Source organism: Astyanax mexicanus, chromosome 18 (genome assembly GCF_023375975.1).
Source record: "Astyanax mexicanus isolate ESR-SI-001 chromosome 18, AstMex3_surface, whole genome shotgun sequence".
In the NCBI taxonomy this organism is placed as follows: domain Eukaryota; kingdom Metazoa; phylum Chordata; class Actinopteri; order Characiformes; family Acestrorhamphidae; genus Astyanax; species Astyanax mexicanus.
The window spans coordinates 11,882,279-12,002,500 of NC_064425.1; the positions used below are offsets into that span (position 1 = coordinate 11,882,279).

The 120,222-nt window shown below is 39.1% G+C and overlaps 8 protein-coding genes across 14 annotated transcripts in view; 5 read left to right on the top strand and 3 right to left on the bottom strand.

Annotated features, from left to right (window-relative positions):
• Positions 1-238: 238 nt before the first annotated feature.
• Positions 239-1,501, bottom strand: LOC103023595 (complement C1q-like protein 2). Its single transcript, XM_007247633.4, has 3 exons — positions 1,115-1,501; positions 786-917; positions 239-670 (listed from the first exon to the last, which is right to left on the bottom strand). Exons 1-3 carry the CDS (start codon positions 1,452-1,454, stop codon positions 393-395), a joined length of 750 nt encoding a protein of 249 aa, XP_007247695.2. The 5' UTR covers positions 1,455-1,501; the 3' UTR covers positions 239-392.
• An 8,518-nt stretch (positions 1,502-10,019) lies between these two features.
• LOC103023913 (sarcolipin) lies at positions 10,020-13,316 on the top strand. The gene is made up of 2 exons (XM_007247634.4): positions 10,020-10,181; positions 12,714-13,316. Exon 2 carries the CDS (start codon positions 12,805-12,807, stop codon positions 12,898-12,900), a length of 96 nt encoding a protein of 31 aa, XP_007247696.1. The 5' UTR covers positions 10,020-10,181; positions 12,714-12,804; the 3' UTR covers positions 12,901-13,316.
• Positions 13,317-16,031: 2,715 nt separating this feature from the next.
• Positions 16,032-22,320, bottom strand: kbtbd3 (kelch repeat and BTB (POZ) domain containing 3). The gene is made up of 4 exons (XM_007247636.3): positions 22,103-22,320; positions 20,460-20,680; positions 19,431-19,596; positions 16,032-18,763 (listed from the first exon to the last, which is right to left on the bottom strand). The coding sequence occupies exons 2-4, from the start codon at positions 20,666-20,668 to the stop codon at positions 17,309-17,311; spliced, it is 1,830 nt and encodes a 609-aa protein (XP_007247698.3). The 5' UTR covers positions 20,669-20,680; positions 22,103-22,320; the 3' UTR covers positions 16,032-17,308.
• A 3,582-nt stretch (positions 22,321-25,902) lies between these two features.
• On the top strand, positions 25,903-36,012 carry LOC103025167 (NACHT, LRR and PYD domains-containing protein 12). Its single transcript, XM_049466957.1, has 9 exons — positions 25,903-27,735; positions 28,098-28,419; positions 29,247-31,145; positions 32,058-32,231; positions 32,419-32,592; positions 32,791-32,964; positions 33,752-33,925; positions 34,339-34,385; positions 35,133-36,012. The coding sequence occupies exons 1-9, from the start codon at positions 27,453-27,455 to the stop codon at positions 35,675-35,677; spliced, it is 3,792 nt and encodes a 1,263-aa protein (XP_049322914.1). The 5' UTR covers positions 25,903-27,452; the 3' UTR covers positions 35,678-36,012.
• Positions 35,028-45,532, bottom strand: LOC103025472 (presenilins-associated rhomboid-like protein, mitochondrial). 3 transcript variants are annotated; one of them, XM_007247640.4, is made up of 10 exons: positions 42,850-43,103; positions 42,125-42,314; positions 41,301-41,441; positions 40,997-41,141; positions 40,246-40,395; positions 39,175-39,245; positions 37,764-37,865; positions 37,551-37,648; positions 36,816-36,966; positions 35,028-35,352 (listed from the first exon to the last, which is right to left on the bottom strand). In XM_007247640.4, the coding sequence occupies exons 1-9, from the start codon at positions 43,020-43,022 to the stop codon at positions 36,852-36,854; spliced, it is 1,185 nt and encodes a 394-aa protein (XP_007247702.3). In that variant the 5' UTR covers positions 43,023-43,103; the 3' UTR covers positions 35,028-35,352; positions 36,816-36,851. The 3 variants fall into 3 exon arrangements, with proteins under 3 accessions (XP_007247702.3, XP_022525421.2, XP_007247701.3); XM_022669700.2 differs by lacking the exon at positions 35,028-35,352 and adding an exon at positions 45,442-45,532 and having other exon boundaries at positions 36,402-36,966; positions 42,850-42,965; XM_007247639.4 differs by lacking the exon at positions 35,028-35,352 and having other exon boundaries at positions 36,402-36,966; positions 42,850-43,101.
• On the top strand, positions 43,267-50,784 carry LOC103025996 (nucleotidyltransferase MB21D2). 2 transcript variants are annotated; one of them, XM_015605424.3, is made up of 3 exons: positions 43,267-43,573; positions 47,914-48,167; positions 48,289-50,784. In XM_015605424.3, exons 1-3 carry the CDS (start codon positions 43,357-43,359, stop codon positions 49,318-49,320), a joined length of 1,503 nt encoding a protein of 500 aa, XP_015460910.1. In that variant the 5' UTR covers positions 43,267-43,356; the 3' UTR covers positions 49,321-50,784. The 2 variants fall into 2 exon arrangements, with proteins under 2 accessions (XP_015460910.1, XP_007247703.2); XM_007247641.4 differs by having other exon boundaries at positions 43,268-43,573; positions 48,319-50,784.
• A 5,519-nt stretch (positions 50,785-56,303) lies between these two features.
• On the top strand, positions 56,304-107,099 carry fgf12b (fibroblast growth factor 12b). 3 transcript variants are annotated; one of them, XM_007247632.4, is made up of 5 exons: positions 56,304-56,717; positions 89,621-89,731; positions 95,117-95,220; positions 98,240-98,438; positions 99,390-107,099. In XM_007247632.4, exons 1-5 carry the CDS (start codon positions 56,693-56,695, stop codon positions 99,518-99,520), a joined length of 570 nt encoding a protein of 189 aa, XP_007247694.1. In that variant the 5' UTR covers positions 56,304-56,692; the 3' UTR covers positions 99,521-107,099. The 3 variants fall into 3 exon arrangements, with proteins under 3 accessions (XP_007247694.1, XP_007247693.1, XP_007247692.1); XM_007247631.3 differs by lacking the exon at positions 56,304-56,717 and adding an exon at positions 70,751-71,046; XM_007247630.4 differs by lacking the exon at positions 56,304-56,717 and adding an exon at positions 82,571-82,897.
• Positions 107,100-111,590: 4,491 nt separating this feature from the next.
• LOC103022553 (interleukin-1 receptor accessory protein) overlaps positions 111,591-120,222 on the top strand; it is a 35,051-nt gene continuing 26,419 nt past the window's right edge. For both annotated transcript variants that reach the window (XM_049466954.1, XM_049466955.1), the window contains exon 1: positions 111,591-111,642. In XM_049466954.1, the coding sequence (XP_049322911.1) occupies positions 111,614-111,642 (29 nt within the window). In that variant the 5' untranslated portion in view covers positions 111,591-111,613. The remainder of the gene's footprint in view (positions 111,643-120,222) is intronic.

Sequence of the window (120,222 nt, forward strand, 5' to 3'; positions counted from 1 at the left end):
TTTTATGGTTTTAGGTGTTAATTAGGTATTGTCTGCAGGGTGATGTTCACACTCTCTGTTTTGACCAAACATTCAACAGTTGCACCCAGAGGGAGTCAACCAACAAGAATGAAACCTGATGGGTGGTTATGCCAGAATTTTATGGACTGACCTTCACGGACAGTCATCTTTAGTCATTTAAGTATAATACAATTTTACAATTATTTTACAATAATACAATTTTCACTGTCACAGTTCATAGATTTTTCCTTTTTTTATTGAAGTCAGTTTATAGTTTAGATACAGGTCAATAACTCATTCTTTGGTTATGTTCTGAACATGAGTACAAGCATGTTCATAAATACATTTACTAATAAAACACTGCACTGACAAAAACAGCAAAACATATAAACTTAAACATAAAACAGCATTTGGCCACTAAAGGTGCTGTGGTGTAATCCACTATCATACAACCACTTTCCAGCTGGTAGTTTAATATAGACATCATCTCCTACTTCCAGTAACAGTGAGACTCCTTTAGAGGAACTCACACTGCCCTTGTCTTGAATAGTATGTGTTCCAGCAACAAATTGCCCTTTCTTATATAAGTTCACTCCTACTGTTCTTCCAGCTCCTCCATGGATGTCGAATCTGAATGCATACACTCCTCTAGAAGGTGCAGTGAAAATACCTGTATTGGTAGAGAAGTATACACAACTGTAAACATATACACATAAATCATCCATACATGTTTTCTTGTGTTTAATTTTTTTTTTTCTATACATTTTTGTAAATGAATAGCTTACCCGTATTTGGGTTGTAAGCATTGCCTATGTTGGTGAAGATGTGTTTGTAGACCAGAGTGATGTCAGTGCTGTAAGGTCCAGTATTACCACTTCCACTTGCTAACAGTGCAGCTGAAAATGCCACTTTTTTCCCTATAATAACATAATAGTTCACACTGTTGTTAAAATCAAGTAATTAATGAGATGTGTTGCAGACTTTGCATTAAATGGTTAATAGATGAGTTAACAAACATTTTTTACAGTAAATGTGAATAGAATGAGAATTGAAACATTCCTTTCATCCATGATTTACACACACACACACACACAAAGCATGTTCTATGAATCACCTTGATTGATGTGACTCTCCTCCTCTACCTTCTTCTTCAGCTCCTCCACTTTACTCTCACTTGCTCTCAGTCTGCTCTCCAAGTTGTTCACCGCAATCATTGTGTGTCTCTGATCAAATTTCAGCTCTGCCAGCACAGCGCTCATTTCTCTCAAAACAGCGTGGATGTCTGACAGGTAGATTTGTTGGGTGGAGGTTGTTGTTGTAGCTTGAGTTGTGGGATGCTCAGCCTGAATCTCGTTTTCTCTGTCATCATTATGACTGATGCCATTCACCCTGACCGACTGTCCCTCCAACAAACTGCAGCCCAACACCAACACCAACAGGTAAACTGGACTCATCTTTAAACAGTCCTGTCACCTAGTGTCTTAGTGATCGTGATGTGGTAGACACAGTGCTACTATGTAGAGTACACTGGTTAATCATTTACTGTATTATCAGAATTTCTGATCTGTAATTTGTACATGAGCATGTAAATTTTTAACAGCTGATAGGTAAAATAAGACAATAACATACAGTGGGAAAAAAAGTATTTAGTCAGCCACTGATTGTGCAAGTTCTGCTACTTAGAAAGATAAGAGAGATCTGTCGTATTCATCATAGCTACACTTCAACTATGAGGAAAAAATGAGAAATAAATACAGGAATTCACACTGTAGGACTTTTAAAGAGTTTATTTGTAAAAAATAGTGGAAAATAAAGATTTTGGTCACCTACAAGATTCTACAAGCAAGATTTCTTTATTTAAGAGGCTCTTCTGTCCTCCACTCGTTACCTGTATAAAAGACACCAGTCAGGCTCCAAACTCAACCTCGTCCAAGATAAAAGAGCTGTGGAAGGACACCAGGAAGAAAACTGTAGATCTGTACCAGGTTGGGAAGTGTGAATCTACAACAGGGAAGCAGGTTGGTGTGAATAATTCAACTGTGGGATCAATAGTGGGAAAATGGAAGAAATACAAGGCCACTGATGATCTCCCTCGATCTGGAGCCCGATGCAAGATCTCAGCCTGTGGGCTAACATCCCAGAACTACACAGAGGGATCTGATGAACGACCTGCAAAGAGCCGGGACCAACGTTACAAAGGCTGTCATCAGTAACCCACTACACCAAGAGAGACTCAAATCCTGCAGTGTCAGACATGTCCTCCTGCTTAAGCCAGTACCTGAAGTTTCCCAGAGGTCATATGGATGATCCAGAAGGGGATTGGGAGAATATCATATGGTCAGATTAAACCAAAATAGAACTTCAACCTCAACCCCATAAAAAATTGTGGAGGGAGTTGAAAGTCTGTGTTGTCCAGCGAAACCCCCAAAACATCACTGCTCTAGCGAAGATCTGTATGGAGGAATGGGCCAAAATACCAGCTACAGTGTGTGCGAATCTGGTGACCCACAGGAAACATTTGACCTCTTTCATTGCCAACAAAGAACTTTTGTTATTGAACAAATTTACAAACAAATTCTTTAAAAATCCTACAATGTGATTTCCTGGATATTTTTTAAATTTTGTCCCTTATAGTACCTAGGATAAAACTACAGACCTCTCTCCTCTTTCTAAGTGGGGGAACTTGCATACTCAGAGGCTGACTAAATACTTTTTGCTCCACTGTATATAGTTTATTGTGGCTTTGTGGTGTCATCAGAAAAAAAAAAACATGTAAATGTCGATTAGCGTCACCTCAAAAGTTTTATGAAAACTTTTTGTTCGCATTTTTAGGATTTGTAATTGCTACAATTGAGACTGAGAAAATTTATTCTGCAAAATTTCATTTACAATCTCAGTGTGTCTGGGTTTGTTTGGTGCTCAGAAACTCTAAAACTCTGATCCTAGAATCAACCCCTGCTGTATATTATGAACACGTAATCTAGCAATGTAATGTTTTAATATATTAATCACCCTCTTTTACTTTTAGCTCAATCTCAACATTGGATTTGAACCCTCACACATGTATATGCAGAAACTGCAGAGTATGGTCTGGTCACTTGATCCACAAACAAAGGTGATACAACACATTTAACACAAGTGTGCATTGAATGGGCTTTCCGTATATATGGATATATTTAGGCTGTGTGGTTTGGTAGATCATAATACATTGGTAGCAGCAGATGAGAGCTTGTTTACTATAAAATGGGAGTTGTGCACCTATATTTCATAACTAAGACTTAACGTTAACTCCAAAGCAATGGAGTCTGTAGGATGATGTGCTGAATAAATGTTTAACTAATACTAATATACTAATGATAACTCAGTATCAGGGTCCAGAAAAACATGCTATAAATAAAATCAAAAATACTGTTGTAAAACACTCATATAAATTTAATGACTGTAGATGTAGTTGTTTACTGGCAGAATTCAAGATGACCCAGATTTGAGCATGTGATCATCTGAAAGTGGAACATCTCAACAAAAACTGATGTGTGAGTAATGATTAATGAAACATACCAGTCGTGCTTATTTTTTTTATAAATGTTCCATAAACTTAAAAAACACTTTTATTGTGGTCATTTCTGCCTCTGCAGTGCCCAGGCCCCCAGCTTTCCCCTTCCAAAACGTGCCACCGGAAGTGTTTGGCAGTTGTAACATCTGGTATTTCTTCTTTTGCATTGTTTACCACACCAAACTGACCATTACTCTCCTATTAACATCCTCTAGTTACGAATGAATGAATTAATGAATGAAGTTAGACTTATTATAGCGCTTTTTTACATACCCAAGGATGGTTTAGAGTCATGATTTACACACAACCATTTATACCCATCCACACACACACTGTTATGAAGCAGCAGCCAATCATGCACAACTTACTCCCAAATGGAAAAAACCTTAAACCTGGAGGACTGCATCCAGCACTGAGATTTTAGAATATGCAATTAACCTGATCTCCATGTTTTTAGACTTTAGAGCGTGACAGAGGAAATCCACTCACATACAAGAACATGGAAACTCCACCCAGATAGGAACTTGAACCCAAGATCCCAGTACTGGGAAGCAGATGTGCTAACAACTAACCACTGTGCCGCCAAGTTATCACTTTTTCCAGAAATTGCAATCCCATATATGCAATCCCTATATAACCCTATATAAGGTCCTGTGAGCAATGGACAGCAGGCTAAGGTGAGGATTTTATCATTTGCCATAAGAAAAGACTGCAGCAATTCACACTCTTCCAAAGAGCTCTGATGGTGTTAAGAGGAGCAAATTTCTAACTGACCCTAAGAAGCAGGCATGTGAAAATTTACCAGCTATGCAAAAGGTTACATTGCTCTGCAAAAGAATCTCCCGGCACACGAGCAAGCTCTTCCCTGCTTGCGCCATCCCTCACATTTATCTGACCCCTGATGACCCCTGCTGTCAGCTTATCAATCACATTCCTCTTTTCAATGTTTCTGGCTGAAAGAAAGCCGATCAGGCCGCACTAAAGACTGTTCAGCTGTCATCCAGGGTCAAATACTGACAGCCAACAGAAGCCTCCTCTGCTTTATAGATATAGGGCCTGGCGCCATGACAGTGCTGCAGGCTTATGAAAATCCTCAGCTGCTGTCTTACAGCATAATCGTTCCAACCGTCCATAGCACAAACCCCAAAAACTGAAGAATCTCATGCATTGCTGATGATGTTAGATATACAGGAGATTCTTTTCCAAAGAATTTTTTAATTCCATCAACTTTTATCAGCAATTATTCAAATGATCAATAAACACAAGTGACCCAGTTACACTGGCATCCACATACTGTATGTTATGCCCATGCCATAACCCTCCACCATGTTTGACAGACCATTAAGTGCTTTTGAGATCGTCAGGGTCTTTCCCAAGAAATATCTACGTATTTAAAGTAATTTAAAGATTTTTTCTTCTCATACTATTATTTTATCTTAATATTATTTTAAGATGAACTTCTTTATTATATTAAAATTAATTACAATATTTGTAACCACAACACCTGTTATTAGCCTCCAGCTTTTACTAATTGTAGATACTGTAACACTAGCCTATATAACAGTTCCAAAATGAGACAGTGTACAACATAAGCAGGGCAATAATGCAGAGAATTTAATTAATCTTATAATATTCCTATAATTATCTAATGATGATGAGTTTTTCACATAGACCGGGGCAATATATCTTGACTAGGGCTGCAAATAATGACTATTTTAGTAGTCGACTTATCTGATTATTTGTTTGAGTTGTCGATTATTTTTTGTCATGCCCTCCATTTTATCTCCTATTGGTAAGGACAGCTAAACATTTAGGCCCCAAGAACAATTTTGCAGTACATTTTGATAGATTTACTTGCTTATATTTAATATGAAAAAAAAAAATTAAAGCATAGATGGGATTTGGACAGAGACACAAAAATTACATCTCTGAAGAATTATCTTAATAATAAGAATTATAATTATCTTAATAATTATATTTCATTATAAAGTTTATAGTAGAGAGTGTCTTTTATAATTATTTTTTAACTAAATACCTTACTTTTGCAATTAGGTCAATTAGGTCAAACAAGACACTATGCTTAATAATAAAATGTATTGTAAAGTTATTTTGTGAGCACATTTATACATGTAATTTCCTGTGGACAGTAATGGCACTCATTCAGTGGAATGGCCCATAAACTGTATATTATGTCTTTAAATGTCATGATATATTATATTTTACCATTTTGCCAAACAGTGCATAATTATGTACACAACAGGTGGTGCCTTTAATACTGTTCATATTAATATCAGAATTATATTGTGTTTTTACCAAAATGACGAAATATCGTAAATCATAATATGAAATTAGGGCAAGATGATGTGGCCAAAAATCTAAAAATATGGCCAAAAATAAATCCAAGGCAAAGGGTAATAGTAGGATAGAGGAGGAAAAGAGGGGGGAGCAGGAAATGAGGATAGAAGTAGTTAGTTTGTTAGAGGTGTTAGGAGAGTAAGTGCTCTTTGAAGAGCTCTGTCTTCAGGAGTTTAAAGATTGTTGCCACTGGAGGAGCGCAGCGGCTGGGACATAGACAGTGAGTGCAGGTAGGAGGGAGCTGCTCTGTGATCACCTTGTAGAAAATCGTAAGGGCTTTGAATTTAATGTGAGCTGCAACTGGTAACCAATGGAGCTCAGTGAGCAGTGGGGAGATATGTGCCCATTGGCTTTGGTTGGTGAGCTGCTGCCTTCTGGACTATCTGAAGTGTTTTTTTTACACAGGCCGGAAGGCCCATTTGCACTGCATTGCAGTAGTTGAGGTGTGAGATGGCTTGTATCAAGAGTTGGGTGGCCTGTTGTCAAATTTGTCTCATTTTGTTTAGCGCAAAGTTGCAAGACCGAAGAAACTGAGGAAACATGATGTGTAAAGGAGTGATGATCATCGACCATAACACCCAGGTTCCTATAGCAACCTTTTTTTGGGGAGAGTGAGAGTAAGTCAATGGTTGGTGATAATAGGAAGTATTGTTGAATGGATTGTTTAGCTGGAAGAACCAGTAGTACAGTCTTGGATAGGTTTAGTTGAAAATGGTGTTTAAATTTACCTATTCAATGTATGTAGGTAACAGGTCAAGGTTATCGGAACCTGAAGATGTTTTGCCACTTTTCTCAAGGGGCTTAATCAGGATTATACCAGATTTTTTAAAGTCCAAAACCACCTTCACAGACACCCAGCACTGGTCACATCTCTGATACAAACTGATACACCACTTTTCAGTTGTGGACTAATGTTACAGAAAGCATCTGCCAGATGCCCGTGCCAGCCTAGCCTGCTGATGTGAGATTAATGTGAGGTAAGAGGATCGCTGTTGTTGCCAGGGCACATCGGTATGTGTTGTGCATGTTAATTACCAAACACTAAGAGGGATGCTAAAGCTAAAATCTTTAAATACTCTGTGAGTGTATATTACATATAATGTGTGTTTATACATAAAAGTACATAAAGGCATTTCGTTTTTTATTGCATCTAAACAAGAGTTAACCTTGTGTTAGTGTTATCTCGAGTTGGTTCACTGGTGCAGACCCTTATTCATCCTCTGCACCAACACCAGGAGGATGAACAATGCTTTCAGTGGAAGCGCCACAACGAAATTCCACTTATTTAAACAAAACCCTCCCAACCAAACAACATAAAACTCTCCAAATAAAACAAAAAAAAAATGTAGAGCAATTCCAAGAATTCAAAACACTATTTGAGATGGTTTTAAATGCATATCTCGTGTTAGGAAAAATGAAATATGAGTGTGGGGTGTTGTCTTTGGCTGTTGAATGTAACTAATAAAGTAACTAAGTTACTTTTTAAAGAAGTAATCAGAAATCAGATAAGTATTTCAAGATAACTTTGCAATCACTGATCGATAATGTATCAATATTTTGTGCAACCCGTTATCAGAAACAGTTTCTTTTTTAGTTACACATTATCCTACAAAACACCTCCCATTTCTGAAATCAAAACTGCACACACACACAACCACAACATTCTCTTTTAGAATTGGAGGTAAGACAAGTTATCCAGTTCTTTCATGGACAGATTTGGACATATATCTTCTATCCCCTTAAAAGGCCAACAATACTAACACCAGTCCCTATACACATTCTTTCAATAAAACCCTGAAATTCTGCACCTTTTCTGTGTTTTTTCTTCTTTATAAACATGTACTTCATCCTGTTGATCCTCCAGCAATCAGCGATTGGAGCTGTGAAGTCTATTTCCATTGCTTATCTGGGTTAATAATGTTAACAGCTGTTCGGGACACAGCAGAAATTCTAGTGGGGCTGATAGACCTTCTGGATCATTCCACAGCCTACACATCACCAGCACCGTCGCTCCAGAGACACAGTTACACTCCTCCACAGCTCACGAGGGGCTATGGGAGGGGTTTTACTCCTCTGGTTCATGTCTGGTATTAGATATGTTGCCAGTAGTTTCATGTTTATCTGCTCCAGTTTTATTCTATTGGCAAAACTTCTGTAGAGGGACTAGACAAGCTGTATGTGTACAAGCTGTATTGCACATCTGTGTCATCAATAGGTACAAATTAAGGCAGTAAATGACATGTCTCTCCAAACCATCACTGATTGTGGAAACTTCACACTAGACCTCAAGCAGTTTGGACTGTGTGTCTCTCCACTCTTCCTCCAGACTCTGATCCCTTGATTTCCAATCGAAATGCAAAATTGACTGATGATCAGTGATGGTTTGGAGAGACATGTCTGTCATCTGCTGGTGTTGGTGCACTGTGTTATATAAAGTCTAAAGTCAGTGCAGTGTTTTCCCAGCAAATCTTACAGAACTTCATGCTTTCCTCTGCTGACAACTTTTATGGAGGTGCAGATTTCATTTTCCAGCAGGACTTGACACACTGCCCACACTGCCAAAAGTACCAAATGGATTCATTTTTTCCACCCAGGAATAGTACTGCATTCAACTTCTGTTTTAAAGTACAATAAAGTTCATCTAAGTCCATCCTACTGCAAGTCACATGGAAGAAGCGTGCAAAATGCCAGAACTGAATAACATGCGTCTCATATATGAGACTGGGGATCCCCAGTCTAATCCAGAAACAATGGAGGTCTCCGGTTCCACAGGGAACATTCCAGAAAGCAGCCTACAGTAAATCGTCAGTCGAAATCCTTTTATGATCCCAAAAATCCAGAAAATCACCAAAAACAGCTGAGTCAACATGTGCTTTAGGTATAGATATACTTGCATTTATGCTCTTGTGAAGACCTCACACTGAAATCTGAGGATTTCCTGCAGTCTCCTCTGGAGATCCTCTCAAGCTGTCAGTGTGGATGGGGACCACAGAAAAGGTTTTTCTTTTTGCTTTAGTCTGTTTTTAATGTGTTTTGGCCATTTTGGATGGTATTGACACACGGATTCTTCTTTACACGATCCAGCTTTAACCTGCAATTTGTGGTTTACAGAAAGGTGTGAACTGTGTTCACAGACAGTGGATGATTTCTGGAAGTGTTTCTGAGCCCATGCAGTGATTTCCAGTACAGAATCAGTACAGTCTGTATTTAATGAAGTGCCATCTGAGTGCCTGAAGATCACCAGCATCCAGTACTGACTGACCATCAGCCTTGGCTTTCATTTAGTCTGTGTTTATGGTAGTAGGTATTTTTTTTTAGAATATCATGTTCTCTTCTCACTCAAAGATACTGCTACTGCTGCTTTACAGCATAGATTTTGATATTATACAGCTCAGTTATTATACTTCAGATTCTGAATCATAACGGCCAACATTAACAATAAAAATATTGTCATTTAGAACATTTATTTGCAGAAAATGAGAAATGGCTGAAATAGCAAAAAAATGCAGAGCTTTCAGACCTCAAATAATGCAATGAAAACAAGTTCATATTCATTAAGTTTCAAGAGTTCATAAATCAATATTAGGTAAAATAAACCAAGTTTTTAATCACATTTTTCCTGCATCTTGGCATGTTCTCCTCCACCAGTCTTATACACACTGCTTTTGGATAACTTTATGGTGCAAAAATTCAAGCAGTTCAGTTTGGTTTGATGGCTTGTGATCTTCCATCTTCCTCTTGATTATACTCCAGAGGTATTCAATTTGGCAAAAGTAAATAAACTCACCATTCTTGAGTGGTCTCTTATTTCCAGAGCTGTAAATTTATCTCAACTGTAGCAACAAAAGCATACTTTAGACTTTTTTTTTTACTTAAAATATAATGTGTTGCATGTATTAAGGTAAAACTGATTTTTTTTCACAAATCAACGCAAGATGTTTCCACCTTTCCTGAGCACATGAGGTCCTCACAATGTGGCAAATACATGCCAATACACACACACACACACACACACACACAGTTTTATTCCCCTGGACAGTGGTCTTAGATAACTGCCCTGCCCTGGCCGGTGACATCACAGCAGGGCTGTATAAAGGCCTTGTTTGGGAGGTGCACCTTTGCAGGGTCACTTCAGGCAAAGAAAAATTTGAGGGGGGCCTGAAAAATCCATTGAGAGAGACAGAGAGGGAGAAAGAGAGAGAAGAGGCAAAGAACGAGAGTGAACGAGGGGGAGATACTGTCTGCGGCTGGGGAAGTTCCTGCAGGTGTGCAGGTAAGAAGGAAATAAATAAAGAGATTATTAGGTATAATTGCATACTATCATGTAAACTGTAAATGTATAGAAACCAGACCACATTGCTGGTAACTCTGATGATCTTATTCTGTATAACAAAGGGAACTCTTGCTCTTCCTTTCCTGGGGCAGTCCTGATGAGAGCTTTATAAAGTATTTTTTTTTACTTAGTTGAGTAGGTCTTGCCATAATATGTATTAGAACATTACTCAAATAGAGCTATTCACTGTACACCAACTCTACCTCTTCACAACTTTAAAACTGATGCTCTCAAACCATGCTCTCAAAGAGTCAAGAAATTCAAGTAATTAACTAAGAGCACAGCTGTTAACTGAAAGCCTGAAATTCCAGGTGACTCTACCTCATAAAGCTGACTGAGAAAATCCAGCCAAGATGTGCAAAACTGTCATCTAAGCAAGAGGAGCTACCTCTAAAATATAAAACATATTAACATCCTTTTTTGTTGTTTACTAAATAATTGAATATGCTTTTATTTATAGTTTGCATAAGTTTGGTATTAATCCAAAATGCAGGACATTTTAAAATAATGATGAAAAAAAAAACTGAATTTAAAGTGTGTGCAAACGTTTGACTGGTACTGTATAATTCAGATAAATTATTTGAAATAGATTAAAAACAGGATAAAAGCTTAAGTGAGCAGAATGGAATTAATATAATTGCACTCTAAAGAAACAGATAAACATCTAATAATAAGTAGCCAAATAAATAAACTTATAATATTTGTAAAATGTAAAATATATATATAAATAAATAAAATAAAAACATGACAGTAAAATAAAACAAATATTGTACTGAGAACTGCATTTAAACAGTAAATATCTTATGGCTGTATATGATGCACTGTGCTTTATAAGTGACGTGCATTGTATCTGCAGTGTCGTAGTTACAATAACAACCAAATTCTCACTCCTGCCAATCGAAAAAACATAAGAAAGGGTGTTGTGGCACGTTAGGAACCGGAGTCAATCTTTGCTCAAGAGTGACTCAGCAGGATGTATCACTATTTAAAGAAACATCTCAGTAATGACCTAAATAGCTGCCTCGTGTGGGCCATCCCAAAAGCAACTGCAGACGTTTTAGTCTAGGAATAAACAATGATGACTATGTCTAACATTTACAACAAGTTTCAGAGTTCCAGCTGTTTAAATCACTTGTTTTTACTGATTGTCTAAATTATTTAGGCTCATTATATCTAGAAATGAAGTACTAATGAAGTAAAACAATGGTTTACTTGTTTCTGTTTACCTCATCCCTTATCAACAGCAGAGAGGTTCTGGGTGGTGTTCAGCAGTGTTTATGTAAGGGTGGGCTGTAGCCAGAGAGCTGTCAGTATGGGGGGATTGTAGCCGCAGTTGAGCAGATGAAAGATGAGAATTTGAAACTCAGAGACAACAGGTGGGTTTAAACCTGGACGTGACTTTCAGAGCGCTTATTAATCCAGCGTGTGTGTGTGTGTGTGTCTAACTGTGGAAACATTTTAAACCCCGCGGAATGTAAACACGGAGAAAAAATAATAATTTATTGAGTAAATTACATTAAATAATGTTGATAAATGTTTTTTTTTGGTGGACACCTGGAATTGAAATGTGGAAAACAACAAAAAAAAGTTCATCAAACAAGCCTGATTTTGACCCAAATACTCTGAACACTGGTCAGTGTCCTGCATGTTCCAACACCCTGATTGCCGAGTATAATATGTCAGTCAGCCTGAGCAAAATGTGTCAACACCCCGGTTGCAAAGTATAGTATTGAAATTGCCCTGGACTTTTGCAAACACACAGGTTGCTAAGGTCAGAGTTCTCAAGTCTCACGCTTTGAGTGTGTGACACACGCACCTCAGCGAGTTCACACGCTCACATGCCACACATGGTATTTCTCACGCTTGCCAATCCATCGGCTGTATATTATAATGTACTCTCGCTGAGCCAATCAGAATATAGATTGCTCTGTTGTTAGGCAGACCTAGTCAAAGAGGGTGGAGTTTCAGCCAGAGTGTCAGGTGTGAAGAACTGTCCGATTCGAAAGTTCTGAAACACACGTCGGTGAACAACCGAAAGAGAACGTCGGCAACGTTTTTTATTGTTTGCACATTGTAAATGAACATATGTATTTTTTAGTTATTATTTTTGTTAGTGAACCTTTCTGAAGTTTAGTGATTACCTGTTCAGGAGAAAACTAGCCAGCTGGCCTGTATCCATGGCTGCAGCACACTGATTGCGTGCTGTTGTGTTCTTTACCTGCCAACCCGGGTTGTGAAAATTGGACTTCGGAAATGGCGGTGGGCAGATTTGGAGCCTCAAGCTACAGAAATTACCATGACATACTAGCATACTCAAAATGTTTCCTTAAAATCTGTTGAGAAGTCCTGATCATTTTATGAGCTTCTACCGAAAATATAATGTTTATTTGGTCCTTTAAATTGACACTTACTTTATATTTCTTTCTTTCTTTCTTTCTTTTTCTTTCTTTCTTTCTTTCTTTCTCGTTATAGTGGACTGCACAACAAATCCCTTTCTTCTAATCTCCCATCAACATCCCTCACAGATTTCTCTTAATCAGTACCTCTGTCCTGACTGCGAGAGATGGACCGGTCTGTACAGGAGCTTTTTCTGAACTTTATGATCGTCCTGATCACAGTGATGCTCATGTGGCTGCTGGTCAGATCCTACCAGGAGTAAAGGAAATGAGCGAGCGATGGGCTCTAGCTGCTTAGCACTGCTCTTGCGATGTATGTCTGGGAGGAAAGCATGCGGCACTGCCACCCCCACCCGATCAACAGATGGCGATACTTGGTTTGGAAGCGAGAGAGAGAGAAAAGACCTTTGGCTGACTGCTCAACAACACAAGACATCGGCTTCAGAATGTAGTGGTTAAAAATATAAAGAGAAGAATGATGATATGGATCTTAACTTTTTGTTTTGGCTGCTTTGGTGTACTTGTTTTTGGCTTTGGTTTATCACAGCACTGAGCACATGTTAACTGCAGTCACTGCCAGATTGCTTTAACATTGCAGTTTAGGTAATGTTTAGGTATCTGGACATTTGGACGTGCTCAGACAAAAATGAAATAAAGAAATAAACAGTATTGTCTGTGACTCAAAGAGTCTTGACTATTTTTTTTTACATAGATAAAGCTGTAAACCTTTGCACAAGACTAATAAATAAACACAAGACTCAAACTACAGTCAAGGCCAAAGGATCAGACTTTTGGACCAATTACCAACGGTGTCCAAAGTATTCCCATTCACTCCTCTGGTAAACGCATTGATACAAGAGTTTAAAACACGTCTGTAGAAGTTGAAGCATCAAATCAAGCTTTTTACTCCTAATATAAAAGTGTTAAAGTACTGGTTGCAAAACTAAACTTAACTTAAAAGTATAAAAGTAATGCAAGTAATAGTAATACAAATTCCATTAAGGACATAATCTTAGGCAGTGCCACAGAGTCCTATAGTGCACTACCCGCCCTCCCCAAAACACATTTCTCTAAAAGCCATAATATTGACTATAATGTTATATTAAAATGTCAAAGTTGATAAATTTGGGATGCACTAGGCTCCCTGTTTTAGCTGCATAAATGTCCAATGTCCACAAAAATGAATGTATTTTAGTAAAGTAAATATATTAAACAAGCTTAGTTAGACGTTTGGCTCGAGTCTCTACACGGATCATCTTCATACTAGACTACATACATCTGCTATGTTCTTGCTGGAGTGTGGGTGTGACGTGTGCAGGCGTGATGGATCACAGTATAAATCAATAGGGTGTTGTAATGGTACATTTTTATACTTCTCTACATCCAACCACAATCAGATTCACTCCATCTGGGTGGACAACAAATAACAAGGCTATTTTTAAAAAGTAAGTAGGAGAAAGTTCTCTTTTTTTGTTGTTGTTGTGCTGCTATATGTAGTGCTTGTACACTTTTAAAATTATACAAGTTGAAGCACCTTAAGCTTCCTTGGAAATTCCTCAAATCACCTTAATTCTATTTCTCAAACTTTAAACGAAATTGTATCACCAATGATCAAACAAAAACGTTTAAGTAGCACCTACTGGGGCTTCTGTGCGGGCCTTACCTAATTTACAATCTGCAAAATCTGCAGTATGCCTACTGAGACAGAGGGAAATAACAGGAGTGTGGGGGAATAGGGAGTAGTGGACTACAGAGTCTACATGGCACCCCTTTAAACCTTAGCTTAATTATTTTGCTATTATTACTAATACAGACACTATGGTGAATCCTGGAGTTCCACAGGATACAACTGTAGGGACTCTTACACTGTAAATAACTGAAGTGTAAGTTTATATACAGTATCTACCAGAGTGAACACTGAACACAAAGAAAAGTAAACAATTAAAGGAAAAAAACTGATTTCAATCTGAGGCCATCTGGTGTACCACCCTAAAATGCAGTGGTTCTCCAAAATACCACAGTTGGAGAAGCACTCCCTGAAGGGATTCCTCCAATGTATCAAAACTGAAGTAACCCTAAAAGTCCAGATGACTTACTCCTAAAGCTTTGCTTGCCATTGTTGCCACAGTGCTTAATCAAAAGAGGCTTATACTATCAATTTAGTTAGCCTACCAGTTTAGTTACTTAGCTAGTTAATCAAACAGGCCTGAATATATATCAGCTACCGTGTATTTAACTACCCTAAATGCTTGGTAGGCCCAACATTACTCTGGATAAGATGTTGTTTTCACAAGGTGTCAAGAGACAAAACACATGTATTACAGGGCCAAAGATATGTGGAGACCTACTCACCCCAGCGTTCCTTCCGAAATCAAGCCCTGGATCACAACACATCCAACTGGATGGAGCTCCCTCATTCCAGAGATTGCAGTTCTACTGCCCCACAGTGGAAGCTCTGGGGCTTCAACCTCTACAGCCGAGGGTTATTGTTGGGAATAATAATGGTGGAGCTCTACCAAAGCATCCAGTTTTATAGACATAGTCTTTACTATATTAATGGTGGATGCACCTTAAGTTATTTAATAATAAGAAGCTTTTCCAACAAATGTTTGGACATACAGTGCACAACATGAACAGCAACACAAACAGCAGCTCTGTATGGTATTTTATTTCAGTGAGAAATAAAAAAGTTTAACAACAGCAGTTTTCGGTTTATTCATTTTTATTATGCATGGATGCAGGTGCAGATTTACACTCACTGTCTAAAAAAAGGGAACATTTAATGCCCCTAAAAGCTCTCTTACAGATTTTATTGCCACTAAAATGGTCAGAAATGAACTGCCTCATATCTATGGCAGAGTTCTTCAGTCCTGGTCATGGAGCCCACCATCCTAAAACATTTTAGTGGTTTCCCTGCTTTAACACATTCACCACAATTCAAAAAGGGCTTTATATGAAATGATTGGCTCAATCAAGTGTGTTTGGAGAAGCGAAAGCAACACATTTGAAGGATAAGGTGGCTCCAGGCCCAGAACTGTGTTTGGAATTGCTCTACTTATTTTATCTTATTTACTATATAGCCATTGCTATATATAGTCATTATATATATATATATATATATATATATATATATATATATATATATATATATATATATGTGTGTGTGTGTGTGTGTGTGTGTGTGTGTATTATTAGTTATACAGTGATATTGTGCACACCCCAATGTAGGGTTTAATTAACCAACCTAGAGGATTGTAGGTCAGTATGCTACCAATGAACCAATAGATCTAAGTGCAGCTGTGTGAGTGAGTGCAAGGTGCAAGGTGGGAAATAAAGGAGAAACTTCACAAAAGAAATGCCACATGGCATGTTCAAACAAAGAAGAACATGGATCTAAAGACCAGGATGTTTAATTTAACATAAAAAACAGCTTTTTTTGTTTGTCTTTGGTAGACTCTGTGTTCTCTTTTTGTTCTCAATGTCTTGTCTTGTCTTGTCTTGTCTTGGCTTGTCAGCGCTGATTGCTGCTGAGGATTCTGGGGTTTGGAGTATTTTGCCCCATACCCACCAGTTCTACCACTCTGCTGCTTACTTGCTTGCCCTCTGCTGGTGACTGGTGGTATAGGCTGCCTTCTTAAGTTGTAGTCTTATATGCAATGGTATCCACACCCAACTTTTGTACTTATGGCTATGTAGCATATAAATTACATTTTACTCAAGTTACATTAAAGACATTAAAGTGCTTTACATAAAGTGCTTTTTCATTACAGCTTCATACCTATTATTTAATAGCTGTGAAGGTGCACAAACTTGCCTTAGTTGCCTTATTTTTTAAATATAGTTTTTTTTATTTAAGTAATTTAATTAACGTGTACATGTGGACTTGGGTAATCATAAACTGGTTCCTTTCATGAATCAGGAAATAATCAGATTTTTGCTTTGCAACAAGCCATTGAACCCACAGAATAAGACCTTAAAACTTAATGCTGCAGCTCTTTTCTTACACAATGGGCTACAATAAGATCTTACATCAGCTAAATTGGTTTTAGCATTGCTCTCAAAGTAATTTGTCCTAATCCTTTGGGTGCTATATTAAACAATGATCCTTTATTTCTGCTACCAGGGTCTATTTTCACTCATGCACAGACTGAGAAATCACAGAATACTCTGGTTAAGGTTTACATGCACTGTGATACCTGATTACTGAGCTAAAATCCAATTCATTTAATCAGATTTTTAAAATCTAGTTTATAGATATTTCAATCTAAGAAATCTGACTATGTGGTTTATATGACCACTGCAGAAAATCTATTATAAAGTGCATGTATAAGCATTCATTGATTTCATTGATGGTTTAGCCACTCAGGAACCCAAACTATTCTAAGTACTGTGTGTGTGTATATATCTATATTTATGCTGTTTTTGGTTTGTATTCCAAAAACATTACACATCTGGCCTCCCCGATCTTTTACAAAGCCTTTTCTTAGCAAGGGAGGTTAGTGTTTTCATTTGAATAAAAAACATATTGTTGTCATGACCTAGAATTTATGTTATGTAGGCTACGTGTTTAAGTATGTGTGTGCAAAACATGCATGCTTTTCCTGTTATTAGGATTGTAGTGCTTGATCGATTGTAGTCTTCTATGCGACCAGATAATATTCCTGACTTTGTTCACAGTGTTTCAGTTGGCTCTGACCTCCAGGGGTCTCTATAGCGGTTGAAGCTGAGTGCCTGGCAGTGGAACTCAGTGAGAGCCCTGGGCATGGATGCCACCTCCTCCCACTCGGAGCGTCCACTGTGATATACCTGCACCTCGTCTGTGACCTCGTCTGGAGAGTAGTCGCTACCCAGGATGTAGATCCTGTCCCGCACACCTATGGCCCCGGCATTAAAGCCAGCACACTCGAACGAGCCCTCCCCCTTCCACACGCAAGTTTCGGGGCAGAAGCTGTACACTTTGTAGGTGGACAGGTCACACAGGTACAGGGTTTTGTTAATGGCCACGGCCTTGACGAGAGTGGCATGGAAGAACTGTCCAAATTCAGCCACTAGCTGGCACCACTGGTCAGCGATTGCATCGTAGCGAAAGAAGCAGTCCAGTGATGGGTTGAAGGCTTCGGACATCTCCAGCTCTGAGCCAAGAGCGTAGACTATGCTTCCACATGCAGCTACCTCTGGAAAGTAGATCCGTCGTGGTAGAGGACTGACTGACTTCCAGGAACGCAGCAGTGGGTCGTAGTACTCTACATCTGGAAGGCTTTGGACATTGTGAGAGGGTCCACAAGTTTTTCCACCGATCACGTAGAGACGCCTCAATGTACAGACCGAAGCATGCATCGTACGGTCTTTTCTCATGGCTGGGGCTTGGACTAAGCTACCCGTGACAGGACAGTAGCACCAGACCTCGTTCGTAGCTTCATGATGAGGTTCTGCAATATGCAGTCGCACAGTCCGGCAACAGTTTCCCCGACAGCCTCCGGTCACAAACAGCTTCTCTGCAAAGCCAGCCAGAGATGAGCCTGGCAAGTCAGCAAGTCTTGCAGCATCCTGGGGCAGCTCGCGCCAACGGTCAGCTTCCACATCGTAGCAGAAAGCATGGCGGGTCAAGCCATCTTCTTCTGTCTTGTGCACATAGATGTAGCTGGAAGTAGTGGACGGACGAGCATCTGGAAAGAGGCCACTAAACTTCTTTGCCTGTTCAAATGCTTCCTTTATCTTTTGGGAACACTGTTGGTCATTTAAAAGCAGATGCTCGGACCGGCTCACCTCCTCCAGGAGAGCAGGAGGAAGCTGGTGGAGTCTAACATGGGTGAGAAACTCTGGAAGCATTTGGCTTCGTTTTAGCGGGTCATGTTTTATCCACCGAAGCAGGGAACGCAGCGCACTCTCCTCATCCGGGATGCTGAGGGAATCAGCAGACAGGCAGCGCTCCAGTACCTGAGCCGGCATCTCCAGAAAGTCTGAGCTGCAGGAGAGCATGTAGAAATGAGCCATGACAAACTCAGTGGAGCGACGCAGGAGGTGAGGTGATCCATAGCCTTCAGCAATGGCCAGGAGGTGAAGGCAATTAGAAAGATGCAGGGTTTGGATCAAGAAGTCGCTGCAAGCACGAGAGAGTGTGCCCACCTGTAAACATATGTTAGATACCAGAGGTGTCATGTTACAAAGTATAAATACTTTATTACTTAAATAGAAATGTTGGTTATCTAAACTTTCCACTCCTTACATTTTAAAAATAGTCTTTTTAGTTCTATTCCATTTCATCCTTCAAAAAACCCTATACAGATAAATCTCTCCATCCAGATAGAGTGAATCTGATTGTGGCTGGATGAGAAGTATAAACATATACTATTCCTTCACCCTATTGGTTTATACTACTTCCCCACTCCAGCAAGAACATAGCAGACGTATGTAGTCTAGTACGAAGATAATCTGTGCAGAGACTCAAGAGAACTCCAGACAAATGTCTAACTCAGCTTCTTCTTTAATATATTTACATTCTACTAAAATACTTTCATTTTCAATGGGCATAAATGCAGCTGAAACAGGGAGCCTAGTGCATCCCAAATTTATCAACATTACCATTTTAAAATAACATTATAGTCATTATGAGTTTTAGAAAATATTTCTTTATTGTGTTTCAGTTTTACAGTTTCAACAACACCTAATTTGACATATTATGACAAAATGATGAAATTGTGTTCAATTTTGAACTTAGTATCAGTATTTAAAAGTTGATCTGGGCTCTTGTGGGCTAAATCCTGAGATAATCAGCTCTCAGCTCTTTTCTCACCTGCAGAAAGGAAGCGAGCTGGAAGAGCATGTCCACATTCTCCTCCACAATCTCAATCTCACCAGAGTACGCAAAGTCCAGGAAGGTGCGCACAGCTGGAGCGGACAGATTGCTTAGTGTAACTGTGCCATCATCACGTTCACGCATGTTCACTTCAAACATGGCCCTGTGACAGAAAACATCATATCAGCTTACATTTGACAAAACACTGAAGGATTCATTTACTGATTTATTTACAGTATAAGTCAAATTCAAACACCTTCTCATTCAGTGTTTTTCTTCATTTAATTTTAGTATTCATTTTCTACATCATAGATTAATATTAAAGACATGAAAACAATTAAGTAACACATATGAAAATTACATAGTAAACAGTAAAAAAGTGTTTGTCCTCCACAATCCCCTGATCTAAACCTGATGAACTGAGATGGTGATTTGAGGTGATTTGTTTGGGATGAGCTGGAGCTTCACAGCATGAAGGAAAAGCAGCAACTATTGTTCAGCACCTCCAGAAACTACTTAAAGATGCTGAGAAAACTATTCCAGGTGACTTCATAAAGACACTGTGATTAAAATACCAAGAGTGTTCAGATCTGTCCATAGATAAATGTGTTACCTAGAATATAAAGTTAAAAATATGCAGATATATAACAATATAACAATATAACAGATGCTATGAATTCATTTTGGTGTATTGTTGGCCACACCCCCACTACTTCACCGGCACTCAGGACAGTATGGTTTAAACAGATTGCGTAAATAGTTCTTAATTTGTACTGTGAGTATCAGTCTGAGGGTGTTTTTCACACTTTTTTCAGCATTTTTTCCAGACCCAGGTGCACTTGCTCCGCAGGTCCAGTACATTTGTTTAAGTGTGAAAGCTGTTTTGAGACCTCTGAGTTGAGTCAATACAATATTAGGCAGTTAGTTTTGATGTTAAGGTGAATTGGTGTATATACACACGTGGTCTGTAATTGAGGATATGAAAGTGATGATTGGCCCTGTCTATGTACAAGAACAATCTCTGACCTGAAGAAGTCGCTGCAGGCGGCGAGGACGCAGCGATGGCACGGCAGTGTCTCATTTTGAACACGAATGCTGAAGTCAAACAGCACGCCTCTGGAGCGGAACCCACGGAGCACGCTCAGTATCTGCTGCCCATGAGCTTCCGATACCAGGACCACGGAGCGCCGCTCTGGAACACCGTTACACACATTCCCTTTCCTCTGTCCATCCATCACCACTGATACCTACAGCAGAGACATATGAATGTGTTTACATGTGTATCTGTCTGTCTGTCTATATATATAAAACTACATATGTTTATATGTATGTATGCTGCAGATATTAATGAGTCATCCTAATGTCACAATAATTTTGCTTATGACAAAAAATAGACAAAATAAATGAATGAATGAGTGTGTGTGTGTGTGTGTGTAAGAGAGAGACTGGGTGAGAGAACACAGGAGAGAAATATATTAAATCCCGTAATGAAAGAGTGCCAGACTGAGATTGATTGGTTCCAGCACTGCAGCTTCATCCCTATGCAGAGTCACAGTCTGTCAGTCTGTCCTCAGGGATCAGTCCACCTTTACAGCTTTATCAGTCACTTTGGTGCATTTTTCAGATCAAAACTGATATTCTCAAAACTAACTGTCCAAACTCACCACATTATCTAGTCATTTGTGCACATAATAGAAGACATTATATCAATCATTTTGTTGCCTCTGATGAATTTTTCTATCACCAAATCATCTAGGCATGAGATCACTATGTAACTCACTACATTCAAAAGTGCTGAACCAGATGTCAGCAGATTCTATACATGTCTATTATCATTAGCTTTCTGATAAATCTCTTTAGTTCAAATTCAATTTTCACTGATGAACAAAGATAAACAAATAATCAACCAATTCTCCAAAATAGTTTTGATGCATTTCATCAAGAGAGACAGACACATAGACACATATAGACAGAGCAAAAAAGCGTTTAGCTCAGAGACAATTTAAAAAATATTTAGTAAAATTAATATTATTAATTAGTGTGTTAAGTAATTAGTAAAGTAATTAATGAAGGTGATGTCAATGATGTCAATAATTACTTACTTAAAAGGGTGGAGTTATCCCAAGATGCACATTTTAAAAGCTTGATATTTTTTATGATAATATCAATGAAATAAACTCTTTAAAATTAAGAAAAATATCACCTACTAAAAGATTCATTCTGCATTTATTCAGCAAAACAAATTCAGAGTTCATTTTTAAAAGATGTGGTTTGTTTGTCTCTCATGTGTTTCAGATAATCAAACTAATTTAAATATTAGTCAAAGACAGTTTTTAAATGAAGCCTACGTGGCCCTGAGTGAAAAATTATTTTCCCCCAATTAAAACATAACTCAATAGTGGTTTATCACACCTGAGTTTAATTTCTGTAGCCACACCCAGGTCTGCGTGTGTATCTGCCTGTGTATATGTGTGTGTGACTGTCTGTGACTGTGTGTATGACTTTGTCTGTGTTTATGTGTGTCTGTGTGTGTCTGTGTGTGTAAGAGAGAGAGAGTGAGAGAAAGAGAGAGAGAGAGAGAGAGAGAGAGAGAGAGAGAGAGAGAGACAGAGAAGGTGAGGCTGCAGCATTGCTGATGAGAAAGAAGATCAGAAAGATGATGATGATACCTGAGGTTATTCAGAGCTGCTCCAGGGCCCAGTTTCAGCTCACTACTGTTTACCACCTCCCCTGCGTTACTGCCATCCGGGTACTGCAGGATCCGCGCCATGTGTGAGCAGACCCTGATAACACACTGAGCAGATCCCCCTCTGCAGGATGAGCTGAGAGTGAGGATGACAGTCTGGGGGTCTTCAGCACCGCGGACAGCGCACTACAGGACCTGCGGTGGGCGGGGCCAGGCGACAGAAAAAGGAAGTGACGCATGATTTCAATAACCCACGTGCACATCTGACGTCGTCATTTCTCATTAATAAGAAAATCTACAATAATAACAATAACAATAATAATAATAATAATAATAATAATAATAATAATAACAATAATAATAATAATAATAATAATAATAATAATGTGAGTTTATATTAATAATAAAAATACAAAAATAGTACTAGTACTGAAGTACTAAACAAATGTATATATGAAATAATATTATTATATTATTTTATAGAATAAAACAAAAATCAATGTTATACTAAAATACAGTTACAGTTGCTGTGTGTCATAAATGTACATGTAAAGAAATGTTTGTAAAAATAAAGTGTTATTATTATTATTATTATTATTATTATTATTATTATTATTAGTAGTAGTAGTAGTAGTAGTAGTAGTGGTAGTAGTAGTAGTAGTAGTAGTAGTATACTTCCTGTAACTTGAATAACATTTTTGTCATACAGGTACATTTATACAAATAAACAATATAATAATAATAATAATAATAATAATAATAATAACAATAATAATAATAATAATAATAATAATAATAATAATAATAATTATTATTATTATTATTATTATTATTATTATTATTATTATATTATTAATAATTTATTTATTTATTTTTCAATTATGTTAATTTTTTTCTGTTAAATGTCAGTTGCTGCGGATGTGTGTCAAAGTGCATTTTTATTAATTTGTTAGTACAATACAAAAATGTCAAATTACTTAAGAGTAATAATGGTAAACTGTGCAGTATCTCTGTATCATCTCTGTGGTGATATAAAGGAGAAGGGGAGCTTATAAAAAAGGCAGTGGGTGGAATTACAGTGTAAGGGCTTTTACTGTAACAAAGTTGAGGTTGTGAGCTGGGGCCTGGGCCTGGTTCCTGAAATTCTTTGGATATTTGGATAAGTGATTTTTTGATTGAGAACAGATGTGGCAGTAATCAGGACTGGGTGTGGTTAGAGAAATTAAACTCAGCTGTAATAAACCACAGTTAAGTTATGTTTTAACTATTTTCTCCTGTAATAATTTTAAAACTTATGTGTTTACTTTTGTTGTATTAGAATAATACATAAATTAGTTTGATGAACTGAAACATTTAAGAGTGACAAACGTGCAAAAAAATAAGAATCATGAAGGGAAAAAAACACTTTTCACACCAATGTATGTCAGTTAGTGACATTTTGATGTAGCCTGTCTCACACACTTTCTATCCCACCAGATCATTTGAGCTGAATAAAGTTTAGTTGCAATGTTCATAACATTTCAAAGACTAGCCTCTTAGAACAGGTCCTCTCCAGTTGCAGTGTTGGTTTAACAGTATAGGAGCGGCTCTTCAGTCATCAGCGACTTCTGCTGAGCAGGTATGGTGATGATTTCAAGGAAACTATGTCACCTAGTGACATTTTAATGTACACTCACTCTTTGTCCCATTAGATCTTTTAAGTTTAACAAGTTAAAGTTCAGTTGGAACATTTAGAACATTCCAAAGATGACCCCCTTTAGACCCTGTTAGAGAACCAGTCTGACACGCTTTTGTAGAGATTTGTATGCAGATTGTGCTTTTTAAAACACCTCACCCAGAGCAGACACAAGTTTCATTTTCATTGAAGGTGAAGAAGACGGACTTACTTACTGATGATCTTCTAGAACAGCCTCAGAAAAGGTATCAGTAATCTCAGTTTATCATACATGAGATTTGAGGGTACAGTTTCCTCTTTTAAGGATCGTAACAATTGACTATCATGCAGATTTTTAATTAATTACAATGATATTTCTTATCTGATCAGAAGGTGTGTGCGTGTGTATGAAGGTGGTATGAAGGTGGATCAGTTAGATATGAAATGTTAACACAGACCAGGGGCTAAATCAAATCAGATCTGACTCAACACTGCCAAATATACAGTATTTATTCAGTATTACACCCAAAAAGCATAGAAATGTGTTGAAATCAATATTTTACATATTCTGAAATTCAAATAACAAATTTAGGTATGTAGGAGTTGTGAAACACTAGTAAACACACATATGACTAAATGTTTTTTGATGCATTTTTTTGTGATACACTGTTTCTCTGTGTGTTTGCCTAAATAATGGCCCAAACCCCAGCACCTCAGGTTTGCCCCAGGCTCTGACTGCTGACTGGCTTAATAAAAACTGAAAGACAAAAAAAGTTATTGTGTGATTGGCTTCAGTCACAAATAATTGACATGTCCTCCACCCTTTGCTTCTGTCCACTTGTTCTCCTACACTAGTGGGATCCTGACATCTGGTGTTCAATCAATGCGACTGCATAAGATTTCAAATGAACAGAATGTAAATTTGGGTATTACCACACTGTAGAGGTTTGCACAGGGCTGCTTTTTTAAACCCGCTCCTGCCCGCTCCCGCTTGTTTTAGTGCCGTTACCTCCCAATCCTGACAAAAATCACTTGTTTTAATCCCACACCCACCCTCCACATACACATTTCTGCCACTCCCACCCGCAGTCCTAATATCAATTAAATGAATTTAATTTAGTGCTTGAAATTTACTTATTTATTAATTAAAACAGCTGTCCCATTTCTTACCACAGTCCAAACACATGCCATCAGGTTAATTGGAGATGCTAAAATTGTCCTATCAGTGTGTGTGTGTGTGTGTGTGTGTGTGCGCGTGTGTGTCTGTTGGTCCATACTTCACTTTGATATTTATCAGTAATATCTTGAGGATTTTTTTGGTTGCTTGCATTGGCTATTTGCAGCTTTCCTTGAGTACCAGTCGTGTGTCTGTTATACTCATGAAGTTTGTTTTAAAATACATTTATTGTTATTATCATTACTGAATGCATTGATCAAGATTTAAGCATTGATTGCAGCCAGATCAGGAATCTTGCTTTAGAGTTGGATTTAGGCCTTGTAACGCGGGACCAGATGGGAGGCGGACGTAAAAGCGGGTAAGACAGACTTTAATGAATAATAGGTAAATAAACAAACAAACAAACAAGGAAATAACGAATATAAATAAGTACATAAACAAACCGTGAAAACCAACAAAGAGCTAAGCTAAACAGATAACAAACAAAACAAAGCTAGGGATATATACAAGGGAATAATACATAAATAAACAAGGAACTAGAACAAACAAGAGAATAAACAGGGAATATAAACTTAACACAGAACTAAGAAATGTGGAACTAAACTGGCAAAACCGTAGCAAGACAAACGAGGAAGGTGCAAAGACCGACAGCAAACGTAGACTAAAAGGTACTATTTATACTAAACATGAAACAATGAACACCTGGGGAGACAGGCAGGGGCGCAGATGGAAATTTTGAACTGGGGGGGACCAAGCTGTAAAATCATATATATATATATATATATATATATATATATATATATATATATATATATATATATATATATATATATGATTTTACAGCTTGGTATATATATATATATATATATACATATATATATATATATATATATATATATATATATATATATATATATATATATATATGCTGCAATAAACTTTAGAATATTGTTATTGTTTTTTGTTTCTTCATTGCTACAGCCTAGGCAAGACCAGGAAGACAATGTTAACATTTTACATCTTATAATTTCAGTTAACAGCGACTGCTTACTAAAATAACATCATAATAACGTCATACATAAAATCAATGGAGAGAGCTGCTGCATGCCTCGGTGCATGCCGGGTTGCGTTGCGTTTAACGCAGCTCCGCCCTCCGGCTCAACTTTATTCAAATAAATCCGGCCGCCGCACTGTGTCCAGTCCAGCCAATCAGGGAAAAGCAGGCTGCGTCCAGCCAATGAGGGAAGAGCAGGCTGCGTCTTCACACACACACAAGCCTCTTACACACACACACACACACACACAGAACAGGCGCCTTTCAACCACAGAAGAGAAGCTGAAAGCGGCAGAATATGGATTTATAGAGCTATAGGTTACAGTGAGGTTGGTAAAAAAATACAAATATTAAACTTATGACTGTCTACTTCTGTTGCTTCATTTTAATTCAAAAACGAGCAAGGAGATCCAGCGCAGCGGCTTGCGTTGAAAAAAAGTGCCAGTGGACACGTACCGTAAGGAGCTGGTAACTGCCTGTGTCTGTAGTATACAGGCAGTTACCAGCTCCTTAGAACCCCGGACTTGAGAAGGTGCGTTAAATTTACATTGGAACTGGAACACGGAGCTCCGAACAATGTAACCTCTGAACTGAACGCTTTAGTTTAAAAACGAGGGCATTGTGGAACACAGAATTCCACAAACGTACAGTTAATTAAATTAAAACCCCAACGTTTATGCTTGTAGATGCTAGATTTCGGATGAGGTCACTATAAATCTGGGGGGGACATGTCCCCCCCGTCCCCAGTGCCATCTGCGCCCATGGAGACAGGTAACGAGGGGCGGAGCTACAAACTAGACACACATGACGGAAAATTACAGGAGAAACACAGGGGAACAGAGCGAGACCGTGACAGAAGCCCCTCCCTAAACGCGCAGCTCCTGAGGCGCGTTAAAAACGAACACCGGGGGCCGGCGGCGGGGAGAGGCCGGGAAACACAAGAGACGAGACCGGGGACTTAACATGGGGCAGAACAGGAGACTGAACTGAAGACCGGACAAGAGACTGGACAAAGAAAGGAGACTGGACCTTGGACATGAACGGCGAACCAGACACAGGAACCAGAACAGGGAACGACAGGGGTGACAGACAGCAAACGTAGACTAACAGGTACTATTTATACTAAACATGAAACAATGAACACCTGGGGAGACAGGTAACGAGGGGCGGAGCTACAAACTAGACACACATGACGGAAAATTACAGGAGAAACACAGGGGAACAGAGCGAGACCGTGACAGGCCTGTACACTGGATGTAGGGATTGATTCAGAAATAAAAAATATATCAAATTTAATTAAATTAAATGAATGAATATATGCGTTATTATTATTATTATTAGTAGTAGTAGTAGTAGTAGTAGTAGTAGTAGTAATCTTACAGATTGATTTGTTGTTTTCCTTCTGTTCGTTATGCATGGAAATCATTGCGTGATTATTATAATTTTCTATGCTATTTATTAATTTGCAGTTTTTTTCTACATGTATCTGTGGTCCTGCTCACACATTGCCAGGATTGATTGAACTCCCACTTCCGCCAATAACAATTAAATTCCACAATGCACATCATAACATTTTTCCATCACAATGCATAATTAAACCCTGTTTGCTTCAAAATTATTTGTGTGTGTGTGTGTGTGTGTGTGTGTGTGTGTGTGTGTGTGTGTGGAGGGTAAACAGTCAACAATGGGGCTTTTTTACTCTACCAATGGAGATGGAACCTCTGACCCAGGGTAAGTAAATTTTTATGGTAACCCTTTACAATAAGGGTTGCAAATAACTAACAATACTTACAACAGTAACAAACACTGTTCAGTGTTAAGTAATGTCTCAAGTAATTATTAATTGACCTTAGTTAGTGCATTTTTAATGCTTAGGAATGTTGTAAATGATAATGAATTGAGGCATTAGCTAACTTTTCAATGATTAATAATGTATAAACTAATGCCAATTAACAGTTGGGACTTTCTGCTGTTAAGTACTGTTAGTTAATGTACCCTTATTGTAAAGTGTTTCCCTTTCATTAGCAATTAAAAAAGTAAATATTGTCCATTATATTTAGACTAAAGAAATTCTTTCCTGATCAATTTAAGAGTAAACCATGCAGAACCTCCAGAACCCAGCAGTGTGTCTATGAAGAGTGACCAGTCTATGCAGAACCCTCCTAATGTCAGCATGGAAGAAAGAGAACCCAGCTGTGTGTCTATGAAGAGTGACCGGTCTATGGGGAACCCTCCTAATTTCAGCATGGAAGAAAGAGAACCCAGCTGTGTGTCTATGAAGAGTGACCGGTCTTTGAATAACCCTCCTAATTTCAGCAGTGGAGGAGAAGGAGCCAGCTGTGTGTCTATGAAGAGTTACCGGTCTATGGGGAACCCTCCTAATTTCAGCAGTGAAGCTGCAGCATCAGACCAAGAGTGAGTAATTTTATTTCAGTGTCCAAAAATATTGTGGAAGTGTTATTAAGTTTCACACAGCCTAAAGGTAAAATGTTAGTAGTCTTGGTCATGTATATGAATTGGAATTTTGTCTATTCTTGGCTTTATTAAAACAGGTATGCAATAAATAAAACACTTTATATGGAAAAAATCCAATTCATCTACATTACACTAGACCAATTCATTGTCAGACATTTGTGCAGTGGGCCCTGGGGTCCTCCTGGTGCAGAACACTGCACGGCCACATGGGTCCAGAGAGTGTAAGCAGTTCCTGGACAGTGAAGGCATTGATGTCATTGGCCCTCACAATCCCAAAACCTGAATCTAATTGAGAACCTTTGTTTGGTGGATTGTTTAACACTGAGGATTGTTAGAAAATTCAGAGGGAGTCACTGTAATTTTAATACTATGGATTTTAATTTATTTAGTGTATCTCAGTAATGATCAGTTGATCAGTGCAAGATGTTTTTGGTCTTATCTGACATTCACATTAATTTAGAGTTATATTATTATTTCTTATTAAGTATTCTACTGCAGTAACATCTACAGTAGTTGTACTGTACTTGAATCCTACAGGAGTGGATTTGTAGTTTGCAGATGTAAATTTTAAGATCATTTTTTCAGTACTGTAATGTTAGCAATTTACAGTAATTAATTGTGCAAGTACATCACTGTTGATTTTACATACAGTTTACAGTGGACAAAATGCCTGTGATAAAACATTCAGTACTGTCTGATGCGGTAAAATGCTCAGTAGTTTATATTGTGTTTCCATTTTTTATTTTCCTGTGTTTGACTCCTATCAGGCAGAGATCCACAGAAGCAGTCCCATACACTGGACCGCTGCAGCAGGACTCTTACCAACCAGTGGATAGTATTCTGCACAGAGTCATAAAAAGACACAAATTCAGCATGAAGAACAAGTACGAGAGCTTATTTGAGGGAATCAAAACGGAAGAGAATAAAACTCTCCTGAAGAGGATTTACACACAGCTCTACATCATAGAGGGAGAAAGTGAAGGAGTGAATGAAGAACATGAAGTTATACAGATGGAGAGAACAATCAGGAAACATGTGGAGGATATTCCAATCAACTGTTCAAACATCTTTAAACCTCTACAAGGTCAAAAAGATTTCCCACACAGAGAAAGAAAAAAGAAAAAAGGACAAAAGGTAGAAGATCTCAGAGTTGTGTTGACTAAAGGCATTGCTGGAATTGGAAAAACTGTCTCTGTGCAAAAGTTCATTCTAGACTGGGCAGAGGATGAAGCAAATCGGGACATAGAGTTGATGTTTGTTCTTCCATTCCGGGAGCTAAACTTGATTAAAGATTATCAGTACAGTCTTCATGGACTTTTGTGTGCCTTTTATCCTGATCTTAAAGACCTGGATTCAAAGACATATGATAAGCTCAAAGCTGTGTTCATATTCGATGGTCTGGATGAAAGCAGAATTCCACTGAACTTTAAGGAGTGTGAGAAAGTTTATGACATCACCATGACATCATCAGTAGATGTGTTGATGACAAACCTTATCAAAGGAGAGCTGCTTCCTTCGGCTATGATCTGGATAACCTGCCGACCAGCAGCAGCCAATCAGATCCCTCAAAAACACATCAACCGTGTGACAGAAATCCAGGGATTCAATGACCCTCAGAAGGAGGAATACTTCAGGAAGAGAATAAGTGACCAAGACCAAGCACAGAAAATCATCTCCCACATTAAGACAGCGAGAAGCCTCCACATCATGTGCCACATTCCCGTCTTCTGCTGGATCTCAGCTACTGTTCTTCAGAGGATCATCAAACATCACACAGAAATCCCTAAAACTCTGACTGAAATGTACTCCCACTTCCTGCTCACTCAGACCAACATGAAGAACGAGAAGTATGAGGAGGAAGATGAGAGAGATCCAAAGAAACTGCTGGAATCCAACAGAACCAAACTCCTGAAACTGGCTGATCTGGCTTTCAAACAGTTGATGAAGGGCAATGTGATGTTCTATGAAGAAGACCTGAAAGAGAGTGGAATTGACATTACAGAGGCCTCAACCTTTTCTGGAGTTTTCACTGAGATCTTTAAGGAGGAGTGTGGGCTTTATCAGAAGAAGGTCTACTGCTTTGTTCATCTGAGCTTTCAGGAGTTCCTGGCTGCTGTTTATGTGTTTCACTGCTATGAGAGTGAGGATCTGGATGAATTGTTAAGTTTAATTCCACATTACTCTCACAATACATCTGATTTTGTTCCACTGGATTATGTGCTAATGAAAGCTGTGGATAAAGCTGTAGATAGTCTACATGGACACTTGGACCTTTTTCTCCGTTTCCTGCTCGGTATCTCACTCGAGTCCAATCAGAGACTCTTGAAGGGTTTACTGACACAAACACACACTCACTCAGAGAAAACAACAGAGCACATCAAGAGCTCAATCACGAGAGAATTTATGTTTCTTTCTACTGATAGATCCATCAATCTGTTCCTCTGTCTTTCTGAAATGAAGGACCAGTCTCTCTCCGAAGAGATTCAGAAATATCTAAAATCAGAGAAACACCCAGAGAAGATTTTACCTGGACAGTGTACAGCACTAGCCTGCATGCTTCTGACCTCAGACAAGGTACTGGATGAACTCAACATGAAAAACTACAACACTTCAGAGAAGGGTTACAGAAGACTGATCCCAGCTGTGATTGTCTGCAGAAGAGCAGTGTGAGTGTTATATGCACATTAACACAACATTTACATTTTTATAATATTCATATTAATATAACATCAATGCTTGAAAATTAATGGCTGGGGCACTGAGTGGTCCAGCGCTCTAAAGCACTGCCACTACAGCTTGCCATCAGCTGTTGATGCCCCAAGAGAGCACAATTGGCTTTGCACTCTCTGGGTGGGTCGATGGTGCTCTTTCCTCTCATCACTCCTAGGGTGATGTTGATCAGCACATGGGGTCTGTGAGCTGATGTATCGAAACCGAGTCACTGCACTTGAGCTTTGAACGCACTGTGATGCTACTCGGCAATGCTACTTCAGTAGCTGTTGATGTAATTTGGAGTATAAAGCAGTAAATCAAAAATGTGAAAAAAGTTTTTTTCTGTTTTTTGTTTTCACAAGTTTTATCTGTCAAAAACCAAATAAGTCCCAGTAGATTAAATATGAACAGAATTTTTATACTTAATTGCCTGTTAAAATAATAAAAATACTTCTTTGTCTATAATATCATAATATATATAGTATATAAAAATAACAAAAAACAATGCTTAAGAACTATTAATAAATGTCAAAACACTCAAACAATCCTCAAAGCATCATGGAAACACTCCATTGTGACAAAAATTACAAAACAAAATTAGGCTGTTTTGTGAGAGATAACTGTAATAACTCAACAACAGTAGTTTTTTAGCAGAGAACAACAGTAATTCTCTTAGCAGAGAACCTTTATTATTTAAAAAAACAAAAAACAGAAAATACACCAGAATTGTTTTGTGAAATTACATTAAACTTTCCAATAAAGAGTATATGATTGTCATTTCAAGGCTATTTTCTGATATTTTTACAAGGAAAATACTTTAAAAAAAATTACTGGTAAAAACAGAATATCTTCTTTTATTTCTACAGACTTGCCGGGTGTTTTCTCACCAGTGAGGCCTGTGTAGCCATCTGCTCTGCTCTACAATCAGTGAACTCCTCCCTGAAGGAGCTGGACCTCAGTAGCAATGACCTGCAGGATTCAGGAGTGGAGCTAATCTCTGCTGGACTGAAGAGTTCACAATGTAAACTGCAGAAACTCAGGTGAATTTTCGGAGAATTGACTAAAACATTGTGAAAAAGACACATTATTTATTTTTTAACATGTACTAACGTGACAGACATGGGGTCCCCAAGGATCCACTCATTAAGCATATAATGTACATTGTATCTTTTAATATTTAGAGGTTCTTCAGTATTTTAGATCTGTTACATTTTCTCTAATTTTCAGGCTAACTGTGTGTAAACTTGAGAAACAATCTTGTGAAAATCTGAGGTCAGTTTTGAAAACAGTAAACTCCTCCCTGAAAGAGCTGGACCTCAGCTACAATGACCTGCAGGATTCAGGAGTGGAGCTACTCTCTGCTGGACTGAAGAGTTCACACTGTAAACTGGAGTCACTCAGGTGGGATTTCTATGAACTGGCTGGGGAAAAAAAAAACTTCTAAATTCTAAGCATTGTTTTTTGGGATTTGAGATTTGTATTGTGTATCAATAAATTCATACTAAACATACACTAATAAAATAATATAACTACACATTCTTATTATTTATCTTCATTTGAGTGTATTTAAGATTATTTTTATTTTCTCCCCTTGTGCAGACTAGTTATGTGTAATCTCGGTGAAAAATCTTGTGAATATCTGAGTTCAGTTCTACAATCAGTAAACTCCTCTCTGAAAGAGCTGGACCTCAGTAACAATGATCTGCAGGATTTAGGAGTAGAGCTGCTGTCTGCTGGACTAAAGAGTTCACACTGTAAACTGGAGATACTCAGGTAAGCTTAAGGCAAATTACAGTATATGGGAAAATAAAGTGATAAAAAAAATCATTATTTTAGCTTTCTCAGGACATGCAAAAATATTAATCTTTTCATTAATTTGCTTTTTTTATTTACCAGTTTTAGTAATTTATTAATTGTTGTGAATATTTCAATAATATTTAGAGGAGCAGTATAGGGTTTTTTTAGTATGACCTACTTCATTAATCAAACAAACCTTAAATTGATTTAAACAACAACTAAAATGGTTATTGATGTTTTTAGTAGCAGGTCACTATGGGTCAGAATGGGGTCATTGTCACGTTTTTTTGTTTAAATTTGTTTAAAGGAATTTTAATGTGTAAAGCTCAAGTGCACAAGTCTAAGTTAAAGAGTTAAATTTACAAATTGCCCTTAAAACGTCTATACTCTGCACAACTGAAGATTCATGTTAAGAGAATGTATGATTAATGTTGGTGTCTGTCCTTAGATTTGGAACAAAAATGTATGCTAAAATGATTAGTGTTATGTAAAAAGAATGAATTTCTCTGAATTGCAGTGAATTCGGTTCCACTTCTCGTAATTTAAATTAAATTGAACATTCTGTAAAACAGATTTTATTCCAAATCATTGTTTTTATTTAATTAATTTTGGAATGGAAACATTATTTTAGCATTCAGCCACACTCATGTCAGTGTTTGGGTGTTGATGTTTATTTCTCAGAATTTGGAGTTTGTTGTTCTTCTACAGCCAGTTTAGGCTCTCTGTAACCTTCATCTGTCCCCTCTATTTATTTTTTCTGCAGATTGTCTGGGTGTATGATTACAGAAGAAGGCTGTTCTTCTCTGGCTTCAGCTCTGAAATCAGAAATATCCTTTGTGAAAGAACTGGATCTAACGTATAATTACCCTGGAGACTCTGGATTTAAGCTGTTGTCTGGTCTATTGGAAGATCCACACTGTAAACTGGAAAAACTGCTGTGAGTTGAGGTCTTACTGCCAATCTTTGAGGTTTTACAAAGTCTCAAGTGTAATGGTCATTAATGTGGTGAAATTGGGCTTCAGGAATGGGAATACATCTAAATAACAAACTTACACAAACATGAGTGTAGTATGCTGTGGTGGTGTAAGGGCTGGCACCAAAACAAGGCCTGGCTGTCCTGGTATTGGAAATCATATACTTTCAGTGGTACTGGTACCAAATTTCTGGTGTTGTGACATTCCTAATCCTAAAGTAATTATTCACCAGCGTTATGCTCTAGGATTTCTTGGGGGTACACATTGTTACACATTATTGCAACTATTCATTAATTATAAATATATTTAGACATGCAGACATGTTACTATGACCTACAGTATTTTTACGCATCTTAATCAAATTTGTGTTTTTCAGTGTGGAACATGGAGGACAGAACAGGATAAAACCAGGAGTAAAAAAATGTAAGACACACTCTGTTACACACATACACATGCACGCACACTTTGGCTTATGAAATAACTACATTTTGGAAGGAGAAACATGCCTGAAGCATCAATTTCTCCTATCAATTTTTGGCTCCTGGGTGCAGAGACTGGACTGCACCAAGGCTTCCGACCAGGCTGTGAGCCCTCTAAAGTTCTCCTCTTTTCTGTCCTTCCCTATGATTTTTCTATCCTCTCCCATCTGTCTCTCTTCTCACTCTGCCCTTTCTTTCCTTTTTCATTCTTTTTGTTTCGACTTTACCCACTGATTCAGTTGTTTAACTGTTCTAACTTAAATTATTTGATTCTATTGAAACAAATCTTCAACTGCTTTGAATCTGCAACTAAATTGACTCTTCAGCTTTTTAAACTCTTTAACTGAATTTGATCTCTAACCAATCTGCTCTGTCATTCTTTTGCTGCATTGCCTCACTGCTGCACTTGGGAGCTGCTTACAGCATTCTTGCCCTCTGGGGGCTCCTAATTAAACAATTTCTCTAATCTGAATGAACAACACAGATTTAGATCCAATTGTGGACAAAATTAGAGAGAAACAGGCCTTTTGCGTACATAGGAATAAACTTTTGAGTTCAACTAATAAAAAAATGAGTGCAAAACAAAAAGTGTTTCGTATATATATTTGTTCAGTGTAGAAAATATACTCTTGGCATTAACAATTTTAATCAGTGATTGTTTGTTCTGTGTGTGTGTGTGTGTGTGTACAAGATGCCTGTGAGTTCAATCTGGACCCAAATACGGTACACACACTCCTTTCTCTGTGTGACGGGAACAGAAAGGTGAAGTGGGAGGAAGAACATCAGCCATATCCGGATCATCCAGACAGATTTAATCGTTTGCAGCAGGTTCTGAGTGTGGAAAGTCTGACTGGACGCTGTTACTGGGTGACTGAATGGAGAAGAGGAAGGGGAGCTGATGTAGCCGTGTCCTACAGAGGGATCAAGAGGAAAGGAGGCAATAAGGATGGTCGGTTTGGATCCACTGATCAGTCCTGGATTCTGAAATACTCAGAAAACAGTTACACTGTCATTCACAATAAAGAAAATCTCTGTGAATTTCCCCTCCCACGTCGCTCTAACAAAGTAGGAGTGTATCTGGACTGGCCAGCTGGCATTCTGTCCTTCTACAGCATCTCATCTTTCACAAACACACTGACCCACATACACACACTCCAAACCACATTCACTGAGCCACTCTATGCAGGGTTTGGGGTTCGTTATGGCTCCTCTGCACGTGTCTGTGAGGTAGAATAGCCCCTGGGGTTAAATTTAGACATATTAAAATGGATTTAGTTTGTTTCGAAGAGATGAGGAGTGTGTGGAAGTTAGCTAATAGTAGTTCAAGTTGTTTGTGGGGATTGGATTAGATCTGCAGTAACTGCAGATGAAAATTAGGTAACATGAGGTAAAGGGACTTTAAAGACAGTGTGTCATTGTGCATTTTAACTGTTTAGTTTTAAGCTACTATACGTTTTTTCATTTTGGTGATGTTATGTTCAATAAAGGATTTACTGTACCTTGAAAAGTATTCATATTCGCTTGAAGTTTCTCACAATTTCCCACAAAAAAATTAATGATTTTTATAAAAATCTGAAGGACGTGGCGTGAATTTGTGTTCAATCTCCCTGACTCAATACTTTGTAGGAGCACCTTTTTGTACATGTAAAGGCTGAATTGTTTTGCCAATTCCTCCTTATAAAACAGCTCAAGCTCAGTCAGGTTGGAAGGAGAGCATCTGTGAAGCGCAATTTTCATGTCTTGCCAAAGAAGCTAAATGTGATTTAGGTCAGGACTTTCACTGGGCCATTCTAGCACATGAATATTCTTTATTTATTGCCTGCTCATCCTCTCTTTTCCTTCTCTATCCCACCATATCTATTTGTATAATAACATATATACAAAAGTGTGTCTCGTAATTACACTTGATCAAACTTTAACTGTGTTAATATGAGGCACAGTTACAACAGACCAGGCTTCATTTTCTGACCTTAAATAAACATTTTATTCATTGTCCAACAAAAAAACAAATAGTACAGAAAATGACAGGTTCTGAGTGTTGCGGCCTGCACATCTGGAGCCAGATCACCCTGCTGGACCTCATGCCGCTCATTTAGAGGTTTGTTTTGAGATCTAAAAATGACCCCGGGTTCACTGCTCTGAGTGGATGAACTATCCAAACTCCTTCCACTAACATGTTTTTAGGAACTGTTGGAGAAGCTTTAATAAAACTGTTGTAAAGCTCCTCTAACCATGCAACAGCAGCTACAGAAAAAGATTCAGTTGGGCGTTAATTAAAAGTTAACCTGAGTGGGTTTTTTTCTGTGTGTATGTGTGTGTGTGTGTAAGAGAGAGACATAAAGAATGATGGTGGTCTAACTGTCTGCTCTCTTACTGCTGTCTGTCTGTCCTGTTGTTCTCTCCTGATCCTCTAGAGTGAGCCGTTTCCTCCAGAGCCGGGGCCTCGGGTCCTGAGGTTATGCCACATCTTCACTAGTGGCTCTCTGTTCTTCCAGATCAGCTCATGACCGTACAGGACATACCATCTATACACACACAGACACACACACATACACACACACACACAGTACATATGTAAACATGTTATGTATAACATAACACATTAATAAGAGAAACACTTTATGGTAACAATAAATAACAAATACCAGCAAATCCAACATATTATTGACTGTTAATTGCAATCAATGTCAGTGTGCCTTTGCTATTGTAACAACAGGAAAAGTATACCTTGCGTGGAAAAGGCATGTACTAATTCTCTTATTTATTCATGGCCATGTTTAAGGCATAACATGCCATAAACCAATCATCACATCACTTGCCTTTTCCTTTAAGATCCAGGTGCGTTATGACTTTGGCACATTGCTAGTATAACGGTGCAGCATTTCTGCGCTTTTCTTAGCAAAGGAACTTGACCTGCGTGTTCACTCTAAAGAGGCATGAGCAGGTGATTTATGAGAACAGCAATGTTATTTTATTTACTATTCTGTTTAATGTCTAATGCTTCACTCCTGTCTTTGAGTGACAATGTTTACATGCAATATTTTTCTTTAAAAATAAAATATACAGCCAAATTCTAGAATGTATAATGTGTGTGTGTGCCGTCACTCACATGCCAAACAGAGCTCCTCCTAAATGTGCAGCATGGTCAAAAAAACGCCATCCCATAATTAGGCCAGCCGTATCCATGGCAATGATGACTTTCAGTGCCTGTGACATCACAGCCGGAAGAAGGTTAATATAGGAAGTTAATGACAAATGCACATACTACAGTAATCCCACACATACTTGTAGCACAATATCTTGGTCTGTGTGTGTGTCTTACATTCCCAGCAGTGAAGGTGTACATGGGGAGGAAGATGATTGCAAGTTTCGCTTCGGGCATCTTCGTGCACACGGCCGCCAGGACGGTCATTATAGCCCCAGACTGAAACACAATAATAAATATAAGCAATATGTTATAACAAACAAAACTGGGCTAGTTGTATATACAGTGAAGGAAGTAATCATTTGATCCTGATTTTATAAGTTTGCCCACTGAGACATACAATTAACCTCCCCTTAAAATTATATAGTTTAACAGTGAGAGATAGAATATTGAAAATAAAATGCAGAAAACTACATTGTATAATTTATATAATTGTTTTTGCAGTTTTGCAGAGAGAAATACGTATTTGGTTATATTTGGTAGCATTTGGTAAGTAATGGTTGATCCCCTACAAACCATTAAGAGTTCTGGCTCCTACAGACTAATTAGGTGCTCTTAATCAACTCATACCTGCATTAAAGACACCAGTCTTTAATTGTCACCTGTATAAAGTACTCTTTTCCATAGACTCAATTAACCAGTCAGGCTCTAACCCCTATAACATGGACAAGACAAAAAAGCTTTCTTAAGGGTGTCAGGGACAAGATCGTAGACCTGCAGAAGGCTGAAATTGGCTACAAAACCATGAGTAAGATGCTGGGTTAGAAGGAGACAGCCGTTGGTGTAATAGCACGAAAACAGAAAGAAATACAAAATGACTGTTAATCAAATCGATCTGGGGCTCCCTGCAAAATCTCACCTTGTGGGGTATCCTTGATCATGAGGTGATAGATCAGCCTAAAACTACACTGGGGGAACGTCTTAATGATCTCAAGGCAGCTGGGACCAAAGTCACCAAGAAAACCATTGGTTACACATTACGCCGTAATGGATTAAACTCCTGCAGTGCCCACAAGGTCCCCCTGCTTAAGAAGCAAAAGTGCAGGCCCAAAAGAACACCGTCTCCACTATCAAGCATGAAGGTTTTATGTTTTGGGGTGTTTCTCCGCTAAGGGCACAGGACTACTTTACCACATCAGTGGGAGAATAGATGAAGTGACAAATTCTTCCCTCTGCCTGGACATTAAAAAAGGGTTGTGGCTGGGTATTCCAGCACTACAATGACCCCAAACATACAGCCAAGGCAACAAAGGAGTGCCTCAAAAAGAAGCACATTAAAGTCATAAAGTGGCCCAGCCTGTCTCCAGACCATAATCCCATAGAAATCTTATGGAAGGAGCTAAAGCTCTGAGTTGCCATGTGACAGCTTAAAAATCCTAATGATTTAGAGATGATCTGCAAAGAGGAGTGGTCCAAAATTCCTTCTGACATGTGCGCAAACATCATTATCAACTACAAAAAGGTCTAACTGCTGTGCTTCTAACGTTCTTTCTTCCTTTTATATCATAGTGGTGATTTATTTACTTACTGCGCCCAGTGATGGTCCCAGCCGGCCTGTGGCTGTTTTACACACATAACTGACAAACGAGGAGATAACCCCTGAAGAAAAAAACACACACACACACACACACACACACACACACACACAAAACTGAGTCAAACGTTTAACGACCGGTACAAGCATTGTACCGTATTTTTTGGACTATAAAGTGCATCCAAAATTTTCCCCAAAATTGTCAGTGTGCCTTATAATCCGGTGCGATTTATGTAAGAATTTAACCAGTCCGGTTATAAGGAGCAGTGAAGCCACTCCACTAAAGTGCAGCATTATACAGGAATTTCATTTTCTCCAGAACAGAGACTGGAGCAGTTTTAGAATTAGCCGGTAACCGTGCTAAGCGCAAGCTTTTTCCCCCATTCAGAGTTGAGTAATATTGGCCAGTAGATTGCAGTTAACCCCGACTAGCACTGCTGGAGCAGCATTAGCTGCTAACTGTGCTAAGTGCTAGCTCTTCTGCCATTCAAAGGTGATTATTATCGGCCTATAGCCTGCTGCTAACCCCGTTCAATCATGTGACCGGAAATCAGGACCGATCACATATTTTTAAAGGATGGGAACATGTGGAAAAGATTCGGATCACTGATTTATTAAAATGTAACATTACGTTGTTACTCCACAAGTTCACTACACACTTTGCTGCACTCGCACAAAGAGAACGCTAGTACTGAACAATTTCTCTTTCCAGACAAAAACTGTGATAAATGCAGCTACACTAGTGTTTCTGTCCTGCATTAAAGCACTTATTTAAACTCAATAACTCAGCAACTGAGTAACTCGTTAAAATATTCTACTTATAAAAGCTTCAAAATTACCCTATTATAATATAGTACAGTAAAAAAAGTCTAGTCTAAATCTAGTCAACCAGACTTATCAAACCACACTGTTCTCACTGTATCACTGGGTGGTTCAATCTCATGGAGGTTCATGTGATTATATTGCAGCTACTGAGCATCCTGTTGCTGTATTCTCCAATCCCTCTCTCTCTCTCTCTCACACACACACACACACACACACACACAAATACACACACACACACACCTGCTGACAGGTACATAGCGAGGAACTGCTCTTTGCCCATAATGTTGACGATACTGGACGAGAAGCTCCACAGGACGTACATGTTGGCGGCCATGTGGAACAGAGAGTAATGACTGAAGGTAGACAGCAGCATTGGCCAGCACAGAGTTTCTGCAACACACACACATACATAAAAAAACTGTCAAAAATGGGACACACCTTAAAATTCAGTGTTTTTTTCCATTATTTTAAAACCTTCTTCATTGTAGATTAATACTAAAGTCATCCAAACTATGAAGAAACACATATGAAATCTTGTCAGCTTTATGAGGTACAGTAACCTGAAATGTTTTCAGTTAACAGCTGTGCTGAACTGGTCAAGAGTTAATTACTTTTTTGCTTCTCTTAATGTGTTTGAGAGCATCAGTTTTAAAGTTGTGAAGAGGTAGAGTTGGTATACAGTGAATAGCTCTATTTGAGTAATGTTCTAATACATCAAGTAAAGACAAAAATAACTTGGAAAGTGTAGTTGCAAAGACCATCAAAAACTGACAAAAAGGTAGAGCAAGAGTTACCTCTGTTGCACCGAATAGGTTAAGACTCTACTTTGTTTTGTTTTTTTTTACACAAGAGGTATGAGTCTGTTATATGAGCTATAAATTATACCATATATGTCACTAATTAGGTCTGGAGTTACAAGGCCTACACAGCTAAGAAGTACTGCAAATTTGTAATCCTGCAAACAACACTTGACATATTTGCGTTTACTCACTGGAGGCGGGGTTAGAAGTGAAGTATTTTAACATGGAACGCTGAAGAGACGGGACTCGCCAACAACAAAACACTAGAACATTGGTCGCTATGATCCCCGTAACGTATTTCTGGCCTTCACTCAGACTGTTCCACCACTGATTAATCTGGAATAAAACAAACATGAAGATAATTACTTAAATTTAGAGGTATAACTGTAATGTAAGTGTAAAGATATCTATACATTTATATGGCACACTTGAATACGTATATACTGTAAATCAACACTCCACTCCACTCCACTCCACGCACAAAGACACACACACCTCTTTGCGGAAATCTCCGTGTTTCTGTGGCCGCAGCTTATCCAGCCAGTCAGTTCGCACCTCGTCAAAATAGCTCTGAACACGAGACTTCAGACTTTCGTACTGCCAGATTGCTGCCCCTCCAAACGAACAACCTGTAAACTGACCTGGAGTTAGTATCTCACACGCGCACGCACACACACACGCGCACGCACACACACACTATTCACAGCTCCAACTTTATCACAGACACTTAGCTTCTGTCAATTTCCTAACTGGCAATTTTATCATGTCAACATTTGCCATATCCTTTTCAATTCAGACCATAAATCCTTTAAAAAAAGGAGTTTATTGAAATGTAAATGTACTGTAAAGTATATTCCTTGCAGCTTTTAAATTGCATTGAAATGAGCATGCAGAATACTAGACATTTGGAATTAGTGTGTAAAATATGCAAAATTCTGAAAATGAACATTATCTCTGTATTTACTGCATATGTAAAGACTGACTCAGCTTCCTGTAGTTTGTCTGAATGAAGTCTGAACCATCTAGAAAAGTGTTTTGCACTGCAGAAAAACTGGATCGTGGTTCAGTAGATCCAAACCGAGAACATCTTTTTTGGTCAGACCAAACTCTGGTATTTTGATCTGGACCGTGGTTTACGCCCCCTTTCACACCTGATACTTTGGTTCGAACCCAAACTGAAAAGTCTAAAAGTCTGGTCCAATGATAAAGGGAGCAGAGGGGAGCACCCGGCAGAGTCGGTCATTGTACATGAACGTGTTTCTGATAAAGTGGCCAGTCAGTCAGTGAGTGTGTGATCATAGAGTGAGTGCAGGGCATACCCCCACTGTGAACACCAGCGGCTTCACCAGTCGGCCGAATGACCTGTCGGGCTGGTGCGGGGTGGGAGGTTCAACCTGTGGAGCCATGTCTTTCTTTTGCACCAGTTCAGCCTGCTCCGCCTCCTTCTTTGGCTCCACCTTTTTCAAAGCCTTTCGGAAGCCACATCTCTGCTGATGGGGAAGGAGAAATCTACACGGACACCCACGCGCATAATCACACAAACACACACAATTAACAACATATAATACTACTTCTACAACTAAATAAATGTTATTACTATAACTATGAACACTACAACGAATACCACTATTACTAGTACTACTACTTTTAATACAATTACCACTAGTTACTACTAGTTACTACAATTAATACTACAACTAATACCACTATTACTACTACTACTGTTATTAACACTACACCTAACACTAGTAAGTATTATTTCAACTAGCTACTAATTTTCCAACCACTAATACTAATTCACTTCCTAGATATAGGATAACTAAATAACTATGATAAAATCACAGCAGACAATGACACTGATACTGTAAGTTACTGACTACTAATTCTAATTAATCCTTATAAAACGGCAAAAAATTATAGCAAATAATAGTAATAGTAATAGCCCTGTGTTATTGGGGTGTCAGTCAGTGTCACAGTGTGTTTACCCTGCAGTGTGGTGGAGGTTGTGTGTAATACCCCTGTGTGTGTGTGTGTGTGTATTTACCCTCTGTGTGCTCCGGGTTGATGGAGAACTGCCCCTGTTGCCCCGCTCCACACTGCCCAACTGCCCGCTCTGCTCATCCACGCCATAATCTGCCCCTTCACACTGCCAATTTCACACTGCAAGGAGATAACTTTCATAATAAAAGTCTGTGAACTAATGGGGATAACCTTCATAATAAAAGTATGCACACTGCAGGCGAATCACTTGCATAATAAAACTGAGACTCTTATTATGAAGTGGGTTTGAGACTCTTATTGTTTCTGGGTTTATATTTTATATAATATATTTGTATTACAGTGGGTTTATCATTTGAAGAGTGGTTGAGGCTCTTATTCTTTCTGTGTTTATATTATATTTTATTATATTTTTATTATAGTGGTGTTGTATTGTAAAGTGTTTTAAGACTCTTATTATGAGGTATATTTGAGACGCTTATTGGACCACCGTTTGCTGCTTCACTGTGTTTTTACTTTGGCCGCACCCCTCCCTGAGCCTGCATTCCGGCGCATGCGCCGTGCGGCTTCTCGTGTGATGGCTGCGCGCGCGCTCTCCCCGCGGCCCGGTTCGGCTCCCGGTCCCGGTCTGCTGGACTTTAGGTCGGGCGCGCGCCTGCGGGATCTGCAGCGGCTCATAACGGAGCTAAGCGCGCATGAGCAGCGCGAGCATGACGACCAGCGCGCGCTGGAGCTTCACACAGCCAAGGACTTCATCTTCTCTGTGCTGGGTGAGAGAGAGAGAGAGAGAGAGAGAGAGAGAGAGAGAGAGAGAGAGAGAGAGAGAGAGAGAGAGAGAGAGAGAGAGAGAGAGAGAAAGAGACTGAGAGACTGAGAGAGACAGACAAAGAGAGATACAGGCACAAAGAGTGAGAGACAGACAAAGAGAGACAGACAGATGCTGAGAGACAGATAGAGAGAATGAGACTGACAGGGAGAGAGACAGACTGATGCTGAGAGACAGATAGAGAGAATGAGACTGACAGGGAGAGAGACAGACTGAGAGACAGAGACAGATGGAGAAAGTGCGACTGACAAGGAGAGAGAGTGAGACCAAGAGCAATAGAGACAGACAGAGAAACAGGGTGAATAGATGGATCTAAACTACATTAGTATCAATGGGTGGAACTAAACAAATATAGAATAAATGGGTGGGGCTAAACGGCTGTAGGCTGAATGGATGGGGCTAAACTGCGGTAGGTTGAATGGGTGGGGACTAAGACAATGGGAGACAGGAACCAAACAAAACTTGAGGAAAACCAGCAGACGGATTAGTTTGACAGGTTTTGTTTATTTTTGTTTTTTCGTTTTTTCAAGCCGAATATGAAAAAAAGATCACAGGCCTTATAGATGCAGTTTTACAGCACGACAGAGCTCTAAAAGTTTATGTGGCCCTGAAATATTTTACTACAGGCTCATTCCAAACCCTGTGCGTGACTGTATTCAACTGTGTGCAGTTGTTCCTCTGAATAGTTACTCTGTCATTATCTACGCAAATAAACATATGTTTGTTCATACTGCCAGCTTTAGTTCCCTGAAATACACAGTCTGTAACACTGCTATGAATTGAGAGGGACAAACTAGGATGCACCCATGCTAACAGAAATATTATAATAGAAAGTTATCCTGTAATATTACATGAATAATGTTCCAGGAATTCTCTGACTTATTTTGCATTACAATGTTTCTTTCATAACGTTTCCAGCTAGTTGAAAGTTTGTTAAAGATTGTTAAAACATTTACCAAAACATTAAAATTGTTAAATAAAAAGATTCTAAGAACATACAGAAAACCTGACAGATTGAACATTCTAAGAACTTTAACTGTAACATTCAGAAAATGTTCTAATAACTAGAAATTGTTAGCTGGGTAGATGGAGATTTTTAACATAAACATAACTAAAATAGTTAAAATACTAATAACACAATGTTACTTTTCCATCATACAGGAAATTACAACTATTTTAATGCATTTTATTAAAAACAGTAAAACAAACTCACCCACAAAATAAAAATCATCCAAACATAAAGGAGAAAACAGAAGAGAATAAAGAATATTGAGTATAATACTTCCTAGTTAGGATGTAACTTAAATGCATTTGGTGCAACTGAATTTTCACATTACCATGTTTGACATATGGTTTATGCTAAAGCTGCTTAATATTGAAAAAATAATACATTGTGATATTTAGTTGTTCTGAGAAATATATTGTGATATTAAAAAATATGGGAATAATTACCAAAGAATCCAACATGTAATTAATCAGGCAATAATGTTGTGTAAAATCTAAAACAAATATAAAACAGTGTGAATTTCTCTTTGTATCAAGGAACGAAAAAGTAATTTGACATTGCCCAACAACATTGCACGCCCTGCGATGTGACTACTTAATGTACATATGTGTGCATTGCAATGTATAAAATGTAATATTTAACAGGTAGGCACTCTTACTTAACACTGGCTTTATGTTTATTTGGGTTTGGTATTCTAATGTTATATAGAGTTAATTACAGATAGACACTCTCACTGATTGCTGACTTTATGTTTGTTTGTATTATTCTAATGTAATATAGAGTTAATTACAGGTAAACGCACTCACTTTCCATTTATTCTGATGTTGGGCTGCCGTTGTTGACCCTTTTGCAAGTGTAGTTTTGAGCTTGACCCACAGGCCTGAACATCCGCACCTGCAGATACAACACACACACACACACACACACACACAACTGAGTTTAGAGTGCAAAGTGGGACGAGGCTGAGTGGAGTATAAGTCCACACTGCCAGTCAGATACACTGCTGCTGGTTGTGTGTGTGTGTGTGTGGTTGCCTCTGGCCATAAATAGCTTGAGTCGTGTGTGTGTATGTGTGTGTGTGTGTGTGTGTGTGTGTGTGTGTATGCTGGCCTATATAATCACGAGGATTGGAGAGTTGAGGTCCAGAGTCCAGTACTTTTATTCCCAACACACCACCTGGTGTGTTTAATCACACCAACGACACTCTGCTACTCAGATTAAAGAGCCTATATACTACAGTTTCAGGTGTTTTGCTGGATAGTGCAAAACTACAGTTCGTTAAAAGAGTGTAGCTAAACTGCTGTAGGCTGAATGGGCGGGGCTAAACTGCTGAAGGCTGAATGGGTGGAGCTAAACTGCTGTAGACTGAATGGGTGGAGCTAAACTGCTGCAGGCTAAAGGGGTGGGGCTAAACTAATTTAGCCTGAATGAGTGGGGCTAAACTGCTGTAGACTGAATGGGCGGGTCTAAACTACTCTACAGGTGCTGGTCAACGAATTAGAATAATTTGAAATAGTGCAATCATGAAATTCTTTGAATGCATTTTTTGTGCAGAAAGCAAATCAGGTGTTCACCGCACCTGTCCTACTCGTTAGACTAATCACAGAACTCGTTACCTGGAAAAAAATTTGCTCAGCTGAGCTTTCCAAAAGGCCCATTTAGGCCATTTAACTGTGACACTGTTGTTTTATTGAATTAGAATAATGGAGAAACCGTTTCATTGAATTAGAATAATTTTTATTATAATTACAATCATCACTTTCTCAGTATTTTGTGGCTGCCCCCTTGGCTTGTATGACTGCCTGAAGTCTCCGCGGCATCGATTTGACCAGCTTGTCGCAAGTTTCCGCACTCACAGCTTCCCAGGCAGTGGCGATGTTCTGCTTCAGTTGGTCCAGCGTAGTAGGCTTTCTGTCGCGAATTTTCCGCTTGACAATGGCCCAAAGGTTTTCAATGACATTGAGGTCAGGCGAGTTGGCCGGCCATGCCAAAACTTCAAGCTGTTTTTTAGTGAACCAATCTTTGGTCGACTTTGCCGCATGAGCCGGTGCAAGATCCTGTTGAAATATGAAGTCTTCTTCGCCGAACTGTTCCTCAACAGTCGGAATCAGGAACGTTTCCAGAACATCTTGATATACGGCAGCATTGACAGTCTTCTTGAGGAAGCAGAGTTTCCCTACACCTCGAGCGGACATGCATCCCCAGACCATAACGCTCTGGAGAAACTTGACGGATCTTTTCACGCACTCGTGGTTGTAGGTTTCGCCACCACAACGCCAGACACGAGGACCTTGGTCACCGAAGGAGATGCAGAAGCGTGATTCGTCACTGAAGACCACTTTCTGCCAGGCTTCAGCAGTCCACTCGCCGTGTTCTTTGGCCCACTTCAGCCGTTTCTCCATTTGTTTCTTGTTCAGCATCGGTTTTACTGCTGGAACGCGAGATTTGAAGCCGAGTTCGCGCAGACGACGGTAAGTGGTTGATCTGGAGACGTCAGCGCCGGTCTGCTTGTTCCACAAGTCGGTGAGCTCGGAAGTGGACTTGAACCGGTTGCTGACTGCGATCTTTCTCAGCTGCTTGTTGTCGCGAGCAGAAGTTTTTCGGACGCCGGAACAGTTGGTGCGCTTGCTGCAGTTTTTCTTGAGAGCTTTGCAGACGGAAGACTGGCTGATGCCGAGCTGCTCAGCAATTTTAGTTTGGGTCAAGCCTTGTTGGCAAAGGGCTTGAATTTGAGCCACTATTCCGGTTGAGAGGTTGCGCTGCTTACCCATGATTTATTTTACAACTTAGAAATTCTACTCAACCCTGACTTTATACTGCACAGTGAACACTCTTCACAGAAAACAAAAATTCGAGCTTTTATTCTAATTCAATGAAACGGTTTCTCCATTATTCTAATTCAATAAAACAACAGTGTCACAGTTAAATGGCCTAAATGGGCCTTTTGGAAAGCTCAGCTGAGCAAATTTTTTTCCAGGTAACGAGTTCTGTGATTAGTCTAACGAGTAGGACAGGTGCGGTGAACACCTGATTTGCTTTCTGCACAAAAAATGCATTCAAAGAATTTCATGATTGCACTATTTCAAATTATTCTAATTCGTTGACCAGCACCTGTAGACTGAATGAGTGGGGATAAACTGCTGTATAATGAATGGGCGGAGCTGAACTTTCAAAGCCAGAATGGGTGAAGATAAAAAGCTATAGGTTTAGGGGTTAAACATCTGAATGTTTGATGGATGATTATAAACATGAATTCTGTTTTGTTCTTTTGTAAACAGGCATGGTGCAGAAGCTGGACCAGAAGCTTCCAGTCGCTAATGAGTACCTGCTGCTGTCGGGTGGCGTGCGGGAGGGCGTGGTGGACATGGAACTGGATGAGATGAGCGTGTACGCCCGCGGGACTGACTATGATGTGGACTACACTCTGCTGGTCCCTGCCCTAAAGTTGCACGACCGCAACCAGCCAGTCACCCTGGACATGCGGCACTCGGCACCAGGCCACTCATGGCTTAGTCTGCGGCTCTTTGACGAGGTAAGCCTGAGTTTTGCAATGGTCACCTAATGTTAGAGTTAGCTTACCAAACCTTGACCATGGCCTTTTTACCTAACAAGCATGTATTTTAGCTCTCTGCTAACATGTTGAAACGTTGCAGTTGCAAGCTAACATCTCCCTCTTCCACGAGGGAACCGTGGGCAGGTGGAAGGACTGCTGCACGGAGGCTGACCACGATGTCAGCGAGGTCAACAACTACTTCTTCTCTCCTACTCTGGTTTCTGACTGGTTCCACGAGGCTCTGGGCTCTGTCCTGAGGGAGCTGGGTCGTAAGCCCCAGAGGGGGACACCTCGGGTAGAGAAGCTGGAGCACTGTGGGACGGTCATCTCCATCATCCTGGCCGCGGGTGGGAGTCGGGTCTTGTACGACGTCGTGCCCGTCGTTTCCTTTAAGGGTTGGCCAGCTGTAGCTCAGGGATGGCTGATGGAGAATCACTTCTGGGATGGCAAGATCACAGAGGAGGAGGTGATCAGTGGCTTCTACCTGCTGCCGACCTGCTCACCCACAGGCCGCAAGGAAAACGAGTGGCGACTGTCATTCGCACGCAGCGAGGTCCAGCTGAAAAAGTGCATCTCCACTGGCCTGATGCAGGCGTTCCAGGCCTGCAAGGTCCTGATCAGCAAGCTGCTGCTGTCACGAACCAAAGCGGTCAGTCCGTACCACCTGCGCTCGCTAATGCTGTGGGCCTGCGATCGACTGCCCCATGCCTACCTGGCTCAGGAGGACCACTCTGCCCACTTCCTGCTGGGTCTGCTGGATGACCTGCAGCACTGTTTGGTCAATAAGGCGTGTCCCAACTACTTTATTCCACAGTGCAACATGTTGGAGCACCTGAGTGAATCTGCAGCCATCCTGCACGCCCGCCGCCTCTCCTCTGTGCGCTCGGACCCGGCGGAGCACCTGCGCAGCGCCATCCAGCATGCCGGTGTCTCTGCCAATTTGCCTCCAGCCACGCCCACTACACCACCTGATCCCTCTTCTGACCCTGCTTCTGATGCCACCCATGACCACAGCCTTGCACAGAAGCTTCAGCAGCTGGTGACGGAGAATCCCGGGAAATCCATCTCTGTCTTCATTAACCCTGACGACGTCACACGGCCACACTTCCGCATTGACGACAAGTTCTTCTGAGGCCATGCCCACACTGTAATAACTGTGTCACTCATTGTGTTGTTTGTTATGCCACACAGAGTCACTGCCTTGCCGGCTGGCTTCACAATGGTGAAAGTGTTTTCAACCAGCTACAGATAGTCGGTTTATTGACTAACAAACCAAAACAGACTGTTTAGAGAATTCGGGAGCCGAAGTGTGAGAAGTAACTGTGTAATTTCGAGCTTAAGCAACAACTCAACTAATGCTGAGCAGACTGTGGAGGAAAGAATGTACAATAAAGAATGTGCTGAAGGAGAACAGAGAGAAAGGAAAAGACAGAGAGAGAGAGAGAGAGAGAATTGGGCCCAATCCCATTTCACCCCTTGGCCCTACCCCTTAGCACTATCCCTCTACCCTTATGCATGTCTAGATGTAGAGCATCCTGATTCTTGTTGGGCTGGAGGGGTAGGTTAGGGGAAGTGTTAAGGCTATATGGCTTTTTAGATGGATATTTGATGCAAGTTGGTGGCACAAGTGACCAAAGAAACTATAATAAAGCAATTTCCTTATACCCACTATATAACTACTATATTACTATAGTTTAAGATGTAGTTTCAATGTTTTATGGTCAAGTCCTTCATAACAAGCATGAAACAATCAATAGTAGTTTTAGTAGTAGTAATAGCAGTCACCTCCATAGCTAGCTAGCAAACTTTCCTGGTTTATCTTAAATGGTGCAACAGACGGAAGATGAAAGCTAATAAAAGCTACCCTCTTAGGTGGGATACACAAGAGAAATGGGATTGGGCCCTCACTTGCACTCAAGCGCAAGTACTGCTGTAGGTGGTTAGGCTGTCTGTGTGTGTAAGAATGAAAGATGAAAGTATGTTATTACATTAGCTGCATTGCACACAGATATTAGAATGTATTCATTATATATTATTGCTGTGAGACCAAAACATCGTAACTTCTTTGTAACATTTCTGTTCATTAATGTCCATCTGTTTCTCTAGCCACATATACAAATCATACAAACCATTTCACCTGTGTTAGAATTCACATCCTAATTCACTGGGCTTTAATTAATGTAGTTTCTGAGTAAGTGTGTCGAGTTCACCTCTGTGTAAATACCTCTGTGCATAAAAGGCCCCGCCCACTTCACTTAAGCGGACCAATCAGCTGCCTGCTGAAAGATGACTGTCAGCCATCAATCACAGCGCTCTAATTCTGGCACTTCTGACACTCCCAGATGAGCCCTCAGCACCTACAGGGACCAATCACACTGCCTTATTGCCCATGCCAGCCAATCAGAGTGGGGCTTGTTTATATCTGAGTGTGTGTGTGTGTATATGTGTATATGTTTGTGTGTGTGTGTGTGTGTGTGTTAGAAGAACACTACAGTTTGTGTGTGTATATATATATATATATCACTGTTATGATGCTGCACCGTGTGTTTCACTGCTTTGTTTGATTAATAAATTTGTACTGCAAGACAACAATTCATTTTCTGGTTCACTGGTCTTTTTCTCGAGCTACAACAGCCAATCAGCAGTGTGCTTCCAGTCATATTCAATATCACCAAGTATTCACACAATCAGAGTCAATGACATTTTATTTTTGTCACATCTACAGTGAGTTTCTGACCTACTTGTGTAGGTCAGCGTGCCTCTGATAGTGGTGAGACTCAGATGGTTGGACATCAGCAAGAGGGGCGGTATTATTGATCAAGTGATTTGCATAATTTGGTACACAGACACATCATCTACACTTATATTACAGTTGAACCTGAGAGGGCACAGCAGATGCGAAAAAATGACCACAATAAAAGTGTTCTTTTATTGTAATAAAACCATAAATATTCCTCCTCTTGTACTGGCCAGAAAGGGGGAGCTGGAGTGAAGAACCTACGGTGGCCGAGAAAGCCCAACGCAGTGCAAATTGAAAAGCGCTGCAAAAGCACAAAACACATCCATCAAAATTACAACACAGGCGCAGCAAATAGACTAACGCGCTGCAAATAGAAAAACGTGCTGCAAATAGAAAAACGCGCTGCAAATAGAACCACAACACAACGGAAGTGAGTCACAACACAATGGAATTTTCCCGGGGGACCTTAAAAGATACTGTACCAGCTAAGCTGCGTCTTCAGTAACGTCTCGGACTTCACTATGTGTACAAAGGACAATAAGTGGCAAACAAGGCGTTTTGTGAAGCAGAACTTTTAATAATATGCACACAACCGTGGTAATCACAGGTAATAAACATAACTTACTTTTCAGAAGCTTGTTTGCCACTTATTGTCCTTTGTATACAGCTGGTAAAGCATCTTTTAAGGTCCCCCGGGAAAATTCCGTTGTGTTGTGACTCACTTCCGTTGTGTTGTGGTTCTATTTGCAGCGCGTTTTTCTTTTTGCAGCGCGTTTTTCTATTTGCTGCACCTGTGTTGTAATTTTGATGGATGTGTTTTGTGCTTTTGCAGCGCTTTTCAATTTGCACTGCGCTGGGCTTTCTCGGCCACCGTAAGAACCTGTATAGAAAAAGACTTAAGTTAGATAGCACTTTTGTTTAAAGGTCGTTTTATTTTCACGATTGTGGAAATGTTAACACTTGAACTTATTTATTTAGGACATTGTAACTCACCTGATCTGGGATGTGGTTTAGGCTGGGACAGGACTTCCTGTATTTAAAGGGTCAGTAAGGTAGAATTGGGGCATTTTCCTTATTGGGTGAGTGGCTGCTGGGGAGTCAGTTCTAAGCTTTGTGTTGTACTGGCCTGTCAACTGATGCAGTACTTATATATGGGACTGCAGTTTGGGAAAAAGTTGCATTCGAGTCCTTTAAGTATTACTGTGTTTTTAAAATCTTTTATTTTCTTTCTTTTTTTTAGCAATTTGAGGTTACCTTGATCCTGGTGTGGTTTAATGATCCATGACCAAGAAGACAGAGTTTGCAGTTCTGATATCTTCATGTCTGCAGTAGCTCTTGTATCAGCAGAATTAGCAGCAGCATAATTGCTTAGGTAACCAGCAAAAGCTGTTCGCAAAATAGCCAGAATTAGGTTCCATCTTTTATAAAAGTTTGTTCCTTCACACTCAAGTAATACTCACACTCTCACACTAATAATAAACTTAAGGACTGCTGCTTTAATTATGGGAGATATACACAATAAATCAGTTCATTAAAATAGGTCAGATAGTTTAATGTTGGAACAGACTGTTACTTTATTCTATACTGCAGTAACACTGTTTGTTCAGTCTAGAGAAACTGAAGAGTTTGGTACAGAAACCATCTTCCTTAATAAACTTGACTCAAATATGCTAAACTTTTATAGGCTACAGTGTACTTATAGCCACACTAATGATCAATGTACTTAAAAGTGTGCTGAAATGGAACAGCTATTTTTGTACATATTATACATTCATTGACAAAAATAACACACCCATATAGAAGAGGGAAGCAGGAGGGTCGTTTTGACGAATTGCTCACCATCTAGGCCATTCTACCCAAGCTGTTAGGAGTTGTTGGGAGCCGTGGTTAGGTGAGGGAATGCACACGTGATGAACAGGCTCCGGATGGCCCAGAAAGACCACCAGTAGAGAAGATCGTTTGATTCGCCAACAAGTATGGGCAACTCCCACAGTTTCCCTGTACACCATCCAGACACAGGTGTTATCTTTATAACATGTCCTTGTCTCTGCCTGGATCTTTTCCAGACTATATTATACCAGATTATAAGGCACACTATCATTGAACGTCTATTTTCTGGTCTATTTTTATGCATATGGCACACTGGATTATAATGTGCATTAAGTGACACTAGTAAGGATGCATACATCAAAGTGAGCAAGGATGTTACCATGTTTCCCTTCTAATGGGAGAGCTGGGAGAAGCACCTAAGTAAACAAAACTGTAATTAAAAAAAAAAAACAAGTGAGAGAGATTTCTCTCTAGAAAGCTGATTTTTTGGGTTAGTAAAGCACTTCTGTTTATGTAGCATAAGCTTAGATTTCCAATATATTGTCTAAGGGTGAGTTTTTTGACTGACAAACTCCTTAATACCTGACTGGTAGGATTCATACATAACCAATTATAAGCCAGATTATAAGGTGCACTGTTGATTTTTTGGAAAGTTAAAAGATTTTAAGTGCACCTTATAGTGCAAGAAATACGGAAATATGCCATTGACATCCAGTCACTATAATGTATGTAGTGGTGACTTGAAAAAAAAAACCTGGACTGCTAGAGACTGCAACCATATAGTCTTTAGCGACGAGTCCAGATTCTGTTTAGCATCTAACAACTGTTGGGTTTGAGTATTGAAGCTGGTATTTAGTTTGTCAACCCTGCAAAATTGTGATAGGGATACCACTGGTGGTACTTGAAGCATTTTAGGGTGGATCACTAACAAGATGAGCTCATAATTGTTTTTTAACTTGCATTAAAATATAAAAAACTGAAATCTATGAACTGTCCTGTACCTGTAATTTTCCTAATATTACATTAATGTTTTACCCATGCTTTACCTTTAGTGCTTTACCCGTTAGAACCTGTTTGTAAGATACACTCTCAGAACTACAGTTTTATAATTATTAACATCAGTTTCATTGGTCCTAAAGTAAAACTCTGTGGAATGATCTGTTAGCTTCCACTTCACTGGAAAAAAACGACCGCTCAGGCATTAGTGGCAGCACTCTAAAGCCAATGAGGCAAAGTTATAAGTGCTAATTTTTGCCATTTTTATGTGATTTAGACACTTTAAGCATATTTATTTTACTGTGTAGGAATGGTTTGAGACATAAAAAGTAAAATAAAATAACAAATATAAAATAAAAACATTAAACACAGGCTTCCAATACAATGGACAAAAACAATTTAATATTTTAGTTAATTTGATTTAACTGGATTTTATGTTAGAGTATTAGATTCTTATTTTATGTGCCTTACAGGCAGAAAACAGCATTTTTATATTTTTCCATCACTGGAATATAACTCAGGTCTAAAAATTAAAATGGGGTTGTTGTAACTTTAGACAGGTAGTGTGTATTTTAACAGTTTTAAACTTTATTAGTCATGATTCTCCACTGGAGAAAATCCTTACCACAGTAACACACACTGAGCTCCAGCCCACCACCACTGTAGCTGTAATTAAACACTCCTTGACCGCGGTTCACCTGAGTGGACAGGTCTATTGTGGTAAACTCAGCTAAAGGCCAGAAACAGCACATTCAACGATTTAACATTAGCACCTCAGCGAATTAGCGCTGGACGTTCTGCCTATGTAACTCTACCTGACTGGTGTGTTTTTAAACTAAAGAAGTGCTGAGAACCAGAAGGGATTGTGTGTGTGTGTGTGTGTGTGTGTGTGTGTGTGCGTTTTATTATGGTATCTTGCTGACTGATTATAAACTGCAGGTATTTCTGTTTCTTACTGCTGAGCTTTCTTAGCTTAATCAGCTAAATGTAGACATAATACAGAACTGTCCTCTGTGTGTGTGTGTGTGTGTGTGTGTGTTCCCACCTCGAGTTATTTTTGTGTCTTGCTGTCTCAGCATCAAGCCACACACCTGCGACCCCCAAACTCTTATACACACACACACACAGCTTCCTCATATCTGCTCTACAGTAACTGGAAGTAGTTCTGTTACAGTGGTTTCCTGACAGATTTGGTCACACTTGGTTAATTAATGTTACCGTTACTACTATATAAATATAGATAGATGTTGCTGATAATTAGTTTTGCTTTCAATTTAAATTAAATTTAAATTTTCTCACAACTAAAAAATTCCACAGCCAACTGTCAGTGTAAAATAACAGAGCGGGGTCAGCGGATGCTGAGGAGCATAGTGCACAGAGGAACCAACTTTATACAGAGACCATCACTACAGACCTCCAAGCTTCATGTAGATTCAGATTAGATCAACAACAGTTGAGTGTAGAGAACTTCATGGAATGGAGTTTCCATGGCAGAGAAGATCCATACAAGCTTTACCGCAAAAAGGACAATGCAAAACGTTGGATGTAGTGGTGTAAAGCAGAAGCGTGCCCTGGACCGCTTGGGCACAGTACACATGCACTGTGAGCGCAAACCAGATGTTAGCGATGCAACATTCCTGAAAACAAACATGGCGTTGTTGTGCCAAATTTGCTATGTCGCTATGTATGTAACTGAGACCTTTGGCATATATTTAAATACGTTAAAGTGGATTATCTCCTCTTTTATCAAGTAAGACGTTCTCCCAAGAGATGGTGCTTTTAATGGCGGGGGGGTTTAATTCAGAATAACATTGGAAAGCCCGTTGAGCAGTCAGTAATGATTAAAGCATGCTTGGATTGTTTAAACGCAGTGCAATGCAGCTCCAGCACGATTCAACCGAACTGTCCATAATTTGTGGGAAAAGTTTGGGGAAGGTTCCTTCCTGTTCCAACATAAGTGCAGATAAAGCAAGGTCATTAAAGACATGGATGAGCGAGTTTGGTGTGGAACAACTTGACTGGCCTACACCTCAACCTGATAGAACATCTTTTGGGATCAGCATTAGCATTATTGTCTGACCTGATAAATTAGATTCTGGAAGAATGATGGTCAAAGATTCCCATAAACACACTCCTAAACCTTGTGGAAAACCTCCTGAGAAGAGATGAATGTGCTATAGCTGAGGAGGGTGGGCCGACCTCATATTAAACCCTTTTAAAGAATTAGGAATGGAATGCCACTTGATATGCATGCGAAGGCAGGAGATTGAATACTTTTTGTCAAAATAGTGTATGCCCAGCGTACTCCAGCATATCAGGTAAACACACATTTTAATAACAAGAGAGAGAGAGAGAGAGAAACAGAGAGAGAGAGAGAGAGAGAGAGAGAGAGAGAGAGAGAGAGAGAGAGAGAGAGTGATGGATCTGCAGGTTCATGCTCAGCATCCCCACCCCTCCCCTCCTCACCACTTTTATTCCGTGGCACCTTGCATCCCCCTGACGTCACGGGGCGCTGCCGTGTAAGTGACAGCAGCAGCGCCAGAAGCTCCGCCCCCGGCGCGCGGACAGCAGCAGCAGCAGCAGGTAAACGGCGCGCGAGCCTCCATCAGCCCGGGATAAAAGGCTCCGCGCCCTCACAGACAGATATACACACACATACACACACACACTTACACACACACACTTATACTCACACACTCTTACCAACACACACAGATAGATCGATAATAGTTATTTATACAGACACACACACTCATATAAACACACACTCTTATATACACACATACACACACAAGTGCGCGCAGTTAGCCTTTCAGACAGGCGCGAGAGCCGCGCCCGCCCGAGGAACAACGAAGCGACTTCTCCATCACCTTCACCTTCTTCACCACCTTCACCACCACCATCATCATCATCACTCTACTGCAGGACCAGCGGGGAGATGGAAACCAAGGACAAAGGAGCTGGTGAGTGATGCTGTGTGTGGTGATGGGGATGATGATGGGGATATATGTGTGTGTGTATGTGTGTGTGTGCGTGTGTGTGTTAGACTGCGGTACTCCGTCGTTTTGGGCATTCTCTGATGCAAGAAAAACACACAATAACAACAACATAAAGCAACACAGACAGACAGACACATGTTAATCACAACATACAAGCAAGCATGTGGCCTGCGCGCGCCCTTGCGCGAGCACACACACACGTATTGGCTCGCACACACACGCTCACTGCAGATGTGCGACGGGAGCTGAAGTTGCTCTTGTGGTCCTCCTGTTCCTGTGCATATTGTTGGAATTTTCCGTTCCACCTTAAGTGTTGCAGGCGCTTGAATGCAAGTGCTGCACCGTTTAAGGTGGAACTGATCATTCCAGCTGGAGCTAGGAGACGCACAGATAGAGAGATAGAGATGTTTAAGGTGCTGGGAAAGGAAACAGACGTGTGTTCCCAGTGTCATCAGATAGATGGATAAGTGCGTTGATCTGGTGTATGTGTGTGTGTGTGTGTTATGTGCCTTAATGGCGTGGTCGGTGATGATCAGCATGCAGGACATGTACTCTCCCTGACTTTACTGCACCCAAGTGTTCACTGAGTCCTTGATATGTGTGTGTGTGTGTGTGTGTGCGCGCGCGCGTATGTGTATATGTTGGGTGGGGTTGTGTGTGTGTGTTTGTTCCCAGATGTGTGTATCATATTAGGCCTCGCTTGACTCCCATTCACACACACACACACAACCACACACACCTGACATGCCTATATATTTGTGCAGGTGAGGGGTCAGTTAAACCTCAGTTACTCAGTTAAACCTACCTCTCACACACAAACACACACATGCACTCACACACACATGCACTCACACACACATGCACTAACACACACTGCAGCAGACATGTGATCATATAGCATAATAAACATGTTTAAAAGCACAAAAGAATGTAAATGGTAATGTAAATGGAAGTGAATTAGAATTGTTTTTGTTCAGACTGACCAGAACAAATTGGATTTAGATTTGGTTTGTAGTTACGCCAAAGTGTGTCATTTTGCTAATTTTTTTGCTGCTAAAAGGTGCAATGTGAAACTTGTTTATTATCCTTAAAAAGGGTTCAAAACCATGTAAGAAGTGAACAGGTGTAAAGGACATTTAGACTGTCCTGAATGAATCATATTCTAATCTGGTTTCTGGATGTATAGCAAGGATATTCAGAGGGTTGGCAGAAGGTGCAATGTAATTTTCAACAGTTCTTTCTTGCATGTTTTTAGCATGTCTTAAAATCTGTTAAAGTTAAAGTGTTTTAAAGTCTTAAAGGGCACATATTATACCTATATTTACACAAGCTAGAATAGGTCTATGGGCTATATAAAGCATGTTCATGTTTAAGTTCTTTACACAAAATTATTCTCAGATAAAGACATTTTCACCAGTTTCAGCTCCTTTCAGAATGAGCCATTTAAGGGCTTTGTCACTTTTATGCAAAAAAGCTATTGCTGGCCATGCTATGATTATGCTTTAGCTTGAGCTAAATGGCAAATCAAGATAGAAGCACAAAACTCTTTATTTGACATCTTCCTCATCTGCTGACCTGCCACCAACATTTGGTACAAATCCCTTCCTCAGATGAAGTCTGCTGGCTAATCCTGCTGTGTACCGAAACGTCTGAAAGTGGGTGAGGCTCTGGTGGGGGTTGACAGGTGAGGGGTGGTGCCAGGGTGGTTCTATGCAGGTTTTCTTATTGTGACATCACAATAAGGGAGCATCCAAGCGGCTTATATGAGCATATGTTCCTGACATTGGACTCTGTTGATTATCAGTTGATTCACAGTACACGGATGGATGGATTTTTTTGGGCATTTTGCATAATATGTCCCCTGTAAGAAGTGATTCTCCAGGGGTTATAGAACCATGTAGAACAATGTCAACACAATGCCAGGAACCATTTGATAATATTTAAAGGGCTCTTGAGGATGGTGAGCTTGTTCTATATAGGACCTTTAAAATGGTTCCAGTACATGACATAACAAGTGCGTATTACATGCAACACACTGGATATATGTGGATGATGTGAATGAACAACGCTGTAATGCTGTGAGTTTCAGCTTGGTGTGCTGTTCAGGCTTGAATAAGTTTAGAATCTGACAGTTACAGTCGGGTTCATGTTTCAGTCACAGCAGAGAGAAGCTCCATGCTCTACTGCTCTACAAGACTGAGCAAACGATGCCTTATAAGAATCTCTGTATGGCTGGTTGGTAATGTCATTAACCATTAAAGTGTTGCACTGAAACTGACCTGAACCTGACTTTTACACTGTGACACAGCTAAACCTGGTACACTGTTACAGAACTGAACCCGTTACTACTGTAACCAATCTGGACATAACCATTAGGATATTACAGATTTGCACTTTACGTTTACTGTACTACATTGATGAATCTGTCTGTGTTACACTGTTACAGGGCTCAACCTGACTGTGACACTTTTATACATCTGAACCTTATGGTGTTATTGTTATTGGTATGTGTTAGTGTTACAAAGCTGAACTGGAATGTTACTCTGTATCAGTGCTTAATATCAGTTATAAAGCTAAGCCTGACTATTGATCTGAACTTGCAGATCTAAACCTGACTGTTACACTGTTACATAACTGATCCTAATGGTTACAGATCTGAACAGATCTGGCCTTCACTCACTCCTTCAGTGATACAGATCCAAAGCAGATTGTTGCACTGTTACAATGCTGTTTCTGGCTGTTACAGTGTTACATAATCAAATTTGATTTCTGCACACTTACAAACGTAAAACATACTACTGTTAGAAATCTGAAGCAGACCATTTCACTGTTACCAAGATGGACCAGACTGTTACATTGTTACAGAATGTAACTAGACTATTACACTATTAGAGATCTGAACCTGTTACAGATCTGATATATCCTCTTACGTGGTTACCTATCTGAACCTGATTGTTAAACTGATCAAGCTTGATTGGACTGTTACATTTATGAACCTGGCTGTTACATTCTTACAGAGCTAAGCCTGTTACATTGTTACAGATCTGAATTTGACAGTTACACACTATTACACAGCTGAACCTTACTGTTACCAGGTTGTAACTGACTGGCAGCGAGCTGAGGTATTTACACTCTTATAGATCTGAATTTGACTGTTACACACTGTTACTGTGCCTTACTGTTACACTGTTACCAAGCTGGACCTGGCTGCTACACTGGTACAGATCTAGACCTGTTACATTGTTATAGAGTTGGAGCTAACTGACAGAGCTGAGACTGTTACACTCTAACAGATCTGATTTTTACTGTTACAAAGCTGTACCTTACTGTTACACTGTTACAGATCTAAACCTGTTACACTGTTACAGATGTGGAACTGACTGACAGAGTTGAGCCTGTTACAGTCTTACTGTTACCAAGCTGGACCTGGCTGCTACACTGGAACAGATCTGAATTTGACTGTTGCATACTGTTACTGTGTTAAACCTGTTACACTGTTACAGAGGTGAAACTGACTGACAGAGCTGAGCCTGTTACAGTCTTACTGTTATCAAGCTGGACCTGGCTGCTACACTAGGTCTGAACCTAATTCACTGTTACAGAGTTAGAACTGGCTATTTAGAGCTAAGACTAATAAATACAGACCTAAATCTTGCTGTTGCACACAGTTACAGAGCTAAAATATTCTGTTACATTCTGGAACTGGCCCCACCCTTTTCCCATAAAGCCAGAAGAAGAATAAATTAGAGAGAAATAAGAAACTAGTTTGAATTTAGAAATGGGAGATGGTCTAAATGAAGAAAGCCAAATCTGAACTTTGAAACTCAATATGATACATTATTTTCAGTTTGAATAGGGGCAGTAGCTATGTTCTGGTCCACTCTTTGCAAACATACATGCCACATACGTAATCAGAGCTATATGCGCACAGCACAGCTTCAGATGGATAGAATACACATGCTGTGTGAATGTGTGTATATGCATGTGTGTAAACATGAAACCTCAGTTGTATGGGCAGTTTAGTGCTGCTGATAGGAGTTATTGATTCTGGCTCCAAGTTTCAGAGGGCTGGACATCTCACCCAAACAGTGCCGTACACACTTTCTCTCTCTCTCTCTCTCTCTCTCTCTCTCTCTCGCTCTTTCTCTCTTTCACACACACACACACACACACACACACACACACACTTACAGGAAGTGGATAAATGGTGTGTTTCTGTCAGGGCTGGTAGTGATACTGTAGTTGTGAGTCTGGACGTGCTGAGATCTGCAGGTAATGATTTATTGATTCTGTGGGAAACAACAGACTGTAATGTGGAATAAACAGCTGCTTCATACAGAACCCACCCTGCCAGACTGTAACACACACTAACACAAACACACACACACCACTGGAATACACATATACACACATACACCACACCAGGAAAAGGAAATCCTGCTAAAGACGTGTTGTCTATAGTACAGTGTGTGTATTTGTGTGTGTGTGAGAGAGAGAATTTCAGCAGCATTTGTCCTTTTTAGAGCAAAAAGGCACTGCATGTTTGATCAGTACCACAGAACAGAAGCTAATCGCCAAAATGACCAGTAGGACCAAGCTTGTGGACCAAAATGACCAATATGACCAAGCTTATGAACCAAAATAACCAGTATGACCAAGCTAATCACCTAAATGACCAGTATGACTGTAACTTTAAGTAGTTAAAATGCTGTATCTGTACTCTACTGGAGTATTATTTTTACTTAACTAATGTACTTAAGTTCTAAAATGCTGTATCTGTATCTACTGGAGTATTGTTTTTACTTCACTACTGTACTTAAGTACTAAAAGGTTGTCTCTGTACTATACTGGAGTATTATGTTTACTCCACTACTGTACTTAAGTACTAAAATATTGTATCTGTATCTACTGGAATGTTATTTTTACTCCACTACTGTTCTTAAGTACTAAAATACTGTATCTGTATCTACTGGAGTATTATTTTTACTGTACTACTGTACTTAAGTACTAAAATGCTGCATCCGAGTATAATTTTTTCTCCTATCTCTACTTTTACTTCACTACATATTTTTGATGAGTTTAAACTACTCACAATACTTAAGTACAAAAATGTTGAGTACTTCAGTACCTCCACTTAAGTGTGAAGCGTAAAGAACACTATGACTTCTACTCTACTCAAGCCTGGGTCTGTAGTATTATATACATGTCCAAACCAGTATAAATCAGTTATATAATAACAATTAGTTAGTATAAATCTGTAATATTTCTGTCGAAGAAATAATGACTGGCTACATCAGTAAGTACTTTAATGTTTCTTTCTCCCAATCCATCAAGAACACACCCCAACCCATAAGCCATGGATGACTGCAGAGATTCTACTGAGAACCCATGAAAAGGCCTTCAAATCAGGGAACAGTACAGGCCCCAGAACAGCTGGAGTCAAGCTTTTCCAGGCCATTAGAAAGGCAAAGCTTGCATAAGCAAAGGAAATCCATGACTCACTTCCATCACTTTCAGGACAGTGCTGACATGCGGCTCTTGTGAAAGGGCATTCAGGCCATCACCAACTAGAACTGTACAATAGCAAAACGGAAGACCACACCTTCTCCTAATGACACAGCTGTGAAGAGCTAATGTGTGGACGACACTAAGTCAACCTGTCAAAATCCCCAGGATCTGACAGCAGAATGCTTAGAGAATTTGTAGAGCAGCTGGCACATGTTCTTGAACCATAGTTATCCCAATGTGCATTGAGACCAAATCCATTAAATGTGTGCCAAAGAAGTCCCCAGTGTCCTACCTCAATTAATGGTCAGTTATGGAAATGCCATTTTGCTCTGCTGGTTTAGAACCTTGAACAGTATTCAGCAGGATTAACCAGCAGACTTCGTCTGAGGGAAGGATCTGTGGCAAGTCAGGGTGGGTTTATGGCAGGTCAGCAGATAAGGGAGATGTGAATATTTGTTCTAATTAGTAGTTAAGATGTTTTTCCGTTTAGCACAAGTTAACACTGACGTAGTTATGCTCAGCGTATTCATGAGGCATAGACAACAACAGCTTATTTGCATAAAAGTGACAAAGCACTTAAATGGCTCATTCTGAAAGGGACTGAATTTGGTAAGAATAGAGCTGGTGAGATCCCTTTGATTTTGTACAAAGAACGTAATGAACATGTTTTGTATAGAACATAGACCTATCCTAACTTGTTTAATATATTACTTTAAAAGAGAATACTCTGCACCTTATGTTCACCACACACTTTCAATAAAGAGTGCTGTGTCAGCACCACACTGTCCTTTATGTTTACTGTATCTAATGTCCATCATATGTTTTGTATTTATGGTTGTATTGTTGTAGATTAGCTTTACATGTTTGTGTTTGCACTCTATATATTGTACTGTTGGTTCCGTGTTGCACTGTGGTCCTGAAGCATTTCTTTCCACTATGTACTTGCACTTGAAAGGAATGACAATAAATGCCTCTTGACTTGACTTTAGTATGACCAAGCTGGTTCAAGACCAAAGTGTTCAGGCAGTAAAGCTTTTAGCATTTTGTGATGTTGCCATTCCTTGTTACAACACTTAAAATAAGTTTTTGACACAGAGAATTCTAAGTGTGATGTGTTTTAGGTGTTATTTTGTCACTTTCTAATTGCACACACATCTTAAAATGGTGTCGTCATCACTTTTTCCTCTTTAAATTTCCACACATCCTCTATTGGACTGCAGACTTCTACCATAGAAATTTCTTTGTATTGTGTGCAGCATTTGGTTTTACATTGTCTTGTTGAATAATGCATACACCTCTCCTGAAGAGATGTTATCCTGAAAGCAGCATCTGTTGATCTAAGAGAGCAATGTACTTTTATGCGTCAATGCTATCATCACAGAAGCGTAAATGACATTTGCCAAGGGCACTGACACAACTCAATAGCATGACTGGCTTTGACTATTGGTCCTTTTTGTCTTTGGTTGGCTAACAAGAGGACATATGGTGACCTAACTATATTGGAGTAAAGTGGAGTAGTTAACCATGAATTTTTATGAACTTAGTTAAACTAACTTATAATATAAGCCCTTCCAACAAATACTTGTATATTAAAATGTATCCAGTGTTTTTTATTTTACATTAATGACTAAAATGTGCTTTATATAGACCTACATTCCTTAGTTCATAAAATTGCATACGGAAGTCACAAAAATAACTAATTTCCTACAGAATTATCTATTGGAAGGGCTCAGATATTAAACCATATCACCCTTAGTGATAATGAGATACTCATGAGAGTAGATCTTTTTGATGGTCTGATGTTCACAATCCTCTTCTGGCCCAATTAAAAGCACTAGTATATTTTCAGTATTCAGTAAGATGGTGTCTAACATGGGGCTAATTGCTAATGGAAGCAAACAGAGTGTATTTAGGAGCTCTGAGGGGCTTTGAGGATTGCTGGAGTCTGGTTGGATAGATGGCGCTTTCTCCAGCACAGATGTCTGTTGTTTCAGCTGATGTTTCAGAGCTTTTCTCCGAGCATGCTGGCTAAATGATAATGATACATCAGTCATTCTCTGGCTTCATGTGTATCAGAGGAGACATGTGCCAGTCTTCACCCTCCTACCCTCTATATCCCATTATGTTCAGTAAACTCGAAACTTTTTTATTGTAACCGACTACTTACAAAATGTTTTTTGTTATATCAATTTATTGGCATAATAGTTCTACTTTAAATATGATGGTCAGGTAAATACATTTTGTAGATTTGTATTTAGTCTTTCAGTCTTTCATTTCATTCAAGTAATTCTATTTTTAAATACTCATAGAAAAGTAGAGAGTGAACAGTACTGAGAGCACAGCCAATGCTGAGTTACTGCAGCTCAGAAATTGATGCTTGTTATATGTCATATATACATAAACTTATGTTATATGAGCTACAAGTTTAACTAAGATAGCCCAGGGGGGAATGACTTCACACTGATGGTGAGTGTCTGTCAGAAAATGGGGGACACATCCAGTATGCAAACAGATTGTGCCAGAAGCCAATGAAAAAACAGCTGCCAATGGCAACAGACTAAGCTTAGTATTTATCTCTGTTTGAATGTATATGTGGCCATAAATGTTAATTTAACTTAAAATAGTTGAGTAATGTTTGGAAATATCCAATTTTTACATAAAACAGGCTTAATTTACTTGAGTTCAGATAAATTGTGGGTTCACAGTGTAGTGTTTGGGGCATTGCTAGTAATAGAGGGAGCCATAGTGAGTGGGTTGGCTGATTGGTCTTCTAAATTAGGAAGACAATTGGTTTAAAACAATAAAAACAGGGTCTAGTTAGCATTCTGATTGTCTTAGCAAGATCGGGCTAACTGTAAGCATTGTTATCATGTAGCATTTCCTACTTCCAGATGGCTTCCAGTGGTGCTTACTGAGTTCCTGTTGATTTCAGCACAGATTAAATCTGATAATGGCTCTCGGCTGATGTTCTGGAATTGAGCTGTAGCGTTTGACCTAAGCGTTTAGCCGAGCACCAGAGCAGAGAGGCTGCCGGGGGATGCTGTGGGGTGATAAAGAACGGTCAGCATGATCCTTCAGTCCAGCAGCGTCCATCCACTTCCTCTGCCTGACTTTACTGCAGTGCAGAGCAGTGAAAAATCACCCAGCGCACTGCAGTGCTGTGTTCTTCTCAGCCCTGAGAGCAGGCAGTGTTTTATTAACAGCAACCTTCTTCCTGAAGTGTTTAGAATTCTAATCCATGACCATCTCATGGTGCAGACAGGTGCCCGGCTGCCTGCATGGGTTTCGCCAATTTATTCAAGGTCATGCTACACTATATGCTCAACTGTTTGTGGACACCCCTTCTTATGAAAGCTTTCAACAATGTGAAGTTGCACCCGTTGCTGACACAATTGTGCAAATGCACCCACAGCAGAAATGCTTTATATCTTTTCTCCCACCATATAGAAGATAACAGAGCTCCGCTACCAGACTCTGAAACAGCTTTTTCCACCAGGCAATCAGACACCTCAATACACAGAGAACACTGAGACTGTAATGAAACCCTCCTATCACACATATATAAATAACTTTCATACACATGCTGTGATCATGTGTGGCCTACAGTACAAGTTACAGTATGTTACATATCTCTACACCATAATGTTTTTTTATTTTTCTTTAAGGCAAATTAAGCGACTGTAATCAGAGCTTTGTAGAGACAACACCTAGAATACCCACTGTCACTGTCTTTCAATAAGGTCATCAAAGTCAAACAGAGAGGATTTGTGAGCACTAATACAGCTCTAACTCAATACTGAGACTCACACAGTCAGCTTTCATTACTCTAACTGCTATTACTCTCTATCCTCCCCCCTTCGACTGTGTGTGTGTGTTCTTCTGCTGACCTCAGCATTGTGATGTTTATCCATCTTGCTTGTGCGCACATGGAAACACACATCCAGCATCCAGCATATTTCTATTGCCACAAAACTACACCATGACTCAACATCACACCAATCAATCAAAAGTACACCATGACTCAGTATCACACCAATCAGTCAAAACTACACCATGACTCAGTATCACACCAATCAATCAAAACTACACCATGACTCAGTATCACACCAATCAATCAAAACTACACCATGACTCAAGATTACACCAATCAATCAAAACTACACCATGACTCAGTATCACACCAATCAATCAAAACTACACCATGACTCAAGATTACACTAATCAATCAAAACTACACCATGACTCAAGATCACACCAATCAATCAAAACTAAATCAAATCTCACGATCACACCAATCAATCAAAACTAAACTATTAATCAAGATCACACCAATCAATCAAAACTACACCAAATCTTAAGATCACACCAATCAATCAAAACTACACTATTAATCAAAATCACACCAATCCTAACCTTTAAAATTATACCATTACCCCAAAAAGTCACCTAAAAACGTCTAAGAAATAAACCATGACTTACCAGTGACTTTCAAAACCACACTGTTTTCCTCACTCAAAAGTTAAAATATATCTCTGTAGTTTTTCCTAGACAACATTGAGAAAATCTGGGCCCTATTTTAGCAATATTTAGGTGAGCCGTCAACCTTGCACAGTGCTTCTGTGAGGAAATGAAATGCAATGTTATTTTATTTAGTATTCTGTTTATTGTTGGTGTAAAAGTTGGGTTTGTGCACTGCTGCATGTCCATGTGTGAGTAATAAGCGAGGGTCTATGTGCGTTGAGCTTGTGTGGCATGCCTGTGTTGCCGAGATAACAATGAACGTCTGACTCTTAATGTCTGTTTAGGTTATATTTAGATAGTACAGCACTTGTTTTTCCGATGCCAAGATAGCAATATGCCAGAAATGTACCTGAATACACCGCATTTCTAGACCACCACGCCCATCAGCGTAGATATACATCACACACACAATATCGCTATTTTAAAAATTAAAGGTGAAAAGCATTAAAAGAGAATGTTGGCTGGGGATAAGATAGCAATGAGCGTCGTGACACAACTTGCACAGAGTGTAAGATAGTCCCTTTATCATAAATCAGCTACTGCTTAATAATCTCAGACTTCTCCTCTTGAGGTTTAGTACATATCTCAATAAAGTCTCACATTACACTCAGATGCTACAATAAAAGTTACTTATAAATTACAATAATCATTTACTGAAGACAGCAGTGTTAATATAATCTTAACTATTTTTCATCCAGAGACTAAGAGCCTTTTTATTTTGATGCTGCATACAACATATTGCACATTTTTTCTTTATTATTCAGGCATGTGATTCAGTTGTTTATTGAAGTTTTAGTATGTGAAATTAACGCTACATTTATTATAGCTGCAACATAATTTCACTACGCAAAAGTATATCTGTTTAACAAATAAAAGGTAAAGCTGATTGAGACAGTTGTTTGTGTTAATATGTTGATTGCATTGAGTGTGTTTAATTCTTAATTTTCTGAATGATGTTACTAGCTTTAGTGCAGTGGTTGGAGCACTGGACCATCAATGGGAACTACATACATAAACCTGAAATCTCAAATCTGACCTGCCCTATTTCACCTGCCGTTTTGTGTCAAGCGTGTGTGTGAGTACTGCTGTTAGTAAGAAAAAGATGAATTATTTACGCACTGTGAAAATGGAACAGCTGATTCTCTCTCACTGTCTCCTCGCAAGCATGAGTGGGTTCAGCGTGGAGAGGGTGGAGTCAGGGTATGGGGAGTGGCTTCAGAACAGAGAGGGAGGTTAAGATGCAGATGTTGTGAGGAGAAGGAAGAGCCTTTGTAAGGGAGGTGTTTAGAGAGGAGAGGGAGGAGTCTTTGTAAGAGAGGGGTTTAGAGAGGAGAGGGAGGAGTCTTTGTATGGGAGGGGTTTAGAGAGGATAGGGAGGAGTCTTTATAAGGGAGGGGTTTAGAGAGGAGAGGGAGGAGCCTTTGTAAGGGAGGGGTTTAGAGAGGAGAGGGAGGAGACTTTATAAGGGAGGGGTTTAGAGAGGAGAGGGAGGAGCCTTTGTAAGGGAGGGGTTTAGAGAGGAGAGGGAGGAGACTTTAAAAGGAAAGAGTTTAAAGAGGAGAAGGAGGAGACTTTAAAAGGGAGGGGTTTAGAGAGGAGAGGGAGGAGTCTTTATAAGGGAGGGGTTTAGAGAGGAGAGGGAGGAGCCTTTGTAAGGGAGGGGTTTAGAGAGGAGAGGGAGGAGACTTTAAAAGGAAAGAGTTTAAAGAGGAGAAGGAGGAGACTTTAAAAGGGAGGGGTTTAGAGAGGAGAGGGAGGAGTCTTTATAAGGGAGGGGTTTAGAGAGGAGAGGGAGGAGCCTTTGTAAGGGAGGGGTTTAGAGAGGAGAGGGAGGAGACTTTAAAAGGAAAGAGTTTAAAGAGGAGAAGGAGGAGACTTTAAAAGGGAGGGGTTTAGAGAGCAGAAGAAGGAGTCTTTGTAAGGGAGGGGTTTAGAGAGGATAGGAGGAGTCATTGTAAGGGAGGGGTTTCGAGAGCATACGGAGGAGTCTTTGTAAGGGAGGGGTTTAGAGAGGATAGGGAGGAGTCATTGTAAGGGAGGGGCTTCGAGAGCATACGGAGGAGTCTTTGTAAGGGAGGGGTTTAGAGAGGAGAGGGAGGAGTCTTTGTAAGGGAGGGGTTTAGAGAGGAGAGGGAGGAGTCTTTGTAAGGGAGGGGTTTAGAGAGGATAGGGAGAAGTCTTTGTAAGGGAAGGGTTTAGAGAGGAGAAGGAGTCTTTGTAAAGGAGGGGTTTAGAGAGGAGAGGGAGGAGTCTTTGTAAGGGAAGGGTTTAGAGAGCATAGGGAGGAGTCTTTGCAAGGGAGGGGTTTAGAGAGGAGAGGGAGGAGTCTTTGTACGGGAAGGGTTTAGAGAGGATAGGGAGGAGTCTTTGTAAGGAAGGGGTTTATAGAGGATAGGGAGGAGTCTTTAAAAGGAAAGAGTTTAAAGAGGAGAAGGAGGAGAATTTAAAAGGGAAGGGTTTAGAGAGGAGAAGGAGGAGCCTTTGTAACGGAGGGGTTTGGAGAGGAGAGGGAGGAGTCTTTGTATGGGAGGGGTTTAGAGAGGAGAAGGAGTCTTTGTAAAGGAGGGGTTTAGAGAGGAGAGGGAGGAGTCTTTGTAAGGGAGGGGTTTAGAGAGGAGAGGGAGGAGTCTTTGTAAGGAAAGGGTTTAGAAAGGAGAAGGAGGAGACTTTGAAAGGGTCGGATTTAGAGAGGAGAAGGAGTCTTTGTAAAGGAGGGGTTTAGAGAGGGGCCTTTGTCAGGGAGGAGGTTTAGGGAGGGCTGTGATTAGTTTAAACATAGGGTTTTGTAAATGAGAAGGAGGAATTTAACTGAGGGCAGATCTTATGAATAGGAGGGGTATCTGAGGAGAGTGGGGGGAGATTCAGAGGGGGTGGGGGATGTTACAGAGGAGAGGGAGGAGCTTGAAATTTCCTATGCAGGCCAGTATTTGACTGAACAGAGACCTCTTGTGGCAGACAGAGCAACTGCATGGAAAATCCTGTGTATTTTTGATGTGCAACTGTATATGACTGAACAGAGACATCTGCTGGTAGAAAAGGGCACTACACTTTCTTATAGCGAGAATCTACTATCAATAACTGGATTATTACAATTCTCTCTCTTTCTTTCACACACACATACCAACCCAGTATCACGTCCCACACACACACATACACACACATTTTGAAAGCCAGACTGAGCAGATAGCATAGACGAGAGCTGCGCCTGTGTTGTGTGTGTGTGCGCAAGTGTGTGTGCAAAAGAATTTGCTGAATCTGCTTGGGCAGCATTTTCCGCATGTAAACAGTGTTATTAATATCTGCTCTCTCTCTCTCCTGTGTCGCTCTTTCCACACTGGGAATAGATGCTTTGACACGACTCTCACACCCACACACACACACTCTCACACACACACTCACATACACACACACACTCACCCAACAAGGATCACCTTTCTCCGTACAGACTCTTCCCACACTCCTTATACATTACTGAGCGTCTCCAAAGTTACATAGAAAGAGCATGGGTGGGAGAACTGCTGTGCGTGTGTGTGTGTGTGTGTGTTTATGTGTGTGTATGGGTGTGTGTTTGTGGTTTTGAGTGTCCACTTAATCCTGCTAAATACCCCCCACCCCTTTAGTGGAATGGCACACAGACCACCCCTCCAAAGTCAAAGTCAAAGTCAGTTTCTTATTGGAATTCTGTATTACACCTTAAATGTTGTAGAATTTAAGGTGGAACACAGAATTCCAAAAAAGAAGCTTAATTTTAGGGGTGGGGTCTTTGAGCTCAGACAAAATCAAACTCATACACACACTTTCTCTCTCTCACACACACAGTATCTCTCTGGCTCTCTCTCTCTCTATCTCACACACACACACACACACACACACACTCACAGCTTGACGCTTGAGCTTAATGTGGTGACAGGTGTTTTTGCATTGAGAGTAACGCAGACCGAATGGATCAGTAAAGGATATACCAGCCACACACACACACACACACACACACACACACACACTCACAAACACACACGCACAGATGCAGAAACACACTAGACACAGTCTATATACAGTAATACAGATCAGCCCAGTACTGAGTACAACTTACAGGCAAGTTGAGGACTATTAAACACACACATACACACACACACACACACACACACACACACACTCGGGATGACGCGGTACCTGGGTGCGTTCCGCCGGCTGCTGTCTGGTGGCAACAAGGCCGAAGATGAAGTTGAAGAGGAGGGAGTGACGAAGATTGAGCCTGCTGAACCTGGTCAGACAAATATACACACAATGGCATACACTCACACACTGTACTGTGTGTTTATAGGTGTGTGTGTGGTGTGTGTGTGGTGTGGTTGAATGAAACAGGTTGGACTGATTAAGTGTGTAGCTACACATCTGTGATGCAGTTACACTGTTCTGAATGCTGTTGTAACATGTATGTGTCTGTTACACTGCTCAGATGCCCTTTTTGCTGTTATACTCTAATATGTTGTCAAACTCTTTGATACAGTTACGTCTTGTGTTGTTGTTACACTATATGATTCAGTTATTCTGATACAGTTACACTGTATGTTGATGTTACACAGTTTGATACAGTTACAGTGTAAATTGCTGTTACATTGTTTGATACAGTTACACTATAAGATGCATTCACACAGTTTGATATAGTTATGCTGTAAGATGCACTCACACAGTGTGATGCAGTTACACTGTATATTGCTGTTACACTGTTTGCATGCATTTACACTGTCTGATACAGTTACACTGTATGTCGCTGTTACACAGTTTGATACAGTTACAGTATATATTGCTGTTACACTGTTTGATGCAGTTACACTGTGTTGCTGTTATACTGTTTGATGCAGTTACACTGTATGATGCATTTACACAGTTTGATACAGTTACACTGTATAGTGTTGTTACATTGTTTGATACAGTTACACTGTTTGATGCATCCACAGTTTGATAGTTATACTGTATACTGTTGCTGTTACACTGTTTGATACAGTTACACTGTATAGTGTTGTTACACTTTTTAAAAAACAGTTACGCTGTATGATGCTTCCACAGTTTGATAGTTATACTGTATGTTGAAACACTGTGTAATGCAGTTACACCATATTTTACTGTTACGCTGTCTGAGACAGTTGCACTGTGTTGCTGTTACACTGTTTGATACAATTTCTCTGTAAGATGCATTCACACAGTTTATACAGTTATACTGTTTGTTGTTACACATTGTGATGTAGTTGTACCATATTTTACTGTTACATTGTTTGATGCATTTACAGAGATTGATACAGTTACATTGTGTTGCTGTTTCACAGTTTGATACAGTTATGCTGTAAGATGCATTCACACAGTTTGACACAGTTACACTGTGTGTTGCTGATACACAGTTTGACACAGTTACATTATAAGATGCATTCACACAGTTTAATAGTTACACTATAAGATGCATTCACACAGTTTGACACAGTTACACTATATGATTCATATACACAGTTTGATGCATTTACCCTCTGTGTTGCTGATACAGTTTGACACAATGTACTTGTACTTCAGTATTAGTTACAATGTTATTACAAGGATTGTTAACATGCAACTTCACAGTTATTAGACACTTATTATAAGGTTAAGAAAGAATAATTTAAAGCAGTGGTTCTTAAACTGGGGTATGTGTACCACTGCTGGTACTTGAAGCACACCACCAAATACATAGTTTTAATGCATCTAAAACAAAGGATTATACAAGCAAATGCATGTGGGAACCAGGGGATGTCCAAATCTCTAGGTCTTAAGAATTTGCCTGGTTTCATTGGAGATAAAATATTGGATAAATATATCTATAAAATGTGCATAATTTTCTCTAAATGTCATGAACATCAAAATTAATGTTATTTTGCTAAATTTCTATTGGAATTTATAGCATTAATTATGGTATTTTATTATTGTTTCACACTGACATCTTGATATTTAACAGCATTATTAAACATTGCAATATTTGTTCATATTGTTCACCCCTGGTTTGCTTGCATTTGTTCCTGTGGATGATTTGAAGGTGATACCTGAGTTTTTCACAAAGTAGCACATAATTGTGAAGCAGAAAGAAAATGATTTCCCCATATCAATACTTAATAGAGCCACCTTTCACTGCAGACCTGTAACTGCAGGTCTTTTGGGGTTTGTCTTTACCAGCTTTGCACATCTGAAAACTGAGATTTTTGCTCCATTCTTCTTTACTAAACAGGTGAAGCTCAGTCAGGTTGAATGGAGAGCGTCTGTGAACAGCTATTTTCATGTCTTTCTACAGAAGCCTAATGTGATTTAGGTCAGGACTTTGCCTGGGCCATTCTAACACATGACTATTCTCTGATCTGAATCATACTGTAGCTCTGGCTGTATGTTTTATGATCCTTGTCTTGCTAAAAGGTGAATCTCCTTTCACAGTATCAAGTGTTCTGTAATTAGCTCCATCAATGCCATTAACTCTGACCAGCTTATTCTCCTAAAATGATTGAGAATCACTGATTTAAAGGGTTGGTTCATGGTGAGCTCAGGTAAGCTGCAGGTTCCTGCAGCCACATTGTTCTTGTTTGGGCCGGTTTTACTTATTCATTCATTAAAACTCATTCATTCATCAATGTTATATTTATAAAATGTTTATTATCATATTTTGACACACAGACAAAATGCACTACTAGCATCAGATTCTCAATTAAAGGAGAACTCCGGTGTAAAATGGACTTTTGTTGTAGTAAAACATGATAAAAAAAGGACTTCATCCTTCAGACTGGGTGACACGAGGCATACTTTACCCTGATAAACCGCCTTTTCCACCGTTATCCAGCTCAAAGTAGCTCCAAACCTCCTTGCTAGAATCTTGAGAGCCCTGACATTTAATAACTTAAAAAGTGCACAAGAAGCTTATTAAAAAACACTGTTTACATCCCATAACTTTAGCTTCAGCTCCCAGTACCGCCATCTTTGTACTGAAAATGACATATATATATACATAGACTCTGCATATATATATATATATTTTCAGTTCAGTAATGGCGGCGCTCAGAGCTGAAGCTAGCATTATAGGATGTAAACAGTGTTTTTAAAAAGGTTCTTGTGCACTTTTTAAGTGATTAATGCCTCGTTTTAAATGTCAGGGCTCTCCAGATTCTAGCAAGGAGGTTTGGAGCTACTTTGAGCTGGATAACGGTGGAAAAAATTGCGATTTATTGGAGGAAATTATGCCTTGTGTCACCTAGTCTAAAGGACGTTGGGACAAACTGTTAAAATTTCTGGATCTCTGAACGCTGTGGGAGAACGGAGGTGTGCTATTCATCAAAGTAAGTACTTTTTAAGTATCTTGTTTTCTACACAAAAGTCCATTTTACACCGGAGTTCTCCTTTAAACAGCACTAATGACAGTTTCTATAGTAAAATATGCAGCTGGTCAGTGTTATTTTAAAGATCTGATGCTGCTATTGCACTGTTTATGCTGTTTTGATGTAGTGTTGCTCTAACACTAACACTGTTACACTGGAATTGCCACTTACACTGGATTATGCAGTGTTTCTATAACACTATATGATGATGTTACCCTTCTGATGCCCTTACACTACATGATTCAGTTACTGTTTTGAAGCAGTAATAATATTTTGATGTAGTTCTACTGTTTGGGATCAGTATGATATTTTGATGTAGTTACACTGCTGTGCACCAATTACACTGTTTTGATGCAGTTACGGTGTTCTGATGCAGTTACACTGATTTCATTCAGTTAGAGAGAACTAGTTAAACTGGTTTGATCATGTTACTGCTGCTCTCTGATGATATCACATTATACTGCTTTGTGAATTTACATTGTACAGTTAAACATTTAAAATAGTGTTATTAGTTCTGGGGAAGGGGAGTGAATACATACATGAATTTACTGTGTTCAGTATTGTGGGCAAAAAGCAGTGTTTTATAATTGGAAATGTACACTACGTGTGTGTAAGAGAGAAAGAGAGAGAGAAAGTGTGTACGTTTGTGTGTGTGTGTGTGTGTGTGTGTGTATGTTGGTTGCTGATGGAGGCAGTAATAGAAACTTAACGCTGTATAAAAATACAGCAATAAATACATGATAACCATTCTCCTCTTACTCACACCATTCTCTCTCACACACACTCACACTCTCTCTCTCACTCTCTCACACACGTACACACAACACACACACTCTCTCTCTAAAAAAAACACAAACACACACTCTCTGTTCTCTCTCTGTCTCTCTCCCATCATTGTAAGTAGTTTTAAATTTACACCCTAGATATTTCACCATTAATGATTCATTTTATTGAACAGTGGAAACATTTAAGAACCACAGCAATTCAGCCACAAAGTGTCCAACCATGTACAAGTAAAAAAACACTGGCCTATAGATTTAGAAAGGGATGTAGGAAAAGCTCTCTGTAGATGTCCCAATATATTTATCCATATAGTGTTGGATGGGTGTGTACACACAGCGTACATCACATTTTAAGTAATGTTCTATAAACACGTGAGCATGCTTCGAAGCATGCATTTATTTATGGTGGCCACTAGATGGCACTGTAGTGCTGTGAGCATTGTGTGTGTGTGTGTGTGTGTGTGTACATGCTTCTGTGTTGGGGGCAGAATACACATCACAAACCCTCTCTGTCCACACACACACACCCACACACACACACACACACACACCTTACTGCAGGTTATTGGATGAATCCCTGATTAAATCAGAACCAGAGAGGGATCATGACAACTATCAATACCAATTGTATGTGTGTGTGTGTGTGTGGGGTAGCTGTTGAGATTTCAGATCGATTTCCAAATTGCACCATCAGGGGTCAGGATAAAGACATTCAAAGCCTCTCTGTGTGTGTTGTCTATAGGTGTGATACTAAGCGCTTGGGGCAGACCCCTCAAGGTCAGAAGGATGTGATGTCTTGAGCTGAGTCATACAAACTCATATTTATAAAGTAGAAGATTTATAGCTGTATTTTTAATCTTCATAAGCAGGTCCCAACCACTAATGGGCTTACATGGCTGCCAAATTTTAACACTTTTGAAAGCAGCTGTGTGTAAACGTTTAAAGATGTTAAGGTAGCTGTGTGTAAAGATTTACTGATGATAAAGCAGCTGTGTGTAAAGATTTAGTGATGATAAAACAGCTGTGTGTAGAGGTTTACTGATGATAAAGCAGCTGTGTGTAAAGGTTTAGTGATGATAAAACAGCTGTGTGTAAAGGTTTAGTGATGATAAATCAGCTGTGTGTAAAGGTTTAGTGATGATAAAACAGCTGTGTGTAGAGGTTTACTGATGATAAAGCAGCTGTGTGTAAAGGTTTAGTGATGATAAAACAGCTGTGTGTAAAGGTTTAGTGATGATAAATCAGCTGTGTGTAAAGGTTTAGTGATGATAAAACAGCTGTGTGTAAAGGTTTAGTGATGATAGAGCAGCTGTGTGTAAAGGTTTACTGATGATAAAGCAGTTGTGTGTAAATGTTTAGTGATGATAAAGCAGCTGTGTCTAGTTCTAGGTTTAGTGATGATAAAGCAGCTGTGTTTAGTTTTAGGTTTAGTGATGATAAAGCAGCTGTGTTTAGTTTTAGGTTTAGTGATGATAATGCAGCTGTGTGTAAAGGTTTACTGATGATAATGCAGCTGTGTGTAAAGGTTTACTGATGATAATGCAGCTGTGTGTAAAGGTTTACTGATGATAAAGGCTGTATGTGTGGCTACATTCTAGTTTCTTAGTATTGTGGGAAATTTTCTGAATGTAGATAATGTCACTGAGTTAATTGCCTGCTCTGTGTGTGAGAAAAAGAGAGAGACAATGCGAGAAAGAGAGAGAGAAAAAGAGAGAAAGAAAGAGAGGGTGTGAATGAGAGTCATTACAGCTGCTCATCAGATGTCCTTGTGTGTCTTTCATCCAGTGGAAGCACATTATAGCCTTTTAGACACAGTGGAGATCAGAAACTCAGCTATGCTAAGCTAATCTATGGCTACAAACACTTTACACTTTTTTTTTACAATTGCTAAAATACAGATTTGTAAACTAGGCTGGTACTTACTAGAGGTGTGCCAAAAAATCGATTCACATAAGAATCTTGATTCTCATTTACTACGATTCAGAATCGATTTAAAATGTCCCAAAATCGATTCTGAGGGGCGGGTTTTAGACTGATTTTGGGCTGGGTATTTTTGTTGGACCTGGCAACCCTGGGGATAGCGCTTGTCCCTTTGGAGATCTTCCAGACACACACAGAGCGTAGGTGTTTGAGAATCACCGGTAAGATGGCAGAACAAGCACTATATTACCTTAGATTAACGTGTAGTTTCAATGTTTTATGGCAGAATGCTTCATAACAAGCATAAAAAAGATTGCTAGTAGTTAGTTTCAGTAACTGTTAGCTAGCTAACTAGCTAACTTTCCAGTTCCACCTTAAATAACGCTACAGGTGGCAGCGGGCTGCAGCATTTAAGGCGGAACGGAAAAATAACAATAAGCTAATCAGAGCTAATTTCAGCTCCTCATCACAGAGGAATTAAGGAATGGACAATATGAATTAATTTCTCCACCTCCTGCCCCCTTTCTGAAGAAATACAACCACCTTAAATTAACTAGTTAATCAGCAGCTGCTCCTGAACTTTAGCGCTCCACTGCTATCATCACATCAGCCCAGCAGCGTCACCTACACACCACCGCTAGTAGCCTGGTAATAAAGCAGTGTTATTTATTTATGTATTTATTGTTCATTAACGTCATTGTGATATCCCAGTGATTCCTCTGTCACTGAGGACCCACATTCCTGCACATTTTATTGTTTTTGTAACACATTACCTTCTCCAGGACCAGTGTATATTATGGAGGGTTTTTTTTCAATACGATTCATAAGCCAGAAGCAGAAATATTTATAATTCAAATCGTTTTGAATCAAAAATCGATTTTGAATCGAATCGTGGCCCCCAAAATCGGAATCGAATCGAATCGTGAGATAGTAATCGATTCCCACCCCTAGTACTTACCACAATTCACAAAACCTCCTAAACTGCAGAATACCTCATATCTTTGGCCGAACTGCATCCAAAACTACATATCTGTACACTTCTAACATTAGCATTAGCCACCTAGCTAGCAAACATGAATTGAGTGGTGCTTACATTGCTCCATTTCCAAAACACCTCTCTAATTTACATTTTAATGCAGTTAGGGCCAGACCAGACTAGAGTTCGCACTAGGGTTGCAAAATATATAATTTAAGCATCGTCATTGCGATGTGAGCAGGCACAATAGTCACATTGCCGGAAGTGCAATGTTACCTAAGGCAATAAAAACAAACATGTCATGTTTCAATGTTTTAATTCTTAACACAAGAAGTAGATACACAGCGTTCTGAGTGAGAAGCGCTGTCTCTGCTGAGAAGGGCGAGGGGAGGGGGAGCGCAAGGGGGAGCAGGTGTAAACATGTGGTAACCGCATGGCCTCCACATAGTTGGGCACGTGCTTGTAAACGCAGCACAGACAGCCTGTCCACAGCTGTGCACCTTAGTTCTGCACAGTTATGAGCAGATATTTCCAGTTACAGCTGGACTCAAGCTTTTAATCCCACAAAAATGTTTATATTTATCTTTTAAAAGGCCATTTAAATGCTTGATTATTGTTGTTTTGCTCTTTTACTCCGGTTTTGAGAGCTCGGCTGACTCTAAAGCGCTGACTCATCTCTTGGTTGGTCTGGATCTCTGTTGTGAGACAGTGTGCAGGTGGGGGCGGGGCTGGTGCTGTCCAAGTCCTTCGTTGTTTAATATTGCAATAAATATTGCTGAAAAATAAATGCGATGTCAAATTTTTCCAATATCGTGCAGCTTTAGTCCGCACCAAGGTTTGTGTATTTGTTACATTGTATTTACTGTATTTGATCCGGTTATTTTCGGTTTCACACTGCAGTTTAGTGAGCGGACTAAAGAACTTTTACTACATCCTGTCGTCATCATCAGATACGTGGTCGGAGTCTCTCATAATATTAATTGGTTTGTAGAATGTTAGTTATGTTAGAGTTTGGCAAGTTGCTTTGCTTTCAGGTGTTGTGCTGAATTCTAGCTAATGTCATTAAATAGCTTCTATGCCACCATCAACTATAAAGTGTCCCAAAGAGTACCATTCTCTACAGATGTAACATTTAAAGCGATTCATTGGAGCCTAAGTTGAGTAAAGAGGGGCGTGCCAGAGGAACCCCTTGTTTAAAGCTTGTATTATCATTACCTAAAAAATCATGTGACTGATTAAAAACAAGGCCTATGTGTCACACTATGTGTTTTATTAAACAAAGTTCGGAGTCCAGACTAAAACAACAGGCAAGGGTAATCCAAAATTCAGTGTCGAAAAAATAGAGCTAAAGTCAGTAAACAAGGCAAACAAACACTCGAACAAAATTCTTCCAAATGCAAGGAGAAACCAGACAAGACATCGCACCAGAGTCTAGTTGTGGCATCTATTTTTACAACACTAATTACTCAAAGGGGAAACAGGAAAAACAACTAAAATTGGGGTGAGAGCGACCTCCTGAGGCATGGAGGTGCAAAGCCTGGGCCATTGGTAACACTCGAATTCTGTGGGACACGTGATCATTTTGTTTTGAGTGAGCCTTGTAGGTTTCAGTTTTTTCTCCTTTATTAATGGAAGAAATTATTTAAAAGCTGCATTTTTTATTTACTTGTGTTGTCTTTGACAAATATTTAAATTAGTTTGATGGTCTGAAACATTAAAGAGTTACAAATGCATAAAAAATCCTGAAGGGGCAAACACTTTTTCACACCACTATATGTTGTCAGCAATGTGATGGGTTAGTTTAGGTTGTAGCTGAGGTTTTACCTTCTATAACACTAGTGAAATTTAGTGTCATCAGTGTTTAAGACAACTAAAGCTGTGTAATAATTATGCTATGTAAGACAGCTTCAGATTACACCTTCTGATTGATGGGCGTGTTAAAGATAACAGCCCGCCCTGTCTTCTCTCTCGCTGTGGTAAAATAATCACTGTGCTGTGATGAGAGTGTGATGATGAATTTGGGTCATAGCGATTGGCCTCTTTATTGAAGAGAACAGAAATGATCTTGCAGCTCTTTGTGCTACTAAGGTTCTGCAAACACATCAGCTTTGGCTATTCTCCTATTCTCCTCATGCAGTAACCCTATGTTGCAGATAGGGGCAATCTTTTATAGTTACTGGATCAGATTTACAGCCTGTATGGAAGCAATGTTCACACACTGCTACTATAATCCACACTGGGTATTGCAATAAAGCCATTGATTTGATTTGGCTTTAAAGTAATTTTGGACGTCCACCTTAACGTTTCCCAATAAGATTCTGATTGTAGCACAACATTTATTGCAACTTTAGTAGTTTGTTCTTACATCCACAGTGGGTAGATCTCCAGGGGAACCATATGGAGTGGATTTCCTAGAGGTAAACTCTGAAGTGCACTCTAAAAAACAGAGGTACGATATGAGTACTTTTTTGTACTCGAAGGTACACTCTTCATAATTGTACCCTCAAAGGTACAATATTGGTCTTTACAGGGTCAGATTTGTTCCCTCTGAAGTACAAAGTAATTTTTAACAGCAATAAGTACAAATTTGTACCATTTAACCAGCTAAAGGGTACATTCAGTATTCTGTATCACTGCACTAATAAACAATATATATTTTAATTGCACATTTTTTATTTGAAAGCCAGACAATTTTGGATCATCAAGTTTTTGAGCCATATTTAGTTGATGATAATGTTTATAATCTTTATAATCTTTACTGGCACAAAAACCAAGGGTACACAAAAGGACTTTCACTGAAAGGTACTTTTTTGTACCTCAGTATAAGGTACAGCCCCAGCGACAAGCTTTGTACTCTTTTAAGTACAAATCTGTACTTACTTTTCTTAGTGTGTGGGTATATCTTCTTGGGTAAACTCTACAGTGGTATATCTCCAAGACATTACCCATACAGTGGGTAGATGTCCAGAGTTAAACTCTTCAGTGGTAGATTTAACGTATACAGTGGAAAAATCTCCAGAGGTAAAAAGTAATAAATCCTTGAGAGATACACTCTACAGTGAATAGATCTCCAGATGTAAACTCTAATGTGGGTAGACCTCATTGGGTACAGTGGGTAGAGCTCCAGAAGTACACTCTACAGTGGTAGATCTTCAAGAGCTAACCCCTACAGTTGGTAGATCTTCAAAAGTAAACTTTACAGTGTTAGATCTTAATGAGGTAACCCCTACAGTTGGTAGCTCTCCATAAAGTAAACGGCACAGTGGGAAGATTTCCAAAGACAAAAAGTATTAGATCCTTGAGAGATAAACTCTACAGTGAACAGATCTCCAGAGGTGACCTCTGATGTGGGTAGATCTCCTTGGGTAAGCTCTGCAATGTGCAGATCTCCAAGAGACAAACTCTGCTGTGGATAGGTATGTGTGTGAATAAACCCAAGGATATTTACACTTATCCATACACACATACACCAGTGAGAAAAGACAGCCAATCATGCACAGATACTCTCAACCAGAAACAACCATCTACCTGGAGGACTGCATCCAGCACTGAGGAGCTGACCCAGCACAGAGTGCCAATCCATATGTGGGCATTCAGTCATACACACATTTACACCCATACATACTTATACTGTACCCCCACACCAAGACAAGAGTATCCAAATTTTCTGGACAATTCAGGGTCTTTTTACACCTGTAAAACACACCTTGTGTGTTTTGGTACGGTTGTTTTGGTCCACACCTCAGTGTGACTACTGGGCATAAACAAACCAATTAGTGCTGGTGTAAAAACACCATTAGAGTATCCAGTTTACCTGGTCTTCATGTTTTTGGACTGTGGAAGGACACCAGAGTGCCTGGACGAAACCTATGTGGACACCGGGAGAACATGGAAACTACACCCAGATGGGGACTTGAACCCAAGACCCCAGCGCTGGGAGGTGAACGTGCTAATCACCAAGCCACCACGCCATCCATGGGTGTGAATGGGGTATTCTCAATACATTCTCCACACATACCCCATGTCTTGGTTCTTATGGGGCACGTACAGTAGATGTGGGGTATATGTGAGGGGTAGATGTGTATGTGAGGTATATTCTATGGCCTGTGTGTGCAGTAGACGTGGGTTATGTGTGGGGTAAATGCTCCACTCTGGTGCTTTTGCTTTAAAGCACTGATGAATAATTACTGACATCCGGACGGGTGGAGGCTTGGTGACGCACTGTGTGTGTGTGTGTGTGTTGAGGAGCTTGTTCTCCATGAAGCTTCAGGGAAAGATGTTTTCAGTTTCTCCTGAGCTTACACCCTCCTCCTTCTGTTTTACACACACAAACACACACACACACACACACACACACACACATTAGACACACTCTCTTACCCCCCCACCTTCTGAGTTCTTCTGACTGGAGGAGCGCGTGCTCACATCACCAGCCCACAGTGTATGCGTGTGTGTGTGCGTGCGTGTTGCGCGCGGCTCGGAGGCTCCAGTTCGGTTCGGTTAGGCTCGGTTCCGCGGGCCGCGTGTTCTCCGCGTTGCACGGATGTAAACGCAAGAGATCTGCACCGGCTTGCGGGATGCGCGCGTAACGCATCGCGCGGACTCTCCCGGCGCGCGCCTGGAAAGCCTCTCGCGCTCTTACGTAACCAACCGCTCGCGCCCACCGGAGCTGCTCATGGCGCGCGGAGAGCGGAGCCCGCGCCCCGGCCCGGAGCCCCGCGCGCAGCGGCAGCTCTGAAACCCCCCGGAGCCGCGCGCGCGCTAACCTGAAACTCCACACATACGCACGCAAAACACGCGCACCTCGCACAGGCGCGCGCTCACTCTCCAAACGCGCACGCAGACGCGCGCACGCGGGCATGGCCGCCGCTATCGCGAGCTCGCTGATCCGGCAGAAGCGGCAGGCACGCGAAACCAACAACGAGCGCGTGGCCACGTCCAAGCGGCGCTCGAGCCCCAGCAAGGAGGGTCGCTCGCTGTGCGCGAGACACTTCCTGGGTGTTTTCAGCAAGGTCCGCTTCTGCAGCGGGAAGAAGAGACCCGTGCGCCGGAAACCAGGTCAGAGCGCGCGCTCGCGTGTGTGAGTGAGTGTGTGTGTGAGGGGGAGAGAGAGAGCCTGCGCGCGCTCCAAATAAACGTGGTCCCGTTATATAACGCGCGCTGTAGATATGCGAATTTAGTGTTAACGTGTGTGTGAGAGGAAGGCAAAGTGTGTGTGTGCGGACTGCAAGCCTCTTTACACTCTGCAACTTTACGCAGTGGCTTTACACAGTGTTGCAGCAGAGCGTTACACTGTGCATTGTTACGGTACATCTTTACACTTTGCGTCTTTAAGCTGTGCTTCTTTATTCTGCACATATTTTACACTGTGCATTCTTACACTGCATCTTTACACTGTGCATTGTTACACTGCATCTTTACACTGTGCATTGTTTCAGTAAATCTTTACACTGTGCCTTGTTACAGAACATCTTTACTCTGTGCCACTTTACACTGTGCTTTGTAACAGAAACATCTTTACACTGTGCATTGTTACAGAATATCTTTACACTGTGCATTGTTTCAGTAAATCTTTACACTGTGCCTTGTTACAGAATATCTTTACACTGTGCAACTTTACACTGTGCATTGTAACAGAAACATCTTTACACTGTGCATTGTTACAGAATATCTTTACACTGTGCATTGTTTCAGTAAATCTTTACACTGTGCCTTGTTACAGAATATCTTTACACTGTGCAACTTTACACTGTGCATTGTTAAAACATATCTGTCCACTGTGTATTGTTACAGTACATTACAAAGAACATAAACATAGTGCTGTTTTACACTGCATTGTAACAGTACTGCTGTAGATTGGGTTGTTCTAGTACATATTTAACTGTGCATTGTTACAGCAAATTTATATAGTGAATTATTACAGCACGCCTTGACGCGTTGTTACATGATATCTTTACACTGTGCGTTTTTACAGTACAACTTTACACTGTGCACAGCAACTTTACACAATGTATTTTACACTGTGCATTGTTACAGTAAATGCACAGTGTAAGAAAATTATTAGTATTATTAACATCTTTATATTGTGCATTGCTACATTACTGACTTACATTGTGTTGCTATAGCGAATCTGTACCTTGTGCATTGTTACAGCATATCTTTGCACAGTGCATTGTTTCAACGATACAGCACTTTTACACCATACATGGTTACAGTTTATCTTACACTGTGTTATTACTATGCAGTGTCATAGTGTGCATTATTATTATACACCATTACATTGCTCATTGTAACACACTGCTTTACACTTTTTAGTTATAGTGCAGTTTTATGATGTTTTTGTAGGACATGCTTTATACTTTACAAAAACATAACTAAACACTGCAGTATATATTTTTTTACACTGTGTATTGCTATAGTACATCTTTACACTGTGCATTGCTATAGTACATCTTTACACGATGCATTATTATAGTACATCGTGCATTATTATTTTACACTTTGAGTTAGAGTACAGCATTAAAATGTGTGTTCAAATAGTACAACTTATAACTAATAACTCAAAATACACAGTTTATTATAGTACAACACTAAACTATGTTGTAGTTGAAGGTTACATTTACTATATACATTTGCTATAAGTGTGTAAGTGTTACAATATAGCAATACACTGTACACAAGTGCACTTAAACTTTTCACTGTTTAACTTTTTAGTGCATATATTTTAGTGTAATATAACAGAATATTTTCAGCTAAAATGTGTTATAGAGCTGTTGAAGGACAGTTAGCAGAACTGCAGCTGAAACAGCAGCAGCAGGTCCAGTGTTTTGTAGGGTTAGAGTGCACCTTTACTAAGAGCACTCAGTGCTTAATTAAGCCTGTGGTCGCTTTGAACATTTAATTTTAAGGGTTTTTGGAGCACTGTTCTGTGCTCAGTAAGTTAAAGCAATGCTGTGAAACCGTGTAACTGTTGTAACTGTAATTGTAAAAGATCCAGCTTTGAATGTGAATATATACATATTTTAGTGCAGAATTGGATGGTGTTGAATCTTAGGAATGCTCCTTAGTAGATGGGTCATATCGTATTATACACAATAATATTTCCAAAGTTTTTGGATATATTTTTGGAAAGTGATAATGAGACAAAACATTAGAGCCAAATCACAAGCCAAAAGAGTAATCATAGACCAAAAAGCAAAAAACTTCAACAAGCCAGAAAATCCTGGATATAAACAGAGCAGAAAAGCAGGGCAAAAATCTTAGTCAAAGAGAAAATACGGGCCATACACGAAAATACAAACAGAATGAAAATGCTCTGTATGTTGCTGATAAACAGGGAAAATACTTTGCAGTATTGATTTAAGTATTAGGAATAAACCGCTTTATGTACTAGAGATAATGAATAACAACTGAAAACTATTTAGAATTCTGAGGATGATGAGCGAGAGAACGAAGCTTTGATTGGTTGACTCTGGACATGTGACACTGGCAGGTGCATGCTGGGTATTGTAATACAGGATAGATTAGAGGTTTGGACTACAGAGTCTGTATCAGGTGTGATGGTTATAGAAAAGTGTTGACAGATTGTTTTGTTTCAACTTACTGTATAAAAGTCTTGTTTTTATACCATATAAAATGTATTATTTTTTGTTTTGTAGCAGTAGAGCAAGGGTGTCCAAACTACGTCCCGCGGGCCATTTGCGGCCCGTTTTCTTTTTTGGAGTGGCCCGCGAGGTATTTTAGAAATAGAACAAAAGTTGGCCCGCTGTTAAGCAGGTTTTTATAATGTGAGATTCAAAGTTTGAACACTAGGTGTCAGGAACGGGCCAAAGAGTCTAAAAGCAGAAAGGGTGCGCATTTCTAGCGCAGAAAAACGGACCAAAGAGTCTAAAAGCGGAGAGAGTGCGCATTTCTAGCGCAGAAAAACGGGCCAAAGAGTCTAAATGTTGCCGTAATTAAGGAGTTTAATATTATGAGACATCATGAAATTAAACATCAATTAGAAAAATCTTAGTTTACACAACACTGTCAAAGATAAAGATAGTAAGTCAAGTAAAATGGTCTGCAAATGAAATAATCAGGAAAATGTATTATTTAAAGTGCTATATTTCATTATTTGTTTTATTACAGAGTGTGGCCCGTGACTTCAAATATATTTCTCCTTCTGGCCCCCAACAAAAAAAGTTTGGACACCCCTGCAGTAGAGTATTCCTAAAATAAATATTACAATTTATATTATTTTAGGGCCACATCGCTCACCCCTACTCTTCAGGTTGGAGATTATTGCAATATGATAATACATTTTGTGTGACAATAGAAAGCTGTCTATTATTTAATATTTTGGCATTAACAATAGAAAAATACCAGGGTCAGAGTTCAGTCCAACACTGGCAAAATGTATAGACGGAAAAACACAAACCCAGGTCAAATACAGAAAAAGTGAATAACAGAGGAACGTGTCATATGCAAGGCTAAACCAGTTTCAATACTCGGCAGGGAGTAGAACAAAGAGGCAGAACAGAGGCTATACCATCACAACAGGTCTGACATCACATAATATATTGTTTAAATTATAACAAAGATTTTACAACAAATTTATGTAACAACAAAAACAACTACAGACACTTCTACCACAGAACTAAAGTGCTGTATAAACTGCAAACATAAAGTTAAAAGTAAATACAGTAAATAGCAAAACAAATAAAAAATAGACTACTTTCAAGAATATCGCTATTATCATGATATGGAGTTTTGTTATTGTGTCAATTTCTTTTGCAATATTATTCTGTATGATATGATGTCATCCTCATTTGGCTTCCACCGTGGTCAGGTGGCGTGACATCCCCTGGTTTAGGTGGCGTTTACTCTGGATGGGCCCAGGCCTTCTCGTTCTGTCTCCTCTGATAAGCTTAAGAAGGTTTGTGTAGTGTCGTCCACGTCTCCCCAGGAGTTTTTTCCTCCCACAACTGTGAATCCCATGTCTCTTGGAGCTGGCGTTTCTGGGTCCATTCAGAGGACATGACCAAGCTCTGTCTCTTTACCTTCTGGGACAATGGCTTGTAATAACATTACTCATTACTGCACTGTAAACCCAGAAGTTGTTTGAACTCAAATAAATTTAGTCTGTTTTACATAAAATTGGAGATTTCTAAAAAATAATCAACTATTTTGAGTTAGTAGAACATTTGTGGGCATATATACATTCAAACTGAGATCTTTGAGTTAAACCAATTTATACTAACTGAGTTTAGTCTGTTGCCATTGGCAGCCTCTTTTCCATTGGCTTCTGTCACAATCAATTTGCATACTGGGTGTGTCCCCCAATTTCTGGCACTCAGCATCAGTGTGTAGTGATTCCTCCCAGGCTAGGTTAGGTAAACTTGTAGATCACATATTATAATTAAATGGTCTTGGTCTTTGTGGTCTTGTGTTTTTGGCTGTAAGAACAAGCATCATTTACTGATCTGCAGTAACTCTGTGTTTTCGCTTTGCTCTCAGTACTTTTAATTCTTTACTGTTTTCATTCATCTACTTTTCTATGACTATTTTAAAAAATAGTTGAATGAAACCAGAATGAAGACTAAAAAAACGTTCAGGAAAATATTCATTTTAAATATATATGTATATGTATTTGTTAAGTTCACTGTATTAAAAATTATATTACGAACTTTATATTATGAACTTAAAATTTATTAGGTAATCGGTTACAATAAAAGTTTTGAATTTAGTCAATTTATCGGGTTTTACACACCTAAAATACAACTTGCATTTACAGGCTATTTAAAGTAGAAACAACTCAAGTAAACTGTGTAGATTTAACTATGATTTGAGTACACTTAAATAGCAAGCATTAAGTGAACTTAACTTGAAAATAACAGTTATAATTGCTTAACTTTTTCAAGGCAACCGGTTTCCTCATTTTTTTAAAAGTAAAATCAACTTATCACATTTTACAGTGTGTATGCTACGATATGGAACACCTCTACTCCAGTTTTTTGAAAATGTGAAGGTTTCTAAAAACACTCTGCCGGGTGGAGGTGTGTATTTGAAGGTGCTCCATCTTCATGATGCGGTATTTAGGTCTATAACGGCCATTATGCTTGTTCTTGAGGAATTTGAAATGAACCTGTGAAACCTAACCTAATGAAACCTAATTTAAGGTATTTTTTCCATTGCCAGTAGTATGCTGCATTGGTTTTTGCTCTTCTTGCTCCAAGCCAATTGTGGTTGAGTTGTGCTATTTCTTACGCCCAGCATTGCATGAAACATGTAATGTCTGCAACCAGTGTTTTAGTGTGTGGTGTATTTATAGCATTTGTAGACCTGTATATGTGAAGCTTTAATTCTGTTTTCTATTATTATCTGAGTGTAGGGAAGCGTTGTACAGCTCAAGCATTTCACTTATCGTTAATATTAGTTGCTTGCTCGTGGTTTTTTTTTTGGTTGTTTTCTTGCTGCACGGTCCAATTCAAAACATGTTAAATGGTAAGCAGTAGAGAGACGGAGGCGTATTTATGGTTGTGGAAATTCAACACTTTCCTAGAGAAACAATGGAAACCAATGGGGGTCAGCATACAGTGGTGCGACTACCACATGCAATGCACCTTTAGAGGTTTTTGCAATACAGGGACTTTTTCTGATTCGCTTGTTTTCTGTTTGTTTATTTATTGGTTAATGCAGGCAATGGGGGTAGAAGAACATTTTCACGTCTAGCAGCATATACAACTTAGAGTAACCTACTGTATTTTAAAAAGAGCAAGTGCTAAATGGTTTCTAGAGAAATTACGCCTTTAACATCAGTTTAAACATATTTTAGTCATTCAGACAACTCAGAATTGTAGTTAAAAGCTCAGATTTAACTCAGTTACGTAAAAAATGTCGGGATTGAATCGGGCTCGGGCTCATAATAACAGTTTATGGGTTCAGGTGGGTTCAGTCTGTAAATGCACAGGCCCTCGTCCACGTCTTCCTTGGAGTTTTTTTTTACCCTTATAACTGCGAATTTCATGTCTCTTCGAGCTGGCGTTTCTGGGTCCATTCAGAGGACGTGACCAAGCTTTGACTGTCTCAGTCTCAGTACCTTCTGGGACAGTGGTTCGCATTTACATTACTCATTACTGATATGATATGATATGATATGATACGATATGGCACACCCCTACTCCAGTTTTTTGAAAATGTGGAGGTTTCTAAAAACACTCTGCAGGTTGGAGGTGTGTATTAGAAAAGTCAGCCATTCAAACAACTCAGAATTGGGTTTAAATTGGGCTCAGGCTCATACTGACAGTTTATGCATTCAGGTGGGTTCAGCCTATACGTGCACAGGCTCAGGTAAGGTGAAGCAGGACTTTTTGGGCCTGATCTAAGCTCTATATGGACCAGCTGTACCCATGTGACAAAAATGTGAAGAGAAATAAAAAGATGGAAAGAAGGGAAGGAGGAACAGTCTACCACCTCAACATTTATTTCTTCCCAGTATCTCTGTAGATAAACTGATGTTAGCAGGTGTTAGCTTGATAATAGGGGCATGGTCACCAGTTTAGCCTTAGATATTCATCCCTGTCAGCCTCTGGCTAAAGCTCTGGAGTTTCTGTGCTTTAACTGCAGGAGGAACGTCTGTAAGCGCGGAGGATAAAAAAGGAATTCTTGATGTTAAAAAATTGAGATGAGTCTGACCGTCTGTCTCAGATCTCGGGGGATGGGGAGGGTGACTTAGTTATACGCCTGTGTTGTGATTCGGTGTGACACTGCAGCTAAAACAGTGCATTGTGTGTGTTGCAGAGCCGCAGCTGAAGGGGATAGTAACGAGGCTGTTCAGTGAACAGGGGTTCTACCTGCAGATGCAGCCTGATGGAACCATCAATGGGACCAAGGACGAAAACAGCGACTACAGTGAGTCCACACACACACGCACACACACACACACAATCCCTCCAGCTTTCTTCCTGCACTCTTCTAACGGGGTCCGGGCCGTGTGTGTGCGACTGCTTGTATTCCCTTTGTGTCCTCTAAGTGAAGGAATCCGATCTGAGCTGAAATCCAAAATGGAAGCTGGCAGTATTACCGGAGCGCTGGAACAGGGACAGCGGACGTGCCACCGGATCTGATCCGCAGGTGTCCGACACCCAGATCCAGCTCGACCCTGACCCTGATCTTGACCCTGACCCGCTTAGAGCCTGGGACATGAGTCGCCCCCTTAATACCACTTTATAATTACAGCCTCCTCTAATAAACAGCAGATTCATCCTTTACTTAATTAAACAGCTATTAAATAATAGATGTTTCATGACTGATTACGTCATTGTTATTTATGATTCAGTAACTACTATTATTTTATTTGTTATCTGTATATTGGCACCCCTGGTGAGCACCCTTTAAATGTTTATGTTTACTTACAGAATTATTTTTTTTAAATATTTTTTATTTACTGTCTGCTCTCAAAAAAAGGTTCATTGATTAATTGAGTCAAAGGCCTTTTATTTTACTATGTAAATGTAATTGTTCTTCTATTGAAATATATTTATTTGATTTTTGAATAAAAGATAAAAGATGGAGCAATGAAGTTTCTTTTGCACAGGTTTACTAGGTGTGTCAGTATTTGTGGAGAGTTACAATAATTGTACTCTGTTTTATCGAACAATGATCACACAAAGTGATCATTGTTCAGTTGTGAGGCAGTCGTGAGCTAAAGAGACATGGCAGGGGAGCTAAGGATTGAGTGCGGTGGTGATCGTTCAACATCCTGACTTCAACAGGACACTAACTCTTGATCCCTACAGCAATGCTTCAAGATCTAGTAGAAAACTTTAGTTGGACAGTAGAGACTTTTTGTTCATATGGTCTACCAAAAGTCTAGAAGCACGTCAGTTTACTATACTTGGAATGACCAAAATACTCTTAACTGAATGTATAATTGCAATTTAAACAACATATTTTATATCATTGATAAAGTTAGCCAAAAAAACATAAACAAAGTTTGTAATGTTTGACACAAAAAACATGTTTTGGTCGTGTTGTGGCTGCTGCGCCTGCGCAGATCTCCATTGCTGGGGAGCGGGCCCTCCCTTCCAGCACCTGGACTCTCCTCCATTCTGTGCATAAGCAGCAAGCTAACTGCCCCTTTAACTGAATGGTGGAATTTATCAATTAAATTTTACAAGAAACCCCATTCCTACAGTGATCAGTGGCATGTCCCCTCATTAATAACATCTCTTTAAAGTAGCTCTTTAAAACAGCTCCTTAAAGTAGAGTTAATTTAGAATACTACCACCACCATGTTTATAAACTGATGCCAGCCTAAACACAGGTAATGGAAAAATGCACTTTGCACTAAATGCACTTTATTTTTTGTTTACTATGGTATGGCTTTAGAAAGGCCTACCCATTTCTTTAGTCACATTTTTATTTCTGGAAAGATGACTTACTCAAGATTGATGCAGCTCTATCGTTCCTTATCCCTCTTTCTCTCCCTACCTTCTTTCTCCCCCCTGAGTGGGATCTAAATGTGCCCACTCATGTTAGTGTATGTAGATTGTGGGGAGTGTGTGAGTGTGTTGGATTACATCTCTCTCTCTCATGTCTCTGCTCTTATCTGTGAGGCTCACATTATCACAGCCAGCAGGCTTAGCCTTGCTGCTTTATACAGCTGCCTCTGCTAAGCTGGAGCTGGAGGAGGGCTACAGCATTACAGTGCTTTGTTTCCACTTTCACAGCTAATCTGTGCTACAGCTACGGCTACAGCAGGGAGCCCAGCCAAGAATTCCTCTCTCTACCTGAGAGAGATGGAGAGCGAGTGAGCATCCCGAGTTTTGGCCTCAGGGCTTTCTCGTGTAACACTTGATTGTTTTCATCTGACAGCAGTTGGGTAAACTTGTTTTATCTAAAGTGAGAAATATTGATTGCCGGGACACCTGAAACACGATGCTCTCTGTTTCTGGGCGGCTTCCAGAAAAATGGAACTCCGACACAGAGAAGAATCAGAATAGCTCAATAATAAAGCTGCAGAGAGCCAGAAGTGTACAGAAAGTTACATAACACAGTGTTACTGAAGAACAGAATTACAAAACTACAGAGTTACAGAACTACAGAATTACAGAACTACAGAGTTACTGAAGAACAGAGTTACTGAAGAACAGAGTTACAGAACTACAGTGTTACAGAACTACAGAGTTACTGAAGAACAGAGTTACTGAAGAACAGAGTTACAGAACTACAGTGTTACAGAACTACAGAGTTACTGAAGAACAGAATTACAAAACTACAGAGTTACAGAAGAACAGTGTTACTGAAGAATAGAGTTACAAAATTACAGAGTTACAAAACTACCAGGTTACAGTACTACCAATTACTAAACAACAGAGTTACAAAACTACAGAGTTACAAAACTACAGAGTTACAGAACTACAGAGGTACAGAACTACAGAGGTACAGGACTAGTTACAGAGTTACTAGAGTTACAGAAGTACAGTGTTACTGAAGAAGAGAGTTACAGAACTACAGAGTTACTGAAAAACAGAGTTACAAAACTACAGAGTTACAGAAGAACAGTGTTACTGAAGAATAGAGTTACAAAATTACAGAGTTACAGAACTACCAGGTTACAGTACTACCAATTACTAAACAACAGAGTTACAAAACTACAGAGTTACAAAACTACACAGTTACAGAACTACAGAGGTACAGAACTACAGAGGTACAGGACTATAGAATAATAAAACTGCAGAGTTACAAAACTACCTAGTTACAGAACTACAGGGTTACTGATCAACATATTTACACAGCTACAGAGTTAGAATAACTAAAGGGTTACTAAACAAAAAATCTAAACTACAGAGTTACAGAACTACAGGGTTACTAAAAAACAGAGTTCCTAATCTAGAGTAACAGATCTACAATGTTACTGAACAAAAAATCAAAACTAAAGAATACAGAACTACAGAATATTAGAAATGAAGATTTACAAAATATCGAGTTACAGAAGTTCAACTTTAGAGCTACAGAACTAAACAGCTTCATAAGTAGATCTTTATACATGAATAAAGATTTTCAGAACTTACAAATTACAAAAATATAAATAAATAATTAAATTACAAAAGAACTTTAGACAAGCAATCCTGAATGGATCTTTTATAATTTCCAGGATAGGTTTTCTAATCCAGCAGCAAGTTTACTGCAGGAAAGGGTCCCATAATTTAAAAACATTCTAGTTAATCACTTTAACTCTCTCTGCAATTCGCTCTGCGTATTGGTCAGAGTTGTCTTGGACAGGAGCAAGATAGTAAGAAGGAAAAAGGTCCTGTGTTCTGGACTATTACGTTTTTCTGTACAATTATGGAGAAGTTGCAGAGATGACATTTGTTTATAATTGTAATAATTAACTGAATTATATATGTATAAGCTTAAACTGCAGCTGCAGAATTCTAAATGACCAGTTTAGCCTAAGTTCATGCAGTACACATAATAGATAGGTTAGATCGAGGTTGGACCACATTCTCACCAAAAACAAACCACTCAAGGGTTCAGTTGGGACCAGAGTCTCAATGGTTTTAACCATTGTTTTGGACAAGTGGGGTTTAGTTACAGTGTATACACATGACAAACAATTTAACCAAACTAAAAATGCAGGTAATCTCTGTTAAAGCTTCGAGCTATATCAAACTATATTCAAACTATAAGTTCCTTCAGTATTGTAGCATTTATTATGGAGTTACATGGAGTAAACAGGTTACATGGAGTAAACAGGTTACAGGTGTGCAGTTGTGTGTTGTGTGTTCTACAGGTGTACACACTTCAGTACCTCTGTTGCTCATATTGACAAACCTTTAGCACCCCCAACGCACACACACACATACAAACACACACACCTAGTATGTTCAACTGCATTCTCTGTGAACAGTGCTCTTATCCTCTCTGCTCAAACCCACTCATCTCTCTCTTTCTCTCTCTCTCATATACACTCATCCCTTCTCTGTCAAATCTCCTCCCCCTCTGTTCCTCCCTTCATCCTCCGCACTCCTTACGCTCCTACGCTGATCCCCTGTACACACTCTCTCTCTCTCTTTCTGTCTCTCTTATTCTCTCTCCCTCGTTTTCTCTCTATCTCTATCTCTCACTGTCTCTCCTCTATCTCACTTTCTCTCCCTTTCTTTCTCTGACTCTTTTTCTCCCTCTCTCGCCCCGTTTTACTCTCTATAACTGTATTTGTGTTGATAAAAAGCCTATTGATTTTCACACAGACTGAATCACTAGAATTAACAGATTTAACTTAACTCTCTCTCTCTCTTACTTCATGTCTCTTTTCCTTGTTCCCTCTTTCTCTTTCTCTCTCTCATTTACTCTCTCTCTCTCTCTCTCTCACTCACTCGCTCACCCCTCTCCACACTCTATAACTGTATTTGTGTTGATAAAAGCCTATTGACTTTCACACAGACTGAATCACTACAATCAACTGATTTACCTCAACTCTCTCTCTCTCTCTCTCTCTCTCTCTCATTCTCTCTCTCTTTCTCCCTGTTTCTCACTCTCTCCCTCTTTCCCCTTTTTCTCTGCCTGTTTCTCTCTCTCCCCCTCTCTCCCTTTCTCTCTCACTCGCTTAACCCTCTCTAGACTCTATACCTATTTGTGTGTTAATAAAAAGCCTATTGACTTTCACACAGACTGAATCACTACAATCAACTGATTCGCCTCAACTCTCTCTGTTTCGCTCTCCCTCGTTCTTTCTCTCTCTGTTTCTCTCTCTCTCTCACCCTGTTTCTCTCTCTCCCCCTCCCTCTCTCTCACTCACTTCTTCTTCTTCTCTATAACTGTATTTGTGTGTTGATAAAAAGCTTTCACATAGACTGAATCACTACAATCAACTGATTTACCTAAACTCTCTTTCCCTCTCTCTCTTTCTCTTTGACTCTTTCCCTCTTTCTCTCTCTCCCCCTCTCTCCCTTTCTCTCTCACTCGCTTAACCCTCTCTAGACTCTATACCTATTTGTGTGTTAATAAAAAGCCTATTGACTTTCACACAGACTGAATCACTACAATCAACTGATTTACCTCAACTCTCTCTGTTTCCCTCTCTCTCATTCTTTCTCTCTCTGTTTCCCTCTCTCTCGTTCTTTCTCTCTCTTTCTCTCTCTCTCCCCCTCCCTCTCTCTCACTCACTCGCCCCTTTCTTCTCTATAACTGTATTTGTGTGTTGATAAAAAGCTTATCGATTTCACACGGACTGAATCACTACAATCAACTGATTTACCTTAACTGTCACTCTCTCTCTCTCTCTCTCTCTAGCTCTGTTTAACCTGATACCGGTGGGGCTGCGTGTGGTGGCCATTCAGGCAGTAAAGGCGGGCCTGTATGTGGGGATGAACGCTGAGGGATTCCTCTACACATCAGTAAGCACAATCTCTACCTGTCCTATAGTGTCTGTGCACTGTTTTGTCTTTGAAGCAAACGTCACCCAGATTTCTGCATTTGCAAAGTTACTTTATATTATTATTTGTTGATTCTACAAGTCTAAAGTCGTGCGTCACTCTGTAGTTGGCCTTTGAGTGAAAGGTGTGTTTTTCTGTGCTGTTCTCTTGGTCGTACTCACTCTGGGCACACGTTGCTCATACCAAGCTGAAGCACGATTATACAGTACTCATAACCACATCTTTAGCTATCTTTAGATTTAGCTTTATCTACAGGAAAAGCAATGTTATTTTATTTTGAATTCTGTTTAATGTTGATGCAAAAGTTGGGTTTGTATAATGCTGCTTGTCTATGTGTGTGTAACAAATGGAGGCGTGTGTGTGGTGTGCAAGATAGAATTGAACATCTTCCTAGGTTGTATTCAGTCAGTGGTGCACCTGTGTTTTCCAATACCAAGATAGCAATACACCAAAAATGTACCTGAACAAACCTCACCCACGCCCTTTAGAGTAGATATATACAAAAGAACCATTGCTATTTAAACGATACAGGTTAAAGGCATGAAAATAGACTGTTGGTGAGGTGTAAGATAGCAATGAGTATCGTGACACATCTTGCACAGGGTGTAAGATAGGGATATCCCTATATCTGGAATGAGAAGTTAATTATTGGAACATTGTTTTTACCCTCATAGAGAAACACAGGTCAGACACAGAGCTTCTTCTGTATATGGGCGTGTTGGTGATGACAGAATGATGCACGACTTCAGAGGAAGATTTAGTTCTAATCTGCTGCTCTTTTAAATTTTTATTACTGCATGACTTTCCTTTATGTACACACTCTCACAGCTGTTATAATAATACACAGTAATGATGTGTTATGTGCAGGGGTGTGTGTGTGTGTGCACATTACATGCATGTGTATCACTTAATGTCATGTCTTTTCAAGCTTCATCCATTAAGTTTCGCTGCTTTTCTTCAGAGACTGAGCGGTATGTATCTCACTGCGCTTTCTTTCCTTTTGTTCATCCTGCGTTATCCCTCAGTAATGTACTGTCTGTTACGTGTGTGTGTGTGTGTGTATGTGTGTGTGTGTTGTTTGCAGTCATGTGGTGCAGTACATTGGTGTTAATGATACAGTACGTTACTTCCAGTAGCTGTGTTTCCAGGTGTGTGTGTCTGTAGAAAGCAGAGTGGTGTGTGTGTGTGTAGACTAAGTGTGTATTGTTGAGCTGCGGTGTGTGTTGTGTAGGTTCAGTGGAATTAAAAAGTAAGGACAAAAAGAGGGCAGGGCGCCGAGTGGTCCAGCAGTTGAAGGTGCTGCCACTATGATCAGAAGATTTCTGGTTCGAATCCCAGTCATGCAGCTCGCCATCAGCTGCCAGAGCCTAAAAGAGCATAATTGGCTTTGTTCTGTGTTGTGCATGTCTAAGTTTGATGGTTTGGAGTGATGGTTTTGTTGTGTGGTTCTGGTGTGATTTTTAGGTGTTAAATTGGTGTTCTACAGGTGTCGTGTTGTATACACTCTTAAAAATAAAGGTGCTTTGAAAGGTTCTTTGGGCAACGCCATTCAAGAAACACTGTGTTTGTAATACAGTGTTTGTTAGTGTGAAGAACCTTTCCACAACTCCACCCAGTAGTGCGTCTTTTATAGCATCAATTAATAAACCATTTTAACCAGCTCACAGATGTCTTGTGCTGATTGACATCAACCTAGGAGTGATGAGGGGAAAGAGCACCATCAACCCACCCAGAGAGAGCAAGGACAACTTGACTCGGACTACAGCAGATGATGACAAGCTGCATGACCAGGATTCAAACAGCTATCTCCCGATCATAGTGGTAGTACTTTAGACCGCTGGACCACTCGGCGCCCCCAAACACCTTTATTTTTAAGAGTGTAGGTGTTGCATACTGGTGTTCTACTGGTGATGTATAGGTGTCCTTTTTAGTTTACAATAGAAAACCAACATATTTTACCCACCTCTCCAAAGAACATGGAGCTTCACAGCCAGAATCTGTATTCAATCAAACTACCAAGACTAATCATTGAAATTAATTTCATAATAAATTCAGTGTTTGGTATTTCTTTAGATTTTAAAAGGAAATGCTAGGCTAACAATGCTAAACCCCGCCAACGCATACCTGGACCCTTCTTGTTTTATTATTTTTCCATCCACACAGAGATAAAATCACTTGAGCATGCTAGCCCTGTATGGGATGATAGTAGTTTTTTAAAGAAAGAAAGCAAATTAGACACTACTCCCACAGCACTATGTAAGCCATGACATTTTTGGACCTATCTAACACCCTGTGCAAGTAATGTTGCGATGCTCATTGCTATCTTACACCCTACTAAGTCTCATTGGGGTATCTTTGTTAGCAGTGTTAGCCTAGCATGTTTGTGTAAACTGTAAACTTTGGTAGATGGTTCCACCTGTACTTACTGTATTAGTAGAGTTTAAGACCCCAACTCACACTGAGATCCCCCACATTCACACCAACTGGAAGTGAATCAGATCCGTCACTGACCTCCGTGAACAGGAAAGGCTGCTTCTGTTATTAAACACACACACACACACACACACACACAGTCAGCGTGTGATCAGCTGACATGTGTGTGAGTCTATATTCTGTGAGAGGTGTGAGACTGTTGATGAGGTTCAGGGTGATAATGAACTGATACAGAGGCGTCAGTGTGTGTGCGTGTGTGTGTGTGTGTGTGTGTGTGTGTAAAAGAGAGAGAGAGAGAGAGAGAGAGAGAGAGAGAGAGAGAGAGAGAGAGAGAGAACCTCAGGTGATTTCTGCTCTGTTTGTTGTCTCCGCCCTGTCCACCTGTGTGTGTTTGATTAACTGGGACACACACACACACACACACACACACAGATTTACAGAAGTGGAGGTAAATGTGGCCAACTACTATGCATTAAACCTTGTGTGTCTCTCTTTCTCTCTCTCTCTCTCTCTCTCTCTCTCTCTCTCTCTCTCTCTCTCTCTGTAGGACATGTTTACGGCGGAGTGTAAGTTTAAGGAGAGTGTGTTTGAGAACTACTATGTGATTTACTCGTCCACGCTGTACCGGCAGCACGAGAGCGGGAGGGCCTGGTTCCTCGGCCTCAACAAGGACGGCATTATCATGAAGGGCAACCGCGTCAAAAAAACCAAACCATGCTCACACTTCGTACCAAGACCCATCGAAGGTGAACATATTTAAATATACATACATTTACTATACAGTGTAAAATGTGAAGCATTAACCTTAATATATAAGACATACAGTGTAAACTGTGAATTATTTTCAATAATATGTAAATCATATAGTGTAAATGTAATGTATTGATATAAATATAAGAAAGTGTAAAGCATAAAGCGTTTACTGAGACAAGACAAGAGATTAAGATTTCTCTTAATGAACAAGAAAAAAATACTGAAAAACACCAACTGATGTAATTAGACTACAAACCAAATAGCAATAGTACTTTCTATTTAGTGAATTTAAGGCTGTTTTTGCTGCAAGCACATGAACAATTCGTTCACAATTATAAATGTGAGAGTTGATTAAAAAATAAATATATTGGTGTTTTTTACTACATGTGCTTCACACATTTTATTGGCTAATTGTAACAAATATTCTTACCAGTAATATTTTATCAAAATCATATTATTCACGCATTGTATACAATTATATTAAATTTAACATTGAGCCAATTGGAGATCAGTCTGTTGGTCCACCCCTGGTGTGAAGTGTAAAGCATTAACCTAATTATGTAAAACAGTGCAACAGTGTAAAGCATAAAAGTTCATATATCATAGGTTTTCCATACAGATTCTAAACCTAGCCTTGAGTCTTGAGTATTTTGAATGAATATTTTCCATTGATAGTAAATAATTTGGTTTATGATTAGGCTTTATCCCTGACCATTATGACCAGTATGAAGTGAACACAGTGTAAAGTACAACACAATGTGTATATATGTAAATCATTGTATAAGGTGTAAAATAAATTAATGAAGGGTAATGCATAATATGTAAGTTATTAATCTTTATGTGTATGGGTTCGGATCTCTTTTTCCTGATGCTGCTTTGTTGCCAAAAAATCTTCTCTCTCTTTTTCTCCCACACACTCACACTCTCTCATCCCTCTCCTCCAGTGTGTATGTACAAGGAGCCATCGCTGCACGAGATCGAGGAGAAGCAGCGCTCCAGGAAAGACTCAGGAACTCCAACCATGAACGGAGGAAAGGAGCTAAACCCGGACTCCAACGAGCAGGACGGGTCATAGCTGCTCTCCCTCTCTCACACACATATATATACACACACACACACACACACACACACACACATATATAATACACACATACACACACACATATACACATATACACACACACGTCCCGGAGCTGAACGTACGTACACCCTCTACATCTACAGCCCCCCGAGAGTCAGAGGGAGAGAGGAGCTGAGGAGACTGAACCCCTGAACAACTGAAGCTCAAATCAGGACATCTTATGCAAAGCCTGCCGAGTGTGTGTCCGAGTCGCGCTCCCTCCGAGCCCAGGCCATGGTGTGTGTGTTCTGGAAGTTGAAGCTTTAAGCCATGTTCTCACGAGTTCTCACGAGTTGATTTCTGAATGCAAACGCACTTTCCACGCTTCTATGTGTCGCTCTGATCATCACTATCAATCCATACTACTATTGATCATCTCCTCTCTGTTCCTATGAGGAGAAGGGAGGGTAAAAGAGGGAAGGAAGGGGGGGGGGTCTTCAAATTCTGCTCTCTGATTGGCTGAAGTGGGAGGAATGGCCCTGCAGCCTGTGCTAGCCTGTGATTGGCTTAAAGGTTGTGTGGTGATTTTAAAGAAATGACCTAGGCCTGTCACGGTAATTACATTATCGACTTCCTACACGATATATACTACAATATATGGACACACACTTGATCATTTTCACTGACCTTAATATTATTGCCTATTAACTTTTTTTCACAGCAGAGCAAGCCCTTTAACGTGAATGAGCTGGGTAATGTGACGAAGCCGCTTAATTTGATTTATTTAAGATTTTTTAATGTTTCGTTTTCACTTACAATGCCACTATACTTTAAAAGAGTATAACTGCATTATTGTGCTTTTATATTCATAAAATGTCATAAAATGATCCTAAAATTTTAATTATATTTTTTATTGCAATAATTTACGGGACAGTAGTGTATCGGAACAATATACCAAACAGAAAGAGTTATCGTGACAGGCCTACACAATAAACCCTCTGTTTCAGTACTATTAAGATCTTTAATGCACCCTCACTCACTTGCACTCTATTTAGCTCAAGGGAAGTTCTTGGAGGAGCCTGATAATAAACCATCATAATAAAAATAGTTGAAAAGGGTACTCCACCATTTTTCTAAATTCTCTGCATAATTCACAGTTTAAGTTTATGGACACAGTCGAAAATTTTGAAAGTTTGACATGACTAAATGACTAAAACTATGCCTGTTACAATATTGCGTTATCGATTTATGATAAAAAAAATATGGACGTAACCTCAATATTTTATTGCTCACCTCAATAGCACCTCATCGTTACTTAGCAAAAAGAGTCTGTTAACATGAATAAGCCAGTATGTCAAATTATTTTGGAAAGTGGATTTATTTTACTTATGTTTAAATATTCCAATACCAATCTCTGAATATTCTTAATAATTAGTCATTTTTAATAATTCTTAATAGGTTAATTGCTCTAATGAATTATTACATGAGGCTACTGTATTATCAATAAATCAGTGCTCTTAAAATGACAATAATATTGTTTGTCACAATTAGTTTAAGGACAGTATATCATTAATAAAAAAAGTGTTTTGCTAGTCCAAACATGCCGCCCGCTTGGACTTTGGGCTGAAGTTCGGACAGATTACGCTTGTCATAGAAAGCGTGTTTGGCTCTCTGAATGACTGTGTTTACATCTTAACTGTTTAGTCATGCAGAGAATTTATGGAACAAATCCATATTTCATGGGAATTGATCACTTTACTCTGATAGTTACTCTGATAGTTACTCTGATAGTTACTCTGTTAGTAACTCTGTTAGCTGCAACAAGGAAACAAGCGGAAAAAAGCAAAGCACTTGTCCTACACTTGAAGTTTAAGTTAAAGAAAAGCAATTATAAGCAAAGTTTACGTATTTATGTTATCCGAACAAACCCAGCACTATGTTGTTAAAAAGACGTTAAAAAAGCAGCAATTAATACATAAGAAACACATCTTCATTAAAATAAAAAAGGCAAAATTGAATGTAGTTTTAACAAACAGCACTAATGTTGTTTTAACATCTTTTAACTAAATAGTACTGGGTGGGTAGATTTCTCCAATGAAAGGCTGCATTACAAGGGTTTGTTAGCTAGCTAGCAAATAAGCTAATGCTACATTCCATTTAATCTCAGATGTCGGACATTCCTAGTTTTCTAATAGGTAATTTTAACTGTAATGCTCCTACAGATAAGATTTCCTACCAGGAAAGACGGGAGAGCCTCTCTAACCAGAATCCAGTATGGCTGGTCTGCAGTAGTACAGTAGTAAAAACATTATAAATATATATTAGTGTATTAGTATCTATAAAGCATTGTTACAACACTGGTAGGTGTATAGGGAATAGGGTGTGACATAATTTCCAACTCTGACATCAGAGGTAAATGGAATGCAGCATCCTCTTTTTGTCCAGCAAACACAAAATGTATTGAAACAGAGTACTAAAAAGTGATATATATATATATATACTACCAGTCAAAAGTTTTTTTTATTATTTTAAAAGGTTCTGCACTGTAAATTACTACAAAAGTAATCCAACCTATGGAGAAAAAACATCTGTAATTATTTAGTAAACAAAAAAGTGTTAAACAAACCAGAATATATTTTATGTGTCTTATATTTCTATTCTTCAAAATTGCTCTTCTTGCTTAGATGACAGTTTTGCACATTTTGTCTTGATTTTCTTAGTCAACTTCATGAGGTATAGTCACCTGGAATGGCTTTCAGTTAACAACTGTGCTGAAAAAAAAATTAAGAAGAAATGAAGGTCAGTCAATCCAAAAAGAAGAATTTCAAGAACACTGAAAGTATCCTCAAGTGCAGTCGCAAAAAAGACCATCAAAAACGTTACGATGAAGAAACTGGCACTCATCAGTACCGCCCCAGGAAAGGAAGAGAAAGACGATAAGTTCATCAGAGTTAGCAGTCTCAGAAATCACAACTTAACAATCACAACTTTTTGTGTATTTTGGTTTGTTTAACACTTTTACTATATGATTTCTTATGTGTTCCTTCAAATACTTGATGATTTCACAATTAATTTACAATGTAGGACAAAAATAAAAACATTTAATAGGTAGAAGGTGAGTCAAAACTTTTAACTGGTAGTGTATGTATATATAATTACAAAAAAAAGTACACAAATACCTGGAAACATCCCTGCACATGTGTATTTGAGATGGATAGGAGCAGTCACAGTCCGTGTGTTGAGTTTTATTTTGTAGCATTTGGGAAGATTGTTGGGGGGGGATGTTTAAGTTTAAACAGCTGCTTTACGAATCAGAAGAAGCGCGATGGTGGCGTTCGGACCACGGCCCATTTTTTTTACGATGTCTTAATGCTTTTTGGAAATCCTCCCTACGCCTTCACGAGCCTTCATTACTATTGTTATTGTTGTTATTATTATAATTCTTACACTAAGCTGCTAATTTATGCTAAATTACTAAAGCTATACTGTAAGCTTGCCTCTCTTTAATCTGCATGAGCATGTCCGACTTTCTGTGTTTGACATCATTGTGTTTGACCTCACTGTGTCTGATCTCACTGGCCCTTATTTATCAAAGTTGCATATGGGAATTTCTTTATTTATCAACTGGTGTAAATTTCAGTAAAACAGACTGATAACCTGCTTTATTTGCAGGGAAATTCCTGTAAATTTACTATAATAATAACCTTAACCAATAGGAAATCAGAAGTGTTGTGTACTCCACTGCCATTAACACCAAATAACTGATAAAAACCCTTCTGAACTTTGAAGAACTGTGCATTTGTATTCACATCTGCATAAATTGGGGCGTGGCTAAGCGTATGAGGATACATTTGGGCATTGTATCATTTGTCTGTGATATGTAAATAAGGGGCTTGTGGATAGTTTTGTTCCCCAGAGAACTAAAACAGATTGTGCTCCAGATGCACTGGTTTCACGTGTCGATTTCTGCGCAACTTTAACAAATAAGAGCCTCGGTGTCTGATCTCTCATTGTGTCTGATCTCACTGCGTCTGATCTAGGACCCGACCGATATGAAAATATTAAAATTCTGATATCCAACGCTATATTGGCTTATCTCATTTTACATGCTCCAAAATGATTCATGTCCAAGAACTACATGCAGCTTCATTTGAAAGAAAACTGATCTGGGTCAAATTTCCCAAAATCATCGTAGTGTTACGATTCCTATACTTAACTGGTAGAGAGAGAGTATTCAGAGTGATGCTCGCTTGACCTTTTAAGAGTCCTCTTAGTACCAATATGCTTTTGGGAAACTCAGCCCTGATTGATTAAGAGTGATGGGATTCTGTGCAGCTATGACTCTGATAAACCCACAACAAAAGCCATTTACATTCTTTTGATTGCAATAAATTGTTCATATTTTTATTTACAATTTATTTCATTTGTTTGCTGTTTTTTATGTTTAACAAACTGCTGCTTCACTCATTTACTTAAAATGTACTTAATTTAATTAAAAAATTAGTTTAACATGTAAAGACACGATTGAATGTTTTTTTATACATTATATATATATATAGAAAAAAACATATTTGTCACTATACAAACTCAGTTTTCTTAGGTTTTTCGAAAATAAACAAACAGTTCCCAAGTTTCTCACAAATATAAAAATATATATAAAAAAATTGTAGGACAAAATAAAACAAATATTTGAATCTTTGGACCTAACTTTAACTTTAATTTCAAATTTAATTTGTTAAATTACTAAAATAAAGTAGGCTCTGGTTTCACTGGATCTATAGGTGAGCCATCAACTGCGCCCTGTGCGGCTTGATTTAGTGTGTCAGTGTGTCTTTGCTATCGTAAAAACAGGAAAAGTACACCTTGTGTTGGTCGAAACATGCAAAAGGCATGTACTAATTCTCTTAAATAATCATGGGTGTGTTTTGGGCATAACGGGAAATAAACCAATCAGCGTGCCACTTGCCATTCCCTTTAAGAGTTTGTCCCTGTGTTCATACATGCATTGACTGTGCATGCCAAGATAGCAATGAATTCTGACTGTTGACGTCTGTCTAGGTTGTGTTCAGTTAGTGGTGCTCCTTTGTTTTTTCCGTTGCCAAGATAGCAATACACCACAAATGTACCTAAACCCACCTAATTTCCAGACCACCAGGCCTATCAGCATAGATATATTCAGAATTACCGTTGCACCGAGTGCAAGATAGCAATGAGCATTGCAATGCACCTTGCACAGGGATGCTCAATGCTTACTCTCACGTGAATTAGATTTTACTGTCTGGTTTGCAGTTTTGTTGCCATTATAGAAACTTTTTCAACAATTTCAAATGTTTAAAATCTAATTTTGAGGTTTTTCAAGATGTTAACTTGCAAAAATAATAGATAATAAGCCATAACGGCATAATGAAAAACATAGTCTTTGGAATACATTTTGTCTGTAGTTCATAATGCTAAAATTGTATGAACTGCTGTTTAATAAAACATGACAAATGTATCAATATGGCAAGTGATTCTAAACCTTTGAATAGAAGTGAATAAACCAAGGGAATAAGTCTTTTTTGTTTTACATTATTTAGAGTTAGTTAAACATAAAATACATAATATTTACCGTTCAGCTTAGCAGTTTAATGTATGTACACATAAAAAAATATAGAAATAATATTCATTATTCATTAATATTAGAGCATGACATACAACCTTTGTTTTATTTAGTTGTATTTGTGTCCATATCAGTGATTTTATCAATCATCCGATACATCGGTCGGGTCGCTGTGTGTGATCCATACTGTATGTGTGAGTGTAGGTGTGTGTAAGCTCTACTTGATTGTACACACTCTTCTCCTCTGCAAGGCTGAGTGTGTTTTTCCTGCCAAAAGCACAGACTGCCCTCACACACACACACACACACACACACAAACACAGACACACACACACACACACACACACACACTCAAAGCCACTAAAGGAAGGTTGAATCTGATTGGCCACTGAGGTCCAGCTCGCTCCTGCTCACAGTAAACTTTCAGTTCTTTGGTCTGAAAAAAGAGCCAATCAGCAGTGCTAATTAAAAAGGGGCGGAGTTTGTGAGAAGTCTTCCATTAGGAGAGCAGCACCAGCATCACCTGCATGGGTAAAGGGGCGGGGTCAGGGAGGGGGGGTGGTGCCTGGGAGAGGGTGTGGGTGTTACTGGCTGGTTACACTGCAAACAGTTCTGTCATTTACGGGTGAAATTATTTCAATTAAAAACTGATAAAAAAAAAAACAATAGGAGGAATTACAGTGTCTGTAGAAATGATATAGGATTATTCAGTATTTGGATTAGGGCCTGACCGATATGATTATATTGTGACTGATGTGATAAAATTCTGATAAATATGAATGTATATTTATAATATAATTTTATATTTTTTTTTACTATTTGTTATTTTGCTTATTAGGTTTTGAATTTTAACATCATAAAAATATATATTTGAATTAATATTAATAAAAAGTATTTTGAATTATAAGCATAATGAAACGTGTATAAATAAACATTAATACATATAATAACAGATAAAAACCTAAGTATGTATCACAATAGTATTGATTAAAAATAATGATACAATATTATATAAAACGTTTTCTAAATATTTATTAAATATAAACTATAATGCAAACTAAATAAAAAATGGTTCAATAATGATTTACTTCTAATGATACTACTTATATAATAGTAATTATATTATTGATAAACATCGATTTACTGACTGATTTTACCAACTGACTTTACCAACTGACTTGTAGCTTGGGGTTGGAGTTTCTATAATTATTTGTGTTTTTTAATTTCTATTAATTGACGTCTTATTTATTATTCATTTAATTTATTTATTAAAGGTGAGGTGTGTATTATATTTGTGTGTTTATGTTTGATATTTATAATGGGTTTGTCAGGTTCTTCTCTGTGGTCAGAAGGATGTGAGTTTAAATCCCAGCAATGCTGCAATAATAGAAGAATCGCTGGTTATCTGTGGCGTGTTCATCAGCATCAGTGAACTGATATATCGGTCGGACCCTAAATCCAAACATCTCCACTAAAGTGTGGAAAACTGTGGAAACCACTGTCTCTGGGTGCAGCCTATCAGAGAGAGGTGTGTGCGGAAACAGTAACAGAACTAAAAATACCTTAAAGTAGCTTAAAGTAAATAAACATGTACAGAAACAAGCTGAATAATTCTATAATATTCTTACAGCCTCTCGATAATATGAAATATCACACTCTCAAATTACATTTACAGAGTTTTCTCTGTATAAAGCAGTTAATAATCCTGTAATATTCAGATATGAATAAGAATTATTGGCCTTTTTTAAGTGTACATTGTTTTGAATTGTAAAATATCTCTGTTTGCAGTGTAAATACATTTGTCTGCCTGCATTTGAGAGTGAACTTTAATTTTGGATTACTGCCTAACAATAACAATGTTTTTTTTTGTGTGTTGGTTAATGTTCGCACTTTAATGATGATTCTCATCCAGACCCATGATGTAACGGCTGTCTAAAAACATTGCCAGAAGATCAGCAGGATGAAACGATTCAAATAAAAAATACTGAAACCAAATACAGGCTTGAGAGTGTTTCATTCATCCACAGTTTAAAGTAAAGAAAATAAACATACATTTGTTAAAATCTGTTCTCTCATTACTAACTTAATTAACTGTATTGCTTTTCTACATATAATGTAATTGGCTGATTAATAAAATAAAAATCACACACATTTATTACAGAATTCCAAATAGTGAAAACTATTCTATAGCTCACCATACAATTGCGGATCATGCAGCTGGATTTGTGCTGTGTTGGTGTGTCTTTGGGATTGTGAGGGCGCAAAAAAAAATACGCCTTACACAGTGCGAAAGGCATGAACTAATTCTCTTAATTATTATGGCTGTTTTTTTTTGTGTAATGTGAAATAAACCAATCAGTGTGCCAGTAGTCATTCCCTTTAAGAATCAGGTGCACTCTGACTTGTTGATATCTTAACAGTGTGGCGCTTTTGCACGTTTTAGGATACTGACCTGCGCGTTCACACTGTAAAGGTACCTGTTTTTACCGCCGGCAAGATAGAAAAAGGCCAGGAATTTACCTAAACACACCTCACTTCCAGACCACCACAAGGTGTACAATAGGGCCCTAAGTATCATTTCTATGCAATTAGTATTAACTAGTTAGTGAATGTATCTTTTTTTTTTATAATAAACGTCTAGTATGTGTTTTCCTATTATAGAAGCAACTGTACTCTATCGATTACAATACATTCACTACGTTATATAGTAAGAACAGATTTTAATAAAAAGTATTATTTTCATGGCTTTAGTCAAATAGTCAATACAGAGTACTGGTCAAAGGTTTGGACACACCATTAAAATTCAATGATTTGTCAACATTTTTTCCTACATTGTTAATGAATACTGAAGTAATCCAGACTATAAAGGAGCACATAAAGAATCATAGAGTAACTTAAAAGTGTTAAACAAACCAAAATACCAGCTTCTAAGGCCGGTAACTCTGATTAACTTATCCTGTGCAACAAAGAGAACTCTTACTCTTCCTTTCCGTGGCCGTGGAAAAATGTAAATGCAATCCACAAAATGCAGAATATGTGCCAAAATAAAATGCAAAACCACTATTACATTACATTTCTCTGGACTTGATCTCTTTATTGAAAAACAATAAACTAGAATTAACATTTTCAAAACTGAATTTGTGTCAGAATTGCACACAAAAATCCTTAAAATGCAATCAGCTTAACTGCACTGTATTGCACTGTGTGGTGCTGCAAATGTTCAAAAGCAAATCACAATTCACAGGGTTGTATTTTGTTTAGGAGCAGCGTGGCATTCGTGCCAAAATGAAATTTAAAAAACTGTCCAATCAAAACTCAATATAGACCTAAAGTTTAAAACTTTCTACTTATTGTTTTGCTGGTGGAGTCTGTGTGTTCAGATAGAAAAAATATGACATAGAAGTATTGCTCTCAAAACCTCCCACTGTGCGTGTCTGTGTGTAGACACTTATTAATGCAGTATGGCATGGCTGAGAGTCAGTGTGTGTGAGGGTGAGAAGATGTGAGATGTTTCTAGATTGTGTGTGTGTGTGTGTAAGAACCATAAGTGTCTAAAAATAAATGCTGCTGTTTTCCTCCGCTTGTGTTCAGATCATTATTAATATTTCATAGAGGTCCTACAAATGCTTTTATCAGTGTGTGTGTGCGTATGTGTGTGTGTTAACAGACCATGACAACCTAGCATGACACACTGAAACGGTCCTGCCGCTGCGTGACGAGTTTTTAAAGATATTTTTGTGCTTCCAGAAATAGAGCTGCTGCTGCTGCTGCTGCTGCTGCGGATCACTGCTACAGTGATGCTGTGCTTTAAAGAGCCAATACCATCCAAAACTGCACTCCAACATTTCCCTTCACATATAAAACAGCATGATGCTGTTACATAGCCTACAGCAGTTTAGCACCACCCATTCATCCTACAGCAGTTTAGCTCCACCCATTCATCCTACAGCAGTTTAGCTCCACCCATTCATCCTACAGCAGTTTAGCTCCTCTCATTCAGCCTACAGCAGTTTAGCTCCACTCATTCATCCTACAGCAGTTTAGACCCTCCCACTCATCCTACAGCAGTTTAGCTCCTCCCACTCATCCTACAGCAGTTTAGCTCCTCCCACTCATCCTACAGCAGTTTAGCTCCTCCCACTCATCCTACAGCAGTTTAGTTCTGCCTATTCATTCGACAGCAGTTTAGCCACACCCATTCTACATCCACTGGAGAGATAAATACAGCAGCGATTTATTAGACTTTCCATGGGTATTTAAATCAAGACAGAAATGGGTTGCCAGAGCTGCCTACCTTATATTTAAATATAAATATATTTGAGTCATAAATAAAGCAAAAAAACAACAACATTATTATTAATAAGCATTATTTGTTTGCCATTTATTAGAAGCACGTTTACAGTGTTTAGAGAGGGGAAAGAATTCAATGTGCAATAGGGTAGGAGGGAGATTTACATTTCAGAATAAAAAGAAACAGCAGTAGTAGGTGTCAGTTGATCTTCCAGCTGAAGAGGATTAAGCTCTATTATCAATAAGCCCTTTCTCGGCCAGCGGAGCCGGAAAGGTGCAGTAACCACAGCTTATGTGACCGATGAATACAACAAATGTAAACTGATGTTTTTTCACAAACAGAATGCTGGGCTCCCAATACAACAACTAAACCTACACAGACCTACTGTACATTGAGTCTAATAATTGTACAGAAATCTAGCCTTATCCATTCATCCTACAGCAGTTTAGCTCCACCCATTTATCCTACAGCAGTTTAGCTTTACCCATTCATTCTACAGAGCTATAACTCAGAGTTTCAGGTTCATTTTACTTATTCCAAATTTATAATATATGCGTATCCATAACTATTTTTTTTCCAATATCTGCTTACATTGGTTCAAGCAGGGACACCTGTGTTTTCTATGGCCAAGACAGCAATACGGCAGAAATTTAGCAGAACACACCTTATTTCCAGACCACCACGCCCATCAGTGTACATATAATCACAATCACTGTCGCTATTTAAACGAGGCAGGCAGAATGCGTGAAAACTGACTGTTGGCAGGGTGTAAGATAGCAATGAGCATCACGACGCACTTAGCACAGGGTATAACTGTACGTTCACACCGAACGCGATAAAATCGCTCTGTGTCGCCTGTCCAACAGGCGATAAGTCGCTTGGGGGCGTGTCTCACTCAGAAGAGCTGTCGCTGGTGGGCGTTTTCCAAATACGGCACATACAGAAACAAGGGTTCAGCCTCTCTACACAATTCCTAAACATTAAAAACTTTTATAACTATTTTAAGTACAATTATTTAACATAATTATTTCATATAACAATAAATGGGTTTACTTGAATATAATACATTATTTTCCTTAATGTAGTAAATCATTCTCTTAATTTGTCCATAATTTCAAATATTGTTAACTTAATGTATTAAATAAATTCTTGTAATTAATATGTTTACTTAAATATATTAAATCATCCTCTTGATTTAATAAACAGTCTTTCTCTTAATTTAATAAATAATTCCCTCAGTTTTAATAAATCTTTCTGTAAAATGTAATGAATAATTCCCTCAGTTTTACCTAAATCGTTTCAAATTCCATACCTCAGTTTGAACAAATTGTTACGTTAAATGTATTAATTACTTTCTTCAGTTGTAATAAATCATTATGTTAACTTTAATAAATAATTCCCTTTGTTTCAATAAAAGGTTCTGTTAATTTAAAAAAATATTCCCTTAGTTGTCATAAATCGTTCTGTTAATTTATAAATAATTTCCTCAGTTTAATATATAGTTTTCTATTAAATAAGGTAATTCTGTAAGGGTAGTACTATAGTGGGGTAGCCGCTGGTGAAGTTGAGTATTTTACCTCAGATCAGCTCAGTTCAGTTCTGTTCTTTCCGTTTTGCTGGCGGAATAAATCTTCAGTAGGAACCGAAAATCAGAGCAGCGATTTCAGGCCGGACATGTGAGAATCTGTTTCTGATTGGTAGTCGCCGCCGCGCGTCGCTGCTCATTTGCATAAAGTTAAGTTCTGGTCAACTTTCTCGCGTCGCTCAAACCGCCCGCTTCGCATCGCGTCGCGTCGCGTCGCTGCCTGTCGCCCAGTGTCGCTCGCTCTCATTGAAAATGAATGACTTCCGGCTGCTTTGTCGCTCGCGTCGCTTTCGGTGTGGACGCACGGTAAGATAGACCCTGTATAGTGACGAAGAGTGACAGTGTGTGTGTGTGAGAGAGAGAGAGAGAGAGAGAGAGAGAGAGAGAGAGAGAGAGAGAGAGAGAGAGAGAGAGAGAGAGAGAGAGAGAGAGAGAGAGAGAGAGAGAGAGAGAGAGAGAGAGAGAGAGAGAGAGAGAGAGAGAGAGAGAGAGAGAGAGAGAGAGAGAGAGAGAGAGAGAGAGAGAGAGAGAGAGAGAGAGAGAGAGAGAGAGAGAGAGAGAGAGAGAGAGAGAGAGAGAGAGAGAGAGAGAGAGAGAGAGAGAGAGAAAGATCACCATGAAAGCAGAAAGTTAATGATGAAGGAGTACCCAGCAATAACAAGGTGAGTTACGGTCTATCCCCAACACACGCAACCACCCCCCCTCCCCACCTCCCATCCACACTCCCCTTACTCTCTTTCTCCCCCCACATCTAACTCAATCACTCTCACTCTGACACTCTGCTGACTCAGATCTGATCCCTTACTCTAAATTACATTTGGCCCCCGGCCAACATGTGTGTGTGTCTATATACAGTATGTGTGTGTGCACTCCACATGGGCTATTTAACGATCTACAGTTCGTGTGTGTGTGTGTTCGTGTCCAGCCATACGCATTGCAGCAGTACAGTACGCAGTGTGTGCCCTCTGCTGGTAGAGTGTGTGCAGTACCACTTTCAGTGCCTTTACATGCACTTTATAATTACTGCAGTTATCAGATTATTCAATAGTCATATAATCAGCATATACAGATATCTTACAATAGAGTAATGTAAAAAAAAGTATTAAGAATCTGATAAACAGATCTTGATTTAGCTCAGTAATAAATTTCTCAGTGCATATAAACTCTTAATCAGAGTATATCTGGATGTCTCAGTCTGTGCATGAGAGAAAACAGATCCTGGAAGCGGAAAAAGCAACACCATTCATGCCCCCGTTCACTCTGTAAGTTTATTTCTGGCTGAGGAGTAAAAATCCCATTAATAATCTACTTGTGTAAACTCTGAGTTTTTACAATATCTGATTTCCCAAGTTAATGTGAACAAGTTGTAGTCTCTAAAGGGGTTACATGTTACAGAGCTGCACATAAAGGTCTATCTACTGTCGGTTTTGTAATCAACATCCTGGATATGGATAAATGGGCATCATAAATACCTGAGACACTTTGTCAAGATAAGATTAGTTTGTTAGTCTAGACAATTGGGTTGGACCGATTTCCAAATGCCTCCAAGACCAGTAATTCCCTACACTGTAAATTTAATAGCAGCTTCAACTCAAAAACTAATGACTTTATGTTTACATGTTTTATACACAAGTAAAATTCAGCCATACCATCAAATGGTAACTTACTCTTACAGCCATTAACACTGAAGCCAGGCAGCCAACCACTGTATAAATTATTACGGAATAAACAAGAAACGTAACCTGGGGGGCAAAACTACACACTGATGGTCCATAGAAAAGGTGTGAGTTTTCCTTATAAGTTTGAATTACACACACAAACTGACTGTATATTATTAATGCAGCATACCAGGGAGGAGAAGCATTAATGTAAGACAAATGATAATGCACACAGATGATTTTAACCCAAAAGAGCTAATGTTAATGGTGTCACAGACCCTTAAAAAGATCACTATAACTTATGCAGTCCTTCAGTGACACTCCAGGATAGTGTGTGAATCTGTGTTCCTTCATATCATTATATTTTCAGAATGTAGTGCTTGGATAGTGCTGCAGATAAAACTTGCTTTTTTAAATGTGTATTTTATGTTCTACAGCTCTTCTAAAACTAGTTTAACAATCCAAATGATTGAATGAAAGGTTGAAAGACCTGTTTTATATAACCGAATGTTAAAATAAAAGTTGTTAAATTGTTCTTTTGTCATTTGTGTCAAATAAGGATTTGCCTCAATGAGCTGCTCAATTAATTTAACTGATTTAATTTTGGATATTGTATCAATATTCAGAACTGGGTCTAGGCTCTTATGGGCTAGGACGGTCAAACGTCTAAGCATCAAACTCCAGGTTAGAATGTCCTTCATAATATGATGTTTTTGGTAAACTGAGCCCATACAGCGGGCAGTATACAGACAGTCTCGGCAGGAGGCGCCAGAGATATACAGACTGAGGACAGACCCTCAGCAAACCTCACATCAGAACCTCCATATAAATATAGCTCAAGAATGTAAGGAAATGTATGTTTGGTTGATTATTTATTTGCTGTATCAATACTTCTTGGCAATAACTCTTATACCGTTGGAAAGCTTGTTAATTTCTCTTTTAAATGAAGCCACACTTCTAAGGAACATGCATTTTCCTCCTCCTAAGAATTGTGACAACTCTTCAAGAACCTGATACAGATACAGCTATAGCAGTGGAGCACTAAAGTTCAGCAACCTAACTGCTGCTGGCAAACTAGAGAACTTTACGATGTATCATATTTCTTCAGAAAGGGAGCAGGCAATAAAACAATGAATTATTATTGCCCATTTCTTAATTCCTCTATGATAGGGAGCTGAAAACAGCTTTTATTAGCTTTTTATTTATGTTTCTGTTCCAACTATAATGCTGCAGTCTTTTTAGTGTGTTTCACCATTTAAGGTGGAATGGGAACGTTAACTAGCTACTGAAATGAACTATTAGCCATTTTTTAAGGCTAGTTATGAAGAAAACAGCCAAAAAACATTAAAAGTACACATTACATTGAGGCATAGGCGTAGGAACCGGGGGGGATGGGTGGGACATGTCCCACCCAATATTAGAAATAGGTGGATTTGTCCCCCCCAAAAATGAAATCAGTTCGCTCACATCAGCCGTAATATTAATGAGGAGACAGACCGGACCAATCGGAGGAGGAGAGTCAGTTTGCTGTTGGGGAAGCCCCGCCCCCTCGCTGTGAGATTTAGCAGCGGGATCGGGCTGCAGCCGCTTCAGCTGATTTTAAAACAGATCTGGATATACGGAGATTTTTCTAACAGAAAGGTAACGATAGGCTAACCACGTAAACTGTGATGATATATTTCTGATAACTGGTTAAAAATACAAGTCTCTAAATCAAAACACACAGTTTAAACCCACTGTGATTAATAAACTGCAGCTGTGTTAGTGAGTTAGTTTAACTTAAATTAATTAGATAGGGAGTCAGGGTTAAAGAAAAAAATATATATATATGTAATGTTCAACTTGACCTGTACCTGATCAGCTAATCACTATTTCATTTTCAAACTGTTTATTAATTTAGGATTGCAGGACTTAGTGTGAGCTATAATGAACGAAAATGAATTTAACTAACTAGTTAACTAGAAGCTACATGTAGTGGATAGCCAGGATTTAGTACAGTACTTTATGTTTGTAGTTTAAAGCAGTTTCTTAACCCTGATCACTGCCCTAAATCTGTGTTTTCCACCTGATCCACCTGATCAGCTAATAAACAGTCATTTACTGAGTTTACCTGTTAAAATCCTTTAGCCCCCTATGGAGCCTAAATTAATCATGTAAATCCAGCAGTGTATTAGACACATCATACCACCACTTTATTAAATGCCTTTAAAGCAGAGGAAGCTCAAGAACATGCAGAACAGTGTTAATATGCAGTAGAATATGTAAGAACAGGGTTGAGAAATACTGCTGTAACGTGACTTCTGTTCATTTGTAGTTCACAGTAAGACCACATGTCCTGATGTTTATAAAAATCTCTATGTAACGTAAAGTTACATTCTTTTACATAAAAGGACACCATCTTAAGAAGAGCTCTCAGTAGAAAAAAAAATAAAAGCGCAGGAGAAAATGTAAATATATGACAGAATTGACATGCCAATACATAATAATAATAATAATAATAATAATAATAATAATAACCAAATCTGTTATATTATTTTAAATATTAGGTGATAACTGATCATTTTTGTTATATGTATATAATTCAGACATTGCATGCATATTTTTTTCTAACAACAGTAACTGTAACGTGGAGTAACCTGTTTAGGTTGTAAAATCACCTTATAATAATAATTTACTTTTAATTTAAAGTAATTTCCACAAATGTTGTTCTAGGAAACTATAGGGTGGGCTTGGGTTCATATTGGCAAATGTGCCCCCCCCCCCCAATATCAAGCCCGCTCCTACGCCCTTGCATTGAGGTAATAAAAAGGTTATCGTAATTTTATTAAGCTTCTGAAAAATCTTGTAGCCCTAACACTTAAACAGAGGGTTAGGGCCAAGTGGTGAAATGGGATTGAGCCGTTGTCTCAGTACCATATCAAACACACATAAAACCAGCCACAGTGGTGGTTGTAGCAAGCGTGGGTGAGTTTTCCTGTTTTTGTGGTTCAGCAGTAAAGTCATTTCTAATTTAGCTCTAGATGTGGTTTCACTTTCCTACACAACACTCACAATGTAGATAAAACTTCATGACCATTATACATACTGCCCTACCACGAATTTCTTGACTGAAGTAAAGAGAACATTCAGCATCACTTAAAGCGGCAGTCCGTGATATTTTGTTTCTATACTGAAAGCCGAAGCATTTCTGAGTGTAGAAGGGATTAAAATATTGTTTTAATGGTATCTTACCAGTGTGCTGAAACGGCCATCCCTGCTAAACCTAATATATATTCATTGTAAGGGCGTTTTCACACCAGCACTAACGAACACAAACGAACTCTGCTCCGTTTGTAACTTTAGTGCATTTCAGCTGAGCAGGTGTGAAAGCAGTAACGTTAATCGCGTTACATGACTGTAAATTTTGTATGTATTTGTGTCTGTTATATGCTTTGAAAAAACTTCAATAATTGCACCTAGAGGAGGTGGTCTCAGTCCGGTCCCAACCGAACTCTGGAGCGTTCGCTTGTGGTGAGAACGTAATCCGGTCTCAATCCGACACAGCTTTTAAATAAAGTCATTTAATTTGCGCTAAACTGCTGATAAGACGCAGTTTAAACTGAAATATTAGCCAGATAACGCTAATTACCACAGCTATGAACAAACGCTGTGTCCATGACCGCGGTCTGTGCTGAGTTCACAGCTCATAGCTGCGTTACTCCGTTTACTATGTTTACATCTGCGCTACAAACACTGTTTGAAAGCGTAGCGTTTCAGCGTTCAGTGTTAAAGTACAGATATTCACGCTGGAACATAAAATCTTTTCTCTATTTTTTTTTACGTTTTTCGTATATTTATATTTACTCCCACGCCTGACCAATCAGAGGACACAGCCTGCTCGCGTGGTTTATTGGTGCGCATTGTGGTGCGTTAGGGTTTTTGCCTGTGTGAAACCAGACAAAAACAAGGGAAGAAAACGCTCCGAGTAAACGAACTCATCAACTGATTCGGACCAGAGAAACGAACTACTTGTGTAAGAAGGGTTAAAATATTGTGTTTATGTTACCAGTGTGCTGGAACGCCTATCCCTGTTAAGCCCAATATATTAGTTCTTCCGGCTACGTCACACGTCTTTACGTTTTAACGTCACATGTACGTCCCATGAAAGAGGATCCGGCTCAGTTTTACAGTACGTTCACACTGCAGCGACGCGAAGTATTTTTCGCTTCGTCTCCCTTTGTTCTCTGTGGAGAGCAGCAGCAGGCAAAAAGTTGAGATCATAGACATGTCTATGGTTGAGATATTTTCATTTTAATGCAAATGAGAAGCGACCACACCATCACAGAGTGAGAAAACGAGGAGAAGTCTACAGCTTTTTTCAGACTTTCCTGTGCTCTACATTGTCTCTGTTTGATTACAGAAACAGAGGAACAGCTGGTCCTGAGCTGGATATTTTAGCAGGATTTACCGATAAAAGAATGGAATTTAATAAACTTGCTTGAGTGGTGAAAAAAGCAATTGGCAGCGATGCTGGTCGCTGCAGTGTGAACGTACGGTAACTGAGCGCGAGCGGCTGGTGGAGAATAGACCACTGAAGTCGTGTCGTCATTTTGTAGTCGGCGCCATGTTGTTTATTCCCATATTTGGAGAAGGGTATAGCTGCAGCCGCAATACATACTTGCATATTTGGGGCTCCTTTGGGGTTCCGTGTCTAAGACGTCCAAGTCATTACGGGATTTGAATGGGCTTTTCAAAAACTGGCCTCTGTCGCATTCGGTGGTAAATAAATATGTTCAGAACCCTGTAGAATGTTTTATTCTGTCACTGGATCCTCTGAATTTCGAGATCGTTTAAGGGGAGTAATCAGAAAAATGCTAATTTTAAGCTAATGCTTACCTGACGTCACAGCACCGCGGCTGGATTCTGCACAACACCAGTGAACTCCCGTCAGAAATCATTTTGGATTATTCTACTTCACAGAGGGTCATTAAAGCATTTAAACAGGTGAAAACTCTTTCAGTAACGTTGAGCAGTGTGATGTTGAGCAGTGAAGACTGTGTTAGAGCTTTAAAAGGCAGATAATAAGAGAAAATGGATCTCAGTTCGGCAGCGCTTCCCCAAAGGGTTTTGTATTTAAATACGGTCATTAGTTAATACTAATTACAACACCTGACCCAAATAATCAACTAATTAACTAACTACCTGCCCTCACTGAGGAGACAACTAAACAGAAACACCCATTTATTTCACTGCATAATAAAGACGGTAAATGTTTAAACGTGCTACAGATGGTTCTGGAGTGTCACTGACCTGTTTTAGTGATTTTATGCTGTGACACTCTCAGCTCTCCTCAGTAAGGGAATTTGGTTCATTAGTTTAATCAGCTTGTGTGTAAAAAGCTCTTAACTTATGGCCGGAGTTCTCTGGGGTTACGCCGAAATGCTAATCTCATCAGCAGTGCCGGGAGTACAGTTCACTCCGATGTAGCATTAGCTTAAAGTTAGCATTTTTCTCATTACGACCCTTAAACGATCTTGTAATTCAGAGGATCCAGTGATGTTCAGGAGTAAAATGTACGTAGATTAAAACGTACAGAGGTCTGAACAGATTTATTTACCACAGAATGTGATAGAGGCAGGTTTTTAAAAAACCCATTCATTTTTATCATAGGGAAAAAACGCTTAGACACGGAAGCCTTACGAGCACTACAGAATGACACACGACTTCAGTGGTCTATGGCTTCAGTAGGGGGAAACTCAGACCTCAGTAGCTCATTCATTCATAGTAAAACAAAGAAGAGCCCGTGCTAAAACCAGGATTAATACTGGGCTGGTGTTTGAAAGGTGGAGAGAGGGTTTAAAAGGCAAGAGATATTTCTTTTACTAAGTTACTAGTTGCTAAAACTGCTGTGGGTTTATTGCCTGTATTATGATGTAGCTGCCTTAGCTTGCTAGATACTAGCTATATTTACTGTAAAGCGTCATTTGTGTAGTCAAAGATGCTTACCCAATACTTGGGCTTTGAGTCTGTTTAGGTGGCGACATGGTAGCGAGTCCAGTACGATAACACAACAGGGGAGAAGGCATGTTAAATATTAGCAAAAACACTTTTATTGTTGTACAACTGGGAGGCTACGCTTAGCCGCCGGCTTGACAGACTATACACTCTCTGTCCCTCTCAGATACACAATAAGTCTAACTTGTCCCCTAGTGGCTACAGGGCTTCCTATAGTTATGAACGTGCAATACAGAACACATTAACATTAACCCCCTCCTATTTAATATTTATTGTTCTTACAATGCTATAAATAAATAAATATAATATGTATGACCATCTATTTACACTTTACACATACTTAGTAACGGCAAATGTTTATTATTCTCACATGATTGCTCACCAAAGAGTGTCAGTATTTACACTGACAACCGTATATAACAACTCTAACATCCTCTGAAGACAATACATTTTTCTCCTCGTGTGAGCCAAACAAAGTAAAAAATATTGACCAAATCCTTGTAAAGAGTCAGTTAACAGCAAATAGTAAATGAATAGTAAATAATCAGTAAACAGTATTGTGTAGTCAGCTGAAATGGGCCATCAGGTAAAATGGATGAGAACACTGTAGCGTCATAGCTTGTTAAAAATGATCTTTTAAAAAATGACATCCAATCACAATAAGTGCTCTTGCATTGTTGTTAAAACACATACTGACACGTAGCAGTACTTTTGACTGGTCTGAGGATTTGAAGGTGAGCGGGGCAGAGAGTTAAATGACATCATTTATCAAAAAGTGGCCCATTTTATATGATTCCATCCTTAATAAACGGTAGTTGTGTTTTAAAATGTACAGAACCGTGTCTGTAGATGAAGTGACTTAGTAACACTCTTCCCACAAGTCCACTTTTCTTTTTTTTTTTCATTTGTCTGTGTTTTAGCACTTTTTTGTATTTCCGCTCAACACGAGCAGCACTTCTATGTAATTTCCAACCACATACAGGGCTAGAAGTCTAAAATTATATCTCAATGATTAAGAGAAATTCTGATACATGGAACACTATGATCAATGTTAACATAATATAAGCCTAGTAGGTTTTAATGTACCACATGCTTTACTTAGAAAGTATTTAATATTACATATTATAGTAAATTTACATCTGACTATGCTTCATACCATTTCCACATAAAAACAATCCATTCACATTCTTACATTCTTACATTCTTATTACATAGATTCACATATAACAGTATTTACAATACAATATACTTAATTTAGCCCTATTTTAGGTTTGATCAAGCACCTCTATAAAGAAAGTCCTATTACCCTAAAAGTGGAAGTAAATATGTTTTTTTTTTATCTTGATTCAAATGTTTAAATCTTAGAAAGTAGAATATTTTAACAGATTTTTAAGTAAGGAAAATACAGGCCGTCTCCTATTGCCATGCAAATTATACTGTATAATCCACCTTCTCTCTGCTCTTCCACCTTTTGAGCATGCATACACCCATACACAAGTGCACTCATCATTAAAGTGCACACTTTATGCTGTCACTGTCTGGAACTTTTACTTTAGTAAGCTAATGCTATAGCCTGAAAGTCAGCCACTG

Coding starts and splice junctions, on each gene's coding strand:
- LOC103023595 (XM_007247633.4), bottom strand. CDS start 1,454: ATGAGTCCAGTTTACCTGTTGGTGTTGGTGTTGGGCTGCAGTTTGTTG. Junction 918..1,114: donor GGAGAGTCACATCAATCAAG/GTGATTCATAGA, acceptor ATGTTATTATAG/GGAAAAAAGTGGCATTTTCA. Junction 671..785: donor TGCTTACAACCCAAATACGG/GTAAGCTATTCA, acceptor CTACCAATACAG/GTATTTTCACTGCACCTTCT.
- LOC103023913 (XM_007247634.4), top strand. CDS start 12,805: ATGGACCGGTCTGTACAGGAGCTTTTTCTGAACTTTATGATCGTCCTG.
- kbtbd3 (XM_007247636.3), bottom strand. CDS start 20,668: ATGGATGGACAGAGGAAAGGGAATGTGTGTAACGGTGTTCCAGAGCGG. Junction 19,597..20,459: donor GCCTGCAGCGACTTCTTCAG/GTCAGAGATTGT, acceptor TTTCTGTCACAG/GGCCATGTTTGAAGTGAACA. Junction 18,764..19,430: donor AGCTCGCTTCCTTTCTGCAG/GTGAGAAAAGAG, acceptor ATATGTTTACAG/GTGGGCACACTCTCTCGTGC.
- LOC103025167 (XM_049466957.1), top strand. CDS start 27,453: ATGCTATTTATTAATTTGCAGTTTTTTTCTACATGTATCTGTGGTCCT. Junction 27,736..28,097: donor GATGGAACCTCTGACCCAGG/GTAAGTAAATTT, acceptor TCAATTTAAGAG/TAAACCATGCAGAACCTCCA. Junction 32,232..32,418: donor TGTAAACTGCAGAAACTCAG/GTGAATTTTCGG, acceptor TCTAATTTTCAG/GCTAACTGTGTGTAAACTTG.
- LOC103025472 (XM_007247640.4), bottom strand. CDS start 43,022: ATGAAGGTTATCCCCATTAGTTCACAGACTTTTATTATGAAAGTTATC. Junction 41,442..42,124: donor CGCTGGTGTTCACAGTGGGG/GTATGCCCTGCA, acceptor ACTCCAGGTCAG/TTTACAGGTTGTTCGTTTGG. Junction 40,396..40,996: donor CACTTCTAACCCCGCCTCCA/GTGAGTAAACGC, acceptor TGTGTGTTGCAG/AAACTCTGTGCTGGCCAATG.
- LOC103025996 (XM_015605424.3), top strand. CDS start 43,357: ATGCGCCGTGCGGCTTCTCGTGTGATGGCTGCGCGCGCGCTCTCCCCG. Junction 43,574..47,913: donor CTTCATCTTCTCTGTGCTGG/GTGAGAGAGAGA, acceptor TTTTGTAAACAG/GCATGGTGCAGAAGCTGGAC. Junction 48,168..48,288: donor GTCTGCGGCTCTTTGACGAG/GTAAGCCTGAGT, acceptor GAAACGTTGCAG/TTGCAAGCTAACATCTCCCT.
- fgf12b (XM_007247630.4), top strand. CDS start 82,699: ATGGCCGCCGCTATCGCGAGCTCGCTGATCCGGCAGAAGCGGCAGGCA. Junction 82,898..89,620: donor ACCCGTGCGCCGGAAACCAG/GTCAGAGCGCGC, acceptor TGTGTGTTGCAG/AGCCGCAGCTGAAGGGGATA. Junction 95,221..98,239: donor AGGGATTCCTCTACACATCA/GTAAGCACAATC, acceptor CTCTCTCTGTAG/GACATGTTTACGGCGGAGTG.